The sequence below is a fragment of the Aquila chrysaetos genome, chromosome 2 (assembly GCF_900496995.4).
Source record: "Aquila chrysaetos chrysaetos chromosome 2, bAquChr1.4, whole genome shotgun sequence".
In the NCBI taxonomy this organism is placed as follows: Eukaryota; Metazoa; Chordata; class Aves; order Accipitriformes; family Accipitridae; genus Aquila; species Aquila chrysaetos.
The window spans coordinates 49,985,120-50,102,176 of record NC_044005.1 but is presented as its reverse complement, the minus strand read 5'-3'; the positions used below and the strand labels follow the sequence as shown (position 1 = coordinate 50,102,176).

The window sequence follows — 117,057 nt, the reverse complement described above, 5'->3', positions numbered from 1 at the left end:
CACCGCTTTGGAGGAGAGCCACGGCACTGGCTGAAGGGAGAGGTGTTTAATCTAACCGGGCTCACAAACAAGGGCTTCCCCAGAGAGGTCTCCAGTAAAACACAGAAAGAGCAGAGCTAAGCCTCCTCGCCTCGGGGAGGCCGGGAAGTGGAAACGGGGGGACTTGTCCCCCTCGGTCCGCAGGCGGTACGTGCCCGGCGCCGGTGCTGCGGGCGAGCCCTTTGTACGAGAACCCGCCGCTCCCAGCGCGGCGGGCGGGACGGGGACGAGCGGAGCGCAGGGGGTGCCGACCCGCCGCTGACCGCGGCGCGACCCCGCCGGTCCGCCGTGGGCGGGAGGCGCCGCGGCCGCGCCCGGAGCCTCGGCGGGAGCCCGCGCACCGGCGCGGGGGGGCGGGCCCACCGCCTTCCCCTCCCTCGGCGGGCCGGCTCCTCCGTGCTGCCCGCAGCGGGGAGCGGCGGAGCCGAGCCGTCCCCCCCCCTCCTCGCCGCGGCTCAATCCCTTCCCGCCCGCCCCCCCCCCGCCCCCCGGCCTCCTCGACGGGACGCCCCGCGCGGGTGGGCCTACGACCGCCGCCGCCGGGGCATCGCCGCTTTAAGCGGAGGGCCACGCCGGGGGACGGGGCGGGCCGGGCGCGCCCCCCCGGCTCCCCCACGTGGTGCGGGTGCCCGTGCCTCCCGGCCGCCGGCGGAGCGGGGCGCACACAGCGCGGGGCTGCCGCCGGGGCTCGCCTGCTTCCCGCCGCCGCCGCTCCCCGGGCGGCTGGTCCGGTCCGGCCCGCGGCCATGCGCCAGCGCCGCGCCGAGCGGCCGAGCGGCGGGGCTGCACCGCCGCCGCGTCCCGCGGCCGCGGCGTGAAGCGGCGGGAGGATGAAGCGGGCGAGGCGGGCCGCGCCGGGCCCCCTGCCCGTGCTGGGGCTGCTGGGGCTGCTGCTGCTGGGCGCCCTGCCGGGTCTCTGGACGGTGCTGCTGCTGCGGCGGGAGGCGGCGGCGCAGCCGGAGCCCGAGCCGGAGCCGGAGCCGGAGCCCGAGCCCGAGCCGCGCCCGCCCGCGGGGCCTCCGCCGGGGCGGTGGGGCTGGGAGCGCGCCCCGGCGGCGCGGGGCGAGCCCGGCGGCGGCGGGCAGAAAACTTTCCGGGCGCTGCTGGCGGTGCCGGCGGCGGCGGGCGGCCGGGAGGAGCGGGGCGGCGAAGGGCGGGCGGCGGCGGCGGGCGGCGGCTGGCCGGTGGAGCGGGGCATCTTCTGGAGCCGTGAGCTGGAGGAGCGGGTGCCGCCGGGCTTCGCGGCCGAGGAGGCGGCGGCCTGGCTGTCGGCCGCCCGCGGCGCCCGCGTGGCCTCGCTGGAGCGGGGCGGCTGCGGGCGCAGCTCCAACCGGCTGGCGCGGCTGTCGGACGGGAGCCGCGCCTGCGTCCGCTATGGCATCAACCCGGAGCAGATCCAGGGCGAGGCGCTCTCCTACCACCTGGCCGGCGTGCTGGGCATGCAGGAGCGGCTGCCGCCCATGGCCCTGGCCCTGGTGGAGGCCCGCGGGCGGCAGTGGGAGCCGGTGCGGGAGGAGCTGCGCGGCTCGCACTGGGCCGAGGGCGCCGTGGTCAGCCTGACCCGCTGGGTGGACAACCTCACCGCCGTGGTGGCCCCCGCGCCCTGGGGCGCCGAGGCGGGCGGCGGGCGGCGGCTGCAGCCGCTGTCGGCGGGGGGGCTGGGCGGGCTGCCGCCGTCGCAGCTGGTGGAGCTGGTGCAGTGGAGCGACCTGATCCTCTTCGACTACCTGACGGCCAACTTCGACCGCCTGGTCAGCAACCTCTTCAGCCTGCAGTGGGACCCGCGGGTGATGCGCCGCGCCACCAGCAACCTGCTGCGCGGCCCCGACGGCGGGCTCGTCTTCATGGACAACGAGGCGGGGCTGGTGCACGGCTACCGCCTCCTCGCCATGTGGGACCCCTACAACGAGCCGCTGCTCCGCTCCGTCTGCGTCTTCCGCGAGGGCACGGCGCGCCGCGTCGCCGAGCTGCACCGCCGCCGCAGCGCCGCCGCCGAGCTCCGCCGCCGCTACCGGGCGCGGGAGCCGCTCTGGGCCCGCCTCGGCTTCCTCTCGGAGCGGCAGGCCGAGCTGCTGCAGGCCCGCGTCGACTTCGTGCACCGCCACATCGCCCACTGCCGCGCCCAGGCCGCCCTGCTCTGAGCGGCCGCCGCCGCGGCAGGGACCCGGCTGACACACACCCCCCCCCCCCCCCGCTGCCCGCCCCGGCGGGGCTCCGTGCCCCGCGGCCGCCGCCGGGGGGGGGGGGGGGGGGGGGCGCCGCTGCTCGGCCGCGGGGGCTACCGGCCTGCCGGGGCCGTCTGTCGAGAGCGGCGGTTAAGCCGCCTTCGGGATCTCTGAAGATGCGGAGCGCGGCCGGGGTGGTGACGGGCCCGGCCCGGCCCGGCCCGGCCCGGGGCTCCGCTCCCGAAGCCGGGCAAAAAGATGGGAGGATTCCGCGTCCCGAGCGCGCCCCGTCGCCCCGCTCGGTGCGGTCGCCCTCGGCGGGGAGCCCGCCGTCTTTGTGCGGGCTGGGGCTGGCTGCCCGCTCCTCCCGACGGAGGGAGGCAGGCGGAGACGTTTTTCTACATTCTCTTCCCTCCGCGGCAGCGTCTTTTAAGTACGAATGTTGGCATTCGTAGGCCGAGAACTGATTGCACAATAGGGGAGCCCCCAAGGAGCAGAACTGCCCTATTTATGAAGCTTGTTTCTTACCGGTTGGTTTTCTTTAACGAGAGTGAACCTTTCCGCTGATGATTGTGAAATCTTGTCGATGAGAAGTGTATAGGAAGCCCATATTCCGTTAGCTCTTAGTCTTTGTTGTGGATGCATCTGTTTTGATTCTTAAGCGTTTGTGTGTAATCATCACCGCCACCACCCCCCTTTCGTCTGACCGGCGAAGTAACTGACTAATGGGTGACACAAGAGGATCTCCCAGGTTTTAAAAACATTGCTGTGCGCTAAGACTTTGACGCAATAGTTAAAGTGGAGGAAAAACTGTTTCATGCACTTTACTTTGACTTTTTAATTTTTTATAAAAGAAGACCTTTTTATTTTACAAAGTCAGCCTTTTATGTACATTATATATGTTCATAAGCTTTTCTGTAACATACTAAAGAAACTGATATTTCAGTAAAGCGTGTTAATGTTTTGCCGCCTTTGTCCTGAATGTTTGGCTGAGCTTTGACAGGGAAGCGTGCACCTCCTCCGTCTTCCCTGATGGGCAGTGGAGCCCACCTCTTTCCAGCTTCTCACTCCACCCAACTGAACGAACTTGTGCTCGTTCCCTCCGAGACACTGCGGGGTAGAGTTAAGCTTTCAAACGCTCCCCTTCTCTCTCTCCTTCCTAGCCGTTGTGTCACCGAAAGGGCAAAAGCTCTTCGAGTGGTGGAAATAATGTGACTATTGCATACTTTAGCTGAATAGACTTTTGTCTGGTTTTTAAAGCCTGAAATGAACTGCCTTGACTAGCACCGAGGTAACCGAAGCACTTAGTTTCAGCAAACCAATATAGATCGTGTGGGCTTAGCTGCCATCAGCCTGTTCGGGTGCTGGGTACCAACCTCTTAATACAGGTCACGTCAAGTGTTCCTGTACCAGGGACATCTCCGGAGGTGGCGGGTGCTTTCAGTGGGCATTTACACTGGTTCCCAGTCCTCTCTTCCTATTTTGGGTATCTTTGCAATGGGGGTTGAGGCAGGATTGGGGAACGGGAACGCTTTGCAGTCTTGCTAAAACAGTTGGTGGGGTTTTTTCCTACAAAAGTTTTGTTCTAGGTAAGGCAAAGCAGTAGCAGTGGGTGTACAAAAGATCTGCATCTCTTGTTTGCTTTTTTACATGTGCCAGTATTCATAGAAGAGATCATTGTATGGCTCAAAATACAGCCAGAGTAAGGACAAAGGACAAACTAATCCTCTTTAAACCCCAAATGTGGGTATATATCCCGCTGTAATCAAACAGCAGCATAATCTCTTCTACATCTGGAGAGGCACCTCTCTTGATGAAGGCAGCAGCGTGCTCAGCGGCTGCTGCGCAAGTAGGTGCTGTCTTCAGTATGTCGAGTGCTAACCTTCCCCTGAACTCAGAAAGAGCTGTGCATTCGTACCTGCAGAAGGTCTTTAGTCCTCATTTATTTAGATTAAACTTCCCATAAAGACAATTTTCTTTGGCCATTACAGTGTGTTCTTTTTTTTTTTTTTTTTTTTTTTTTAATAGGACAAGACAACAGTTTTACAAACAACTTAAAGTTAGCGGTCGATTAGTTAGCTGTATTAGATATTGCAGCTGTGTGTGTGAGTATTTATTTTAGAACGTACCGGCAGCCTCCAAGACTAGCTTTCATTCAACTGCTTAACTGACAAGGCTCTCTATTGAACTTGTATTTATAGTTCACTGCATTTATCGCTCCAAACAATGCACAGAATCCCATGTGACCTTCCTTTGCCATTTACATGATAATACACAATTTAACTGTGTAATTCTTAGTTCTTCTTTAGCGTTGCTTTGTAACTCAAATGCAGCAGCTCTGTCGCATTCACCTAATGAAAATACATTTAAATAATTAACTGCTGGCATAAATTTTAAACCACTGTGCAGAGCAAACTGCTGTGCCACAAACATCTAAGGTTTCATTTCTGTTTAAGTACTTCTCTAACTATGGCACAACTGTGGTTTTGACGGCTAATGGGAAATAAATCTCCTTTGCAACGTCTTTAGAGCCAGAGCCTAGATAATTACACCTTTCGAGAAGAAACACGGTTTTCTACTCGGTGACTGGTAACTACCTCAAGTCATATATAGGTTACATGTTCAAAAATGGCGTAGTTGTAGGCTGGTGTGAAACTAGAGACGCTGTGCTAGAGAAGCTGTGCCCTACTGGGAAATGTGTTTGTTCAAAGAGGACAGAGAAAACTAGCTTGGATGGATGATGATAACTTCACTTTGTTGCTGCATTTTATTTTTCTGGTGTGGATCATCTGCTGCTGTCCCAGAGGAAGCTTTGAGTTACCGTCACATTAAGGAAAACTTACTTTCTTCCATGTGATTTCTTTAAGGCAGACAGTGCTTTGTAAATCAGTGGCCTGGTACGCTTTTTGCATGCCGTTTTAGCTGTACATGCAGATGTTTTACTACCTTCCTACAGAAACCAAGGGGTGAAACCCTGTAAAACTTTTTGTAATATAATTTCAATGGCACTTGTCTAACTCCGCTTTCTTCCAGTGGAGTTTCCTTTGAGTTACAGTAATCGGACGGGCAAGGAAGACCATTGCTTATTTGAGAACAAGAAGGCTTTAGGACCTGGAAGCTGTGAGTGGAAGGTTGTTCTCATAGCAGGATCATCCGGTTCTGGCCGTGCGTTGCTGGCAGCTCAGCAGCACTTTACCTGAGGCTCAAGGAATCGGCTGCGCCAACTTGTACCGGAATGGGGCTGTAGGGCGTCAGGCCTCACGCAGCAGAACGCTGAAGGATGCACTTAACTTCCCACCGCTTTTCACAGGCTTTCGGTGAAGTGTGTGCTTACAGGTTGGCCGCACTGGTGCCTCAGTTAGATGTGGCTTGTTGCACAGGACTGAGAAGAGTCTTGAAAAGGTTGGGTGGGCTTGGCAGCGTGCCGTCTGTCCCAGATGCAAGACGGGAGGTCTCGTTTTCCGCTCTGCGGAGACTCGTGCTTAACTGATAACACTAGCTTCAGAAAAAAACAGGAAAAAAAATATCTAGAGGATGTTGTAATTTGAATGCACTTCGTTCAGTCCCATATTTCTGTATGTTTCCCTGATTAAATTCAGAATGCCTCCCCCAGATTTTTTTCTTTCACTGGAATCTACGGGGGCGTGTGGGGTAGGGGGTTGTTGCTACGCCTAGCTTGAGTTCACGGTCACTGGCCTGTTACCTCCAAACCCTACTAGTGTGAAGGGGGGACGGAGTTAGTTTCTGAGAACTGCCTGAGGGGTATCAAAATTGTGCGTGCGGTGCCCCCTGCACCCCCAGGGAGCACTGGGCAGCAGAGCCTGGCTGAATTCAGTGGGGTCCCCCTTCGTGAAAAAAGCAACACTGGCATTTGCAGCACAAATCTCCTTTCCTTTTGTTTGCTTGCATCTGAAGTAATTTCCAATCTGGATTTATTTTCCTTGTGGGTTTCCCTTTGAGAATTCCCCTCACTGCTTGGGACGCTCTTCCCAGGCACAGAGTCCCCTCGCCTCGCACACAAAAGCGGCTGCCCTGGGGATGGAGCCGAGTTGTCCGCTTTGCTGCCCGACTGAGGCCATGTCAGCCCATTCAAAGATTCGGGAAATAACTCGAGGCCAGTGGAAGACAGTGAAAATATTGTTAGTTACACTTTGACTTACTGGGCGTACAGCACGCTCTTAACATCGCCGGCATAGTTTTTGTGGTTTGCCTTCCCTTTGAAGTTCGGTGCATTTTTTAAAATGGTAATAATACTTTGAATTTTCTCACTGACATTACTAGGTGGTCCAGGACTAGCTTGGATGTGAGATTGTATTAAGACTTAATCCCATTTTGCATGTTATTCCTACTTTGCAACCACAGCATAAAATTTAATCGCTCCTTCAGAGCTGCACTCCCCGGGTTGAACGTGGCAAAGCTCCCAGGAGAACAGGCTGGGCTGCGCAGTAAGCAGCGCCTGCCAGGCACCTGCATGGCTCCTGCGACTCTCAATGACCTAGAAAACCTTTTACTTTGCCATCCTGGGTGCTAACGTAGCTCTCCCCACTGAAGTAACGTGCACTCCTCTGAGCAGAAGTTACTTCCCAACACGGTGACTCGCACCCGGAGAGAATATTTTGCTGTGCATAAACTGGTGTTTTAATGAACGCTATCAGTCCCACCTTCAGGGACTCTTTAATCTAACTCAGTGTCCTTTGCGTATGGGGCAGGAGCAAGGTTTTATACCTGTAATGTCTTAACCCCCTCTGGTGCTCTCGCTTTCCGTCGCCCGCTCCGGGCGGAGGCGCGGGATGAGTTTACAGGGCAGAAGTGCGCGCACCGGCCCGCGTGCGTTGGGACCGCTGCTGCGTGCGGGTGCGAAAGGAGCCGTGCAGACAAAGGAAGGAGAGTAATCCCGTCTGAAAGCAAGCCAGCGCCGCGCTCGAGGAAGAAGCTCAGGCTGGATTATTGGAGGATGAACGGCAGTAATAGGACAACAAAGAAGGTCTGGCGCCGCAGTCGGACCGGCTGTTTTTGAGTGATCCTGCTATTCAGTCACTCCTCGTGGGTTTTGGGCGGCGGGGGGGGTGTTGTGCACGTGGCACTCGGACCATTTCTGCGAGGAAACAAACCCAAGGGAAGACTGACTGCAAAATGCAGCCATCGCTGACGCAGGGAAAATTGAGCAGACCTCCTGAAGACCCAGACCCCCTCCAGTTCCTCTCCCAGGGAGGGAAAGGCAGATAGGGGGATTTCAGGTGGGATGTAAGCAGAATGCAAGCTGGGGAAGAGTACGTTGCAGCGTATTGCAATACCATTAATACAGGGCAGATTTAAATTGTGCTGTTACATGTACTGCCAGGATATCATCATGCTTGTCTACCCTCTGTCATGTGGGCTTTTTCAAGTGTCACACAGTGTCAAGCCAGTCCTCGGTGTCAAGCCAGCAGAAGGTGTTTTCGAAGAAGTAGTCAGAGGCATGAAAGTTCCAAAAAAGAAACAGATTTTGAGACACTGGAAATTGGGCAAATTCCACACCAGCTATGTCCGCAGCAATGGGACACATTCAATGAATTTGCCTGTGCCACCTTGTGAGGTGTAGAAAGACACAGGAACGGAGAGGAAAGCACTCCAGAAAAGGACAGAGAAACAGTTGAATCCTTGCAGATGCTGGGGATGGCAAGTGGCAAATACCCTTTGGGGAAATCGCACGGGTGCAGAGGCAGCGTGTCCCTCACAGCCCCTTTCTCTACCTTCTGTGACAGGTTTCCTGCAACCACCTCTGAAATAGGTCTTTTCTAGGCAGCCTGTGTCACAGAACAAGGAGAAGTGTGTGTAGCAGGAGACCTCCAGCACTCGGGTACAGGGGACCTGCCCTTCCCCCACGTAGACCGCTGACAATTTGTGATCTGGAAAGCAGAAGCTCATTTTCAAAACCTGTCATTAAGTGTTTCTGTCATCTGATGGATTTCAGCCTGCGTAACATTATGTATATTCAATAATTTTTACTGCCCTCAATATTTAAGTCAACCCATTCAATATTATTTACCAAAACTCATGAAATGTTGAGAATGTTTTTACTCTCCCCATTCAGAGTTGTGAGCAGTTCATTAAGAAGCTCCCTTTCGGTGCCATAAAATCCCTGTATATAATTTAATACCCAAGTATCTAACAGCAGAGGGTTTCCCAAACTACTTGCACTAGGGGATACTGCCAGCCTCGAGGCACCCTCAGAGCTCACACCTGCAGCTGTGCCGTAGTGAGGGTTCACAGGGCTTCGGGCTCTCTGTGGTTTTGGGTGAGGAGCAAGGCTGCGAGGGTCCCCTCGCTGCTGCCACTCGCTGCTCCTCGTGTTCCCCAAAAGGACGTGCAGGAGTTAAAATTACCGTTGGTCTGTATGGACTGAGTTGAAGTTGATTTTCCTCTTTTAGCTGAACGGTAGCTGAAGGGTTTTGTTCCTCAAGGTATCATCTCAGGGAAAGCAAAAGGCAGCCGTTAAAGTGTCTGTGTCCGTGTCCCGTTCCCCCCAACTACCCCTCCCTTAAACTCCCTCTTCTGCCAAAAGCGTTCTTCCCTCATGGCTGAGATCTTAAAAAATGCCTTGCAGTGAGGACAGACAGGCATTTACCTCAAGTGATACTAACACACTAATGCGAGCTGGTAATGAGGTAAGGACCGAACGCGTTTTATATCAGTATCTCCAACCCCAGCACAAAAGCAGAGGGATGTATTTCTGTGTGTCCTATGTTTCAGTCAGAGTCGTCATAATTTTTTAATGCACCTGTCTTGCCAGTTTCCTTTTTGTGTCTTCCTCTGGGGGAAAGAGTGTTAATAAACTATGGTTTAAAGCTGCCATTGTGATTTATCTTTTTTTATCCATACATGATTCCTTGTAGGAGTCTGCTTGCAGAATTTACTTAACTAATTGCAGTTAGTCGATTTGCTTTAGTTTAGCTGCGTCACCTTCGTCATCCCCAAAGTTTTCGATGCCCTTTAGTACGTTCAAGCTAAGGAAGAGTAATCGCTTCCTTTGTTTTATTAAAACCATATGGGATTTGCTCATCTGACAAAGAGTTATTTTTTTATTTTTTAACAGTGCAGTGCAAAATCAGGTGGCATACATTATGGATGAACATGGATGCAAGGATCTGGAGGATATTAATGGTATTATTTCCTTTCACACCAGCTGCCCAGCAAGGCAACTGCTCAGTGGAGATATCCCAGGTTTGATAGCTGCCAGAGATCAAAACTAGGCCCACTGTTTGCAATTTGTTAAATGCAAGTAACAGGCTAAATTCTTTTCTGATTTACAGCCCTGCAGGGGTAAGAGCATGAATTTGCCTGCAATCTGGATGCAAAAGCTGGTGGTGAGTATATCCATGATGAGTATTATTTAAGATATGCTTCGTCCCGCTTTTAGAAATGATGAGGGGGAGTGACAGTGGTGCTTCTTGCTCCTTTCTTTGCCGAGCGAGCCAGCAGACTGCCGGGAGCCCAGCTAACCAGAGCCTGCTGTGAGAGTCAGGATGACAGAAGGTTTTATGAGCTCCTCTATCAAGGAATATTTCAGGTTGTGCCAAAAATGAGACAGTCATCTTCTGACTCATAAAAACAATCACCTGTGTAGAAATTTATCAAAGGTAGCAGCAAAGAAGAAAAAAACCCCAAACGTTCCGACTGGGAATGTCACACTGAGTCCAGCTATATTACTTTCAAGGCTCATTAAAGTGGTTAGTAGATATCATTGAGTCATTCCCTTCCCAACAAGGTGGCACAGTGCAGAGCGGAGTGGAGACAGCCTGGGGACCAGCACAATGTGTTACTTGGGATGCTGTCCAGTGACAGAGACTGAGGCTCCCGAAATTGCAAATGACAGAGCCCAGGGCAGTCATTTATCCCTCCATTCAAGCCAGCGCAGAGGAGCTGCTAACCAGGCCCTTCAGGTGCTTGTCAGCTGTAGAGCAACAAAGGACCACACCGATGACTGACAGGTTTTTTACCAGTTTGTCATTTATTATGGAGCTGATGAAATGTCTAACTTTCTGAAGATGAGTGGTTGGAGCTGATACAGATCGGTTAAATGGATGCTCCTGGATTAAGTCTCCTGTTTTTCTTTAAGAAGAAAAGCGAACCATTTCCCTTCCTTATGTTTCTATCAGTGCTTCAGATGATTAAAAGTAAATTAGAAATGTAATTTACTTGTCAGTGAATAGTCTAGATAGCTATTTTACTTGTATTTTGTTCCTCCTAGTCAAGGCACATAAATGAGGCACTTTTTGTCAGTAATGAATCTCCAGGCAGTTTAATTTTCTAGACCTCTCCTACACAATCAGGACACGGCAGTAACTGTACTGTAGACTCCACAATTGGTATTCCTTGAAATTAAGCTATTCCCATAAAAGTCACTCCAATTATTTCTTTATGTTTTTGTGTAAAAGAGAATATTTAGGATTTTTTTCCTTGTGAATCTTAACAAACCAGGCTACAATTTTTTCCTCTTTCAAACTGTCAGGTTTAGCTCCTTTATGTCAAAGGGAGAGCAGACAGCTGCTTCATGTGGCAGTATCTATTTCCTATAAAACAGCATGGCAAGCCCACCTGTCTTAACAGTGCTTTTGGTGACATCAGAAAAGCTGTCTCTGATCAAAGAGGCATAGGACAGGTAGGTTACATACCGAAGTATGGATCTCAGGCTTGGTTGCTTCATGGGTGATGTATCCCTGCTTTGTGAAGGTATGGGCAGTTGGGCTTAGTACGTAGATCACGGACGCGTACGCAGTGTCAGCAATTGATATGAATCGGGACGCTGGCGAGTGCGAGTGTTAGAAAGACTTTGTTTGGCCCTGGGAGAAGAAAACCCTCAGGACCAGCCCCAGCGCAACCATCTCCTTTCCTCCTCCTTCACCCCCCACCCCCTTTGGTTGAAAATAGACGTTTAAGCCGCAGAGCAACCCAAAGCATGTTCAGACAGGATCGAAACAGGTGGCCCGGGAAGCTGCGGGATCTGTGCTGACCCCGCTGACGTGAGCGTAATCCAGCGTCAGCAGGGTGGCAGCTGGCACGGGGGATGGAGCCCGTCTCCTCCAGGAGCAGTCACCCCGTCTGCCACGAGCACTGTGCCACGGCTCCGCGGTCCAGCCGGCCCCACGTCCCCAGCTGTGCCGGGGGGGCCAGGAGCCGGGACAGGCACCGCTCTCATCCAGCACAAGTGGGAAACCCGACACAGGATTTCTAGCAGGTACCGAGTGGCAAAAAAATGGACGTTTCTGGATATTTGCCAACAAAAGGTATTGCCTCGCTCCAGACTTGGTCCTCCTCCCTGCCAGGACCACCCTCAGCAGTTCGGCAGCTAAGGCCGCTCTTGAGACGCGGGGTTCAGCCTTGGAGCTGGGGACCAAAAGCAGGAGGATCTCCGTCAGGAAGCAGGGAGAGGCGTCCCGCAAGCCAAGGCTGCGGCTGCGTGCTGCTCAGCCGAGGTCCGCGGTCCCTGCTGGTGGGAAGGCTGGGACGGGGGCACCGGTGAAACGTGGGGTGGGACGGCTGCTCCCGCAAGAGACTCGGCAGGCTCCGGCCAGCGGGAAGGAACATGCTCCAGCGAACTTGTCTGTTCTGATGGCCCTTAAAATGTTTAAATCCTTATTTATGACACCCTGGCGCATTTGAGTACCTTGCCATGGGCTACAGGGCAACGAGCAAACCGTTTTTATGTGCCGCATCCGGGAAGGGAACTTGAGCGTATTGACCCCTCGCCCTGTTCAAACCACTCAGCTCCTTTTCTTTACCATCTAGATCATTTTTGCTCCTGTCCACGCTTTGCTCCAAGTTCTCAGGCACCACCGATATTTGCACATGCTGGTACACGTTATACCATACACAGACAAGTCTGCCTGCCCTGTGGGGCCAGCTACCCCCTCTTTGCTACTCTGGGCTAGGAGGACCTACCCGTACTTACACATAGTACCCCAGAAACACCAGGTAGGGTGGTAAGGAACACATGACATGCTATTTTATGAGGAAATGCAAATAAGTGTTTTCTTCCTTGTAATTTTTCAATCTGCGGTCAATTGAATGATAACCAGCCATTTCTTTCAATTCCAGCAACTATCGGTATGTTCGCAGTCATCAAGAGAATTTCTTCTGAGAAAGAAAAGTGTATTCACTGAACAACTTTAAAAATTATCCTGCCTGATACGAATTACTCACAAAGCTCGTTAACATTTCAGTTCTCAGTTGGCATAATAGCTGAAAAATATAGGTGTGCCAGATGGAGCCTTTTGTGCATTAGAAATGACAGAATTTTTACTTCTAACGTTTCAGATGCGCGTACATCTTCCTGAAATTGTTGGGAAAGGGCAAATATCAGAAAAGCATTTACAGCACCTGCGTACGACTGCCGAGGAGCTGAGATACGGCACGGGTGGATAATAAATAATAATATTCATGCTTAATGATAACGACATGGACCACTCAGAGAGAGCAGTACAATAAATACTGTGGTAATATTGATGATGTTACATTAGCGCTTTGGACTTTTGCAGAGCATTTCCTGACGGACCCAAAGCACTTTACAAAGATGAGTTAGGCATCACAGCGCTCTCGCAGCGAGCCTCTTCTTGCCCTCGTGTTACAGAGAGGCAAACAGGAACGGAGAAGCCAAGGGCACGTTGCGTGGCGCTGGCAGAGCCGGAGCGCCTACCTTCGCGGGAAAGCAAGGCCAGTGATGGGCGAGCCCCAGCGAACGTTGCGTTGAAGGTGGAGGTGAGCCAGGGCGAACCTCCCGCCGAGGCCGCCGAGGCCGGGGCACGGGTTTTCTCCCGCCGGCCGTGCTGGGCAGGCAGCGGCGCGCTCTCGCTCCGGAGGAGCTCCTGACGCCGCGGGCTGGCGGAGGCCTTCGCCATCTGCCGCGGGCAGGAGGGGCCCATGTCCGCGGCCCCTCAGGGGACCCCCTTCCCCCCGGCTGGCGGCGCGGGCCGCCCGCGCTGCTGCCGGGAGCCGGCAGAGAGCTCGCTCCCGCTCCTTGGCTTCCCCCGCGCCTCTGCCCGGTGCCGCCTCGCTGCCCTCGCAGGAGCCGCACGGCCGCGTTGCAGAGCTCGCCTCGCTTCCCAGCAACGCCGGGCAGGCTTCGGAGTAAAGAAAGGGTAACGCAGTCCTGGGATTATCGTTGCAAGCCTCGGGGTCATAACTGGAAGTAAAAGAAAGCTGTGATGTGGTTATAGCCTGCATTTAATGCGACATCTTTGTCGGTCTCGTATTTCTCCCAGAGTCCTTGTGTGACACGTGCCTTGAAGGGCAGCAGTGTGGATTTAATGGAATAACCTGACCGCAGGCACTCCTCCGTACCCAGATGAATCCTTTCTCTTTTTCCCATATTTACACTAGATCTTTCTGTTCTTAATGAGCACAAATGTGGCATCAATAGCTCACATGCCTACATCTGTTGTCTTCTGGGATCCCCACCCTGGGGAGATGGCTTAATACACAACCTTAAAGTATGCTGAAAATCTATAAGGTTTTACCCAGCAGCACTGTGTTAACCATACAATTTTTCTGTTGAGACTATGGTCCTTGTGCCTTCCTGCCTTTGCTAGCAATCAGCTAGAGCATCTTCGGATGCGTTATTAACAAGAGACCGGGAAGAAGCTCTGTGCTGGTGAAGCCTCTCGGTCCAAGCTCCTGCTCCTTAGGTACCGTTGACTCAGGATGGTCAGGCTTGCAGCGTGCAAGCTGGCACAGCTGTTATTCTGGTGGGATGCACCGACCCCTCTGGGGTTGTCTCCGGACTTGCTTGTAGCAAGCGGTGCCTGCTACCGCCCGCCGGCTGGCTGGACCCCCGTCTTGGGGTCCCCTTGCCTTAGCAGGAGCTCATGCAGCCTCACGGCACGCCCGGTTCAAAGCCGTTCCTGGGAGAGCAGAGCTTTAAAATTGAAATTTGAAACTGCTTGATCGGAGGAGTCAGTGCGGCACCGTGTATTAGCATAGGTATGTGCACTTACTGTGGGCACAGTAATGACTTCTTAGAAAGGATTTGGGATTTCAGTGCTGGTTATTCACATGGATAGACACGCAGCTAGGAAGTGATTTTTCCATTGCCTTGCTGTTGGTGTAGGAATTTTCACTTTTAAAAGTGTGGATCATAATGATTGTGAAATTAAACCATACAAGAAACGTATAGTTTTATGCATTTTGCTCACTCTGTGATTGTGTAAATAAAACCTTGGGGACAGAGCAGAAGAAAATCAGGCCATTTTATGCTGTTGACTACCTAATACAATTACTGTTCAACCCAACTTCAGAATAACTGGGTCTGAACAAAAGAAAATAAATATACCTTTATTAAGACAGAAAAGTAATGAACTTAAATCAGTAGATGTAGGTGAGGCTTCTGTAAATCATCAGATATCAAACCCAATGCAATCACAAATGCCACCTACTATTAGCAACACTTCCAGGGTTCAGGAAAACAGGAAGGACTTTCTTTTGATTTAAACCACTGCAGCTTGAAAACTGATTTTCTAGCTTTCTGCCAGTAGAAGTCAGATCAGAATCAGGTTTAGAATGCGATTAGTCCAAAATGTAAATGTTTGATCTTCCTTGGTGGGATTCTTTTTTTTTTGGGGGGGGGGGGGGGGAGCGCATCTTTTTCCTATTATTACTTTTTGAGAATGACTTGCTTGCATGTTTGTCTGTTGAGGGTTGGTGATGGCTCTGTTAGTTTGCATTAGACTGTGAGTAGTGTCAGCTGAAATAAGTCTGGCATTCATATGCTCCTCACAGAGCCTGAAGTTTTGCTCTATCAACACTTTTCTTAAGTGCATTGCATTAAGGATTCTGTATGACAGGTTTGCACCTGGAGGCAAAGCCTGTTCCCTTCCCCCCTCCTCCTTCCCTGAAACCCCAAGTCTTTTCACATCAAGTATTTAATTTTCCTTTGTTCAGGATAAAATGATATGTAAAGTATGTGTTGCCATGGATGCAAAACTGAGAGCCTATTGATCCTCCCCTTATCCAGGTAGATTTCAAGCAGGATATTTAACATCAGAGGGCACTACGGCAGGGATGGCAAGGCAGAGACAGATTGGGGCAGGGAGAAACAACTCTAAAAGTGAAGTTCCCATAGCTCGGAAGTGTCTTGTTGAAATAAAGCAAATCTTGTGCCCCCTGGGGTGTTGCTGGGCTCATGCTCCCTGTGCTCGGCAGCATTCCTCCGCCAGCACTCGGTTTTCTCCCTCCCCTACTCCATGTGCCTTCCGCCATGCAAATGGCAGGGATCATTCCCATTTCCCAGCCAAACCCACTCAGATTTGAGCTGTGGCCCGGACAAGTCATTTTTTGCCTATGCCACAGATTAAGGAGCAATGGGATTGTAAATACCGCGGGAGAGTGGTGTGAAGGGGAACATCTGAGAGCGTTGCAGGAGGATCCCTGACTGCGGAATGACCCAGCTGGGTCAAGCTGCTCATCCATCGAGGGCAAGTGGGTAGGGAGAAGGGAACACAGAGCCGCTCACGGCTCAGGGACTTCTGGAGAGGACACCTCTGCCTCTTGCAGCAGATGAGGCCGGGCACCTGGTTTTCATGACCAGCACGTGGGGTAGTGTCGAGCCGCGGGCAAGAGGCAATCATCTCACAAGAGTGCTATAGCAGCAGAGAGGGCCACAGAGGGGGTGTGGTATAAATAAATACATTTCAAAAGTGGTTTACAATGCTCCCCTAACTTAATTTCAACCTTATTTTTTATACCTATTGTATTTGCCATGGCTTCATATCCTTTCCTTTCAGCAGCATACTTATATCAGAACATCAATTGGCCATTGTAATTACATTGGACTGTGGCCTCCACAGACCTCCACTCAAATTGTTTCATTTAATTTTGTCTAAAGAGTGTAGCGTTGCCTCTGCGGACTTGCGCCAAAATTGGCTTATTTTGCTTCAGACTATCTTTTCCCCACAGGACTGCACTATTACGGCCTGCACTTGCTCCTTGCTGCCGAAAGCACACACTTTAATCCACCTCGGGTCACGAGTTAAATGCCGCCTTAGGGTTTTTTGTAATTTCTTGTGGGGTGAGCTCTGCGTGCTTGTGGGCAGGGTACCACGAGACACCTGTTTGGCGGTGCCTGCTGCATAGCAGAGAGGGCCAGAGGAGCCTGCAACCGGCTCCTCTGAAGCTGAAATTAGCTTCTCATTCAGGCAGCTGGATGTCTCTGTTACTGGGGCAGGGGAAAGGTGAGGGCATCTGCAGAAGCAGCGGGGACCGTCGCTTCCCTTGTTTCCAACAATCACCCTGTTGTAGGGCCCTTGCTCCTCTGTCATTCAGACGAGCTACCACAGCAGAAAGGCGCTTTCTTTTTTCTAACTGAAATGGGCTTTAATAAAGCTATTGTATTTGATCACTGGCTAAGGAAACAATAATTTAGCATAATAGGAAAAGATCATTAATGTTCAATGAACCTAACACTCTGCTCCAGTTTTCGCTGCCCTAGAGAGATGGAGTAAACTCTTTTTCCTTAATTGAAGACTAAATAGAGTACATTTCATTTTTCATTTCCAGCACTTTTTCCAATAGGCTTGTGATGTTCACTAATGCGTGCTGAAAGGGGTGGACTGCCTGGCAGCAGGGGAAAAATTGGGTGGGAGGGTTTAGAGCACATAAAAACTTGCTTGCACTTCATCAGATGGCTCTCTAGGGCCTTCGAGTTCTTTCTTGACAAGCCTCCTTCCAAAAGCCCCCAAGGACCGTGCCGAGGAGATGCAGTGGTCTGTTATATTACAAAATAGAGAAGGGCAGAGGACAACGCTTACGTCCCCTCTCCCCCAGCCGTCCCTCCACGGGGCACCTATGGCAGGGAGCTGTACTCCTAATTTCTCTACCAAGGGATTCCCTGGGGCATAGAGGGGTTTTCTGAGCTGCCAGGTGAGTGGCTTTCCTCCTGCCACGGTCAGATGGAGCAGTAAGGGCTAAAATTGGTGTCCGGATGGCATTTTGACTGCCAACTGCAATTTTGTATGAAAGCGAGCTGACAAATGCTCCCAGGCGTAAGGTTTGCACCACTGCAGCTCAGGATTCCAACGCCACGGCCTGCTCCCGTGAACGTGCAGCCGGTCTACTTTGTACCAGAGGAAGCTCGGGGCCGCATCCATCTCCACCGATCGCTTCAAACGCTTTGGTGCCGACGTTCGCAGTCACCTGCGCTCACCTCCCCGAGCAGAACCACAGCACTGTTCCCGTCCGGAGCGCTCCCCTCGCGCGGGTGGGAGGGTGCTTCTGCGTCCTCGTCAGTATTTTTGGGTGCGAGGTTGGCTCCGGCTGCCACGGCTGGTGCGGGGGTGAGCTCTGGCTGCATTCACCTGTGCAAGACAAGGAGGTGAAACACATGGCAGCCCCCGGGGCATTGATGTTTCGGCTCTGCCCAAGGAGCCACTGGCTTGCTGGCTGCCTGCGGGCCAAAGGTTGGCGGCTGCAAGCCTAAGCTCTGGGCTGGCTGGATCGGATCGAATGAGATGGCTGTGCGCAGCTGTAATGAAACATCCCGTCTCCACAGAAAAGCTGGGACGTAGCTAATAGCGTCGCGTTAGCCTCCGTTCGGTGCGATGAAAAAGGGCACCGCTAACGACCGTTTTTCCCCAAGAGTTTTCCTTGATGGCTTTTGCCGTTGGAGAATGGCACCGTCCTCATCCCTGGCTGTGCCGGAGCAAGACTAGAGGACACGACGACCAGGGATTAGCAGCGGTTGGAAGCAACTGGGGAGCTTAGCCCGAGTAAATACTAAAAGGTTTACAGCGCATACGGCTACACCGCCTAATGTTCGGGTCAGGTGTCACCGTGGGAATTAACGACAAGATTAAGGACGATGCGTGGTGGAGTCCCTGGTGCTGCAGAGTGGGTTGCCGGTCACTGAGGAAGCCCGGGGGGGGGTCGGGGTGTGCCTGTGGGCACTGCACACCACCGGGCGCCGAGGCCGCCAGAGGGCACGGGTGGGGTTTTTTTTTGGGGGGGGGGGGGGGGGGGGGGGGGACGCCGGGCTCTGGCGGCGGTGCGGCGGCATCGCCGCTTTAAGGCTGCGGGGGGGTCCCGGCCGGGCCCGGGCTGCAGGGCCGCGCCGGGCGCGGGGGGCGGCCGCCGCCTGAGCCGCGCTCCTGGGGGGGGGGGGAACCGCGGCGGCCGCGCCGAGCCGCCTGCCGGGACGGGGCGGGCCCGAGCCGCCGTCGGGGGGGGGCTTCTCCCGTCTGCGGCGGGGGGGGGGGGGGGGGCGAGGGCGGCCGGAGGCAGAGCGGCGGCGGGAGACGGCGGGGAAGGTGCCGCCGGGCCGGGGCGGCGGGGGGGTCTCCCGTGAGGGAACCGCCGGGCCCCTCGGCCGGCGCCGCCCGCGGAGCTGCTGCGCGGCCGGCGTCCGCAGAGGTCGATAAAAGCGCTGCTCTGCGGCAGTGGGAGGCTTTTAAGTGGTAGCGTTCATTTTGTAACTACTAAACCGGGGGGGGGGGGGGTGTGTGCGGCGCGTTCAGGCGAGGCTGGAGGGGTTGGGAGTTGGTTACTCGCCGGGCGGTACAGTTGTTCACTAACAGACAAAAAACAATCGGGGAGAACTGGGAGAAGCCAGCGCTCCGTGTGTTCCCCCACGTTGCTTCACTGCCGGGGGGTTTGGGAAGAACTCCTGCGCTAGTGAGGGAGGGGAACGGACTGGTTCGGGGGGGTTGTTAGCAAAATATCAGTCCTTTCGCCTCCAAGCTGCTTCCAACCTTGATGGTAGGCTGCTGCCACGGGATGGCCGGGGGAGCTGTTGGTACTGCCTGTACCGTGAGTGTTGTCTCAGCCAGCAGCGTTAGCAAAAAGGCTACCAGCGAGGGTTTTTGGGTTTTTTTCCCAACTGCTAGGTTAAAGCATGGTGAGAAAAACTTACATACAGTTATGACAGCATATTTTGTACATAAAGTTGGGATTTCAGTCTCTAGGGTTTATAAAAACAGTTCCTGTTTTGTGCCCGGGGTCTGCTGTGACTTCAGCGGAAATTAGGTATATTAAAGTTTCTGAGAAATGAGGGCTATTATCTAGGGGAATGGAAGAAATGTAACCTGAAGTCTTCTTCTAGGGAGTAGCCTGCGGTCCTTATTTAATGCTTCAGGTTTCTCCTGAAGATCATGGCTTTCCTTTTTTCTAAAGGAAGTGTCATAGCACAAACCCACTCACGCAAATAAGGTTGCTGGATAGCTGTGGGTGTTCTTGTTCGCGTCTGCCTTTAGACATTAAGCAAACCAAGAAATCCAGAAAATCGGGAAGAAATGTGGCTAGCTGAGTTTAGTTTGGTCTCGAGCATCCCTGCTTTTGGAGGAGGCAACAATCCCTTCTTACATTTTGTGCTTTGGTTCAAGCTGCTACTAAAAGAAAGCGCAGGTGCTTGAGACAATCTCACCTTCTTAAGGCCTTCCCTGGAGTCTGGTTTGGAGCAAAGTGGTCTCTGGCTGGCTTGGTGTTGCAGTGAGATTACTGACAGTCCTTTCTGTCACTGCGTGACCCCCCTGCTCCCCTCAAGTTGTGCAGAATCTGCCCTTGGACCATGCCAACTCTTACTTATATCATAATGTACACAGGTTCAATTACTTGAATGTTACTGATTTATATTTACCCAAATCTAATCGCGATGCTCCCATCTCTATTACTGACAAGATAAATGCTTGTGAGCTAAAGCTTTAGTTTCCTCAGAGTACTATTTTTCTTGGGATGAGCTAGCAGGTTTGTGTTCCTCGTGTGTGCTGCTGACGCTCTCCCAGGCGCTTGGTACCTGGCTGCACCATCTGTGTGAGGTGGGCCTTGGCTGAGGGCACTCGCACAGGTAAAATTGTTACGAGTTACAAGTGCTCTGCAGGAGAGTGTCCACATCTATGCCTTGGTAGGCTTCCTGCTGCGTGGAGGGAGCTTGGGTCAGGTGGAGGCCAAATAAGATGGATTACTATTTGTGCGTACTTCAAATTGTTGGCTTTGTTCCAGACCGGGAAGGCTTTAACAGCTAACATTTTTTAGCACTGGGATAGATCACATTGCCTGTAATGCGTGTGTATAAGCCTAAAGGACTTGCCTTCCGCCCCTGCAAAGAAGCCCCCCTGCGTGTTGCCATCGTGCCCACTTATTAGTTTATTAATGCTTCCTGAAGAGATGCAAACCAGTTGGGACACTACTGTCATCCTGCAGAAGAGACATACAGCAAGAGAAACCAAAAGTGCAGTGACTGCCCCACGCTGCTCAGTGGTCAGAGCCGCAGAGCTGCCGAAGTGGAGCCAGGCCATGGCCGAAGCTGGAGTCAGGTGGAACTTGTACATAAATCTCTCTGATTTTGTGTTTCATGTCTGCAGTGACTCTTGAGAGAGGAAAAAAATGTTCTTTGCTGCCTCTATCAGTCACTTCAGGGGGATGTTAATGGACTATTGGGATGCTTCTTGGCTCGTTTAAGTCATTCTGCCTTCTGTCTTGAGTATTACTAGTCCCTCGGGACACTTGACACTGATGCTGCTTGGAAAAAAAGTATCTCTTTGGAAGCAATCCTGCCACCATACCATATGTTAAGAGTTTACGGTTTCCTTGTTTGGCGACTTGGGGCACCTGTGTGAAAACATTGATGCTTTTGATTTTTATCTCTTGCTGCTGTTTATGCTTGTTGTGTCACAAGCTGATTGCTCAAGAGATAATTGTGCTGTCCAAAGTGGAGAATGCAGTACCTAGGAAGACTAGTGATTGGCACTCCATAAGCATCACGAGACTTAGAGCGAGAAAGGAGAGTGAGGAGCAGGGGAAATTCATTCATTTCCATGCACTGGAAACCATATACATGTGAAATAGGATTTGGTTTTGTTTTGTGACAGTCTGGCAAATGGAGTTTAGAGGGGCTCTTCAGCAGTAGGATGAGTACCGTGAAGTGAAAAAGTCTTGAGGTACTGAGTGGTAGTTGGCAGTATGGCAAGGCAGCATTCAACTGCATCAGAAGGGATGCTGTTAGGGTCAATCAAGGTGCATCCAGAAAAACCCACATTGTTGGTACTGTTGTTGGAAGCCGGGAGGTGATCTCCTTTCCCACCTCCCCTTGTCTCTAGTGGTACAGTTATTTTAGCCTGGTCTTTGCCCCACGCTTGCTTTGGAAGGCTTCTGTACTAGCATTGACCACCCTTGTCAGTGCCGTGACACATCCCTGGGCTGGAAAGTTGGGACCATGGCTAGGTAGGATATCTACTCCACATCTTTGTTTCCAGTTGGGAGTGGAGGTCAGAGCTGAAGCACCCGATAGCAGATGGTGCCAGTTTGGTGTAACTGTCCTTCATCCCTGGTGGGCCATGGTGGAGAGTGGTATCAGGATAAAGCAAAAATAGCAGCAACTTGATGTCAAAATCCAGTAGTCTCGCTAGTATGTGGGGTGGATGGCTGGGCAGAAGCACAAAGAGGACCTCCTGCATTCTTCCAGCTCTTCAGTATGTGAACAAGAGGGAGTTTGTCAAGAAGGGGCTAGATTTGGGAAAGAGCCTTAGTCTAAGCATCACACCTCCCAGCTTTGGAGCCATCAGGCAACTACTGTAATGCCAAATACTCTTCTGATTTAGGGCCTAGGCTTCCTCTGTTATGTGTGAGAACAGTTGCCACCTGAAAAAAAGTGATTTAGGAAAGCCAGAATGTGGATCCATGAGGTCAACAGACAGAAATGCTGAGGAGAAATATATAGCTTAAGCTTTATGCTTTGTCTTCCATGCCAAGGAGAACACCTGTTTCAGCTTGAGATATAAAGCAATGAATCTTCTCCTTTTTCTGTATTCTGAGTGATACCTCATTATTTATGTAGGGAGGAGGAGATACTGAGATAGTGAGTCCTGCCCCAGAAGGGCCAGCAGACCAAGAGTTGGAGCACTTGCCCTGAGAGGACCTGGCTTCGGGTCTGTCAGGCAGACAGCATCACTGAGCCTGATCTTTGTTAGAATGGTGCTGGCTATGCAAGACAAGGGGATCGTGAGAGCATTGCTTCATTTTGTTTTACATGTGGCCTGCCTGTGGCAAAGGCAGAAGAATGGTTCAGTGGATGAATTAGATGGGAAACAACATGCAAGACTGCTGCCAGGCTGTTTGGTCTTTGAGACTTAGGTGGTCTCCACGCTAGAGGCGTGGGAGAAGGATATCTAAAGTATTTTGTTGGCAGACACTCAAGTGTCTGTAGGATTAGGTGGGAGGTTGAGGATTGACATTTTGGATGTTGGCATTTGAATCCGGGGTTAGTTATCTAAGCCTCCCTCTAGCAAGGTGTCAGCACATTTTTCGGATTCTCTTCTGTTAAATGCCGTAGATAAAATCAGAAAATGCTTCTGGAAAAAGCCTCCATTAGACTCTGCCTCATCTCTTGCATTTGTCAACAAGCTGCTGCCTCTTAAATAAGAGCAACAATTTTTTGCAGGGAGTAGTTGAAGCAAAGGAAACAAAATTTCAGGTATTCCCTAAGTGCCTCACACTTTACTTTTTCTCTCCTGAAGTATGCATCCGTGATTGCTTCCTTAATTAGTGCTTTTAAAATCTCTCTCTATTCCCATTTATAAATAAATCAAAATAGAAATTCAGAGTATTTATCAGTCACTCTAGAGAGCAAATTTAACACCTCTACATGCAAGGACTGAGCCACTGACTTTGGTGGTGATTGTGGAGCATCCAGGAACATCTCTCATAGCCCGACTTCATTAACAAGGATGCAAAAAAGCCATGAGAAAAATGAATTGCCTGTGCAATTGCGTTTAATTTTCATGCTAGCAGGTTTCCCAGTTCACTTGGCAGCTATTCTTTCTTCCTTTTTTTTTTCTTTTCCCAATTCATGCTTTCTTTCATTTTTTTCATTCTTTCATGGTCCTTTTGACTGAACAAAAGCAGTCCCACAAGGGCACGCTAATGTATTCATAGTTTTGCTGCAACTTGGCTGATAGAATAAGCAGAAAAAATTGCTGCCTCCCATTGTTTACTGAGAATCTTTGTTGTGCTTTGTAGAGTTGAAATAAGTGCTGTCTAGTGCCCTCTGCTCCCCATCCTTATAGAACAGAGCCTGTTGAGCTGAACCTGCTCAGGCTGACGATGGTGGAAAGGCTAAAGTTCAAGTTCACAGACCCAAAAGTAAGTTACAGAAGTGGTTGCTTGTTTGAGCGTTCGCTTGCTTGCTCTTGCCTTTCATTCTCCTTGATCTAAGCACAGTGTATTGTTAATGCCTATCTGAACATTGCATTAAGCTCTAATTAAGCCTGCCAATCAAAAAAACCCAGAAAGTAGGCTTCTAATGTGCCTGGTAGTAAGTCATGTTTTCCCCCTCAATTTTCTGACTACAAACGTGTAACTGGTAAGTGTGGGGTTTTTGGTTTTTGTTTTGTTTTTTTTTTCACTGAACTGCAGACTGCTTAATGAACTTGTACCATGGCGTTTACCTTAAGGGCAAGCTTTCATTATAAAATGACTTTGGACAAGCATCACATGAAAGGTCCAGACTTTGCCAGGCTGTAGCTGAGGTCGTACTGGAGCATCATAGAGAAGTCAAAGTTGTTCTTCTCAGGTTTTCATGCAATGTCAGAAAATATGCTAGAAGTAACGTGATCAGGAGGAATGAATATGACAAAGCTGCCTGGAAGGTCTTTCTGGAAATAGGAGAGAAGGTGCAACATCTCGGGTACTGGATCCTCTATCTGGCATTGGAGCAAGAGCCACCAATGCTTACAGCTAGTGTAAATCCTGATTTGCTAATGAAATTCCAAAAATTGAAGTATCAAATGATGTGGCTTTGGAGCTTCCACTGAGGCACTGGGAGCAAGGAAGCTAGAGGGCAAAGCCACCGTCTAATATTACCATTTTATAAACAACTGTAAAAGAAGAGAGGTGGCTTCTAATCCACAGCGTATTTGTAAAATAAAGCATATTGGTAGGACTGAGATTACAGTGTTTTGTACAAGAAGCTTTTCATGACTGTAAGGAAAAACAAATTGGCATCACACATTACAAAAAAGTCCCAAACCTCAAAGTCGGTAATAATCTTCCTTTCAGGAAGACACCAGACGTTTAGCTGCTTTATTTTGATATAAATTGAACAGGATAAAATAATAGCATAAATCAGAGACTAGAATGACTAGCCAAGATACCCCAATAGGTCTTTCCCACGTCTAACCCTCAGCATCTATTTTCCTGCAGAGCGCGATGATGGTTTCTGCCCTTCTGAGCTGCTGAGTCACATACTTTAGCACTTGTGAAGTTTGCGTCAAGTGTGGAGGTTGTATAGCAGTGGCAAGTCAATGCTAGACATCTGAAAGGCCGTGGAGGAAAGTTGTGACTGAAGACATGCAGCCCCTAGATAGGCTATCCTGGCTCGTGGACCTTAATAAGAGATCTCAGACTAATTAAGCTTTAATACTGTGGGTAGCAAAGGCTGACAGCTCTGCTCTAGCCTGACCTGTTTCTCAATGTGCTTTTGTGCCTGCCTGATTTTTTTTCCCTTCCTTCCCCAGCTGTAATCCTTATGGAACATCTGCCCCAGCCAGGAACAAATGGCAGCTTGTTCTCTGGATGCCACGTCCTTGTCGGTACACTCAGGTCCTGAAATCCTTCCGCCCTTTGTTCCTCTGCTGCTTTTTTTCCCCCCTCTAACACTGCAAGACTTAATTAATCCAAATGCTGAAATCCCGCAGGTGCTGTAGTTATTTTTAGCATTAACGTTAGAGCTCTGCAAAGGGTGGATGAAGATTTATGATTTTGTCTGCTATAAATCTCGCAGCCTTTCCTTTCTCTGCTACAACTTGGATGGATTCCACACACACCCCTGCCCCCCCAATGCCCCAAACTGCCTTTTATTTCTTTAATTAAAGAGCTGCGAGGGCCAACAGTCTTGCCTGATGACCGTGGGGCAGAGTGGGTCCTGCGTCCCTTCTGGAGTTCAGCACATCTAGAATTTCTGCTTTTGTTTGCGGTCATTAAAACTCTTCGTCATCGAAAGAGCCTTTTTAGTGCTTTCTGTTGTGAGCTGGGAGAAGAAAGGTTGCTTAAGCATGTGAGCACCTGCAATTGCTCACCAACCACTGACCGATGCCCAAGCAGTGATTCCCCCCTCCCAGCCAACTCCCCCCAGTTTAGATACTGAGCGTGACATCCTATGGTCTGGAATATCCCTTTGGCTGGTTCAGGTCAGCTGTCCTGGCTGTGGCCCCTCCCAACTTCTTGTGCGCCTGCTTGCTGGCAGAGCATGGGAAACTGAAAAATCCTTAATTTAGGATAAGCTCTACTTAGCAACAACTAAAACATCAGTGTGTTATCAAGGTTATTCTCACACTAAATCCAAAACACACTGTACCAGCTACTAGGAAGAAAATTAACTCTAGCCCAGCTGAAACCAGGACAGCACCCAAAGAGAACTTTCATGGTGGAAACTTGCTTTATTTTCTACTTTAATGTTTTCATCCACTCTTCCATTTCCTCCCACAGCTCACATATCCTTGCTTGACTTCAGTGGGCACCAAGTTTGCCTCTGTGAGGGCATGAGGAAAGATTTTTTTTCAGTAAGAAGTGTCAAAAATTAATCTGGGTTCCTCTCTGCTTGTGTCTCGTGCGTTACTCTCCTTCCTGGGCTCTGCATGTCCAAGCACGACTGTGGTGTTACAGTCTGACCGGGATACAGTTGTTCCCATGGATTTTTTTTTTCCCCAAGTCACGCGTGCCATCCACCGTAGCTGTTTCCTGGCACACCTAAGTCTAGCTTCAAGTTTACACCCCAAAACCCCACTTAAAATTAATTTAATGCATCAGGGAGGCAGCTGTAATTACCATCTAGTTTCCAGGATGTGCTTAGGCATGCGGGTGTGCCCGCTTGTGCCAGTTGGGAGCTGCTGTTTTCTCCCTGTGCCCACCTCCTGCTTGCAGTGTAGCTCCCCATACGCTGGGAGGACCGCGCTCCGGATCTGTGGGGGCACAGAATGCTCCCTGGCGACAGAATCAGGTGCTTAGGAAAAGTTATGACTATCATCTAAATTATTCTGCTTCTCTGAAAGCAAAATTCCTGTCTTTGGTGGGAACATTTTCTAAAATCTGGATGATTATCAGCAATTCCTAGTAATGTGCCTTTGCAGCAATGCTGTAGACTTTGGGAAGTTTTTTGGGTTTTGTGGCTCCGGACACAGCAGCAGTTGCCGTGTTGGAGGATCCCACCTTTTCTTCCACCAAGCAGGGTTTCCAGCACGGCAGTGAGCAGCGTGGCTGTGCCGCAGCGCCAGCCGTCGGAGGGCTAACCAGCTAGGGGTGTCTTCAGCTATACATTTCCCCATACAAACATGAAATCAATACGCTGAAGCAATTAACTAGACTTTATAAACTTCAGCTGGCAAGGTTTCTGGAGTCTATTCAAAAAGGCAGCAACAGTTCCTGGGTTGCCTGAGAGGAAAATAAGCTCAGGGCATTTCTTTTGTTTAATGGGTGAGGAGGACACAGCCAAGCTGAAAGGGGAGAAGATTTAATTACAGCCTCAACTTAGAAAAGAAAAAATAAAAAATTGAGACATCTCTCTATCTTCTTCTGTTCCACTGTTACAAGTGGAGAAATCAATCTTTTCAACATCTGAATAGGATTAAAAAATTGCCCTTACTCACTACCATCACCAGCACCTCTTTTTGGTAGGCATTAGTGAGTAGAATCTGGTAACTTTGTTTGGCAAATGGTGGTTCATTTGTCTGTAGAGCTGAATGAGGAAACTGCTGTTTTGACAAGCAGAGCAAAGTTGTCAGGCTCCTTTTCCCTGTAGGCTACTATACTTCATGTTCCTGGTGCCAGATAATATTTGACATTTAATTTAAGACCCTCAGTGCCTGCATATAAAGCTTTACTATGATAATAGTGATAAAGTGGCCAAGTGTTGTATTTGACAGTCTTGTCTTCCTCTCTCCTGGTTCATCCCCATACTCAGTTTGGGCTGAAGGATCTGACTTGAATTCAGGAGAGGAGGAGACCTAACCCTGAATTTTTATGAATTGAGGAGACCTGACTTGCAGATAAAGATCTAACCATGAGTCTTATTCTGACTGTGAGATTTTTCATCGGCTCACTCCTAAGATGCCAGGCATAATTTATGCAGAGGAGAAGGAATGGGTGAGGGATAGTGTCAGCAGAAGAGAAGGACCTTCTGTTTGTAATTCATCCAATTACTCATCTTCTCACAAAGTAGCACATACTGTATTGATCAGTAATGCGTTTCCCACAGATAAAACCAGCACTAATAGTATCGACAAGGCTGTGTTTGTGCTGAGGAGGAGATGGCTGGATTTTTCTGAAATCACGTTGAGCTGCATCAGCGCTGTTGGTGTTCTAGTCTATCCTGCAGGTGAAAGTAGGTCAGGCTGGTGGCTCCCAGGAGGAGAAGCCAGTGATGCCGCGGCGGCTGGAGCACGGGCTGCACTCTGCTGCGGGGTGCAGCGGAGGAGCAAATGACAGGGACAGTACGTCTGTCTTTCGTAAGCAGTCAAGCTTGGGAAGAGCTGAGGCGATAACGCTGGGGCTCTGGCTGTATCGTGCCGGAGGTGCTTTGTCCGCGCGGTTCTCCTCCCCTGCGCGCTTCCACGGGCTGCTGTATCCCACTGTGCCTCTCCGCGGCAGCAGGAGTTGGACCTCGTGGTGTCAGTGCCTCCGGATCTTCAATGCATGTGTTATTTTTTGTGCCTAACAGACACGTGGTAGTTCTCCTGCCCTCTGACTGCACCCCGAGTCCTTGAGAAGGCAGGCTGATTCACCCAGCAGTCTTTTGATCCTAGACAAGATGGCACAGAGACAGTCCCTGTCTCAGCGGGTATAGGGACACAGTTGAAACTGAGCTCATTTTTTTTTCTCCTTTTGCCTTCCCCCATTAAAAAAATACCCTGTTACTGGGATCAACACCAATGCTTTGTCCGTTATGTCAGCTGGGTGGGGAGAAAACGCCATGGTGAGTCATGCTTTTAATGTGGAGATTAAAATATTACTTGTGTGTGTTGGAGACAGTACTTGTGCTACTGCTGGTAGAAAGCAACTGGGAGGGAAATTCTTACGCAAAGAAAAAAATGTTTTACAGAGTCTCTGGGATCTAATGTGCTTCCCATGAAGAAGTTACATACCCAGTCTGACAGCAGAGACTAGAAAGAGTAGATGGATGGTGTTTGAAGTCTTTCAATTTAAAGTGAGTGGGCATGGCACAGTATGGGGGAATGGATTTTCTCTGAGCAGAACAAACATTCAACATCAGGGTTTAAAAATAGTGCCTGCCTGCACGAAGGCCCCCAGCTCCTTGTGTCACTTCCAGCCACCCACTTCCTCCATAATTGTCTGGAGTGCACTTGTTTCTCTCCAGCTTTTAGCAGTTGATAAGATAGCTGTGTAAAAAAAACGCAAACAAACACCCAAAACAAAACAAAAAACCAAATAAACCTCAAATTGCCCTGTTATTCTTGGAGAGTCCTGGGGCTCCTTTAGGATATATGTGATAGAGAGGGTGTGTAGTGGTTTATGGCGTGACTAAAGCATGGTGAAAAGACAGCTCACACAGAGGAGATAGAAGTCCACTGACGAAACGTAGCTCCAGCATGTACCCCTCTATCCTTGCAACTGAGAAGAGCCAGTGGACACTTGCTGCGATCCCCACCGCCAGTCCACATGGTAAACAGTCTGGAGTTGGTTTTGACCCATCACCACCTTTTTGCTGAAGGTATCACATGGCATACTTTGCAGTGCTATGCAGGAGTAGCTCTTCACTGTGGCTTAGGCTTTTACACATGAGAAATTTGCTTTGGTGGTAACAGGAGCTGGGGCGGTGGGGCTCAGAGGGGGCTGTCCACAGCAGGTTGCAGCCACTGCCACAGCCATCACGTTGGTGCTGCCAGAGCAGAACACAGAAACCCACAAAAAAATGCAGATGGAAAGATGCTCCAGGGAGCATCAAAGTCTGCCCTTCCCTCAGGGCAGGATCATTTGTACCTGCTGTTTCCAACAGATGTTTGTCTAACCTCGTAATGCAAACCTCCAGCAGTGGTATTCCACAGCTTCTTCAGGAGCGCAAGTCTGTTACTAACCTGAGCATTACAAAGCTTTTCCTAACGTCTGTTTTAAATATTCTTTGCTGTAATTTAAACCCACAATTATTAGCTCTTGAGTACTCCTACCACTACCTTCCATTTTTCATTAAGAATAACTATTGCAAGTACTTATTCCTTATTAATAAGTGGCTTGTTCAGTGTTCCCACTTACAAAAGTGCTTCATACCAGACGTTCTGACATGAATTTCAGATTAATTCATTAAGTAAAGTGGGGAAAGGGTTGGTGGGATCTGGCTGAAGCGATCTAGAATAATCAACTGTGTTATTAGTTAGAAAATATGACAGGCCGTATAAGCACTGGGTGAGAGCACCATTTATGGAATGGCAAAGCAGAAAGAAGACATTTGCCAGTTTTTGGTGTAATTGCACAGTCTGCTGTAAGATATTTTCATTGCCTGAGCGGGACAGCAAAAAGGAGGTGAAGGGGCTGATGAGTTGCAGGGAGAGGCCGTTTTGGGAGGGTTACCTTACCTCAGGTGCCTGCTGGCCAGTCTGAGTTCCGCTGCTATAGGAGTCCTCCAGCACCACTCGCGAGCTGCAGGACTGCTAAGATGATGCTCTGCTGGAAGGCAGGGACTGCCAAGAGCAGATGATTCACATGCATCTTGCTGATTTCTGGCTCTGCAGCTGGGATAGTGTGCTAAAAATGAGTGAAACGAAAGATCAAGTGAAGAGGTCTAGAAGGGTTTTTTACCACTTGATACAGCCATTGGGAGCTATGACTCATGCAGTTGGAGATGATGCTTTAACATTCGCTTTAGATTGATATAATTCTGTTGGTGTGACTGAATTACTAACAGCAGCATTTGCAGAGAGATGCATTCAGCTGTCTTAACTTGCACCCCCACTCCCTTTTTCTTGAGTGATATTTGGAATGATGATGATAAAATACATAGTTCTTAAATTTTATTTATTTATATTACTCCTTTTGAAATTATCTTGAACCCCCATTTAGCGGGGAGAGTAAACAAGGAGGGCACAAATGAAGGGGATGCGTGGTATAGTTTATGTCCTCGCTTGGAGCTAGACCTGGTAAGCAGGATGTGATGTACTCTGTGGCAATCACTGAATGTATTATAATATACAAATTCTCTCTTTGCTACTGCTTCTGCTGCACTAATAGGCAAGATGGTGGAGGACCCACCATTTTGGGCCAATTCCCAGGCAGGATGGTTAAAGTGACACCCAAAACGCTCACTAGCCTATTCACCTGCACTGCTGGATGCTGAGTTTACAGCTTTGTGAACTATGACTCTGTCTTGTTGCGCTGTAATCTTTCTGCTGCCATCTCTGGACTTTTCACCTTGTTCTCTAATCTGAAACAGCCAGTGTCTGCGTTCAGGATCTGCTTATTCTGAAAATAAATCTCCTCATGGCCATAAAAGGACCTTATCTCAACGATCAAAGGGAAGGGAAGTCACCAGAGTGCTGGCTTTTTGAAAAGCTTGTAGTGGGGGTAGATTGTCTTGTTTTTCTAACTGATCTTTTCTATGTCAACGCAGAAAGTAAGTAGGAATCCATATGGGGTTGCAGGTCTTAAAGAGCAGGCTGGGGGGAAAGCAGCTTGCTTTATAGCAGAGCTAAGGATAAACGGTACAGGAAAATAAATTGGAATCTGAGGAACAAAAGTTAAGTGTTACGGAAGGATAAATACACTGAAAGCAGGTCCAAGGAAGCAGGAGATAAGAAAGTAGTTGTGGGGAGGTGCCAAGAGCACAGAAGTACAGGGACTGGGGGAAAGATGCAGAGAGATTCTCGCTGCCAGCCAGGAGCCCATGCTTTTGCTGCAGCTGCTGTACAGCAGAGCAGGAAGGATTAGGTACAGCTAATCCCACACCGAACTCCAGACTGTTAAACTGCATGGGTTTGACATGTGCATTTCAGTGTTTCGAGTGTTAATTATAAGAAGGCTGGGCAACATCCCACTGCAAGCCTGCTGGGCAGAGTTGCTCTTAGACCATGTGTTTCTTTATCACTTCCTTATAGGGTTTTATTATTTCACAGCAGAGAAGCTAGCACCTGCTCTGGGATTTTAAATAAATAGATATGCTCTATCAAGACACAAAGTGTTAGCTGAATACGTATAGAAAATTAAGTATTCTTCAGCTGTGTTGAAAAAGGACTGTTGTTCATTAACCTTCGTTTATACTGTCCAATCTACCTGGCACTCCGAGCAAGTGGCCACCAAAAGGTAAAGTGCACATTGTGCTAATGAGATGCTAAGGTGTTGTTAGAGACATTGTTTCTGAGGGAAATAAACTGCGTGTTAAACAGATGAACTTGGATATTTGTGAAGGACTGTTCCTGCAAGTGCGGAGAGGGGGAAAAGTGGTTTTAATTGCCTGCTCTTTACGCTCATGAGTGTCTGGATGAGGAATGGAGAAGTGTGTTTGTCCTATCCCGTCAGCCGCCCAAAGGAGCAGACAGGCTCGCTCTGCCTTCTGTCAAGGACTGCACGAGGTGCAACGCAACAGAACAAAGTACGAGAGTCAGGAGATGTGAACTCAGCGTCGTGTCAGCCGTAGACTTGCTCTGACCCTGGGCAAGTCACTCATGCTGGGTGCCTGCAGCCCCCTTGGCCGCTCAGCGCTGGTCATTTCACAGCACCGCTGCTGGAGGGAAGGCCTGTGGATGAGTCCTCTCTAGTCCTGCAGTTGCTCCGGCTGCTGCTCTATGCATCGCTCCCTGTATTACGTGATCTGTTGTTCTCAAGTGAAAGCCTTCCTTTTTGTAAAGTACAGTGGTTGAAATCTTACAGAGCTGCATCTTACAGAGCTGCATGAAATTGAGTATAACCTTCCCTTTGCACAGCCAGAACTTTTTTCAGAACCCAAAAGAACTCTTAAAGCTATATTTAAAAAAAACCAAAACAAAGCACCAAAACAAGCTAAGTCAATTATCAATCTGCGCTTTTCCTCTTTGAGCACCCAACAAGTATACTGAAAAAGGCAGGGACAGTTTGAGAGCAAAGTAGAATTTGATGTCCTGATCGCTTGCTGGTGCCGGTATGTTTTCAGTAAGGCTTTACTGTATTTGCAGGAGCTTTTGGGCAAAGGCTGAGATCTTTCTCCCCTCATTAGTTTCCTGATCCACTGAGGGACTAAGACCTTTTTGAGAATTTTACCCGGTGCGTGGAGACTGTAGATGAAAGTGGCTGTGGCATGTGGATTAACGTATCTCCTGCCACCAGCAAGTGTGGTTGTTACCCAGAGGGCAGGAAGGTGACCCTTGGCTCCAAGGGGAGCCCTCTCTTCTCATCCTTCGCGGCGGACTGCCTTCCCCAGCTGGGGATCCCCAGCGTGGGCGGTGAGCGGGGCCAGGTATGGGTCTGGTGGAGAGGGGACATCTCCCCACCCGCTGCTGGCGTGGGCCTACCTTCCCACTGGTGGAGCACAGAACTGCTTTGGCGGGACAGACCCAGCTCTTTCCACATTTTTTTGAGATTTATTTTATTTTGACATTCAGTTGTTACCTGACAGGCTGCCGTTGTTTTCTGAGGAACACAAACAAGGGAAAGGAAGTTGCATTTTTTTTCTGCTGTTTATAAAGCAATAAAACTTGGATGGAACTTCAAGGAGTAGGGAAAAGGCACCTTGCTAGCTTGAGGCTTTTCTCCATGACATTAGAAAGATGGAACCTTTCCAGGAAGGCATCGGTGCCAGACTTTTCCTAACAAAGATTGGGTTAATCTCTCATTCTGGAAAGTCTCATTTAGCCAGCATAAGGGGGAAGACTGCCTGCCTTCTTTCTGTGAATTTTGTTGTAGGTGTGAGTACTCTCTAATTTCCCAAGGCAGTGCTGAATTTAACCAAGAAACAGCTGGTGAGTGTTTTGGGTTTGTGTGGCGGGGTTTTGGTAGCGGGGCAGGGTGCGCAGGGCCGGCTCCTGCTGGAAGCTGCTGGAAGCTCCCCCGGCCCCGAGCCGGACCCGCCGCTGGCCCAGGCCGAGCCCCTCAGCGACGGCGGCAGCGCCTCCGGGAGAGCGGAGTGAAGGGGGGAAACCTGCGGTGAGTGGGGATTGGGACGGGAGAGGAACCCCTCTGCGGGTACCGAGGTCGGGGAAGGAGGGGAGGAGGTGTGCCGGAGGAGGGGATGCCCCCTGTGCCGCGGTGAGGCAGCAGGCTGTCCCCCCCAGCCCACGGAGGGGAGCGGGGGAGCGGATGCCCACCTGCAGCCCGGGGAGAGAGGAGCCCACGCCGGAGCAGGGGGATGGATGGACCCCAAGATGGCCGCCGCTCCCTGGGGAAGCCTGCGCTGGAGCAGGCTGGCATTGAAGGACTGCAGCCCGTGGGAAGGCCCTATGCTGGAGCAGTTCATGAAGATCTGCAGCCTGTGGGAAGGACCCATGTTGGAGAAGTTCATGAAGGACTTCAGGGAGGGACCCCGCGGTGGAGCAGGGGAAGAGTGAGGAGTCCTCCTCCCCCTGAGGAGGAAGGAGCGGCAGGGACAAGGTGTGAGGAACCGACCCCAACCCCCATTCCCCGTCCCCCTGCGCCGCTGGCGGGGAGGAGGGAGAGAAAATTGGGAGTAAAGTTAAGCCCAGGAAGAAGGGAGGGGTAGGGGGAAGGTGTTCTAAGGTTTGGTTTTACTTCCCATTATCCCTGTTTTGATTTGATTTGTAGTAAATTAAATTGATTTTGTTTCTTCCCCAAGTGGAGCCTGTCTTTTGCCTGTGACCATAAGTGGTGAGTGATCCCTCCCTGCCCTTGTCTCGACCAACGAGAGTTTCCTTGTATTTTCTCCTCCCCACCCCATCAGGGAGGGAGGAGTGAGCAAGTAGCCCCATGGTCCTTTGTTGCTGGCTGGGCTTAAACCATGACAGTGAGTAATGTGGCAGTCAAAAGTTGTGGAAAGTTGCAGTAGTTTGGCTGTAGTGTTGAAGTAGGTAGCTCTAAAGTGTAAGACGTGGTGCTGTCATATTGCTGCCATTTCCCTGACTTCTCAGGAAGCTGCTTTACAGCAGTCTGACTGCATACAGTGCCTCCTGTAAGAAAGACATTAAATTTAAATTCAGATTGCAAATGCGTAGTTATTCCGCTATCCCCCCCTGTGCAAAGAAAATTCCCAGATATGTGCTATATGAGCATCTGAAGCTTCAAAAACAATTAGCTGATGAGCAGATACCCAGTAAGTGCCACTGAGAAATACCATCTGACTGGTCTCTGCTTTTTTTTTCATCCTTCCAAATGAATGAAGAGAAAAGCTGGACTGAAAATAGTGTGAGGATTGCAAATTCTCTCAAGGCATGGCCCTTACTTACAGTAATCAGGTTTTATTTTGGGAAGAACTCTATGCAGAGGGTATTTTTGACACTCGGTTCCAGCTGCCTAATTAAACTTCTCGAAACAACAACAACAAAATGCATCACCCCTGGAGCAGACCAGAGCTTTGGAAAACAGCCAGGTAAATCTACTAAGAACAAATAGAAAATTTCCCATTCCAGGCTTATAAGCTTCAAAATCCAGATGGGGTAGCTCTCCAGCGACTGTTGCTGCTGTGCAGACAGGACAGGGCAGACCCTGGCAGGAAGAGGATGTCCCCTTGCTCTTTTCTTTTGCTTACCTCTCTCTTCCTTCTTTTCAAACCAGCGGCCGCGCAGATAAGCGCCTGAGATGATGCTCCTGCCTTGATTTTTATTATTAGATCTCCACTTCCAATTCCACTGTCATTTCAATGCTTGTCTCACAAGGTGAGGCGCAGAGTCTTTGTACCCGGCAGGATGGCTGGTTAATAGGATTAGTGCATCTGCAGTGAGCATGCTGGTTTGGCTGCCTGCCTGTGCTGCTTGCTGCCCTTGACCCTTGCAGGTTTTTGCTGGCGGATGCCCTGTGAGCAGTTTTGAAGAGAACTTTCTGCACAGTCTTCCACCAATATCTAACCATGTTAATTAAAAGGAAACCTATAGCGCAGAAAGCTACCTGCTGGTACCAGCCTTGCCTGTCAATTGGGGTTAACGTGTGCCAGTTCAAAGATGCTGCCTCTGGATGGTATCTAGCATGAGCTGTAAAGGATATATTTTTTTTTTCTGTCTGTGTTCTAATTGCAGTAAGAAGTTTTGGTAGTACACCTAATAAGATCACTTCAGCTCTATGTCCTAAGCAGTTCTCAACTGATTATAGTGTTACCCAATCATAAGCATTTTGGCTGAAATTTTCTGTCTGGGCTCTCTCACCATGTTATTATTTTTAGGTTTTCATCCAAAAAAATGTCCAGCCTTTTCCAGGAACAAGACTGGGAGGCGAGCATTGCTTTACATTAAAACAAACGAGCAAACACATCCTGGCAGCTGCCTTCTCTGTGAGCTGGAGTGCCCCAAATGCTTGGAAGCCAGTTTTGGGATTTGGCAGAGGTGTGGCCCTTGGGCTCATGAGTATTTCCCCTTCTGTGAGAAGTTGCCCAGTTTTAAGCCATATCACGTGTATGCAGCAGTGACTTCAAAGTTTCCTTGCTGAACATTAAGGTTTTCTGTGCACTGAAGGGCTCAACCTGTCCCATCGCTCACTGCTGACCACCCTGCTGGTGAGCAGAGCAAGTGAAGATGGATGTGCCGTGCACTAGTTAGAGACAGGAGAAGAAACAGGTCAGGAGGAGTCAAGCAAGTAGGAGGAAAGGCAGGACGGTCTGTGCCCAAGAAAGCGTGCCGTATCCTACACCCTCTGGAGAGGAGTCCCTGGTTGCTATCAATCAGCCAGGATCTTGGTGTACTCTGCTGCCAGAGGTGGCAGCCTGACTCTCCCTCACTCATTTGGCATGTTCCTACCAGGCAATCCAGAAAAAAAACCCCAAGTTTTGCCCTGGATCAGCTGCCTGACCCGGCTCCCCATGAGGTGATGAGTGTTCGTGGCATTTCGAAGGAAGCAGGAGTACGGGATGAGGAGGGCCGTGCTCCCCTGCAGGTAGATGTCCTGCAGAACTTGCTGGCAGCCAGCGCACCTAAACCCTGCCAGCAGTTTATTTGTTCTTTCTCCAGCTGATCAATGCAAAGGCCAACGACTGTTACTCCTGTAAGTTGCTGTGTTTGCCCAAGTAAAGGAGGTCTGCAAAGCAGGTTGGTAGGCTAAGCATTGCCATTGATCCTCGAGGGTGACAATGTGAGATCACTCTATAGTACTTCTGTTCTGTTGGATTTTTCTAGAATTTCTTCTTCCAGTTAATTTTGATTTTGACTGATGTGTGAAATGTATGTAGAAAAGATCATTATTGAGACTGCATGTAGTTTTGACCATAGTGGACTGCTCTGAGAACGAAAGGGGTTACAGGGGGATGAAAGTTGCTGCATCCCTTCTTGTTTGTTGCAGAGGCTGTACTGGATGGAGTGCACCGGGGGAAAGAATCTAATGATATGGTTAAAGCAATTACATTGGTTGCTATAGTGATTTTTTTTCTTTTCTCCCCCTCCCAGAAAAATCCCCTATTGGATGCTTGAAGAATATCTCCTTCTTCTGATTAATCTTAATTGAAGCAATTCTATTATTTAAACATCATAGTCCTCTTTTTTACCTTTCCAAACTGCTCAGCCTTCTCAGTAGCTTCTTAGAAGCTCACACAAAGATATTCCTTTCATTTGTGCCTCAGTTCTTAAAGTGAGAAGGGGTCCCTGTTGGGAGGTGACGTCCTTTTGTCCAGAACACCGAGTCCTAATATTATTACTCCTTTGTCCTTCTAAGTAGACCCTGAACAGATGGGATTTTACCTCATGTATTCTGCTCAGCTCAAGTGCATGTAGGTAAAGGAGGAAATTAGATCAAAGCTTCTATTTTGCTAAATCTATGTTCTTTGTATGTACAAGACATAAATAAAGACAGTGTCTGCCCTGAGGAGCACTGAAAACCCTCTGAAGCAAGGTCACATTCCTCTTGTCTGTGAATTTTTCCCTGAGTTCAAGTATCTTTGCAGAACACACAAAACTCTATCAGATTGCTGCAGTGTGCTCTTTGTGGGGTGACCCATGAAGGTAACTCAAACTTCGTTGAGGGACAATGGTGCTACTTGCTTCCTTAGTGGTTTTTCACATGGAATATATTGTACCAGGGCCTGGTAGCAACAGTTAGCTGAGTGGGTTTTGGATAAGAGGATGATGTTGGCTTGACAGAGGAAGCTTTCTGGGACTGGATTCCTGGGTTCTGAGATGACTTTTCTTCTGATGATGAAGAAAAATTAGATGTCCATTTTGGTACTGTTGCACTGGAATTGCTGTAGTCATGCTACTTTTCCCTGAAAGTTGCCCAGTTTTGACCAGTGAAATAGAGTAGATACTGGCAAACCTGGTCCCACCACTTATCTGTGGATAACAGCCTGTCCGAGTTTCAGCTCATTGTCAGGGACATCTGATGTGAGAATCTTTTGACAGAGAAGTCTGAGTTCACAGGGCCGTAAAGAAGTGCTGTTGCCTCTTCAAGCAAAAATATTTGCTTTGGCTGTTGTATGGCACTTGTCACTTGTGAACTGTTGGCATTTAATTAATGGTGTTAATTGTTAATGGAATCTAGTCCCATTAAGTCACAACAAAATTAGTAACAGTGAGGTTAGATGTGAGGGGAAAAATAATCTGTTGCAAATGAAACTTTCCTTGAAGGTCAAAATTGGCCAGCTCCACAGAGATCACCCTGCTTTGCAGGACAAGTAGGTCTCTCAGGAAAGGTCGCCTTTTTGTGTATTGTGGCAGAGTCCCATAGATTGTCTGTAGCAATTACTATTCTGTAACTCTTCCTGGTGTTCCTATTTTCAGTTCCCAACTTCAGTGATTGTTATTTGGTAATTTTCTTCCTCTGGCAGATTCTCCTTTCCACAGAAAGAAGAATGTTTTGTAATTTAGCCCCAGGATCTTCTGGATCATGAGGATGTCTGTCTCTTCAGGCTTCCATGGTAACAGTGAAGACCCACAGAATTTTTGCTTTATTTTGGGGGGCTACGTCAGGGTGTGGGGCCTGCTTTGCCCCTAAACTTTAGGGGCTGGCACTGGCTACCCATTAAAAATTGTTAATTATTTGCTTGTATTTCCCCTAGAATGTTTGTTTTGCCATCAAATGCAATTAATTATAATATCTCAGGGAAGTGTTTTATTGCATGAACAATGTGTGTTAAGGGGAGAAAAATACTTTTTGTTAATGTGCCAGTGGTATGTGTATGGCCTGAGTATTCAGGCCTGAACTTTGAGAACACAGTGGTTTCCTTTGCTATGTACATATAGTCATATGCAGGTAATATTTAATTAATTGAAGTACAAAGGACAAGCCAAAGTGGAAAAATGGGTGTAGAATGTTGTATTTTGATGGCTTCCAAAAGATGTTGTATTTGAGAGGTGTGAATTTATGCACTGCATTTAAGGCTCCTGCTCAGAGGAGAGTGAATATTCATCGGGATTAGCAGCATCTTCTGCGTGAGAGGTGTCAAAACAGGCTGTCAGCGTAATGAACGTGTTCCTGTTGTTCTCTGGTTTGAGACTCATTCTGTCAACTCAATGCACCTCTTAAAAACTTCTTATTTATTTATGTGATGCCAATTATCTGCTGAGGTCTGTAGACACAGGCTAGATCCAAAAAAATGGACAGTCATTTCACTGTATTCAGGGGTGGTTCGATACTATAAGCGGCATTACTCCTAATTTGCCTCTGGCAGGGCAAATTCCCCTCTGTCAGTCTAGGGCAAAAGAGGTTTAGTTTGGCATTGCCCCTGTGGTTTCATTTCCACAAATGTCAGCACCCAGACCTATGTCTCAAAGACCTTTGTTTAGAGATAAAGGCAATAAATTAAAAATATGTATACTAGTCTTGCATACTCTGTCTTTCATGGGAAGGGGGGTGATAATTAGTTGATGAGAAAACACGTTGTCTATTCGTGTCAGTCACTGTGGTGAAACCAGAAAATCAGTCATGAAACTAAACTTCATGTCCCTGGGACTTTGTGACCCGGTATATAATATAATCTGTCAAGGAAGAAAATCAGTTTAATAGGCTTTAAATTTAGGAGCATGCTGAACCTGTAACCACTGCCCAGTTTTTGAACATGGTTTGTTTTGTTCATTGATTATTTTTGTTTGGTGTGTTGTCAAAGTTGTGACAATCTAAGGACATAGTTAATCCAAGGTTTGTAGAGATAATGTATTGTATTAAACCAGCAAATATAGCTGGAAAAGTCAAAGGTGCTTTCAAACACACAGGCAGCACCTAATTATGATTTGTGTGCCCAAAAGCCTCTCTGCTTCTCCCAGCCCTACTGTTTGGTCTAATCTGAGACAGTCTGTCTGACCACAAACCCTGTCCTACCCGGTCCTTCGCTGGTACCTACAAGCCGCAGGAACGTTGCCATGTTCTGCTGGTTAAGGTACACAGCCTGCCTCTGCTCACTCACATATTTTTTCCAGGAACAAATGACCAAAATGGATTTTTCACCAAACAATTTTTTTGTGGGCAAGGTAGGAAGCCTTGAAGCAATGAAGGAATAATACGGTTTTGTTGGGAAAATAGTCCTCCACCCTGCTGCTGTAGCTGTTTATAATTACTTTTTACTATGAGTCCATTTTTTAATATTAGTTTTTGAAACCTTCCTGGTTAAAATCAAATTACTCTAAGGAAGTTTCTTGTTGCTGCTTGTAGTCTAATTGTTGGTAATTGAGTTAAGACATTTGGAAGTGGCCATTATCTGGTAACTGACTGTGTCAGTTTTGTTAAGCCTCCACAGCTTTAGCTTATCCCACCTCTATATCCACCAGTCTCAAGTCATACATTAATTCTTAGAGGGGATTCTGTTTTCCAGAATCTCTTCACCAGTACGGTGCTCAGAGGACTCTACATGTGGTGATGTTCTTCTCAGTAGGAACAGAGACTCAGAATTACCCTGGAGCACAGGAATATTATGGGTTCTATACAGATAACAGGGGTTTGCTGCCTTCTGGGTCTGGTAGCAGATCTGTGCTGTATCCCAGGAGCTGTAAGTGCGTGCTGTATTTCTGGAGGATGATTCAGGATTCACTCAAGGAAGGGGAGAATGAATTTCAGGGTGAAACTCACCCCTTCGAGACATGGTCTGGTATGGACTCTGTTCTGAGGCCATGTCCAGGAGTATACCCAAAGTTCAGTTATCTGTTTCAGTTACACTTTATCTGCATCCAGGCAGTCCTTTGTGGATCAACAGCATAGAATTTATAAAAAGGGATTTTTCTCTCCTAAGATCTGCAGGTAACCTGGAGAGGCAAAAATGTATATTCAGCAGGAGTTTGATAAAGCATGGCAGCCGGTCTGGAAGGAGGAGCAGAGTGTGCTCCTCCTCGAGGACCTGCGGGAAGCAGTGGCTGCTGCTTGTCTGACTGCGGTGCTGGCTGAAATCCGTGTCCGTGGGGCAAATGTGATCAGCAGAAACCTAAAGGCAACTGAACACCTGCCTTCAGTGAGCTGACCTTGCTCAAACCCGAAGTAAAACCTAGGAAAAGGTAAAGTGAATTACTCTTGGCTTAATCTTCTGTTGCTTATATCAGCATTAAATACGTTCGTAGATGCTGAGTATCCAGGGTGATAAGCCATGATGTGAGTAATAATGCAGGACAAGCTGTGCGATTACATTTAGATGCCCACATATTTTCAGTGGTTATGAGGGGCAAAAAGCCAAATGTCTTCAGCCACTTAATACTGGATTTCTGGTGTATTGTACATAAAATTCTTGAGAGATGCTCTTGCTTCATAAAAAGTGAAAGAGCGCTTTATCATTTTTATAACTTAGCTGACAAATAGGGACACCCAGCTATTCAAAGCGCCCTTATAGTCCAATCACTTCTCTGCAATAATGCTTCCTGAAAGTAAGAACTGTTGTAGATGCAATATTGCACGTGTGTCTCTAGAAAAAGAAACTGTTGTTAATATTACAGACACTGTTCTTAATTCACCCAGATCCCCAAGAGCCTGTGCATCCCTAAGCTTTCTCCTCGTTGCCTGGGTCCTGGATGGCTGTGCATGGAGGGTAGATCAGTGAAAGATTTCCCTTCTTGCCTGATAGAAGCCAGATTTTGGATACTCATTTGCTCAATTATAGTTTGAAGTCTTCATATTCAAAATTCTGCTTAGGCATGTAAAAATGAGAGCGCAATGAAGGTTTGAGCAGTCCACGCTCTTACCTGGACAAAGCAACCACAATGTTGAAGTCCCCTAACTTTGTAGCTCTTCGGCGTGGAGGCTGTAAGTCATTTTGAGTAATTGCATGTCTAGAAACTCAGTTTCTGGCACAGATGCACATATGGAGAAATTCCAGCAAACCCAAGGAAGACAAAAATGAAATTGGTCCCTTAGAAAACAGAGCTAAACAGATGAGAGGACGTAGTAAGACTGATAATTCTGATTGCGTGGATGTATGAGCTGCTCTTGATTTTGGGGAGCTCTGAGTCTGTATTTTAAAGACATACTTTCCTGGATTTGCTGCACTGAATGATACTGGGATGTCCTAGCGAGAGGTGGGTGAAGAACAGTTGAATTTTCTCTTCAACTCTGTACCATGTAGGAGGGCTGGCAGAGATGTATTGAATTTTCACTCAAAAAAAAAGACTTTTGTAGGCAGCAGCAACACTAACAGCTGAACCAACTGGGCTTGCAGATAGGCATATCTGCTAATCAGCTTCCATTAGTAAACTTGTCCTTAGCGCTACAATCTATGCAAACAAAACCCTCACATGTCTCAATGTTATCCTTAGTTATGTTAAGGTTTCGGCATGTGTCCTAGAATGTATGTGTTTTTCTTTAGGTTTCCTGAAGGGGAAATGTTACGCTTTCATTCTTTTTCAGTGTCTGCCCATTTCAGTGCTAAGTATCGGGTAGCTACTTAGCAGTAAGTAGGATAAACTGGTTGGATAAAGTTGGATAAAGTTGGGTTGGATAAACTGCCATCCAAAATTCACTTACAGCCAAATTTCATAGTTCATGCACCTGAAATAAGTCTCATATGACACCTCTGGTTCTATAGTCCTGGTCTGAATCCAAAGCACAAAGATGTTTAGGAGAAACTGTGGTTGTGGGAAGAAGAGAAGCCTATCCAAACATTTGGAAAATGTACAGTTTGTATTTTTCTTGTAAACTTTAAAAACCTGTGGTGTGGTTTCTGTTTTTTCCCAGACAGCTTTGACTTTTCCACATTAATCATTTTACTCATCAATTTGTTTTCCTTTGTCCTTCACTCAGCAAAAGCTTCATAAAATCCCTGCTGTTTATGGTTTCGATATTTGTTGCAAGGTGAGGCAAATTGCTCTTCTTAGATCATAAAACAACACAAGTGCTGGATACACATGTATTAGTCAGGGCTTCAGGCTTCCAAGCCACATCTATGGAGCCTGTTCTTCACATGGGGCTCCTAAACAAATGTTTAAATTAGTGCTAAACCCATAAAATGTCCTTTCACATGCTTGAATATCTATGGTCTCAGTATGGAATTTAAAATAATTTTCAAGCAGTCAGAGCTCCATAGGCAAGGTGAGTACCTCGTGTGCTTAGCACTGCATAGGTGCTTGGTAAGAGATCAAGAGAATTTGCAGTTCAATATCAGTATTTCCTGAAGGCTTATACATTTCAACTGGAAGCTTATAATCTCAATATATACACTTTTAATTCACATAATTCTTTTAACTCAGTCCTGCAAAACTCAGCTCTGCTGAAATTCAGTTCATTGGACATTCAGTTCATTGGTGTTACAGCAGGGAGGAATTTTTAAGAAACTCAGATTTGAAAGAGCCCAGCAAGTCTGCACTGAAACTTTAACTTTTTTTAATGCTCTAGGGAGAGATTAATTCGGCTCAATCACTTCTGATTCACCTGCAGCATAAAGGGAACTGCAGACACTTTAATAGCTGAATTGAAAGGTTTTTGAGTCACCATTATATCTCTGTAGGCTTTGTTCACTTGCTATTTTGCAGCTGCTTTTACTGTTATTCACTGAGTTGCCACAGAAATCTCTGATAGTGGTACTATGAGATTTTTATTTCCCTGGCAGTGGGAGAATCTCAGTGCTAATCCAAATCATTACTGCTAGCACCAGGGGGCTTTGCATTTAAAGTGCAGGTCGTACAGCAGAATTTGTAGCAGCAAGTGATGGTGTCCAAGTGCTAGGGAAGGGTATCCTGGGTTTTGTGTATGAAGGTCCCTACACTTCTGAATCGGGCTTTAGAGGACTTACGTGAAATGTGCCTTGTCTGGGACTTGGGACCTCGGGTACTACCATATTCTAAGTTATTAATAACTCAGTAAGTACATTGTTGTATCTCTGCATTTCAGATATATGAACCAAACTGGATTCTCTCTTATGTGCAGGCTGTAATTCGTGAGTAGCACCGGATTAAGTTACACCATCCTGCTCGTTTCTCAGAGGTTACTGTGGAAGATGACTTTATGATTCCTGAAGTACCTTCTACACTTTGGAATGGTACACAGCCTGGAGTGCGGAAGAAAAACAGGACTGATGGTTGCTACCTTTACCTTACTACACCTGGGTAGAAACTGTAGGGGCATAGGTTTGGGGTCATGAATGGCTTTACCATGTGGGCCACAAGGTTTCCAGTACAGACGCATGGGCTGAGCTGTTCCAATATAATCAGGTACAGAGCACCAGGGCTCTTATAACTTGCCACGCCATAAAGAAATGACTAAAATAAAATATTGTGAAGGGATTTTCCTGGTCTGACCGAAACAATGAGAAGTTGATCCTTAATTCTGCTCTTCTTCCCAGTACGTATGAAGAGGGGAGCAAATCAGAGCAGCTGTGTGCTACACAAGGTCTCCCAATTACCCATGTGGCTGCAGGGGACATAGCAGCAGTGTTACACAGTAAGTTCAAAAGACACTTTAAGCAATTTTTTACTGTTCAGATGAGAAAAATTGGATAAAAAAGCCACCATTCTGATCTAGGAGTTTGATAATTAGTGTATTCCATCATCACATTTCATTTCATAATCAGTTTGTGCAACTGTGAGAGCTTAAAGCATGTTGCATCAAGTCAGGCAGACCTAGTGCAGCTGTCTGCCAAAGGTAAGCTTATACAGGAGCTGGCCTGATCCTTCCAAAACCAAAGCAGCAAATCAGTACATGCTTTAAACCTAGACACTTCAGAGTAGTTATACCAGTGTCCCACTAACTGGCCCCAGATGTGTTAGAAGTTTGGATTCCCTTATGCTACACATAGCCTTTGATCAGGTATTAAACAAATTTGTACCTGGTGCCTCCTTTCTTGGGTGTGCAATTGATGAGGCACAGCATTACTCTTTCTATGGCTCGAGGGGAAAGGAAAATGATTTTTAGAATGGTGTGTGTGTTTGGAGGGGAGGTGGAAGAAGCAAATACTCCGTATTTTTTCCTCTTCATTCAAGTAAGTCTATCGATGTAATGCTTGCAATGATGCTTGCGGCCCAGGCTTCAGTATCTCTCTGTTAGCACAGGCAAAAGAATGAAATGGATTGCCAGCCTGGATCTCACTTGTGCTCTCCTCTGAGTTCAGAATTAAGATGAACTGTAAACAAAAGTAACAGTGTTTCCCTTACCCATTTCTCCTGGGAGAAAGGGAAATAAGAAAGAGACGGCATAATAATGAAAAGAAAACCATGTTTTTAGAATTCTGTCTCTCATAGCCAGCAGTCTGGTGAATAGTCTCGGGGAAGGGATTTGCTTTCTAAGCGCCTAACTGGTTCTTTGCTTAACTGCAGGCTTTGTGTTTTACTCTGTATCTCAGGTGTTTTGCAAGCCTATCTCTTGTTGACCACAAGGGTGAAAAATAGTACGGTGTGTGAATATATGTCCAGCCAGATTTCTGTCCTTGCCCTGATGGACAGTGAGGAATTAGCAGCAAGAGGAGAAAGCAGTCTACATTGTCATAGTTCATGTAAATGCCTAAATAACAATACGAAAATTATCTGTAAGCAAAGGTGTCTTAATGTAATGTCTTTCAAACTGCAGTCCACAAGGCTTCAGTTGACTTACAAGGCAAATGCTTGAAGTGGTCTGAGGTGTGCTGAGGTATGCTGTAGATGTTTAGTTGCTTAGTTATGTTAAATTGCATGACCGCTTTGGTTTATGCAACATAATTCCCTTCCAGATTGTCCAAGCAGTTAGAAATCAAGGCTTGCTTAGTACAATTCTGCCCCTCTGCTTTTCTCTGGGAAAGTAGTGGGGAGCAGGGGAAAAGGCGTTTTTTGCGTGTGCCCATTGCAAAAACTCCAGTCTGCACAGATCTTTTGTGATTGATGCAGTTACGATCACCTGATATAAGTAATCTTGATGCCTTCTGTAACATGTATGGCTTTGAAGAACATTGATTCTCTTCTGAAAGTTGTTTTACACCTCTATTTTTGTTGACTTGACTGGAGTTTGTTCTTATTGCAACCGTTTGTAAGAAGCAAGAATCTGTCCCTATGTGTTTTGCAGCATTTGCAGTTTAATTTAAACTCTGCTATGAAAAAGAAATGGGATCTCTGAAATGCTAGGTATCATTAGGCTCCTGGTATTTACACACCATCTGCTCCACTACACGGTGGATAGCTGATCAGCTCCTTTCTGTAACAGGAGACACCATGGTATTACTGTGAGTGGATGATGTCGGTCCCAGTTCTCTACTAGTATAAAAGGAAAGAAAACAGGGCTTAAAGAGGGTGTACTTGTATTTTAATCCTTCATTAACTGCTATGATCATATATTGTTGTGCTATCTAAATGCAGGAATAAATGCATTTGGACCATTAGCTCCTTCTTGACCCAGTCATATGTGAGGATGATGCCATCAGCCAGGGACAGGTCTTGTCTCCCCTAATGACAGGTGATAGACTCTCCCATCGCTAGGTGTTTGGTTCAGAAAGGATGGCTTTCTAAAGTGCTGAACCTAATATCCTCGTCTTTCTCTTTTTTTTTTCTTTTCCTTTTTTTTTTTTCTGCAGAGCCAAGATGAGAAATGCAGGCAAGAACACTTTTTTTCCCTTGCTTTTCTAATCCTGCCTTCTTTGATATCTGAAATTCAGTTTTGAGAGCAGATGCTTTTAGAAATTTGTATGGGCCAGTAGGGACTGGTCACAGCTTTAATGTTGAAAAACCTCCTTCTAATCCAATTCGTGCCAAAAGGTGCTTGTTATTAAAGTGCTCGAACACATGTATCTAAAAGCATGCTGAAATGGTTTGTTCTTAGCATGTGTTATGCATCCAAAGCTCCCATTAGCTTTGACTGGACCTGTGCATAAACTTTTGTTTATTTAGAAACCTGTTTTAACACTGCATGCTTTTATGCCTCTCAAGCACATTTAGACTGGAGAAGAAAGCTTGTAACCATCAGATGAGGTAAGTTCTTGACAAAAAGAAGAGAGAGGACAAGATACCGAAGTGTTCTAGCATTGCTGTGTTTATTAAAGGAATTACGTGCTTGAATCAAGAAGAAGCTTGGGCTGCTGGCAGAGGGACATATGAACTGATGGACACCTAGTGTTTTAAATAGTGATGGTACGAAGGCAAAATTTAGCAAATAAGGTTATTGAAGTCTTAGGTGTTTGTGGGTATGGGTTCTTCAACTTACAGTATTAGTTTCAATTTTATAGCTATAAGCCAGAAGCTGGGGAAACCGTGGATGCTGACCCATTGGTTACTAGTATTATGTATAACCTGTATTCAGTCTGAAATCTTTTCCCTTAAAAATTAGGAAATTAATGAGCACAGCAATGTGAGAAACAAGCATTGAATATGATGCTTTGTACTACTTTCTATTTTTTATCTTATTTTTTTTAGCATCTCCAGCCTTTTAATTCTGCTTACAGAATTACTTGTGCACAACTCCATCTGCTAGGTTGCATCTGGGAAAAAATGGGGATTCATCTGGAGAACATCTGATGCCACACTTAGGAAGCATTTTTTTTCTTGACTAATGTCAGCTAGTCAGCAATATTTAAGCTGTAAGCTCGTAAGCTGACACACTGAATGGCTCTTTCTAGTTCTTCTTTTCCCAGATTCCTGCTGGACTTTTAGAACCCCTTGCTGTTCCGCACTGAAGCTGTCTACTCTAATTCTGCACTGACACCCAATGTTCTTAGATTCCCAGAGGAAACTGGTAGCATTTATAGCCTGTCAGTCCAGCTGAGACTCAGTAGGGATGCGTACCTTTCTGAGGACCCATCCTCTCCTGCCTGGATGAAATCTTGAAGATCTTTGACTTTGTGGCTAGACTGAGTTGAATGTTGTGGTGAGAATGAGTTGATGAAGGTAACTGGGTGATGGAGAAAAAGCAGATCTTCCCATTATGTGGTTGTTGGACTCTTGATCTGGTGGCATATGTTTTAATGTCATTTTGAGATTAAAGCCAGGAAATAGGAAAGAGTGCTAACTCGTACAAGCCGGTGATGGAGTGCTGCCTCTGCAGAGCTGCCCTGCTACACTTGTTGGTGCTAATTAGTTTGTGTCTGTTGAGCTTCCTTGTGACTCAGTCTGTTCTAATTAACACTTCCCTGTAGATTGCTGCTGAACTCCAGAAATCTCATTCATTTGTGACACACATTTCACCATCCCAGGGAGGCAAATATATTTTGTTGACAAAGGTGCTGATAACACTACCGGACTGCGGTTTAATGTGTGTGTCTCTCAGAGATGGAGAGAGGTGACAAGACAGCCTGAGTGGGAGAACGGAGTTAAAAATAACATGAAGATTCGCAGCTGCAGTTTGTCTACCAGTTTGAATTTTTTGAGCCCCAGACTCTGGGATACTCTATCTGCTACAGACAATTATAGGCAGTGTTTATTCCTTCTATCTCTGCCTCTTTATCCTATGTAGTAACATGAAAAGATACAATTGTTAGAATGAGAAGCTTAGGAATTATATATATACTGTGTATATGTTTATATATAAACACTATATACAGATATAAAATAAAAAATCAGGAGCTACTCTATTAGTTAAATAGAAGTCTTGCAAATAGAATATACCTGAAATTACTGCAAAATTTGCATCAGAGGCTGCAGCACCCAGGGACCTTGCAACAGGTTTTAGGAATAATTGCAACTGACTACATAAGACCTTTTTTACTTGGGCTGTGGCAGCTGTCAGTGAGGCTGCCTGCTGCAGCAGAGAAAGGAGTAATTGCAAAAGGCAGTCTGACTCCGTAGGTACCAATGAAACAGCATTGGGTGGGGAGACCTGTGCTATTTCCATCCCAGCAAAGAACTCTGGAAATTTTGGAAAGTCTTCCTCTCCCACCATAACTCCTTCTGCACCCTCTCCATAGGCATTGCCTATGGAGACTGAAACCTGTCTGAAAGTGGGAAGTGCTGGCCGAAGAGCTAGGGCATTTGGTTCCTTCTAGTAGGCGGTGGCACCAACTAGAAGGCACCAAACTTCTAGTTTACATGATCTGCTCTAGGTAAAAGTCCATATCTTATACTTAAAACCTTTGAAGTCAGAAGTTTGTACGGATGTTTACGTGTGCCCTTCGTGAGATGGCATTTCCTTGATGTTCTTGGTCTTTCCCCCTTCTCTGCGTCTTATATTGTTGCCTTCTGCATCGGCTTTGTGTTTTACTGCTGTTCTGTAGCATAATGAAAGCTCCTCTGGAAATGCAAAAGGCAATTTTTCTGCCTTAATGGCTAACTCAGAATGACTTTGCTTTTGCCATTTATCTTCAATCCTCTCTGCAACATAACAAATGGCTCATCTCATAGTGTTGTTTCCTTTAGCCATTTCTGTGTTGGCAATGCTAATATACTGCAGTATGCCAGAAACTATACTTTCTTTCCACATTGTTCATTTTTCTGGGTCTAGTTAGTAGTTATTCTAAGCATCACTGACATCCCCAAGAAAGCTGAAGAGACCGGCCTAAAATTGACAAGGACAAAATGAGCCTTGAACACTCTGGTAGAGCAAGTGGTCTATGCAGCCTGCATGGAGTTCTCTGGGTTTTGGTGATATTGGACTCTAATTCTGGTTTTTATGGCCATGGGTTGCTTTTGCAGCCTCACTTACAAAGAGCCTTCAATTTTATGTATCAAGGATGATCTCTGTTGTTAGAATAACTTCCAAAAGTGACTTTGGGCACCCATTCAACCCTGGACTGCCTTTGGGGAATCTAAGCTGAGCTAAAGCTGTCTCCGTCACAGTAAAGAGATGTTAACAGGATCCCAGAAGAAGAATAAATTACGAACCAGAGCAATCTGCTCACCTTACACAGACCAATACTGAGCTAATAGCTTAGCTTTGCCACCGGGGAGTAGTTGTCCATTGTCTTTCCATCTGCCCTTCTTCTGTCTCAGCTTGATTAGAAATGGCTTGAGTGGGGGCATATTGATGTGGCTGGAAATGGAGATTTAACTAATGCTTAGTCATTTTTAAAGGGTTTTTGCAAAGAATACGTTTGAAGAATGGATGTTTAAACAGCAAGCTTCCTGTTTTGAAAAAATGTTTTTCTATTCTCTTTCTGCTTTTCCTGAGTTTGCTTTCTGTTCAGCTTGGCTTTACCCTTTCCCTGCTTAATCTAAAGGGAAAATGTTAAACTATGGCAAAGGTCATGGAAAAGCCTGCCAGCCCAAGTACAAAATCTTCCTGGGATGATGAAAATGCAAGTGGTTTGCTTGATTTGACAGGCAAGGATTTACCTTATCTTTTATATATCAAAAAGCAATATTATGGCTTACAGGCTCCATATAATGCTCATGTCACTTTTCCTGTCCCCAGTATAAGCCATACGTTGCTTTAGTAGTAAGTTGTATACAAAAAATGGAACAAAATAATTGGAAACTTGAGCAATAACATCTTTGCAGTAACATCTCTGCAGTTTGCAGTTGCTCGAATACAGTCCTTCAGTGTTTCCTATGCCAGGACTCCTCATGGAGGGATAGCCTAGCTTTAGAAATACCGCTCTGCTCTTGTAGAGCTGATCAGCTGTCCCATAGTGGGAACAGGGGCCTGGTTCCTCTCATGCTGAGGTGAGAACAGTGTAATTAAAAAATTAATCAAAATAGTTCCTGATTTCCCTAGGTATACATAACAGGGGGTTCTGGCTTCTGTTTTCACTTTAACATTAGCATTTTTATTAGAGATAGTTGGCACTGAATAAAGCCTCCATACTGGTCACCTGCGCAACATCTTCTGCTTTGAAGTATCTGTTTCATTAATCCTTTGCCCACTGCTGCGCGCTGGACACACAAAGCGCCTCTCCAGTCACTTTGTGGTACAAAGAGCAAGAGCATTACTTTAGCCACTTCTTTCCTTTTTTCAGTTATGTGTCCATGTGTCTGTTGTTGCATTAATTTCAGTGCACTTGTGAAGAAACACAGGCATGTGGCATGAGGCTAGGGAAGCATGGGATGTGGGAGCATACAGCCATTCATCGTTCAAAGAGATGTTGAGGCATTCATGTAGGACTGGCGCATGAAGTCTTCTCACAGTGCAGATAAGCTTGAGTCCTTTTACTTCTCTCCTCTCATGCAAGATGAAAGCGTTTTGTATGCATTTAGGTAGTTTTTCTTTTGGTTTAATTTCTAATAAAACAAAGTAATAATTCATTTTCAGAATAAACAGCTCAGTAATCACAGCTCTCACTCCGTAAGCTTCAGCACGCTTCCGACAGACTCTCCTCCAAAACAGAACATGTGAAGTGGTCTGTTAATTTCTTATTGTATTGATTTAATGAGGCCATCTTAATTTATGATAGTTTGGATTTAACAGCAATCTTCTCCATAAATCCTCATGCTTTCATTTTCTACTAACATCTTCCCAGCATCTTCAGTGGAATTCCTACATGCCACGTACATTTTAAGCATACCTTTCGCACATTAATTAAAAAAGGGGAAAGAAGATCAGCATTCAGACCAGGCAGTAATAAAAACCCAAGTAATACCCAGTACTTTGCTCTATGTTGCACATACGACTGAAGGCACTTCCCAGAAGACAAATCCCATCCATCTGACTTACAGACAAATGGAGACTAGGAAGTTTTGCTAAATTTCTAGAGATAGCAGTGGCAGAAGCCAAAGTAAGATTTGAATGTTTCTTGGCCAATTTCTCAGGCCAATAGTGCTTTTCTTACTCCTGTATGTTCTCGGTTACGTTGTTCAGTACTGTCTTTGAGAAGAGACTTTGCAGAAGCCACAGCTGGTCAGTTGTCCTTCTCCAAAGTGAAGGACCCTACTCTGATTGTGGTGGTGGTCTTGTAGTGAGGAGGTGAGAGGGTTGTTCATAACAGCAGGCAGCCAGGTAGTGCATTACACCGGTTTTTGGGGAACAGCAGAGCACAGAGGGAATGCAGCTGCGTCAAAGAGTTTCAGTAAAAGCCTCAGTGCAAGTCCCCCTGGCACATGTGGTCTATCTTCCTTTTTGATGTTAATTGTTTATCAAAAGCAGCTCAGGTGTTGGGAAACCAATAACTTCTTCTAGTCTGTTCTGTTACAGAGCTTTTGGTAGCTGTCATCGGGCCATGCCTACATCATCTAGACTTTGAAGGAACTTCTTCAATGTCTTGAGAGCACCTTAGTTACTATGCCACGGGCAAACCTCAGGAGTGCTCAGTCCATCCCTATGTAGTACCCTCTGGCGTGGTCTGGATGACCCCACTCCAAGAACACGCATGGTATGCAGATGTGCTCCACACGTTGCTGGTGCAAGTGCACCAGGCCTCCTGTGCCTGCCAACAGAAACATAGGATATCTCGAGTTGGAAGGGACCCATGAGGATCATTGAGTCCAACTCCCTGCTTGCCTCAAGCCATGGCACGTTTGAGGTAGTGTGATATAATATAATCTATGCGCTAGGCTTCCCCATATTGATATTTCAGCCACCGTCCTCTGTATCAGAGAGGCTTTAGCCACCTGGCTGTTTGATTATGGTTCATGTTTCTCATTCGTGGATAACCTGTGCAATGGTGTCAATGGTCTAGTCCCATAGTGCCCTGAGGATGGAAAACAGGTCTGTAGCTAAAACCAGAGTGGAGCCTTGTGCTGTCCCTATTCTGATTTTCACCAAGGTCTCTTTGGTATTGCCAACCAAATACTGACTGTTTTGCCCAGAGCCCTGACCAGCCTGATGCTGGGTTCCCACGCAGCCCTGAATGGCAAGTAACAGCCTTGTGAACATGTTCAAAACACTGCTGAGAAGAGGGTGGGTTGTCCCAGAGTGGCACATACCCCAGAAATGGACACAACGCCTTGCTTACAGGCATACGTCGAAGGGACAGGGTGGAGGTATCCTTCTTAAGGAAGGCTGAGCACCGTGGAGAGCCAAAAGCCATTGGGAGAGGGGTGCCACTGCTTGAGGGATTTCCATGCAGTGCTAGGTGCTCTGATCAATCTTACCAGCGGCAACATTGCCTCCTTGAGTGTCACCTTTCAGACTAAGCCAGGCTGAGCAACAAGACAAACTCCTTTCCCTCCAGTCCCTCCATATTAGTCTGATGAGGCAAGTGCTTTTAGCAGCAGTGACAATGGCCTTTTCTTTGCCCACAGTCTATGCAAGCTGGAATAGACAAAATGTATTTTTTTCCAGGCAGCCGTAGCAGTAGTTCTGTGATCTTTGTAGAAGCAGCACACGAGACTTCGGGGTATATCTCAGCCCTTAGTCAGAGAGCAGTGAGGTGATGGAGGGGGCCTGCAAGACGTGGAAATCGGTATGTTCTGGTCCTAAAGTCTTTGGAAAGATCCAGCTGTGCTCCACAGCCGTGTTCAGCTGGCCCAAGCCTATATAGGAAGCTGCTGGTTTCTCTGCCCCATGCGAGCTCCTAGAGATAGGTGCTCACAGCCTTTGGGAGAGGAGGAGAGAGCTGGCGTAGGGGTTCGGCTCCTGGGCTTGTTGCCTCCTGCCCGTGGAAAGCACCGGTCAGGCAGCGAGCCTTACTCAAGGCTGTGGGGCGCGTCGCTGGGACGTGACAGAACAGGTAAGTGTGGGGTCGGGCGGTTATTTGGAGGCCTCGGCTGTGCTGCAAAGGTTTGGGTGTATTTTTTGGTGGGGTTTTGCAGTGCCTAGGCACTGCTCTGGGCGGTCTGGAAGACCCCGCTGTGTGGAAGCTCTGGAGTGGCTGCCGGAGCCGTCCTCCCCCGTAGGGGTTTTCCAGCGCTCGCTGGGGATGTGGCTGCGGAGTCATCAGTAGTGGCTGGAGGGAGAGGAGGTGGGGCCCGGGGAGAAAAATTTCACGGTAAACATCTGTCTCTGGGTATGTGCAGTGATTTCTCCAGGGGCTTGACTTACGGCAGAAAGCATCTGATAATTATTTATGAAATCTGGGAATTACTTATTAGTAAGAATGGCTCAGTGCCCTGTAGGGTACTCCCTCTGGAGTCACTGAACTCAGTACCAACATCAACTACCCTACCATCCATTTCAGAGCTGCTGGTAGCACCTTTTGGTACTGTTGGCATTAAGGTGTGTTGTTTCACCATAGGTAAGCAGCAGGAATCGGTGTGCTACTTACTTTCTCAGCCTGATTTAAAGGTCGGGTTTTACTGAGGAGTTATAATGTGGTGCTCCTTTCTCACCTAACAGACAGCTGACTGAAGAGCTTTCCTCTGACCTAGCTTTCTCTTTGATATATTTTCATTTTAATAGTTGAGTAGAGTTTTAGCAATAAATGATGAGGCATTTCATCCAAAAATAGTCAATACATCAGCTGGGAACTGAAAGCCCACAAGTTCATGCAGATAAAATGAAAGTCTTTGGAGAGGGTCATGTTTTTATTGTTAATTTTATTTTTGCCAGAGATGTGATTGACTCTTCAAATGCCCAGGCAATTTTTTCATGACCACATCATTTTCAGTTTTCGAATGTTTGTCGACCCACTTTGCACATAATTAACGAAGAGTGTTGTACAAAGGCTTTTTCAGTGGGTGACCTGTAAGTATGGATGGGTCAGAAATCTGTAATGAGGGTCTGACCCATTTTATTTATTGGCCAGTGGACTCTTTTGATTTGTGTGGGTTTGGTTGTGAGGCTGTTCCTGTTAACAGGGCACCGTTGAAGCTGGGCAGGCTGCGGGAGATCTCAGCTTTAGAAAAGCCCAAGAAAATAAATAAAAGAGAAGGGGAAAATGTTTTCCTTTAGTGCCCAATATTCAAGCATCAAACATTCAAGCAGTTTTCATCTTTCTCTGCTCCTGCTGGTATCATACGGTTCATAATAAAATTTCATATTCATTTTATGATCCAGCCCAGCTGGTGGACTTTGTGCTGAGCAAAAAAATGAAAGATCAGATAAAATCACTTAAGTTTATCTGGGAACATACATTGTGGCATCTTTGTCAAAGTCCTGTCATTTTGTGTTGCAGGAGGTGCAGGCCTAAGCGAGGTCTTAAATGCATTCATTTTTCCTCACTAATTTAAAGTAATCTGATTATTCTGAAACACCGAGTTTTCCCATGTGATATAATATGGTAATTAAAAGCAAAAAAACCCCAAATCCACAGATTTATCTCTAAGTAAGCAGTTAATGAGTCAGATGCACAGAAAAAAAGGCACATTCAAAATACGTTTATGCAGCCATGGTGAATGCCCCCCTGCCCTGTGCCAGGAAGTCTCCCTGAATTTGGGGAATTTGAGTCCCCAAACAAAGGGACTGTACTCAGGGGTGCAAAGAGCTGAAGGGCTCTTGGAGGAAGTCTGTTGTTTCTCCTATCTAATCCGAATGCTGCTGCTGGGAAGAAAAAAAAAAAAAAAAAAATAGTGGCCCGCATCCAGCTTTGCTCCTGTTTTCAAACCCTGCTCCAGACCGTGTTTGGCTGAACTGGGGTCTCTGGCCATGTCAGAATTACTTCTGCAGTATCTTTTTTTTTTTTTAAATTGATTCAGCTATTTAAAAAATAAATAGTATTTGCATGACAAAGTAGCAGTTAATGTTGCTGACCCTTTTTCTGAGAGCTGGGTGCTCTTTTCTCTGCTACTGAGTCTCTCTGGGCTTGGGAACATATCTTTTAAAATCCCAGCCATGACTCGTGCAGCACCCCTCGGAGCACATACGCAGCTCATCGGGATGACAGTCTTGAAGATGCTGCTGACAGCTAGACGTCAAATAAGAGAAGGAAGGAAGGTTGCCCTCTCCCAAAGCTGCAGGGACTGTGAGCCGAGTGCGTGTAGCATCAGGGAAGGGGGTGGCATAGGTAACGACCGAAAGCTCTCCCGGTCCCTTGGCCCTAACCTGCCTCGCTCCCGCGGCCGCGAGCAGCCGCCTGCTGCCACACTCACTCAGCAAATGGAGGATTTGTTCCCGTCTTCCTAGCTGAGCTTCTGTTTTCAGCTACCTCCCAGAGGCTCAGCAGTCGGGGACAAAGGAAAGGTCATTTGTTACCCTGTTGGTGCAGAGTTTTCTTCTCCTCTTCCCTCCCCAGGGGTTGTGTTTCACATGTAGCATAATAAAATGGGGTATTGTGGGAGAAGTTAATGGGCGGGTCAGGCCCTCTCAGCAAGAAGGCTTTTTTGATTAAATGCTGCTGCTGAGAAACCTCTCGACTCTCACCCAGGTGTACCCTTGCTAGCAACTCAGTCAGCACCCGGGAAAAGGGACTACAGAACGACAGAGGTGGGAGAAAACAGGCTTGGTGGTGTGTCCTTTGAGAGGGGTTTGTGTGTCTTCTGTCTTTGCAAATTCTGTACTAGAAATGGTTGAAGTAGAGAAATTTAGCATCCTGCAATTGATGTGGTGTTATGTATCTTATTGAAGTAGCTTATTTGCATATAAGATGCATAAGGATCTTGTGTGGTAACAAGGCAGAGACATCGGGAAGGCTGCCTGCTGCTTGGCTGTAAGCACTAGCCATCAGGTCAGTCTGTCTGTCTGTCGCGAGGGTCTCACATAGCGCTCACAATGTGGCCAAGGTTTTGCTGCTTTTCCTTCTTCGGTTGTTGCTCTTCTTACATGGCAAACTCGCTTGAAGTTGGCAAAGACCACGTGGCACAGATGAAGAGGATGCCTGGGTACATCCTCCTCTGTGTGGCTGCTTTAAAGTCACGCAGGAACCCCAGAGGTCTAATTGCAGGGCGAGGAGTGATTCCACCCGTGTGTGTGCTGCGGCCGTGCGGCACAGGTACTCGGTGGCACTTCTGGGTTTTTACGGAGAATTTTCACAGGGTACGCTTTAATGAAGAACAACTCTGCTTTTGGCAGAACAGAACCTCAACAATTAGTGAAGTGGACTGGAAACCTCTTAGCTGGCTTGTTTGTCCCCATTCAGAATAAAGCTGTTCCTTGCTGTGTAATTTCTCTTTCTTTTCTTTTCTTTTTATTTTTTTTCCTTGTTCCTTTTCAAGTATCTTGGTGGTTAGGGGTCCCTTTATTCCTTTCCTCTTGGGCAGCTGTTTCAGGGCCCCTACTCCACAGACTTCCCTGCAGGCAAGCTTTTTGTTGTGGGTAGGTTTTCTGTTCATTAACATTTTGCAACTGTTTCCTGTTTTCACCCTCAGTGAAGAGTGGTTAAAAAGGCATAATTCAGTTTCTTATTTCTTTCCTTCAAATACCTTCTTTCTCAGATTTTTTTTTTTTCCCCTAGTTATCTTACTTTTTCTGCTCCCACCTTTGCTTGTCCGTTAGCAAATAAGTGCTCGTTAGAAATATGTTCTTTCTTGTCTACTGTTTTCCAGGCTTATTGGGGTGGGAGCTGCTCGCTGTAAGGGACTTGGTGTGTACATGGTGTCAGAACTATTTCTGCAATTACCCAGTCTGTGTGTCAGCTGGAGCTGACTAACTCTTCTCCTGAACTAGAAGTGATGCTCTGTCAGTTATCCTTAAAGAAACCTGGGGTGGGGGGAAAGGAGAACCCCTCCGCGGTTTGGCAGCGATAAACAGTGATAACCACCTGTTTTTCCTGCACAGAGCACCTGACAAATGATTACTGACCCAAAGCTGTTAATGTTTTACTAAGGCCCAAACTCCGACTTGTGTGTTTGCATAAAATCTCGTGAACCCCATTTTCTGATAGAGGCTGTGGAAGCCAATATTTTATTGTTTTAAAATGTTTTCGTTCTCAGACAAAACGTTATGCTTTTATTGCAGACGAAAGTACAGAGAAGTTATGGCCTTATTTTTCACAAACAAGGCATCAGGTTTAGCTTCCTCGTTCACGCTTACCCATGTTTAGTTTCTGAAAGAGATCTTCAGCTCCCTTTTGTTACCAGATGGAAAGGTAGGAGCCCACCACCGTTGAAATGTATTTATTTATTTAAGACAAACTGGAAATGCCTCAAATTTAAGAAGGGAGCTGAATGCCCTTACTGAGTGTAAGCAAGTCGTTGGCAGGGCTGCAGGTGCCCGGTCACCCCACTGTCACTGGGGCACGAATCCTCTCGCCACGGTAGGTCTTGCCCCCCCCGTGACACCTCGCCTCCCACCTCTGCCCGGCAGCACCCCCTTCGCCTTCCCTGCTCCGCTGCCGCGAGGGGATATTAAACACTTTAGGAAGCAGCTTCTCTTGGTCACGTCTCTGTCTTTGTGTCTGATCTAAAAGATAACAGTGTGTAACTCCCTCCTTGTTGTTGCTGTGGTCCTCGGCTTGGGGCTGAGCAGAAGGACGTGGGTGTCACCTCCCAGCTTGCCCTCTCCCCTTCGCGGCACCGGTTTCTCCTCAGCCAGCCTTCTCAAGAGGCAGCTGGGCTTGACCCTGTCTCCCCTACGAGGCTTGACGGCTCTCGGGGTCAGTGGTTTGGCTTCACGGGACGAGCTCTGCTGCACGCCGCCGTGGTGCCCCAAGGGCTGTGGCTGAGATGGTCTGGGCAGGAGAGGTTGCAGGAGATGTGTTACAGGTTAGAGGAGATGCGGCAGATTGATGTGCCCTAACGAAGCGCCCTAATGAAGTGACCTACTTCTGACCAACCTGCCGGGATGTCTGCAGCTCCCACTGTCAAGACAACAGACTCCAGCCAGTCAAAGCCTCCCAGAGCTGCTGTTGGTTTTACTTAACAAGATGAACTGCCTGGGTTTCTTTCCCCCTCCTCCTCCTGGAGTTTTACTGCCTGACAAGAAGCTGCTGGAATCTGGAGAAAAGCAATTAATGATGGAGTTGGGGTTTTTGACTGACATAGTAATTACGCTGGAAAATGTAATTTTCCCTGCATATTAGAGATGGGATTATTTCAAGGAGATCTCATTAATGTGCTGTTCACCAACAGAGAGCCCAGTAACCTCTTTCTTAATAAGATTAGTGTGGGGGTCATAATGCAGAAGGCTGCTAGGGTGATATATTCAAGTTTTTGTTCTAAAGAAATAAATTATCTTCTGCTGTGTGATAAGGGCATACAGGAGTAGATTTCAGTTAAAAAGATGGAGACCTGACATTTACTCATTTCCTGATAGCTAGCGGATAACCTGTGCCCATCATCCTTTGTCCAGCTGCTGTACATCAGCAGCAAAACCCCAGGATTCAGAAGGGAGCCTGGAGCAGTGTTCAGAGCAGCTGAGGACGGGCAGGCAGGTAGCTCCCCTGGCATCCCTCCTTAGATCAGTAACTTACCTCCCTCTACTGTCTGCTTCTCTTTGTCTGTCTATAACATGTGGCTAATAATTGTCCAGAGGTCATCTAAGATGAATGGCTGTTTGTGCAGTGCTCCAGCTCCTTTGGAGCAAGGTCTGCACCCCTCATTGGGGAGCACAGGTGCTGCCGTCATGTATGACCTGTTGTGCTCTGAGGGCGAAGGAAATGGCAATATAGAGGAATGGAAAGCGGTGCTGTTGGTTTGGTTGTAGTTTGATCAACGCATGAAAATTTGGGCCTTTCTGGGACACCATGTAGGCAATGCAGATGCTTTTTCTGGTTGTGCAAGGCTTCCTCCACTCCCTGCTGATGCCTGTGGGGTGTTTTTGGGTAAGCCAGAGAGTGACAATGCTAAAAACATTTCCAAGCAGCTTTCCCTTTCCTGACTCCGCTGACATCTGTCTACCATCTGTTTTGATTTTGCCTCTGCTGTGCTACTTGTAAACATCCTCTTGAAACGTCCGGGGCACGGAAAGCTTGGGAGTTCCCCCCTTCCAGCACAGGGTGTGAGGGGCCGTCTCCTGCTGCTGCATAAAATGTGAGAGATGCTGACCAGTGCCGAAGAGGAAAACCATCTGGTATTTATTATTGGCACTGCTGGTCTGCGGAGGCATCTGAGTTACGGGTCAGGAATCCCTGTCATTGAGCTAAATGTGCAAACAACAACAGAGTCCAGTCCTGTCGTGTCCTGTGCTAACCTGTCCATAGCAAGCTCTACCACTGTCTAGAAATATTTTTAAAGTTAAAACCCCAAGTCAACTCGACCCCCAAAAGGGAGATGTGCCAGATGGTAGAGTCTTGATTGTCACTATTGATTTTTACCTGAAAGGCACTGATTTATTGTAATGGAGTGCAGTGGTGTAAAACCCCTTGATAGTTTACCAAGGGGATTCAGAACCTGTCTTGCATACAAGCTGTGTGTTTAACTGCGTTAGCATTAAAATAAATAAATAAAGCATTGCTTATCCTCTTGGTTTTGTGATATCTCATTTACCTTTCAGACAATATGCAGAAATAGGAGTGGGGAAATGCTACTTCAAATTTATGTATGTTGAAAGTTTTTCTCAGCACAGTGGTAATGAGCCACCGTTAGGAAGTATATTTTGATGCAATTTGGTTATGAGCTGGATAGTGCCAAGTTGTAACGTTATGTTTATTATTCTTATGCATCCATAGGTAGAAGTGGTGCAATAAATTGCAGTCGTGATGCTTTCACTTGTGCTGCATATGCTAGTAATGTACTGAGGTATTTGTGCAAGATATTGTGTGTTAAATGTTACTAATTTATGGTTTGAGCCAGGGGAAGGGTGGCATGCCTGAGAACATCGCTTTGGTGGCCTTCATGAAAACTTAGAGCACAAGATTGTCCCTATGGCCAAGAAATGCTTTTTGAAGGGTATCTTACGTAACTTAAATAGCTTACAGTCTGAACAGATAAGCACGTTAATGACAGGGCAAAAGAGCTCTGAGGTGAGCGGAGGAGGGCTTGCAGTCATCCTGTTAGTGCCACAGTTAGATTTCTTAGGCAAGGGAGAGTAATAGTTTCTCTTTTTCCCCAAAATACCTTTCTTAAAGACCACAATGAGTTATCAGTTCAGAGTGAAGCAGTTATGTAGCTGAAAAACATCAATTTTTTTTAGTTTTTTAATATACTGCTGTGTCTCAGTTGAGTTGCAAATAAAATTTTCATACTTCTGGAAAGAGAAATCATGGAAAAAGCTCTTTTGGCCTCACAATATTTGATTACTTTCTTTTAGCCAGTTGCAGGAGTACTGGAATCCCAGTTATGCTGCTGTATCTGCTCATCCTCTCTTTGTTAAAACAGCACTAAATATCGAAGATCGGCGATCAGGTGAGTGTGGAAGGAATTGATAGCCAGTATAGCCAGTATAGCTTCTCACCATTCCAAAACCTCAATTCCAGATTTCAGAGCTTCTCAGTTTCTTCCCCCAATGTATTGCTGTTATGTCTGATTTTAAAAAAGTCTCTCTTGCCAAGAAGTAATGCAATTGCATTTTCAGTATAGATAAACCAGGTCAGAATCTGTGTCAGCAGAGATAGCACTCCACTTTAGTAAGTAAACAAAAACATTGAACAAGTTTTTTCAGTCTGAAAGCTGTAAACATTGTTTCATTGTCTGCTCGAAGACTGGAGTGTTATTTATGGCTTAACCTATGATTTCAATGCTAAGGCCAATTAACTCTACTGCTGTTTGTTAGGCAATGCTTCCTTAGAGTAAAGCGAGTGTAAAAGCTCCACGGGATTGCAGCTGTAAGAAGTCAGTAAGGGGAATGGCGTGATTTCAGTGAGTTACCACACATCAAGGTTAGAAGGGACTATCAGGTCATCCCTCCCAGCATCCCCAGAAGTCAAGGTTGGGAATTTCATCTGGTGCTGCTGCACTGGACCCCTAACAGCCAAAGCATATCTACCCAGCAAGATCTCTCTGTGTGGGGCACGAGGGTTTGAGATACCTGTTCAAATTCATTCCAGGCTAGTCGAGACCAGAAGCTGTTGCAGGAGGGTGGCTGGCTGTTAATACAGGATGGGCGGTGGTGAACTGTCTCCTAAGACAAGTGATGTACCAAACTGCCTGCCTGCCTCAGGGTCCTCTGTGTGTTAAACTGGCAGTCACACCGCCCAGCTCCGCTTTGGGTTTAACCCCTTCTCTGGCTTTCACGGTATCACTTTTTTTGCCTGTCAAGCTCTTTGGAGACATTACTTTTATCTGTGTCTCATGTATTGTTGGATGCTCTCTTACTGGTGTTCTACTGCCTGCTTGTACACAATACAGCAGAGGGAAGGCAATTACAGGAAAGATGCATGCTTAGCGTTTAGATTTTTTTTTTTCCACTGGTTTGTTTTACTGTCACAGTGAGATAGATATGGGGGAAATGTGCAAAATGTATACTCAGCCACTGTTGTAGTTGGGTTGTAATAAGACTGTAGAAGATTCTTGTATTTGGAAGACAGAACTTTTCAGCTGATTGTAATTTGAGATCCAGCTTGAGTATGAAGCTGGTGAGGGGCCTGGAGCACAGGTCCTATGAGAAGCGGCTGAGGGAGCTGGGGATGTTTAGTCTGGAGAAGAGGAGGCTGAGGGGAGACCTTATCGCTCTCCACAACTACCTGAAAGGAGGGTGTACTGAGGTGGGTGCTGGTCTCTTCTCCCAAGTAACAAGTGACAGGATGAGAGGAAATGGCCTCAAGTTGCGGCAGGGGAGGTTTAGATAGGAAAAATTTCTTTACCGAAAGGGTTGTCAGACATTGGAACAGGCTGCCCAGGGAAGTGGTGGAGTCACCATCCCTGGAGGTATTTAAAAAGTGCGTAGACAAAGCACTTCAGGACATGGTTTAGTGGGCATGGTTGATGGCTGGAATCAATGATCTTAAAGGTCTTTTCCAACCTAAATGATTCTATGATTCTATGTGGCAGGATTTCCAAACTGACATTTTTCTTTTTAAAAGTTTCCAGTAACTTTTTTAGCTGTTTGACTCCGCAATAACTGCAGTTTCAGTGTGATACACTACCCTTGGTGCCTGCCTGTGGTGAAGTCTGGCATTGTGCATTTTTTTGTTGCAATTAGGAAAGAGCCTCTCTTGCCTGCACTTCATTTGCCTCGGTAATGGAGCCGGCCTCTGAAAGAAAACTGTGTCCTGCAAATACAGTCTCTCCCCAAAGAAGAAGAATTTTAAGATTCTCTCTCTGCATCAAAAAGCCAGGCACAGACAACAGGAGAAATAAGTCTCGGTGTGGAAGCCCCACAGTTTGGGCTTAGCTGGGCATTTGGGTGGTTTCTCGGAGAGGTCGCTGTCAGCCTCCACCTAGGTGGAGCAGAAAGCCCAGCTCAGGTTCTTCCCACTCACTAGGGTGTTCAGAAATGGAGCGGGGCAGCTTCATGGCTGGATTCGAAAACATGGTGTGAGAACTGTGTGACACGTTATTTTTCTCCTATACTGGGTTTGGAAGCCAGCAAAAAATCACAAAGCAAGATACCCTTATTCTGATGAACTCACTGTAGCAGTAATTTTTTATATTATTGAGCAATAGCAGCCGTTCCACAGCTTGCAAGTGAATTTCTTGGTTGCTTTCTGGTTCCCTTTTCAGAAACACACCACAGTGTGTTTGGGCCTGGTACACAGCTTAGGCGTAGTGTGATTTTTTTTTACAAAACCATTGATGTTGAAGCAAAGTGAAAGCACAAAAGCAAAGCTGCTGAATGAAAGTCTCTTGTGTATTAGCACCCCGTAACAAATATGAGGGGGAAACGTTTTCAAGTCACTTTACTGAGTTCTTGTGAAATTGGTTGTAGATGGAATCACATTTTAAAAGCACATAGGAACAACTTCTTCCAAGTCACCTATTTCCAAAAGCAGCTTAAAATATAAAGACCACTAACTTCCATAAAAGTTTAATGAGACGTACACATAGAAATTGTTTTTGTGTATGAGACCGCAAACCTATTTGTTCCTAGCATCTGAGCTTTTAATTTTTTAAATAAAATTGCCAAGGTCATAAATACTTCTGCTGTCAAAGCATTCTCGGCAACGTCATCTTAAGACAGCACCAGCAAATGGTTCTTGCCTTTTCAAGGACAAAAAAGTAGAGTTTCTAGCTCTTTTTCTGTTTATAGGACAAGCTTAAAATGTAACTCCATCACCCTGCTGTGACCTGTCTGTGTTAAAAAGGAGTTTTTCATCACAGGAAGGAGGTAAGGGACAACATGAGAGGAGTAGGAAAAAGAGCTGTTTTATTGTGGATCGTGGGTATCTCACAAACCCGAGGAGGCTCACAGGAGAGCTGACTTCATGTCCTCTGTGGGGAGGGCCACAGGCTTCCAATTTCCATAACGTGCTGAAGGCACTGAGCCAAAATCAACACCGGTGGTACAGAGCAAGGCAACCACCCGGTTGTCAGCAGCGCTGCATGCATTTATTTCAGCAATTCCAGGTGCTCTGCTTCCTGCTGGGTATTTTTTCCCCTGAGTTGTTGTGATGAATAGCTAGTTACCTGAGATGCTTTTAATCTTTGATCATAGGGATGAGGACAAAGGGAATTACCAAATGCCGGCACAACTTCTGCTGGTGGTGTAATTTGGTTACAGCTGTTGCTGAAAGCTTTGCCCCCAAGTACTTGTCCCCATTTCCTTTCCGTGCTTGTGGGCTGTCGTCCCCTGCACTGCCCGCGGCGTGAGCACCAGCCCGTTGGCACAGACGTAAAGGCAATGCAGGTACGGGGCCGTTCCTCCCAGGCTTTCTCTTGTTGTTTCTTGGTGGAAAGCCTAAAAAGGTGAGCCTGTGTCTGGGTTATCCGAGTGCCCACGAGAGCCACGCACTCCTCCTGCACCTGAAGAGGAGAAAAAGAGGAGACTGAGAGATGCAGAAATTGTTAATCTTCCCTGCCTTTTGTTCGGAAAGCAATTGTGTGTGGCTGAAATGGGGTGGTGCAAGTGCTGTGTGCTCCATGCCTTGCTGGTGTACCTTTCCTGGAGAGATACCTGTTAAGGCAGGCTTTCAATAACTGAGTTTAGGGGTTTCAGGGTGTGAAGCTGAGACTGCCCCAGATAGGGCATTTGCAGGGAAGGTTTTGGATATCTGTCCCAGGGAATGTTTCTGGCCTTACTAGTCCGTACCTGCACGCTCGTACACTGCCCTCGCATTTTTTTGTGCTTAGGTGAGCTTGATAGTAACCAGTGCTTTGCCTTCGGTGAGATGACTTTGCTCTTTGCTGGCTGATTTGATGTAACAGTGGAAATGAAACTTGTGTGCCTTAGACATCTTCCAGATCTAATCCTGACTGTAGATGAACAAATTAAGAAAAGAGATTTGGGTTCAGTTACAGGCGCTTGTTCCAATCCTTAACCTTTCTGAGACTGTAAAATTTTCCAGGGGAATGGTCGAAAGCCTCTCTTTTCAGATGTCTGAAAATCAGATCAGATAAGGCGGTAGCAAGTATCCTATAGGGAACATTTCTGCACTGGAAAGTGGTCTAGATGGCTCAGATTCAGAGGTGGAAAAAGCTCCATTACAGTACAGAGCAAGAATAATTCTGCAGCTGAGGTGCTAAAACCCACATGCACTTGTACTTCTCTTTTGAGCCTTTGAAGCAGCAGCTTGCCAGTGCCTGCGTTCCTCTTAAATTTATGTGGTGCACCCATTTCCTTATTATCACTTTTGTGGACAAGGGATCCAGCAACACATTACTTCTTAAATGTCCTGCCATTATGAATGCATTTGCTGTTCATTGTAATAGCGCCAATCACGACGAATTCATTTAGCATTCATGTAGATGTCATGAGCACTTTGGATTATTTTTTTTCTAATTTAAATCAGTAAATGGACACTTAAAAGCATTATCCGTATGCCTGTTGCTCTGCCAAGGGAGCAAGGGAAAAACGTGCCTGTAGATTAACGCTTGCATAATCCGCCATGTAGTGGGGAATCTTCCTCCTGGCTAGACATTAGCATCCAGCCCTTCTGGATTTCTTGACTGTTCCTTGTGACAGCATGGACCTTAATCGATATGTTGCATACACAACGGGCACATCTGTTCATGCCGTAGGAGTTCCACTGTCATTTAGCAGCTGGCTCAATTTAATGGACTGTTTACTGTATCAGTTACCTGCTTTGAGGTTTTTTTTGAGCTGGGGAAGGGAAGGAGCTCTCTCTATTTATCAGAGGAGCCATCCCCTTTCTTTTTTTTGCAGAGTGCTTTGGGTGCTTCCCCTCACATAAGTGCACATGAGCTGCAAAATGTTGGCGCTGCCGTGATAAGCCTGCTGTCAGTGGATAAACGCTGTAGTTCAGTGATGCAGAATCTGCTCAGTGAACCGGGAGAGAGAAATAATTTGGTGGCAGATGTTTGGAGTTCAAACAGCACTGAACTTCCAAGCACTGATGTGAATTGTAGAGTGTGTGGGGAGGGTACAGAAGGCGAGAAGCAGAGGGCTTGCACAGACCCAAGTGCAGAGTGAAGAGTGCTGAAGGGAGGCACTTAAATGCCTCTGCAGCTCTCCTACATGACCCAAGCTCTACTGGGCCTGCTGCACTGCCAAACAAAACCATGCAAGTTTTTATATACCATGCAGCCGCATTGTTTCTTGATGCTTTCCAAGTCTCTTGAAGACCTGAGTGGTCTCGGTGTCTCTGGAAACCCACCAGAGCTATTCTGTGTGTCACCGAGCCTGTAAGGTGCTCGAGTTTCCTAACGCTCTTGTGAGTCAGCTGAGAGAACAGTGGCACTGAGGACCTGCATGGTCAGCTGGGGGTCATCGATGAGGTAAGCCGCAGGAAGGACTGGAATGTGGAAGCCCCAATTCCCAGATTTCTTAGCCCTTTTCGGTCTCCTGTTCTTTCCCCAGGTCTCGGTGGGGAAGTCTGAAGGCAGGAGTCCTTGGTGCCATTTTACCATATCAGATCTAGCTGGCCCCAGAATATCTGTGACTTCACATCATGACTGTATGGTTCAGGTGAGTGTCCTGAGCACTGAGTCACCAAATAGAGCATTCAGGTCTCAAACTGGTGGGCTTTTTTTTCAGAGGTTGGAAGAGGGAAAGGCTGAAATGCTGGAAAACCAAAGAACAGGAGACCTGGTTTGAACCAGAGCAGCAAAATTAGGGAATGCTGAGTTGAGACCCAAAGGCTTTTTTGATAATACAGTCACGATCTCATCATGAATAAAGCAATGTGTTTCACTTGACCACTCCATCTAATAAGGACTCACCTCCACTGAATTCTGTCATTTTCAAAGTAATGAAATCTCTGCATCACCTTGAAAGAGATAATTTGACCCCTGTGTTTATATGCATGTACATGACAGCAATTTCTAGGGGGCACCCAATAGGTCCATTGCTGCTTACATTTTTGATGCAGGAGAAGGGCTTCTCCTCAGGTTTATTGGTTCAGACAGCTAGCTGGGAATCACAGTTTTGAAACTATTTGACTATTCTGCCCCTGCCATGTTCGACGCTCTTTTTCCACACCAAGAAGGCTGTCATGTGGTTTAGGCATAATCACTTCAGATGCTAAACGGCAAAGAAGAATCCTTAATGCGAAAGAGGAATGTGCAGATGGGGCGTGAAAGCAAAATAGCTGTTGTGCCTCCGATATAGAGTTTTAGTTGATTTTGAAATAGTTTTGAAATATTCCCTTATGGATAAGGTCTTAGAGGTACAACTACCCTTTATTGCTTTTTTTAGGTGGAAATTTATAATGGTTAATATCTGCTGCTTCCTGTCTATGCTGGAATGGGGGGGGGGGGGGGGGGGGCAATAAACTGCCCAGCTGCCATGGCCACTTGTTTCTGTAGTCTTAACATATTAAGCCAAATAGATTCCTCGTGCAAAGACTTCCATGCACCTTATTTTCTAGCTGAATCTGAAAGTTGTGATTTTGGGGCACTTTTCTCTTTGGTTTACTAGAAGTGAAGGGAACAGATTTAGCCTGGTCCTCTTGGCATGACCCCCCACATCTTCCCCCTTCTAACAGTGTTGTGTAAAGTGGCACAGATGTGGAGCTTGATCATGCAAGCTGCTGTAGCTTTCAGTCCTGGCTCATTTTTGAACCATTCCTGAAAAACACCAAATATTTCCAGCACCGAAGGTCTAGCGTCCTTTCTATCTCATGTTTCAGTAATTACTTCAGATGAAGTTCAGGTAAATTACACCTTCAGATGGAGATTGTATAAACCTTGGTGATATTTTTTCATGAATGGGTTTTTTTGGAAGTGTCCAAGAATCAACTCCAAATTAAATTTAGGAGCAGAGGCAGGCAGTGCAAACATATGTGAAGTTAGAATGAGAAGCAGTTTGTTGTGAAAGGGTGCTTTTGAATATTCCACCTTCCAGGCAGTGGTGTAGCAGCGGTGGCACACTGAACCTCGGGAGATTACTGTGCGTAAAAAGTGTGACTGTGGTGCTCTTTGCTGATGATTTACTTGTGGTGCAGAACTCCTTTTGCCTACAGTGCTACTCTGCAAGGAAAAAAAAAGGAGTACAATACACAGGGCAATGTTTACGCCATTATCTCTTAATTTAAGTTGTTCTTTGGTGTCAGCATTTACAGACATGGCATCCAAGTGCCACTCGGAAATGCTCCTGGAGATTACAGATGGGAAATGACATCCTCTTCTAAGACAAGGCCAATGCTACATGGATGAAGGACAATTTCTTCAGTGCAGTGACAGCGGCGTAAGCATTGGTGCTGCTTCTGCCAGGAACCACGTGTCATGGTGGACTGTAGTATGTTGTTTGTCTAGTCGTAATCAGAAGTGGATTGTACAGGGAATGAAAAACAAGAACTGAAATCTTACGTTGGATCGTAGTCCTGCTCTAGTCACTTTGCACGTTTTTTGTTTTAATTCCTGCTCTGGCTGTGTTCAGATGAGCCAAACTAGAGTAAGGAAACTGCCTGCCAGAGGCCTGGGGACTTGACACTTCACCGCTGGAGGTGGGCACAGTTTGACTGACAGTCCCATGAGAGGAGTGGGGTACGGGAACCCTGAGCTGGCCAGTCTACCTTGAAGATGAGAAACAAACGATGAAGATGGGACTACCCTGAAATAGCCTACATAGTTTCAAGGGAGGTGTTTTTTCTAAACAATTTCTAAATGATTCTCCCTTTTTAAGAAATGTATATTTTGCAGAAATGTGTAGTCCTCACTCTGCATGCAATAAATGTAAATCACCCTCTACAGTGACATGATGCACTTTTGTATAGGAGAGAATCTTTTCCATTTCAAAGCTGCATTTACCCCTTGCTTTATTTGGTATAAAACCTTCACATTAGCTCATTAAGGATGTTCTCCAGCTTGACCGTGTGTGAGTTAGGCAGGCAAGGGCGCATGCCACTGTAAAGAACGCTGTTATGCTCCGGCTTCTTGGGAGCGGCGGCTCCCGCTCCAGTACTCTCTGCCTGGAGCAGGCCTGGAGAAACCTTTTTGCTTCAGAGGAAGGTCAGCACCCTGCTTTGTCTCCGTGCCAGGACTGGGCCGAGCGGTTAGGGCATGTTATCAAAGAAGGGGTTTTATGTGCTATGTGGGAACAGAGAAAGGTTTTAAGGCATTTGGATGCTCAGTTCCCATTAGAAATAGAGGGGAGTGGGCATCTGTATTGCCCAGGCAGCTTCCAAAACATCAGGTCTTAGTGGTAGTGTTAATTCTAATTCATCAGTATTAATTATAGATGTGCTTCCAGAAGTGAGCCAGAGGTCTAAGAGAATAGTCACTGTCTGAAAGACCTTGGTTAGCCATGTTTTACAAGAGTCCACTTGACCGCAGTGGGAATTTTGGTTTGCTTTGTTTGGGTTTTTGAGAAAATGTTAGGATTTGGCCAGTATAACAGTAGGCTCTTGCCAGAGTTTTGCTGTCAGTGGCTTTTTCCAGCTATATTGGAGTGCATATGTCTTCTGAGCAACATAGCTGGTTCATGCAAGCAGTCGTGCTAACCAGCTGCCTCCCGGAGCACTCAGGGGCAGGACTCTGGTGGACACACGGGCAGCAGGATCAGGCCTGGGCTAACTTGCTGCATCTCAGCTTTGTGCCTGCAAACATGTCGGTACTTCATGTTGAATTTGCCATTTGTAGTTGTAGTAGACCATTCTTTTTGGCTGATCTGCAGGCATGCACTACCTGTTCTGTCCTAGCTGTTGTCGCATATAACTGCAGCTCAGTTTTGATCAATAATTTTTAAAAATGAAGATGTAAATAGTTGGCTATTTTAGTCAGATACCTTTTTCCATTCTGGCATCTAATGGCTCTGGGGGAGGTAGTTTTGTTATCTGGTCTAGAAATGGAATTTTTTTGCAGCGCTACTTTTTTATTTGTGGTCCCAGATGGAAAGCACTCAAGTCCTGAAATCCCTCCAGATGTCTCTGTGGCACATTTTCCCTACTCTTCTGAGGGTGTACAAAAGAGGGAACTCTATATCCTGCATTTAGATAGAAATGCTACCCACTTCCCTCATTTCTTAAATACATTTCTTGGATACTTAATAGTGGAAAAAAGTACCGTTCAATTTTTCTGCCCCACTTACTACATGATGTGAGTTGTCAGAAGAGACATTTGCTGTTGCAAAACAATCATCTCCACCGAAGTCACTGCTCCAGAGGAGCCTGAAGAAGAGCAGGCTGAGAGCCTGGGGCACCACTGGGTGCGAAACAGTTTAACTCTGACTTTGGAGCTGTTGCCCATTAGAAGTGATGGAGGGCTGCCAGAGCTCAGGTTTGCATGGGAGCAGCCGGTAGACGGAGGCCGTAGGGTTTGGCCCAAGCTCCCTGGGTAAATGGAGGCTTTGCCGCTCCAGTGCAACGTGGCATCAGAAGCCCTCTGAGGACAGGGGATTCGCTTTGACATAAATACCTCTTTACCCATTTTGCCCAGCGTATCTGGAAGGGAAATTGCTAATAAGTCATGGTAATGGGTGTGAGTTCCCACACATTTAAGCAGAGCTAATGAGCAAGCAATAACTGTAACCTTCTGTCTTCTGTTTTTCCCATCTCTTCCAATGAGTATTTAGTAGCAAAAAGTGTTCCTGGACCTTGTAATTTTTTGTTATTGTCGTTCATTATGTGGGATCCCTGGGAAGCATTCCTGTCTTTAATGTGAGCCAACCTACTACTTAGTAGATAATCACGGAGCTCACCCTTGGCCAATGAGAGAAAGTCGAAGAGTTAATTATGGAGACAATTAACAGTTCAGCTTCTAAGACTGAAACAATATCAGAATGTGATATTATACTTAATGAGGAGAGAAGCAACATGAATGGATTTTGTTCTCAGAGTTTTGCCTGTTCTTCTCAATCTTTGGGGCAATTAAGTTGGAAAGTCTTACTCAGGATAGATGTTTAAACTATGGTGAGCTTGATCATTGGAGAATCTCAGCCTTAACATTTCTCTTATCCCAGGGGGTCATTCCCACTTTTGACATTAAAAAGTTCTAAAAAGCAGAAACAGAATTTTTAGGCCCCAGGTCTAAATTAATGGGGTAGCTTAAATAACCACAAAAGTTGAAAACTAAGAGGGAAATATCACATGGCTCCCTAGAGAGAAAGTAAGAACTGTCAAAAACCATCTTGAGCTAGACTCAAAGCAAAGTGAAGTAAAGCAAATAAATAGAAAAAAGATCTTGCAAGCAAATAATTACACAGCGAGGAAATGGTGAAGGGATGGGGGGAGATGCACTTTGCAATAAGGACAGGTTACAATTAAATGTGACATAGGTGAAGCTCCAAAACTAGGAAACTGCTTTGCCTTTCTGTTCAGGAAAGATGATTCTGTTGGACCTGATCAAGCCAATACTTTCCCACCCTTTTTCAGTACCTGGGGTGAACAAAGGGAAGGTGACTAGTAGCCCTGAGGTATGAAGAAGAAGCAACTACCACATTCAAGGTGGATGCAAAACTTTGAGAGTTTAGTGGACGTGCCTGAGGGGTTGGTTGTATCTTTCCCAGAATTCTGCTACAATTTGTACATGAAGTCCTAGTGTGGAAATAAGGAAATTTAAAAAAAAATTTTTTAAATAAATCTGTGAAGTCTGAGTTTACACCGTTTCACTAAAGAACAGGAAATCTCATGGACAGGCAGACATGCTAATCTAACCTCAGTACATACGCAGGACTATAGACCAATTTGGGAAGCAGAGAAACAGCAAGAATAAATGCAAAGTAGAAAAAAGTGCAACACGGGATTATCAGAGATTTTGCCAAATTTATGTGATACCTTTAAGTAATGAAATGACTGATCTCCTTGGCAAAGAAATGCAAGAAACAGAAATTATTTGATGCCATGATTCACAGGGAGTTAGATAAACTGGAGAAGACAGGGATTAGGAAGAAGTACAAGCACTTGGGTAACAGGGAGATGGCAGGAAGTGATACTGTAAAGGGAAGAAAGGTTGGAGGGAGGTTACTGAGACTTTATCAAGGGGCAGTCTTGGGACCAATCTTGCTTAATATCTTTATTAGTGACTTTGGCTCAGAAAGCGGAGAGAGTTAATGAAATATAGCTTTCTGTTGCTGACACAAAGTTGTGAGACACATCAATAAAAGGAAGATCAAGATATGGTGCAAGAAGAATTGGATGACCTTGAAGATTAAGCAGTAGCAATGTTATAAAGTGGAATGGTACCAAGTACAAGGTTATTCACCTAAGGATTAAACATAATCCACTTTGCTGTGAACTGGGCTCATAACTCAGAGAGGAGTGAGGCAGAGAAAGATGCTAGTGGCTTGGTCCAGATAAGACTTGCTGCATTTCCTTTGTCTACAAATTTTATTGCAGAAAAGAATTGGGCTAATCTTATGCAATATGGTTTTTGAAAACCTGTGCTGTGTTTTGCAGCATGAGATGCCAACGTGATGCAGCTGGGGAAAAGGCAAATGCAATCCTATCTGTAGAGTTGATAGAGAAGGGCATTAAAGTTGTGTATTTGGAATCAAGAGTGCAGTTCTGGTCACTCATGTTCAAGAAGGATGAACTTACTTAGAAAAATGTTCAGTGATGGTTTGCTTTAATGAAAAGGTAACACAGAGGCAGAAGATGATTTGTGTTGCATAGTAAAATGATGGCAAAGAGGCAATATGACTGCAGTCTGTAAAACCAACAGGGGTTTGCCCTGTGTGTCGGAAGGAATAATTTAAGCTAACAGTCAATCTTGGCACAAGAACAGCAGGGCATAGACTGGTGATGAATACATTTAGGCTAGAAATTAGAAGAAAATTTTTAACTGTAGGAAAAGTGAGGCTCTGAAGCAGACTTCCACTTACAAGATTTGGAACAGTACAGTTTTGTTCCTGTCAAAAAACAGAGGCAAAAATATGACTAGTTTGAGATGGAGCCTAGTCTGGACAAGATATATTTACCTGTGGTAGAAGGAAAGAGGGCTTGGGCGGTTCAGGGGGAGTCTTTGCATCCTGGGTTCTGTATTTTATCCCAGGATGAGTGAAGAGTGAATGAAGTTTCCCTGTGTCCCTGGAGATCTCAGTTTTACCTATATAAAGTAGAAATCACTCCACATTTGTGCTAAAGGGTGTGATTTGACCGTACTTGGTGCTGCACTTTGAGAGCTTGAGAGGAGGGGACGCCATTTGGCTGGGGAGATGTTTGGTGAAGCAGGTGAGAGGAGTGTGCCAGCAGGTGGGAGTCTACCTGGCAGCAATTAAATGACAGGATTTCCAGCAATCTTTTTAATCACAGCATCCTTTGAGACCTCATGGAAGCATATGAACACATGATAAATCAGAATTCGGTTGTCTCTAGAGAAATGGACCTGTGATGAGCCAGTGCATCACAGTGCATGATATGTTTCTGGAGAGGGATGCCTAGGTGTGCTAGAGGAGTTCACCTCACCATCTTAATTATGTGGGGTTTTTTTATCCTCCTTGTCCCTCTTTCTGTAGTTTCCTGTCTGCCTAGTTTTCTGATCACATCATGAAATTTCACAGCTCCCCATTTGTTAATGGGTATAATTGCTATAATACAATTTACAGGTGTTCAGTTTTATAAAAGGAGACACCTGAGCATGAGCCAAGGGCAACCTAAGTACTTTTCTGATCTGAGGAAGTCAGGTGATTGTTCCTGGGAAGAAGACCAAATATTTCTTGTTTAGCAAACAATTTATTTCCCAGGCAGAGCACTTTTTAAAAAAAATTCCCCATTTATTCATGAACAATTTTGAGATAAAAATTAACAACCTCTAGAAATAATGATCACAAGTCATGGTTCTGTTGCTGGTTTTGAGCAAAACCTTGCTTTAGTATGTCTTTGTCTACCACAAAATGATTTCTAACCCACTGCAGGCACAGCATCTTCTCATACACTGTCACTTCCACCATTCTGAGGAATCAAGTAGGCTGACATTTGATTCAGAAGCACAGTTTGGTCATGTTTATATGCTGGAAATCTAGCGGGGTCATGAATATTACAGAAACAACAGTATCAAGCAGTCAGTTGGTTGAGTGCCTGCATCTTTCTCTTAAACTGTAGAAATGGACAAAGACACCATCTTTGTGTAATAATTCATTTTTCTGCCAGCCCTGGCGCCCCTGATCAGAGGCATCATTCCAAGATGCCAAGTGCAACGTTTGGAACAGCACATTCTTGTTCTTGCGAAAAATCAAGCTTGAATGGCACAGAATAGGGCCATCTTTCACGAAGCAATGAAATGACTGCTTGTTAGCTGCTTCTCACAGGTCACTTGTGTCAGGCAGCGAGAATGGATTTGAACTAGCTTGACACGGCCAGGGCGGTGAAACGCTGCACGGTGCGAGGCGGGACACGTCACGGGGGGAACGTGTGGGGCGGTGGTGCCGCCGGGGGCCTTGTGGGCATCCAGGACCTTCACCACCCTGCACGTCTGCTTGCTTCTCCTTCATGTGCCTCTAGTGCAAATGGTTGTGACCATTCCAGTCTCTCCTCTTTACTTTTGGATTTTTATGTGCATCCGTGTGTCCTGGTTTCAGCTGGGATAGAGTTAATTGTCTTCCTAGTAGCTGGTACAGTGCTATGTTTTGGGTTCAATATGAGAAGAATGTTGATAACACACTGATGTTTTCAGTTGTTGCTAAGACGTGTTTAGACTAAGTCCAGGATTTTTCAGCTTCTGATGCCCAGCCAGCGAGAAGGCTGGAGGGGCACAAGAAGTTGGGAGGGGGCACAGCCAGGGCACCTGACCCAAACTGGCCAAAGGGGTATTCCATACCATGTGATGTCATGCCCAGTATATAAACTGGGGGGATCGCTGCTCGGGAACTAACTGGGCATCAGTCGGCAAGTGGTGAGCAATTGCATTGTGCATCACTTGTTTTGTATATTCCAATTCTTTTATTATTGTTGTTGTTGTTATTCTTTTCTTCCTTTCTGTCCTGTTAAACTGTCTTTATCTCAACCCACGAGTTTTACTTTATTTTTCCAATTCTCTCCCCCATCCCACTGCGGGGGGAGGGAGGAGTGAGCGAGCAGCTGCGTGGTGCTTAGTTGCTGGTTGGGGTTAAACCACGACACTGTGATACAGACTAAAGACTTTGATGCTTGTGCTGGAAGTTGGCTTGGTTTAAAGGAAGCCACTCTTACAAGAGCATTCTGCTGTTGTGAGTAGTGCAAAAGATGTTTCACATAGTTAAATGCAGCAGCTCTTCTTGTCCTACTGCAGCTCCAATGCAAATGGCTAAAAATGCTCCTGCACAGGTTGCACAGCAGAGAATGATGGCTTTTACTGGCTCTGAAATCATGTTTCTTGTGAGATGCTGTGACAATATGGAAAGAACACAGGTAGTATAGATATGTTATTTTGTATGGTTTGCGTTACAGTGCATGTAGCGGTTCACAGAGCACAAATCGGAGAGAGGCAAGAGGTCTGAGTTTTTAATGGTATTTAGTATAAGTACTTTGAAAAAGATGGTAGTCAATCTTCATACAAAGTGGTCTAGTACCCATATTGTCTGCAAAGTTTTACCTGGAATATCTATTTAACTTGCAGAAACAATTAAAAAAAAGAAAAAAGATTCCGTATTAAAAACAGAAATGTGGGCTTTTAATTACTTTTGGCCCCTCTGGTCCCCTTGGACAATGAACACCAGCAGCGCAAGTCCAGGGAGTCTGTTCCAGCATACTTTCACATTCCCCTGTAATATGTCTTCCCAAAACTTCTCACAGCTCCTTAGCAAGCCCACCTGAGGCTTCTTTCTGTGTGCAGGGCAGTTAACGTCACGTCCCTACTGTCAGTATTTGGACACTTCATCAGGTAATGATGCTCTGTAGTGCTGTTAAGAAGTGAAGATTCCCAGTCGTGTGATGTCCCGAGGTTTTTCATAAGCCGGGTCCTGTGTTCCCTGGGGAAATGAATCACTTCCTCCTGATTTCTCCTGGTCCAGCCTCAGTTTAGGGCTTTGTAATGCTTAGGAGACAGCGTCTTCTTCATATTATTAAATATTATTAAGGATGCATGCTGTCGATGCCTTCCCCGTTGAAGTTGGAACTGGTTTCCGTAACGTAGGTCACGGTGCAAGGAGAGTGGGGAGTTGTGCTGGCCACCTCGCGTGCTGAGGTGGGGTCCAGTTCTCTCCGTGTCCCTGCCAACAGCGCTCAGGCAATGATGCGTCCGTGGCCTTTTGCTGCGGACCAGGGTCTGCGTTCTTAGGTCCCGGCTTCTGAGAATTGCTCGTCATGGCATTGGATGATCCGGCAGTGATAGAAGTGTACTGAAACTGTGGAGGTTAGAGCTGACTTAACGGGTCAATAAAAACAAACATCCAGCTTGCTGCTTTCTGGCTGTGTATTAATCAAACTATAGAGCAGAGCTTTCCCACCGAGCCCCGTTTTGGAAGATGTAGATTCAGTACGCTGGCTTCTACATTTTTACATTAAAAGCAGCAAAATAGGATACAAATTGCTTCCTGCGGATGCCTGTGGGTTTTTTTCCTGTAAGTAGATTGAATACAATTTCTTTGTAGCATTTTTGTCCTTTTTCTGAGCAAAATTATTTTGTCTCTCATTTAGTCTGTTGCCATGTGCCTCCTATTTCGGCTGCTTGCTGTGATGAAGCACCGCTTGGGTATGTTCTCAATGCTGACTCCACCAGGAGGAGACTGGAAATCTCATTAAAGAATTGCAAAGACTTCATGAGGTTGAAATGTCTCTTGTAAATCCATTAGTGTCCATATATAATTTACTCTTCATGTTTCTCTTTTGAAGCTGTCCAATATCTTTGACTGTATCCTCCTTTCTTTAAAAACTTAAATGTGACCCTATATAGCTACTGATTCTTAGAACAGTGAAACTGTTTTCTCTTTCATGAATTTACAAAATGTTTTTAATTATAAATCAAATGATGACTAATTTCTTTTCCTTGGCAATCCAAGAGAAGAATCAGTCAATTGACCTCATGTGCCTGGTGAAGCAGCATCCAAAGGAGAAGCAGTATCCTCAGTTTAGACGGCACCGCTGAGCGTACTTGCTGCTTGCACATCTGCCAAACCACCAGCCCTTTGGTCAAGGGCCTAATTGAATTTCAGACGGCATGGTGTCACAAAGGTATTGCTCTCTATACTTTGCTTTTCTACCTAAAACTTCCCTCAAAGGAAATGTTTTATGTGGTAGCAGCAGTGACAGTTTTGGTAGAGAACAGCTGCTGCTCTTGAATGGTGTATGGCCAACCTGTCAAACTGAGGTCTTAACAACTCTGGCTTCCTCTTTTGTCCTTCACCGGGCAGCTCCTCCTCCTCAGCAGCACACGAAAGAAAGAACAAACCCACAAACTCAGCCACAAGTAAGCCATCAGTCTAACGCAGACAGTGCAAGGTGTTAACCAGACCCTAAAGAAATGGGGCTTTATAGATCTTTGTAAACCTTAGGACAAGGAACAACAGGTTGGTTGCATAAAATGATCTCAACTTAAAATGAGAGGTGAGGGTTCCCTCTGAGAGAGAGAGCCTGTTAGCTGTGACTTCTTCTTGTGATTCGTACGAAAGGAGTCTGTGGCATCCTTCTGGTTACCAGTGAGGTACAAATCTAGATAATAAGAAGCAAGCAGTTCTAGCAGACACAGCATGAGGCACAGGGTAGATGCTCTGCGTCACAGGAAAAATTCCTCCTGGCAATGTCAGAGTTGTATTATTGGGGGAGTGCAAGCTGAGGTTGCCAAATCTGTGAAATGAATAATTTGGGGACCTTGCCCTCTTTCCTCCCCTCCTTTCTTATTGTCCAATCCTAATTCATGTCACGGTATCTGCATGCACATCATAGTCTCATCCCAAGAACTTGCTGTCCAGCTGTGGAGAGCCTCTAACATCGTCTTTGTGAGGAGATGGTAGGATTGTGTGTGTGTGCTCAAAAGAGCTGCCACATGCCATGTTTGTGCTGCAGCAGCTTATAACGAGGTAGACCTTAGTCATCCATCTGTCTTTCATAGAGGAACTTGCATATCTATTCTCCTCTTTTCCAAAAGAAACCGCAGGCAATTAAAATCATCCCGAGGTCTCCCTGGCTTCCTGCTTCTAATCTACATTCTCAAGAATGAATCAAAACCGTGAGAGGAAATTGTGTTTGGCCCTATACTTTTTAGAGGCCTGGGGCGGAAGAGCAGGGAAGAAAAGAAATGAGATATATTTATAAACCAAAAACTCAGAGTACGTTCATCTGACAATTCAAGATCTTACTTGAGCAGACACACTGATGTAAAGAATAGGTATGTGTGCATCGTGTCCCTTATTCTGCTTTCCTTAATAAGAGGCTACAATGCTGTAGCTGCTATTTCAAGTGACTTTAGTGTGTTTTTTCCTATTTAATCTTATTCTTTTGCTGAAGTGTTTGGTATGCAGTTGGTTTTGTGTTGAGGCACATATTTTTGTAGCTCCTTTCTGGATTAAAAGAAGGAAAATGCAATGAAATAAGTTGTTGATTTAGGCTAATGCAGGTGGGTTTGGTAGGCACACACCACCTCTGCTGTTGTCGCTGGGCAGGCTTGTACCTCTGAAGGCAAGTGAATGTTAAGAAAACCTGGCGTAGGACTGTCCACCACTTGAGATTGTCCCTCTAAATGAAAAGAAGCTCTGGAAGTCAGCTTGCCTGTGATCATTTGCACTGCTGAACAGCCAACAACAACAGAAAAAGCAAAGGAGTGATGTTCAGTGACTGGACTTTGGACTTGGAGTCCCCTCTCCGGACCCAAGGTAACAACTGCAGTCTGTTTTAGCTGCGGAGGCTGAAATGCTGCTGCATTAGCCCTCCTCCTGCCAGGGCTTCATGCTAAAACAACTGCTGAATGGGGCATATTTCTAGTCCACAGCTCTCTGTTTCAACACAGCTAGAAAGGAAACTGCAGAAGCCAAAAATAAGCTGCAGCAGCCGAGGAGCACATATATGTCCCTCGCAGCCATCCCAGCTCCGCCGGCAGCAAAGCCTCGGAGACCGTGAGACCGACAGCCGAAATTAGAAACCACTTTAGCCAAAAGGCAGCTCTGCCTTTGGCCACAAATCCTGTGAAATAGAAATGTCCCTTTTGTTTATTGCCCTTTCAGGCTTCTTCTGTGGGCTGTTTGGTAGGAGTCAGGTCTCTGAGTGACCGACTGTTGTGTACAGTGCTTTAGTACGGCAGAGCCATGATCTCCGTAAGGGCCCTTCAGCACAACTGTTGAACCAGGTGTCCTATTCAAAAATACTTGCAGCAAGCTCTTGGGTGAAAAACAATAGCATTTCTGTACTTTTATGTAAAGTTTCCAGGGAGCATGCTGATGTGAGTATTATACATGTTTGCATAAAGGTGTGTGAGTGATGCATGAAACCAAGATTGCATTTCATCTACCAAGTGAGAAGAAGCTTAGCTATTTGCGGGTTTGGGGGGTTTTTGTCCTGATACTGATTGGACACTAAAGTAAGAAGGAATACAGAAGAAATTCAGCTGGCTTCCTTCGTAAATCATGCCTGATGTTGTGATCAGGCAAGGTGACAGAATCTGAATTTCTCCAAGCAGGTGTGAAAGCTCTGGCAAATGAGGAGGCAGATAATAGTAACAATTCTGGGAGCAGAAGAGATTGATTTTATTATTGGCTTGTCCTTGAAGATACCTCTCCCAGTGACAGCGTGATGAGTGTCACATGTGTTATCATTCCAGCCACTTTCCCACTTGTGTGCAAGGTGTAGGATGCTTTGAGTGCCCCTTGAAGTGTGAACGCACCGCTTGAACTGCTCCTTGCCTGCTTTCAGACATCCGTGTTCTTGCTGCCTCCAACAGGATCACACTGAAAATGTCCCAGATTATATAGTAGAAACAGGGAACTAGTGAACCTCAGACTTCTCTCGTTCCTACAGGGCCATCAGTGCTGCTTGGTTTCTCTGCAAGATAAAGAATATATTTTCTTCTTTGAATATTTCACCTCTTTTTGCTGTTTTTTTGGTCTGTAGTCATCCTGTGCCAAACATCATGGTGTTCAAGCCAAAGCTTGGGAAGTTACATGTGTTCAGCAGTGCTATGTAAGTGTAAAGCCGAACCAGCACATGGGGCAGATTTCTGTTAACCCTAATGTCTCCAGTCAAAGGTTTTTATCTGAAAGGGTGAGAGGGAGACCAGAGGTGATCTTTTCTTGGACTGCCAGATGGAAAGCCAAAGTTTGTACTGTTGCAAGAAATTGCTCAAGCTTCTTCCTTGCCGCTATGCACACATCCATCTGAGAAAGGGCAGCGTGTCTGACAGTAGTGAAAAGATTAGTCCTGGAGGAGATTTAGCACAAAGCAGTTGGGTAGATTTATTAGGCATAGTCTGCAGTGTGAAACCGTCATATGAGCTTCGGAAGTGCGTGGCTGGCGTGGGAGACTTTGGTACTGCGTCCGTTACTTCTGCTTCGGGGTTGCCCATCAATTAAGACTGCAGACAAGCCGAGTGAAATAAGGCTTGCCGCTAAACAAATGGGGGCAATTTCCACCCCAGCTGCCTTGGAGGTGATGGCCCCTGACATACTCTTCCCAGACTCAAGCTCGTAAGACAAAGGCTTCATTCACAAATGACCAAGCTGGCCTCCTTTCTCCCCGGCTACCTTCCCCCCATCAGCACTGCCTTATTCCCTTCTCCCTCTCCCCCCTGTCCCCGGCTGCCGGGGAAGCTCCCGGCAGCTCCGTCGCCGCACCCCCTGCCCTCACCCCCTTGTACAATGCATAAAACGTGGGTTGTGTGTTTTCCTGCTCCTCGCCCCCCCCTTGCCTCTCAGATGATGGATGGGCTGCAAAACAGACACTGTGGAAGATAAATATGCGGGGGAAATTTCAGCATGTGCCGCAAAGTGGAGATGACTTGCTGAGATTCCCTGGCAGAGCAGCGAGCCGCTCCGCTGCCGCTCACCGCAACGGCTGGGGACGGACCTCGAGCGTTCCCTCGTGACTGCCCGCGACCTCCCTTTAGACTCATGTGCGGTCTTGGCACTCGTTATTGCTGCAGTCACGCCTGCAGTAATTGTATGTGCGAAGCACCTGAGTGCCCTGTTCGCAGCACTGCCGCCAACATTAAAAGATATGGCTGACGATAAAAATCTCCATGCTAAAGGAGTGGGAAAGGCAACTGAAACAGTAGCGTTGTTATAAAACAGAGGATCCCACATATATCCAGATGGTAATTAAAATGCAGGAGGTTTCTGGAAGCAGCTCTGTTTTCTAAACATGAATTTGCTTTGTGTTGAATGTACTTTCTACAGCAGTAGCGACTATAACTGGTGAATGGAAAAGCAATTAGCACCCTTTCTGTGCACATGTTTAATAGATATGCAATGGTATTGAATACAATAGGCAGGTTTTTTGCAGCAGAAGCATGCTGCACAGAGATACTGGGCTGAATGTACATACATATATGCATGCAATCAATATTTTCTGTGTGCCGTATGACTGTCCCTTACCCAGAACGTATAGCCCCACATGTTCACCCACAGCGGACTAAGACATCGCTTGGGTCTTGAGCTTTTCCAGGCTCTGTGGCTTACTGAGGAGGGGTGAACTGCTCACCAGGACGGCAGAGCCTGAGCTGTGCCGTTGACATGGTTTGTGGCCTCAGGAGGCCGGTTGATCTCCTGCCACTTCGGTCCCTTTTGCCGCAAAGTGGAAATGAGGGTGCTTGCCTTGTCTGTAGTGCTGTGGTGGAAATTTTCTGACGTGCTCGCAAATCTGCTGAAAGGCCCAGCAAAACTGCAAAGGCAGAGCTGTCAGGCTTCCATGCCCAGTGTCCCCGTGTCCCCAGACATCCTGGGGACCGAGCGGACAGGACAGGTTGTGGAAACTTGGAGGGCAGGATAGCTGGATGCCTCAGTATCTCACCTCATGTTGTTTGTAGAGCTCTGAACAGGCTTTCTCGGCAAGACCAGTGTGCTAAGAGAAACTGGTTTGAAGGGTTTCATCATCACACAGGGACCTAGCTTGTTTTACCCATAGCTTGCATGATTGGAAGGGACTAAAAGATGGACAACATAAGGTCTGTTTTGCAGAACTTGTGATTTTTACCATCAAAGTCCCTTGTGGATTATTAAGCGCGTAGCCGTCGTACCAGTGCTCTGGGTGACCTTCATTGGCTCTCAGTAGCTGCCCCAGGAGAGACCAAGGACTGAAAGGTGCTGGACACCCGAGCCAGCTCTCACCGACAGGACTTTTTGCCGGGTGGGAGATGGTGCCTGTTTTGAGGCTTAATGGGTCATCAGCCTCCAGGGCTGCGTCAGCAGCATGTTTCAATGACTCTGAAGTGAGGCATGAGCAAATGAATTTGTCATTACAAATCAGAAATCGATTTCAAGGGTATAAATTGCAACTAGACTTGTAGCGTGAAAGGTATGGGCCAGCCCTCTCCGGTTATTAAGTGGGACTCTGTCCTTACCGGCACCCTTCTTGCTTCTGTTAGTTTCCATTTTCTTTCCCCTGCATGCCTTAATTAGGCATGTAGATGCATGTAGATTTGCATGTGTGTTTGCAGCCAAAGAGAAGCCAGGCTGGTACATGGGTTCATGCAGGCTGCTGAAGCCAGGACGCACACTCTGGGAGGTTTCTATTGATGCACAAAGTGTCTGCAGGTGCCTACTTTTCTCCTTTTTTTAACTGCTGAATTTTTCCTAGCAGTAGTTAGTGCAGTATTCTTTATTATCAGCCCATCACCCACTTGTGTTGCTAGTCCTGCTAGTTTATGAAAACAGATTTCTCTGTCTAATCTCCTCCTTACTGTGAAGGTCCAGTTGTTCTTTATTTCAGTGTACAATGTGTTACTGACTACAGCGATTTGGTAGTTCCTGTTCAATGCCCCAGTCTTAACCATGTTTTCAAAAAGAGGGAGAGAAAGAGGAAACCAAACTCTTATTTCACCTGTCTCTTGGAGAAATCATTGGGCAGTTGAGGCTATGTCTTTGAAAGCAAAGGGGCTGCTCAGCTCTCAAACATTAGCTCAGCATGGCTGAGCCAGGGCATAGGGAGATGTGCGAACACATTAATCATCGTGGGGCAGCTGCCAGCTCCCTGAATTTAATTGGGGCCTTCTAATATTTACGCTGTTTGGAGGGTTTTTTGGTACTGCTGATAAAGGATTTCATTCCTCTCTCATGAGGCCGTGCAGAGACAGCAGAGGTGTGAGCTTAATTCAAGGTTGCTGAATGACTTGCAGCTACTGGGGGAAATTATGTTACTCAGCATTGTTTTCCTTCTGAAACTGCTGCCTTAGCAGCATCTCCAGGAGTTTTGCATATTTGTCTCTTTAAATTTCCTGTTCCTCAGACCACTCTATCTTCACAGTTTCTAGTCATTGCATTTTTATTAAAGATCTCCATGGAAGTAAACAGTCTCGGAGGGCGCATCCTTCCAATATCCCCGTCTTCAGAGGAGGAAGCGGGAGTGGAAGTGTTTCTTAATAAGGGGAGGCGGGGGAGATTGGAAAGTAAGCTATTGCCAGTGTAATGTGTTGAAAAATCATTCGTCTGAACTCAGATTACGTCTCAAATGATAGACTTGAAAAGATTATTATGCCTAAAAGAGCTCCTTTCACTCACCATGATGTGTCCGTCTAGGGACATGCTTCGGTGCTCACTTGCAAACAAGCCACACACAGAACTGCAAATTTTCACGCCCCAATTTGCCTCTTTTACCCCTTCCCAGCTGTCGCTCACTGCCTTCTTCCCAGCAGGAAAAAGCAGGGATGTTTGTAGGAGGAGAAAGAGCAAAACAGGCTCATTCCCCAGTACTTGCAAGGTGACAGTGTCCTACTTAAGCTCTGCCTTCCCATGGGGTGGCGGGTGAGATGGATTTTCCAGAGGGAGCTTTCTTCCAGCTTCACCCAGCTGCATCACTGCAAATACAATGAAAGAAATTTTCTGGAAACTGCCTTCTCCTTTTGCATCTAAAGTGTTGCAAACTCTATTACCAAGCACAGGCAAGACAGTGGAGCAGAATCTGGGTGTTTATGCCAAGATATCTGCTTTGATTTACGTGGCATTGATCATCTCTTTATAACAGAGTTAATGTGAGGGTAATCTACCCCCCTCAACACGGCTTGGTGCTGCATTGCTTTTGCATCCGTTACTTTATCAGTTCCATGTGCAGCCCTTTGTCTACACTGAATATTCTTTGTAGGTCAGCTGCCATGCAGGGAGCCTACATGTGTGCAGTGCTTAGTTGGTCTCTCAGCTCTTTCCCATTCTCTGCTTTGTTTTGCTTACAGAGTTCATCCTTTCCCTCCTGTTTCTCCTTCCCAGGAGAAAGGCAAGACGATGATGATGATGCATCCTCTGCTAATGGACCCTGCTGAGACAGTGATTTTGGCTGCAAGGGAGACTTTACAGGTACCTTGCACTTCACTTACCAACCTTCCTCAGTGAGAAAAGGAAAGGAAGGATCACACACTTCCAGTGATTTGACCTTTTTCCTAGGACCTTTGCTGAAGCTCTTCATGCCCTGGCAATATCTGTAAATCAGCCTGGGCTTGGTTTTTACCCTGTGACCCCGCAGCATCTCCCACAATGCATAAGGCAGCGTGATAGGTCTATGTTGAATTCTCAGAGTTTCAGAGCAAAGAAAATAAACGTGAAGGTGCTTAGCTGGGGGTTTTGTGAGGTGTTAGATTAGCTGGGTTTCCAAACCCTCCTGAGCTGGAAGGGGCATAATTCCTCCTAAAAATCTCATCCTTACCTAATACATGCTAGTTAGCAAACAATACTACACTTGATATGACTTCATATGATGAATGAGCAGGGGCTTATTGTTAGAGTCTAGGGATAATCTCCTCACCGTGCTTAAGCACCTTACTCCCTCTTACTTTCTGCGCTACTCTTCTTGCCATAATAATGCTAATAAATTTTTTAAAATGATAATAAAGTTGACTCATATCCTGGGAAAAGTGCAGCTCAGACCTAGTTGATTAGTCAAATATTTTTAAATCTGTTTGGATTTACAGTAGTAAAAGGAAAGGCAGACAATAAGATCTCACTTTTGGTTTAATACCAGTGGAGGCTGTGGATGCAGTTCAAACTCTGCAAGGCTTCTGGTGGGAATGTTTCACAAAAGACACTTTGTCTCCTTTGGAACAAATGCCACCGCATAGTGGAATTTATTTCTTAATTATTTTTCCAGGGCCCCTCTGTTTCCAGCATGCTCACAAACACTTCACATAGAGATTTGCTTCTTTGGAATGGCATGAGGGAGGACCAGCAGTGGGGATTTGCTTTCTATGCATGGCATGGTTTGCCTCGTCTGCATGAGCTCTTTCTTGTTCCTAGGATACACTTGCTTGACTTAATTTATGGGCTTGCTTTATTATTTTTTCCCTTTGGCTGAGATCTGTTTTGACTTTCCCACTAAGCTCCTTTCTGAGCAGGGGCAAAACCAATAACACTGAATTTATTTAAGTGGAATTAAAGGGCAGTCCTTGTGCTGAGGCTGGGGCTGAGCTGCTAAAGCATGCTCAGCCTCCTGAGGTGCCAAAGAACCTCATGTTTCATTCAAAAGCCAACTGTGCTGAATAGCAGAGAGCCACTTCTAAGGACTGCAGTGGGGCTCTAACACCAGCAGCACAGGAAGAAAGATGGGGCTTTAGGAGGCAATAGGATATAAATTAAAAAGAGAAAAGAGTTGACCAACCACATTACATTAAGGGCCCAGCTAGTTTTGTTGCCCCAGAAGCAAGGTCTGGAAGATGATGCAGTCCCTCCGCTCCTATGGTGCAATAGTGACTATTAAAAATGGGTGGGATAGTTAATGCATATATAAACATTACGAGCCTTTTTCATTAATAAAAATGAAAATCACCTTCTTCAGTAGCATTATGAATTGCAAAAAGGGATCTTTCTGTATTGAACCATCAACTGATGGTCCTTGAAAATTCAGCCCTTTGTGTCTTCGCAGATATTTTTCTTGTTCATATGCTTGCTGTGTTTTGATTTTCCTTGTCCCCTTTTAAAATGAGAAGGAAACTGAAGCTTTCATCAGAACTATATAGAAATGCAGAGACTGGACAAGAGAGCACAGTATAAAAACGTGTGGCTTTCGTGAGCATACTGAGGGTACCAGGCATGTAAGAGGCACATCTAGCCCAGCAAAAGAAGGTGTTTTTAATAGCACTCAGAGCAGCTCTGGTAGCTGGTTCCGCAGTGTGACCCTGAAGCTAACTCTCACGCAGCAGATTGAAAGCAATTAGCTGGAGGACAGTCTTTTGGTGTAGTGCCCATCGTAGTGGTGGGTGGAGAGAACTCTCCATGTATGTGGGACAAGATCTATTTCTTTTGTCCTTTTTTTTTCTCCTAGAAGAGAAGAGCCAGAGGTAGAGTTCAAGAATTTACCTTTTTTCCCTCTTAACTGGTAGGCTAGAATAACTCTGAGAAACACTTTGAGAAAACGTGATTACGTCTGTTTATCAAAATTCAGTCTCTGCCTGATGCTAAATAAACAAGGCAACAGGTAAGGTGAGTTAATGAATCTTCCAGCCCTACCCTTGAAGGGCACAGATGTTGGCTATGTGCAGCTGGGCTTGTGTTTGTCTCTTCTTATTAAAAAGGTTAGAAGGGGAATGAGAGGTATAATGTAACACATTATTTGTCTTGTAAGGAAAAAATCCAGCATGGTTTCTAGAGTCTTCCCTGCATTTTCTACTTTAACTCTATTTGCTGAAGTCATTGTTGGTCCCAGGATTTTTACAAGTAGTGAAATTGAAAGCACACAAATAAGAAAGAAACTAGACAGAAAAAGAATGACTCTTGTTGTACTAGGTGGAGGTGAATTTAAAAAGATGATGGCTGGATACATTGCTGCTCCCTGAGGAAGAAAGCCCATTACTGCATTTGACTTTAGGATACTGAGGATGTAGTGCTGGGCATTTTACTGTCTCCTCACATGTGCTCCAACTTGAATGCTGGGGATAATTATTCTTGATCATCAGCTGACAGGAATTACAATGGAGAACCTAAAGCCAGCTTTCCTCCAAGACAGTGCCCATACCATAAACCTATGAGGTGTCACAGCTGGCATACAGGAGTGTCTGCACAAGGCAGAGGAGTGACTTTGACGCAGGCAGCCGGCCTGGGTAGCAGAAATGAAAATGTAGCATGAGAGGCGTCAGCATGGGCTAACAACCAAGGTAAGGACGTCGGTTTCCACGCACCGGTGTTTCGCTGGACCCTTCATCAGTGTGTGTTGTCTTTTTTTAAGTGTCTCTTCTGGTTAGAGAAAAGCTAACAGAGCTGGCAGCCCCATGGCACAGCCAATCCTTTCCTTTCCTAAGGAGACCTTTCCAGTTGCTCTGAGCAGCTGGCAGGTCAGTGGGGTGCTCAGAAATGGGTTGGGCCACACAGGTGACCCTCTTTTGTCCTTCCCGAGTTAGCTATCAGTCCTGTGTACTGGTGCAGAGGAGTTTGTATGGTGGGCCTCCACCACCTAGACCCCTGACAGACCTTGAGGGTGGGATTTTCATGACGAAGCATCGGGTCTTTGGATCGGAAAAGGTAATGGCAATCAGAGGACTGCAGTAGTTCATTGTTAGGAGCCACCGGCCAGATGAGACTTACTTTAGGTGGGGGTTGTTGTTTGGGCATCTTTTGTGGGTTTGATTAGAAGCAATCTTGATTTCTTCATTTAGGAATTTTAGCTGGGGAGCCCTTGTTATCCTTTTAGTCCACAAACTTACCTTTTCTTACAAAAGATTTCTTTTCCCTTCACAGAAAAAATTTCTACTCAGTGTCCTTCTGGTAATGAACACTGGGAAAGTGTCTCGAGCAACACACACCTGCGGCAGGAGAAGTAGCTGATGTTTCCTCCTGTTACTTCACTTTGACATGTCTTTGGTTCACCTAGATAATGTGATTTTTTTTCCACATACTTCTCCTTCAAGAATTCACTGCTTGTCACACCTAATGATTTATTCACTCGTCAACCTTTTTTTAGGTTCACAAATATCCTGCAAAGATAAGGCACTGGCCTTTGAAAATATGGTGCCAGTAATTAAAATGAAGAATGCGTTACAGTATAAAGTAGAAATATGAGTCTAAAAGCCACACTGGTATTTTTAGTGATGGGAGTAATTGAGGATTTCAGTTTAATAATTCAGTGCAGCTAAGATTAATAAATGATATGAGGTAGACATGGTCTTTCAAGAAGAAGGATTTCAGGGGTACAGTTAACAATTTAATTTAGTATATCCTTAAGGATGCTGCTGGAATTGCTGTATAATAACTCAGCAGAGTCCTACAGTTTCCGAGCCTGTTTTGTAAAAGGAGGAATATGCATCCTGAGTGAGGATTACACAAAGTGAAGGGGACCCATCTGAGAAGAAGCCAAAAAGCCTGGAAATCCCAGCCCTGGCGCTCGTTCCTGCCATAGTCTACAGCGAGTCCCTTCCCATCGCTATCGGTTTCTGCACAGGCGGCAGCGGAGGGGAGGCAGAGCAGGCTGCGGGGAGGACCAGAGTCCTGCCCGACCATGAGCTCCCACATTGAAGAGCCTGTTTATGGCACAGGGTGGGCTGGAAGGAAATCCTCTCCTTGTTTCTCAAGGCTGAGTGGGTACAGAGAGTAGGGGGAGGACATCATCCGTGTATGGGTGAAATATGTCAGGCCAGGGAGCAGTCCCACCTACGGTCTCCCACGGAGCTCTCCCCAGGTGCCAAGCTCTGGGTAGGTGCAGTGGTCACGGTCGCTTTTATCTATCATCTTCCTTGCTCCATCTCCCAAAAGCCTCAGGAGGTTTCAGGCCAGCTTCCCCCCTTATGGAACAGGTTTTAGGGCATCAGATCAGCTTCAAAATTAAAGGGCTGCATGTGTCATTAGAGTCCAGTCCTGCAAATCTTACTTGCAAACACTGTAAACGGGCAGCTTCCTACCTGTAGTCCCGTGGGGCTCATGACCTTGCTGTCTTTGCAAGTGCTGTGCCAGAGAGCATTTTCAGGTTGAACCCATTAGTTCTCATCATGTCCTGCTCGCACGGGAACTCTCCCGGTGTGGAAGCTGTGAGCTTCATCTGTTTACGTTCCTTGGCTCAGTAAAATCATTTGAAAGGATTAGGTCTGTGTAGCCAGCAGAGCCACTTGTCAGAGCAGTTTGCTGGGTGTCCCTTTAAGCATCATGGATATGTTTGATGAGAATTTTTCTCTTTATTATGAAAACACTACACCTGCTAAATGATTGTGCTCCCCATTTAAGGTGTGAGGCCAGGCAGCGCTGAGCTGTGGCTAGGAGGCAGGTTTATAATCTTGCGTTCAGCTACAGAATAGCTCTGCTTTGGTGTTGTCCTCTAAAAATGGGCAAGATGTTGCTACCCTGCAAGGATGTGCTCATTCAGCGTTACAAAGCAAACTCGAAATCCAAAGCGGTCGCTAAGGGACAAGGACTTGGGAAATTTCCATCAACTGTTTTTTTTTTTCATGGCTTCTAGGAACGTGATAAGTCATGCTGCCAGATGTAAGGCCTGTGGCATTCCCTTAGTGTCCTTCTGTACAGAGGTTTGTCCCTGTCCATATGAAACTGGGCTGTGGTCTCTGGCTCCCCTTGGCTGTTTAGGTGCCCGTACAGTCTGAGCTGCATCCCTCTTCATGGCCAAAATGTGTCAGTGAGTGTCTTCAGGCACAAACCTGAGGGTTCTTGTGTTTCTGTCCTCTGGGCTCAATTTTTTGCTACTTCTAACTAGAATAGTCCCAAAAGAGCTGTGTGTGGTGTGCAGCAGCAGAACCGAGCGTGCCCCGAGCTGGCTGCAGGTGGGGAGTCCGCTCACAGCTGGGCGCGGGCTGGTCCTGAGGCACCCTCTGCTTCCATGTTCGTGTCTCCCCAAAACAGCTGCCTTCCCTGGTTGCAAGGAGGCTGTCATCCTGCCTGAAGAGACTCTGAAGGTAATAACCACGCCACGATCAGAAGCTGGCCCTGGACCGGCCATTTTACTCCCCTGCCGAAAGGTAAAAACATCTGTCAGCTACATTCGGTTCGGATCCTGATTCAGCAAGACGCCTTAAGCATGTGAACAGTCCTCTGGGCTTCTTCCTGCTCTAGTGCTGGTGTCGACAGGGTTAAACTCAGCTGCTTTATCCTGTTACATTCAGACACTGGAAAAACCTCATTTCCTGACTATATGTTAGGTGGGAGAGTTACACTGCAGACGTATATTACAGCTGGAATGCATGTGTTGTGTGAAATGTACTGCCCTGACTCTGCAGTGTTGATTATACATGTGGAAATTATTCAAGGTTTCTCCCATTTGCTTTTCATTGTATACCTTGCGTATACCCCTAACTTTCTGTTGACAGCGATGGATGAGAAGAGCCAAGCTCTCTGGCCACACTTTGAAGTCATGGAGTGATCCTACACGAGTGGTCAATTAGTTTGTGCATAATGCACAGCTTAACAACTTTCTATACTTCTGTTTCTCATTTTGGTTTCTAGGATAACCTGAAATTATATGGGAAGGTTGAGGGGAGACAGTTATAGCTACTCAGATAGTAAGATCAATGAAACCAGTGATGGGCAGGAGAGAGGAAAACTGGGTCCTGAATCTTTTAGGGAGAATCTTCCCCTCTCTCCTTGCAGTGCCAGATTCAGTCACAGGCTGTTTGGTTGGTTTTTAATCATCTGCCTGGCTGTGATTTTTTTTTTTTTTTTTCTCATTAGCTTTACCTTTATGGTATCATGACAAATTTCAACGAAAATAATGTTTTCAATCCAGGATCAAATACCTCAGCTTCCTCTAAATCAAAATTTGCCTAGCACTAAAGACTACAGTCTAGAAACTCTCTGTAAAAATCAGTAATCAGTAAAGAGGCACCACAGTATTCTTAGGGGGAGTTTCTGATCTTTTTTACAGTTTAATACTGTCTAGGACACCTGATAAACTGGAAGCAGCAAGTACATTAAATACAGCACAATGGCTTATACAGAACAGGCGAGGGTTTCTGGTTTACTCATTTTATCAGTTTAAATCCCATGGTATTTTCCCCTTATTGCTACAGCAGGTACCCTTAGGCTACACAGTGCCATCTTAACCCTTAAGCATGAAAATCACACTGTTTCCATTTTATTCCTAGACTGTGCTGCCTAGGTGCTGGTGCATTATTCAGATTTGGACAGATATGGACTGAACTATGTTTTGATTTGACCTGGCCTGCATTGCACTGCTTGCCGAAATACTGAATAAGCCTTCATCAAGGAGGCAGGTAACAGCCTCAAGTGGCCCGCTCTCCTGTTCTCAGGATCAACGACCAGCTTTTATCGTTAAGGTTATTGCTGTTATCGTAGGAGCATAGAAACCTGCTCATTAACCCCAACTCTGGTGTGCTGGAGCTGTGCAAGCATGGGACAGAGCTGACGGCTGCCCCTGGGAGCCCTCAGCCTGAGCTTAGTGCGCTGGTGCTCTCTCGGCAGAGCAGCCGCCCAACTCCTCTCCAGACTTCTCTGCTGCTGCGTTAGGCCCACAGTATAGACAATAGCTGAGAGGAGAGTCTGAAAGAAAAACGGTGATGCCACTATTTAAATGAAACTATCTATACCCTCTGAGTCATGCTTGGCAATAGTGGTCTTGGCCACTGTTTGTGTGCAGTACTTCTGGCCCACAGATGATACCATGCAACTTCGTTTAGGCGTAGAGATCTTAACCATCCTGTTATACCATTGCAGTCTTCCATGTAGGTGCATGTATTTTTGTCTCTTTGCCAAAAAGAGCATTTCTCCTAAATATTGCTACTAAAAAGACCACCTTAAACTTGCAAATATGCATGGAACAGAAACACCACAGTGGAGATTTTCACCACCTCCATGCAGGTATTACGAGCCTCTCTGCTCATTTAGCTTCTGAGACTGTTGATTTGAACTCCAATTAATTTCTGCAAAGACCACAAATCAAGTCCTGTCATAACTAGAGAGCATGGTGCGATATCATTATTGCTTACCTCTGAATGAACCTGAAAAGCAAGGTGATCAATCCAGACATAATTGCCAGTGTCACCCGTTAATTGTTCCTGAGTGACCGAGGGCCTCTTCCACTGGCAGCCTGTCAGTCTCAGAAACAGCAATGCAATGTGGCAGCCCTTGGGTGGGATGAAAACACCCTTTCGAGCAAATGTCAATTATTAGCAATAGGCTGTTCTTTCGGTGTTTTGGTGCACACCTCTAATTTCACCATGACCAGATGGAGATGCCCTGTGCAGTCTGTACCTCCCTGGGTATGGCCAGGATCAACCAGTCTTGGCTAAATCCTGCTTCAGCCATATGCTTAAGCAGGTACTTGGAGTAAAGCATGAGCTTAAGTCCCACTGAACTCAAAATTAGTCAGACACTTGAGGGCTTTATTTAAAAATTCCCTCAATAAACCCCATCCTTGCTCGGTTCTTAGTCACACAAGTTCAATGGGAAAGCAGTCACATCGAAGCAGCATCTGGGCTGCTAGAAAATTAACACATGAAGAACACAATATATGTAGAAAGTTTTAAAATATTTTTGCCACCTTTTAGAATGAGGGCTGGCCTTAGTAACCATGAAGTTAACTCCAGCTAATTCCAGCACTGATCTCTGTGAACCCCCGTGTCTCCATCTGTACAATGGAACGAAGAGCATAAGGGGCTTTTTAGGAAAGTGGTTTCACAGTAACCCCTGTTACTCTCTGTAAGCTTTTGGGTTGATTTCGCATTTATCCTTTTTCCATCCTTCCAACGGTTGAACACAAATCATTCATGCCCAAGGCTTACAGAACAAAGGTCACTTTTTCATAACATGACTGTTAAAACCCCTCAGATTATGTCATGTGGCTTCAGTTTAAATGTAGTTCCCAGCTAATTAGTCTGGTAAAGTATCTATATTTGCAAACAAAGAATAACTATAATATTATCCCAGTGGAGATCAGCAAAGGAATTTGGGGAATGCAAATGTTGATAATTGTAGTTCCTGCGCCATAGTTAGCCAGAGCAGACAGACGGCTGCCCTTAAGCAGACCTCTCTTGGTGCCAAGAGTATTCCACATGGGACAAAAGGCAGTAGGGCCGACTGCAGGATGAGAGGCCAGATTCTGATGTCCCACCTCATTTTATTTGGTCCTTTCTCAGTTAAAGTTATCATGGGGCATTTCCCAAAGAAAGACCAGGAAGATTCCCAGGAATCTTAAGTAGATGGAGACCAGGGTATTTAATTTCTTTTCTGAGAAGGGGCTGTAATTCTTCTTTCCTTTTTCCTTTGTTTCTTTTTTTTTAACCTGTGCCCGAGTTGCTAACTAATATCAGTACGGTAATTCTGCCTGACTGTAAAGGTATTCCTGTGTGTGCATTTAGGTGCTTTTGGTATCTTGAAGAACTGTGTGTTTGTAACACTTGCCATTCCTCTGGCTTGGAAAGTAAAGATAACCTTGTTTCTCTTCTTTCAAAACAAACACCACTACCACCACCACCTCAACCCTGATGATAGCTACTGTTTTGGCTTTGTTTGCATTGAGCTTTTATTCCATAACATAGATTTTACAAAGCATAGGATGATCTGCATGTCCCAGATGAGGAACGGTACTGTGCCACTTAGATTGTGTTTTCAGAAGGTTGTAAAGGGCCCATCAGACTGAACTATGAGCAACATCAGCATTATTTTTAGTGGACTTACAGACTCTTGAGGGTAAACCAAGCTTTTTCATAGAAATGACTTCAAAAACCTGTGAACCCTGGGGCTTTTTTGTGTGTGTGTTTTCTGGCTCTGCATTGAGAACCTGCGCGCTGCTGGTGGCTTCAGGCTGGTCATCCAGAGGTGCCAGCTTTCAGCTTGCTTTGCTCTCCGAACTCACCGGGCACTTTCTCTGACACTAGCGCAAGGTCAAAGACTCATCTGTAGAGGGAGGCAATGAATGAAGCACGCCAGCAGACAGTCTTAGTGACAGAGGTAGAAACAGGGAGAAATATGGCTTGAATAGACCCAGTAACAAGCTTTCGATGTGGCTTAAATGCTGCTGTCCCCATCACAGTCAGTCTCACTTGGCTTTTGCTCTTGCAGTCTGAGCATAAACATGGGCCTCTGCAAGAGGGTCGTCTCAACCTGATGCTCCTTAATCACCTATTTTATTGGAACGCAACAAAAAAGAGCACGTCGCAGATCGCCTTTGTATCATCTTGCCTCCAGCAGAGGAAGAGGGGATCTTTTTCGCGCCCCAGTGCCGCCGGAGCAACCCCACTGGTGTTGATAGCATGCGAGGAGTCTGCCGCCAGCTCCATGCCCTTGGGTGAAGCTCTGGATCCTGAACTTGCAGCGCTGCAGCACTGACTCCAGCCTGCACGTGTGCTCCCAGGCGCTCGTCTGCCTCCCCTCCTCGCCAGGCTTTGGGTATAACCTCAATAGGAACTGACACTCTCCCGATGGCCACATCAAATCTCTTTAAGGCACTGGAAGCTGAAAGCCGGCTGAGAGGGCTCCCCTGGCTGACAGGCTTCACCCCCTTCTTTCACTAAGCCTTAAATAATGAAATCTTCCGGCAAAACAAAGCGGTTTAAGGATGTACAGCATTCCTCATTTCCCCTTTCCTTAGAAGGCATTTCGTCAGGCAACTTTCTGGGGAAGTTGATTTAATTATACAAATGTAAAGTGCTACTTATCATTCGATGCCCTTTATACATAAAGTTGGACTCCAACCAGGGAAATAACTGGAGCGGACGTGTGCACGTGTAGTATCCCAGTATAGTCTGTGTGCGCTGCAATATGGTGGTGCTTCATACACCAGTTCCTGTAGAGTGAGCTGGCCGAAGACTGGTACAGGCTGGTAACTGGTACAGGTAAAGGCTACTGTTTCTCCTTCCTCTGCGTGGTTGCGATTTCTGGTGACTTTCCGTGCATTTGCAGTGAACATGAAGATAGTTGGGTTTCTAAGGCTGTGAAATACTTTGCACTGAGAGTTGTGAACATGGGCTGATGAAGAAACGTAGTGCTGTGAAAAGATGCCAAAAGTGACCAAGACAACTCTTTACCCAAAAGCAGTGGCACGGCTAAGCCCTGTTTGTACCCTGGCGTGCCACAGGGGGAGAGCAGATGGGAGATGAGGTTCAGGCACTGGCTCAGCAGACACCTTCCCACAGGTCCCAGCCTGCCACGGAGAGCGGTGTGGGGACATCACAGGCTTCCCAGGGACTCATCTTCCCCTGATGCCAACCCCTGCTATATAGCAGGAGGCAGGGATGGTTTTGCTGCCCAGCTCATCAAAGCCCAACAACTTCTGTCCTGAGTAGATCAACGGGGCAGCATCCTGCCGGCAGGACCCGCAGCTCCGGCTGCTTTGAAGGAAGATGCAGCTCCCTCAAGAGGACATTATTCCTGCCTCCGGCTCGCGGTCGGCTTGAAGCCCTGAAGCCTGGAAGCTGATGAAGCTTGTAATTTCATCTCAGCTGGCAGAGCTGCAGATACCGTTCTGCATCACCTTGATGCCGGATCTTTGTTTAAAGCTTGCCTGCATGTTTTACCTCCCTAATAGCTGATGGCTGTCACAGGTCACAGAAATCGTCTGCTAGAGCAATACTCAACCTGTGTCCCTAGTGCCTGCAGCACGTCTTGTGCAGCCTGGCAGCAGCTCCCCTCACATCTGCCGTTTGCGAGGCAGGCAGAGAGCTGATCACAGGAGGCTGCGGGGGAGAACAACGCCAGGCAGAGGAGTCACGCTTGCCTCCGCTTCTGTTACAGCCAAGAAGGAAGAGAAACATGCTCCTTCCCCTCAGGCAGCCGGAGAAAAAAGAAACCACAGAGGACCACAAACCCATCACAGGACAACATCTGCGAAAGCTGCGCGCTGCCTGTAGCGGGCCAGGACACAAGCACGTGAAGATAACCCTGTGTGGCAACTTTGCATCAGTTGTTCTGTGGTTTGCTTTCACATGAGAGGAATTAAATGGAAGCTGACACAAGATCAGAGCCAACAGAATTATGTTTTCAAAGGCAAAAAAACCCCCACAGAACATCTCACAGTCATGTCCCTTCTTACACAGCTCCCACCCCACATACTGCTCTCCCTCCATCAGGCAAGCAGGAGTGCCGGAAAGCAAACTTTAGGCACCTGAGGCAGCTAGTTCCATTAAGCAAAGCTTTCTTAAAGAGGGAGTGAGAGCCCAGCTGGGGAAAGCTTTTCTTAGGCTATGATTTTTCAGGTCCTTTATTTCTCTTTAAAGTCTTACTACAAAAAAAAAAAAATAATAATCCAGAGTTTTTATTTCTCTTTAAGAGCCTTCTCAGTTTAAAATAAGCCTTCAGCCTGATCCTGGCAAGAAGTAGGCCATACCAGTAGCTGATGAAGAAAACCAGAGGAACATGCTTTCCCAGCCTATACTCATTACAGGTATGTGATTGTTTCTCTTGCAGAGATCTGTAAACCAAGCCCTGGGCAGGGTTTTCTGAGGGCTGGTGGATTATGTATTTCTACAGCTTGCAAAACTGACAAAGATAAAAGTGGGGATTATCCATTGCTCTGAAGGATAAATACAGAAGTAGTACAAACAACTACACCTTCTCAGAAGAAATGTTCGCTTTCTGTAGCCTTAACTGCCCATTGGGGAAAGAAGTAAAAAGTAATAGAGAAAGCTGACCACTTCTCTCCTAGCAGCCATATTTCCATAGGCCAACAGTAAGAAAACTTGTATAAAACACCTGCCTTCAATAGCTGGGTCACAAGTACCTTAATTCATCCTCCAGGCTTGTGCTCTTCTGCCTGAACTTGTAGCCAAGGGAAGGGGATGCACCTCTTCACCTGTCCTTTCGGTGCCCAGTCACCTAATGCATAAGCACTTCTGTGCTACAGGTGTTTATTTTTTAATACAACACTCCCTTGCATCTGTAGCATTGTGCCTGTGCTAGAGCAGCTTCTCATCGCAGCTAAACGAGCTCTGCTCTCAAATTCTTTATTAAATGTAACTTTACCTGCTGTTGGAGGGGTTAAATTGTAATATGGTTTAGTGACTGTACAATGAGTCTGGAGAGAAGAGGCAGAGCCTGACTGGGTTCCTGCTTTTGCTTGGTATCTGCTTTCCAGGGCACATTTGAACTGCACCCAAAGGATGCCAGGCACCTCTGGAAGCTCTCCAAAGGCAGGCGGCAGCCTGTGTCACAACTGTAATTCATCAAAAGCCAGGGTGCACAGCATGCGTGCTTCCTCGGTGAATAAATCCACAACGTTTCAGCTTTTCCCAAGACTAAACAAAAGTTTAATAATTGCTTCTGCAAAGATAAGAAAGAGCAGGGCCTGAGAGGGGAGCGGGTTAAAGCAATATTAAATAGCAGATCCTACTCTTGGAAAGTTGAAATGAGGTTTGGACCCACAACAAAAAAGACGTGGTGTCTGAAGGAAAACCTTTGGTCTTTAACACCAGTGCTCAGTGGCTGCCATGCTCCCGGGTTACCTTACACAGGCTTTTACATCTCAGCTGGGAGGCTTTATAAGCAGGTAGTTGTTTGCAGATGGATGTACCCAAGCCAGTAAAGTCCTGATCTGCCACGAGCCGAGCTCTGGTGTGAGCCCTGCGGTGCACGGGTAGGTCTGCAGGACCTGCAGTGCAAATGTACACGGCAGAGCTGCCTCCAAAAGAGAGGAGCATGTGCGGGTGGTGCCACTTCTCTTTTCTGTCTAATGCTTCTGTTAGAGTCCCTTTCCTGGGGCAGGACTGAATTGAGATGAGCTTCCTTCATCATTTCAGAGAGCCTGACCTGTAAGACGAATGCTGCAAGCAGCAAACTGTGGGGCATTTCGGTGCAGCTGCTGAAGCTTTGTGCTCCGCTTTGTGCTCTCTGTTTTGGGTCAGGCTGTGCATCTCTGGAGGTACAAAGATGTTACGTTCAGAGCTACTACCCTTAGTCTTTTTGTGGTTGTAGTCCAAAATGTGGTTTGGGGCTTGGTTTTGATTCTTTGTTTGCTTTCTCCCTGTGAAGCTGTCTACCGATGAGTAGTTATCTCCAATGGACCCACAGAAAAAGAGACCCCGGTTTCAGGGAGGCAGCCTGGGTGGATGGGGCAATATGTTTTGGCTCCAGGACAGGAATTCGGGGTCTTTGTAGCTGGTTGAGTGCCTAAACCAGGCTAAAGCACCTGCTGAAGCCGGGGGGGAGGACAGGGTTGGGATCCTGCCTGGGATCATGAGCATGCCCAGCTCCTACTGTTTCCCAGAGTTGCCAAGTATTTAATCCTCTGTGGGCTGAGACTTGAAAAGATTGTGTGACCTCCTCTGAATGGGTAATGCTCCTGACGGGGTACAGCAGAAACAAAATCAAGTTCAAAGAAACACAGGAATGTGCCTTGCTGGACTTGGGATTAGACTGCATGGATTTATAAGGACGTATCCCACCCTGCTATTTGATCATTACCGCATTGCAATGAGTGGGGAAAAGCACCCAGCTGTGGTCACCTCTTCCTTCTGCAGCACTGGTGGGCTCCCAGCAGCCTGTCAGAGGGCTCTACAGACCACAGCAAAAGAGATCTCAGCCTTTTCAGCCTGGACCCAGCAGGGTTTAAATGCAAATATTGCTGCTTTAAAACTTTAAATTCCCTTATACTTTTGGAAAGTCCAAATTTGAATGTTGTTCTTCAAGCCCCTGATGGTGCTCCAGTGGTCTGAGTGAGCTTAAACAACAACAAAAAAAATCGGGTTTAAAAGAGCAGTGGTACTGAGCAGACCTTGTACGCAGTGGGTGGCTTCGTCTTTTCTGTACAGCCACATGTTAGAACTGCAGGCAAAAATACTTATCTCTGTACAGTACATGAAAAGGCCGTGAGGAGTCACGGCTTCTCCTTGCTGCTTCTCTATTCAGCAGCTCTAAAGAGGGTAAACTCCCTCCATGCGCAGATGCCCCAGCTCAGGCCATGGAGAGAGAATCTCCCCTCAGAATATTATCTCCCTGCTGCAAAATTGCATTGTTAACTAATACCAGCTGACATCTTTCCATAGGGAAGTAAATAAATAAAGGCCTTTTTTTCCTCCCCGACTTGTTGCAGAAAAACCACCCACGATGTGTTTGAGGGGGAAAAAAAGAAACAAGCTCCCTGATGTGCAAATGCAAAGAAATTGAAAATGATGAATTCCTCCCTGTTGAGGTATATTGCAAACAAGGGCTTTGTCTTCCAGCATTAGAAAAGGCAGTGTCTTTCTTTCGAGCAGGTCCGGCTCCTCGTGGCAGAGGGGTTACAGCAAGGAACAAGGGGGTGAAAGCAAAGCAGCCTGACCGTGGGGGACCCCCCAGCCCGTCCCCCCCTGCCGTGGAGGGAGAGCCAGGGGATGCTGCTGTGTTTCAGGCAGGACTGGGGGGCTGCCAGAGCCACCCACTTGCACGCCCAAGGAGTCCCACTGCCAGGAGGGCAAGGGCAAACACCCGGGGCCACCCCAGCTCTGTCTGCCACGCACAGTCTTGCCCTGGCGTTACTGTGAATTTTTAGTCTGAATCAGCTCCAAAGCCCTGTTTAATATTAGCAGCCGGGTCCTGCGGGGCACCACTGTGTGTGGCCCTGGAGAGATGTGCCAGCAGATGGTTCCCGTCCCCAAGAGCCGTGCAGCAAAGAGGCAAAACATCCCAAAGAAAACAAAAAAATCCTCTGTATTTCTAAGTGGGGAAACTGAGGCGTGAAGCAGCAGCCACTGCAAAAATGTCAGAAATAAATCTTCTGCCTCAACTGCCGAGGAGACGGGGAGCGCAGCCACGTGTGGGGACAGGCTGTGGGGAAGCAGCAGCACCATCGCCCTGTGCCTGGGTCTTGCTGGAGTCAGTTTGGGTACGCAGCAGCTGGGAAGCGTTTGGGTTTAGTCCTCGTGCCTCAGGCCTGGATTTGGCCCCGGCGGTTTCCCCGAGTCCACCGCGACCTCTTTGCTGGTGATTGTGGAGAGGCTGAGTCCCCGCCGTGTGCAGGGAGGTGGCGAGGAAGCCGAGACCTGGTGCTTGAGCTTTGAGAGCCCACACCACGTGTGAACCACAGAGGACGTTCTCCCCCACGTTGCTCGCTGGCATCTCCTCCGTCAGTCTTGCTGGCAAGACGCTGAGGAAAGGGCAAGGCGGAAAGTGTAGCTGAGCGCTTACCCTGTCCAACAAAAACCCAAATAAAGCTTTGGACCCCTCCAGGGCTGAAGAAACAACTGATGTGTGAGGTGTACTAATGCATCCTGATGGATCTTTAGTGGGAGGCAGGAAAAGTAGTGAGGCCCTTCCTGGCAAAGAGAGCTGGCTGCCTGCTCCGCCGAAAGCAGGGAGGTGAAGTGACGGATGCTGCTGTTCCTGCTGAGGGAGGTACAGCCTTGCAGGAGTGCTAAAAGCACTGGGAGAGCAAGGAGGTGGAACCGGCAGGGTCGCGCGAGGGTAGCCGCACCGACACTCAGAGGCTGCTGCTCTGATAGATACCAGCTCCCTCCGGTACGGTGGGACTCCTTTCATTTCGAAAGTTGCAGTCATTACTCGCCAAACCTGAGGGCATCTCATCTCCGATACCGGTTTCCTGCCCTGGCCGCTGATCCAGGCCGTAATCACTTTGTTTTTTCCCAGGGCCAGGCAAGAGGTAGACTGGAAATGAGTCAAGAGCCCGGGTCAAATGAGGAAGAAGTATGATCCCCCAAGGCAAAACATTTCTCAGTTAATGAAGTGTGAACCCAAATGGCAGGGAGGGGATGAGGACCAGCAAGCCACCGACCAGTGTTCATTAAACTTCCGAGTGCTCTGAAATATAACGAGGGCCACAGCCATCCTGGCTGGGAGCCACGGTGCAGGGCAAAGGGGCCAGCCTGGTGCAGTGAGATAATTGGAAGCATCAGGGTCATGTGTCTGCCCGTTTCTTGTGTTCCCGTGCTCCTGTTAATTTCTGTCCCACTTTAAGAAGAGGTGAGGCAGCAGAAAAGGCGGCACAGATGCTTTTTCCTGGTGAGAATTGCAGCGCCGCTCTAGTTTGTCATAGGTAGTGTCACGGGGCCGGGGGGACGACATCCCAAAGCCATAAATCCTGCTGGCGGGCGGCTGAGCGCGTGGGGAAGAGGGGAGCTGGCTGGCAGCTCCTGCCCGGGGTCTGTCAGGTCCAGGGTGCCTTTTGCAGCTGCTCTGGCAGGGGTCTGAGCCACATTTATCACATGCCAGGGCCCAAAAGAAAAATCTGCCACTCGTATTATGGTCAGGAGTAGCCTGTTGATCAGCACTGCACTCTGTAAATATTGTGTCCCCTCTCCTGATAGGGAGACCAGCGGCAACCAGTCTCTTAGTCTTTTTGGAGATAGAGTAAATCATGAGATTAATTTCCTTTCTTTTTTTTTTTTAAATACCTTTGTCAGCAGTAAAGTATATTAAATACACTGTAAGAAAAAGCCCTCGTGCTACCCAAGAAAATATATTCATTTAGGGAACCGCTTCATGCCAGCAGGTTTTCAGCATCTGTGTTTGCCACTGGCTGGTTCTTCGTAGGCATAGAGACAGGTCACAGCCACTGGCAAATCACTTGAGCTCCACAGAAAAGCTTTTTTCATAAATAACCAGGAATTTCAGAAAATTGAAGTCAGTGGGAACTTACCATCCTCCCTGAAATGTGGTGGATGCTAGGTGTCAAGCCAGGGGCATTGCTGGAGCAGCAGCAGGGACTCAGAGCACCCCGTACAACCTGGGACTCCCCGCTCCAACCTCGTGTCCAGGCCAGGGCACCCGGGGGGCCAACCTGAAAACTTGCAGACTCCCGCAGCGTAAAAACACATCCTGGGGTTTGCCTGGCCTGCGTTAGTGTAAGCCCTCCTCCACCACCACCACCGCAGTTCCAGAGGGTCTGTGGAGCAGGGTGCACTTGGCACCTTTGGAAGCTCAACCCTGCCGAGCTCTGACCCCTAAAAATCAAAGCTCCTCAAACTGGTAACGAGCTTTGGCATTGCGGTGGCTATACTCAAAGTTGGAGCAGAGCGATGTCCCAGGTGGGGTTTCACCCGCGCAGCCGGGGGAGCGTTTGCAGAAGGCGATGAAGAAGCCCGAGGAGGGGAGTCAGAGCACTGTTTGCTCAGGCTGTGTTTTAGAACATGACTCGGCCCCCAGAGAGCGGGGCACCAACGCCGAACAGTCGCTTTTTGCTGTGTCCTGCGAAAGAGGCAGCGAGTCTTTCTGAATCTCCAGGGTGGACTTGGGTGACGATTTTGTTCTTGCCACAAGCGTCACCTTGTGTTAGACCCTCACCTGCCTTTGCACTTCCCCACCAACGTATTTAAGCCACTGAGATACCGGCCCGCTCCCACCCCCTGCCTAGCCTTTGTAGGGCTCCAGTGGCTTTCCCAGCGTTTCTGGGGGAGTGGGGTTCGGTGCGTCCTGGGGTAACACCGCCTGCGGACTTCTGCTGCCGCCGGGGTGGGAGAGCCATGCTGCTGCTCACAGCTTAAGGAGATGACGTGGTTCTGCAAGACCAGGATGAGCAACGGGGAGTTACGAGGATACTGAGGAGCTACCGAGGCGGATTTACAGCAAAACCCACGTCCCTGTGGGGTGGGAGCGAAGCAGGGGTGAAAGGAGGGTCCTGCCAAGCTAAACCCTGCCTCCTGCAGGCAGAAGGGCTACACGGTACAACCTCTCGTAACAGCTTACAAGAGGGCAGGAGAAGTCCCTGGCAACCCTAAAGGACACAGAGAAAACTCTTCCCATGCCCCTCTGTCCTGGATCTTGTGGGAATATCGGCAGAGAGAGAAATAATACATCAGGCAACTGACAGCTCCCACAAAAAAGGCAATAAATAAATTTCCAAGTAAAAAGTATATTTCCATGGCTTCTTCCCCATCTGCAAAGCAGACAAGACAAATATGGCCTAGTTTTCACAGGTGCTGGGCACCCATGAATCCCACTAGCTTTAGCAGGTGCTGCAGATGCTCCATTCCTCTGGAAAATGGAAACCAGGTCGTAAATATCTCTCTCTCCACCTGTGTCATCTTCAAACTTTTTAATTAAAACTCTGCCTTCTACTGTTTCTGGAGTCTGGAAATTAATTGTCATTAATACAGTTTAAGGCTCTCTTGCTCAGATCCTTTTGTCCTTCAGGTGCATCGTGTGATCAGAAATCTGGAGCAGACTGTATCCCTGCTGCCTTAAGGGAAAAAAAATAATCCATTTTTGGAATTCACTCGCAAGAGTTGTGAGCCTCGTTAAGCTCCGCGCTGCTGCAGCTCCTCTATGGTGGCTAGTGGTATTTCTGGCAAGATGGCTATGTGATTATTGTATTAGATCCACGCCACTACTGCTGCCAAAGCACAGCCCTGTCAATAAATAAGAAGAGGGCAAGTGAAATGAGATCAGATTTCAGTTTGTGAACCTGGATGGATATTTTCCCAACATTTTATATCCATATTCATCTCTTTCTTTTTCCTCTTGTTCTTTCTGTATACACATGTATGTAATCGACAGCTCTTTCTGCATTGCTTGGCTCCTTCATCTTTTCCCTTGCCTGTCAACACCTCCCAGACAGAGGACTCTCCGCTGGCTTCTTTCTCTCCACTGCTAAGTAACCACGAGTAACCATGGCCATGGCTCGCGCTCTGCCCAGTGCACTGTTCCCTGAGCCGCGTGTGGTCTCTTTGGTATGTAGCCCTTATAGTCCCCTGCGTTTGCTCAAAAGCAGCAGGTGAGCACAGAGCACAACAGCACACACTGGGCTGCTCTGGCTGCATCTCAGTTTCTTGCCTGTTTGTCGGTGTGTCATGGGAGGATTTCTTATTTGCATGTTCTCTACTTCCAGGCATGCTATGTGTGCACAGACACACACATTCAAATGAAAGACAGTCGTGTTTAATGCATTTTTCTGCATCTTCATCTGAAATCCAGCAAAAAAAAAAAATCTCTCAAGAGTAAATGCTCCCTTGGTGTATATTGCAGCTTGTCCAGACAGAGCTTTTCTTCACCAGCTTTTCCCTGTCACTTTGCACTGCCATCTTATATCACTTCTGTGCTGCTCTGTGCCCTTGCAAAAGGGCACCGCATTAGGGATGGAGCTACTGTTATTCATTAACATCTAATCTTTTTTGACATTGGTAACATCTGCAGTATGGCAGGGAAAAATACACAAGACTTCAGTATGAGAAGGAAAAAGATAATTTCCCCATAGCCTTTCTGGTCTGCTTCAGTGCCTGGGAAACAGAAAAGAGCCGGCAAGGCTTCTTCTTCCGAGTCAAGGTCTGAACCACACAAATGCTGGATGGCCCAGATTCACAGGGGATGCCTCAGCATTTTCACCACCTTCCAGGATCAAGTCCACGTCACACTAAACCACATGGACTCATGTGTCGCAGTCCGATATGCACAATCACACGCTTCTTTCAGTCCCTCTGTCAAATGCAGCCCTGCCCGTGCTCACGTGGAGATGATCGCTCCGTCGACCGTCTCTGTCCATCAGACACGGGCTCTCATGGGTAGCAAGGGCAAAAGTGGAACTGCAGCTACATAGCTCTCAGTTTCTGTCTGACCTTGAGGCTGATGAAGAAAAATGCCTAGCTTTGAGCAATAGCTTGAGGTGTCATCTATTCATGTAAATTTTCTAAAAGGCCGGCAGGAAAACAAGCACCTTACCCCACCGTTTGTAGCTAACGGCACATAATCCCTGAGAGAGAATACTGTCACTTTTGAAAGCTACATGTTAGTAAGTTTACACGGGAAGTGTATGAAGGAGGATTATAAAATATGCTTATCTGTAGCTGCAGGAAACTGGCCTTGGTGGTCCATCAAGTCCCTTCTTTATACTCCTAGTAATCTTCAAGATACTTACCTTGTAGCCACTAAATGTCCCAGCAGCTTGTGAAAGATAGAGAAACAGACCATTATGATTGTCTGTGCCTGTACCCAGTGAGTGGGTGGCTCTTCTTGTGACTCAGCAGTAAGACTCCGGGCTGTGTTTTCCTTTTAGGCTTTACTGCAAATTAACCACATACACAGAAATCATTAAAAATACCTCTAAAGCAGACTACATTTTTTTTCTTTTTCTTTATAACTAAAATGACTGAAAATGAGCAAAATGCAGTCCTTGAGTTAGGGATACAACTCAAACCGAATCAGCCAAGTCATGAATTGGCAGCAGTACGAAGTGAAGTCAACAGCTGATCAAATCACCAAACACATACAAGATTTGAGTAATGAAGCCACACAACATATGGCAAATTTTATGAAACAATGAGCATTGCTCCTCCTTACTCCACTGTTTTGGGTTTGTGTGGCGGGGTTTTGGTAGCGCGGCAGGGTGCGCAGGGCCGGCTCCTGCTGGAAGCTGCTGGAAGCTCCCCCGGCCCCGAGCCGGACCCGCCGCTGGCCCCGGCCGAGCCCCTCAGCGACGGTGGCAGCGCCTCTGGGAGAGCGGAGTGAAGGGGGGAAACCTGCGGTGAGTGGGAATTGGGACGGGAGAGGAACCCCTCTGCGGGTACCGAGGTCGGGGAAGGAGGGGAGGAGGTGTGCCGGAGGAGGGGATGCCCCCTGTGCCGCGGTGAGGCGGCAGGCTGTCCCCCCCAGCCCACGGAGGGCAGCGGGGGAGCAGATGCCCACCTGCAGCCCGGGGAGAGAGGAGCCCACGCCGGAGCAGGGGGATGGATGGACCCCAAGATGGCCGCCGCTCCCTGGGGAAGCCCGCGCTGGAGCAGGCTGGCACTGAAGGACTGCAGCCTGCGGAAGGGACCCGCGCTGGAGCAGTTGGTGAGGAACTGCAGCCCGCGGGAAGGACCCGCGCTGGAGCAGTTGGTGGAGGGCTGCCTCCCGCGGGAGACACCCCACGGCGGAGCAGGGGCCAAGCGCGGAGTCCTCCTCCCCCCGAGGAGGAAGGAGCGGCAGAGACAAGGGGTGAGGAACCGACCCCAGCCCCCATTCCCCGTCCCCCTGCGCCGCCGGGGGGAAGAGGGAGAGAAATCAGGAGTGGAGTTTAGCCGGGAAGGATGGAGGGGCGGGGGGAAGGTGTTATGAGATTTGGTTTTACTTCTCAGTATCCTTGTTTTGATTTGATTTGTAGTAAATTAAATTGATTTGGTTTCTTCCCCAAGCTGAGCCTGTCTTTTGCCCGTGACCCTAAGTGGGGAGTGATCCCTCCCTGCCCTTGTCTCCACCCATGAGCTTTTCTTTATATTTTCTCCTCCCCATCCCGCCAGGGCCGGGGGAAAGGAGTGAGCAAGCGGCTGCATGGTGCTTTGTTACCAGCTGGCCTTAAACCACGACAGCCATTTGCACTTGTCACTTGCCCACACATACTTTCTTTCTCTTTGCCTTCCCTAAAATCTTTGCCTTTTTTCCTAGGAAGTAACTGGAGAAGCAAAGCTAACTTTGTTTATTCTGATCCAGTAAACATCAGACGTTGATGGCCGATCTGTCTGGTGTGAAATCAGCTGAGGAAATACTAAGAGCTTGCAAAATGAGAATTGTTGGAGTTTATTCTTGTTATTATATACAACATGATAGCTTTATTAGATAAGCCCATTTCACAAGACGGGGGGTCAGAGTTGTTTAGGCAAGCAGGAGACAAGAAATCAAGGGAAACTCTGTCTCCTTTTCTTGAGAGCTTAGAGAAGGTCCTGACCACAACCAGCTGTTGCAACTTTTGCCTTGGCCTAGCTGCAGTGCCTGAGCTGCTCTGATGCAGCTGGGGCTACGTGGGCTGTTTTGGGTGGTGAAGGAGAAGCAGCACCAGTCAGGCTGAAACCCAAAAAAAAAGTGTGGAAAAGGGGGCTGAAGCCCTGAAAACCTCATTGCCATACATGCTGCAGTTTACTTGAGGTGTTCGGTGTGGGGATATAACAGCATCTCATAGTTATTAAGCTAAAGAAAGTAGGTGTGTGTCTAGAGGTAGAGAAGAGCTGGATATATACAGCATTTAGGCAATGTCCTTAGTCAATCTCAAATTCTTATTGGCCAAAACAGCAGCTTGCTATCATAGTATCGACTTTTTCCACTGAAAATTATGTTAGGTGTCTATGCATAATGTTTCTTCTCTCATTCAGATGATCAGAACTGCTCTTGTGTGTGTGTGTGTGAGAGAGAGAGAGGGAGAACTCAAGGATTTAAGATTCGTGGGGAAATTCAGAAACATAGCATTTTAGATATCCACCATTGTACTACCTGTGTAGTTTGCAGGCTCTTGCTGTCACAATGAAGAACAGCCTTGCAAAGGGCCCTCAGCTGTCCTAGTGCCACAGAGGTTCCTTACGCCTTCCAATTTGCATGTCCTAATTGCTCAACGTGACATATTTATGACTAGTTTCAGTCTTGCATGGTCAACCTGCCTTAACAGACTGTGCAGTGCAAAGCAGGAGAGAAAACTTCATGAAGGCACGTCGGATGGCACAGGATATTCCTCCAGGCTTGTTCTGGGGTGAGGGAGAGACGTTAGGTGCAATTTTGCATCCTCTGCAGATAGGCTAACAACGCACCTGCCAGTATTGCTTGCTGGAGAGCTGGGCACTTTTCCATAAAGGCTAGTTATTATTTAAAAATAATAAATAATACTATCAGAGGCTGCTATTATTTATAGTAGGAGAAGATTGCCCAGATACTGTGACTTTGTTGGCTTCAAGTGCCTCACTCAGCAACAGGATAAAGGAATGGAAGTCAGATGAGACAACAGCTCTTGGGAGCTTCATGGGAAAGCAGCATTGCTGCGTTGAACCGGAGCAGGACTGGCATCAGTGAAAGCTCTTGCTGTTAGCTCACGGCTCCGGTGGCAGCACGCAGTGAGCTCACAGGTCTGGATTGCTTACGGTGACCATATGTCAATGCAGAAAGCATTTCAATGCTGTGCTTGCTGTTAATTACCTTCAGTGATGCAAAGAAGCCAGCGACAAAGTGGCAGCAGAGTCTTCAGCCTGCAGGGACAGCAGCAGGCCCCAGGGCAGTTGGCCACCTACTTTGAGGCTGCTCGCTCCCAGGCTCCTAATGCCTAAGGTGACCCTGGCAGGTCTCTCCACTGTCCAAGGAGTTCAAGATAACTGCAGTTTGCTTCCTAGTTGTGTGAATGGGAATTTTCCTTTCCAGAAAACCTGGTTTTCTGTTGTCTGATTCAAAGGAGGTTTGATTCCTTTCCAACAGGTACAAGATTCCTCAATAGGCATGTTGGCACTTATTGGGCATACTGGGGAGGTGGAGCTTCAGGACAGAAAGGGAAGCATCTTCCCAAGAAAGTCTGCAGCAGTAGTATGATGGAGAAAATTTTGGTCCAGAAGCAAAAATTAAGAACGCCCCTAGTGGAAATGTGTCCTGGGAACTTTAATGATCAGTGGTGGTCCTCTGTTTTACACCTCACTTGGGACACAGCTGCTTTCATGGCAGATAGTCACCCTAAAATTACGGTAAAGCAGGAGAAAGGCATTGCTTCCTCAATGAGCAGTTTTGGCAAGGGAGGGTCTGGAGACAACTCCAGGAAGGGGAGGAGGAAAGGGAAAAGGAGGAGGTAGTCTGTATCTGTGTGTATGTGCATACACATTCTTCAGGCCCTGAGGCTAGGCTGCATTTTGGCTCCTTAATATTCAGTCCATTCAGATCGATTCTGGGACAGCTTCTCAGAATCACTCTTATTTGCAAGTGCATGCTGACCTTATTCCCCTTTGTATTGCTGCCGTCTGAATGAAAACATCAGTGGAGAAAGCAAAGCAGCGCAGCGGGCTGGAAAGTAAATTGCGTACACTGCGCGTGTTCCCATCCTGAGCTCCCGGGCCGTTCTGTTTTGGCTGCGCTCTCTGGCCGGCAGGTTGTGGGACACTTCCATGTTGAGCCGCGTCCTGCCGCCTCCCACCAGCCCGTTCCCCAAGAAGCTGGCGACAAGGAAAGCTCCTGGTGTCAGCACATCCCCAACGGCTGTGTTTCCTCTGCGAGTGGGAAAACGGCGAGATCCCTTGCCAGGCACTTCCCAACGGCCATGGCCCCAGCGAACTCATTCGTGACCAAGTGACCTTGACGAGGCGAGATTGGAAGCCTCTCAGCCCACGTGTCGCCAGTGAGCGAGTGTGTGTGGGGGTGGGGGTGTGTAAATCCTCAGGAGCTGGAGCAGGGGAGAAGGCGGATGCGCCAGGGAAAGGCAGGAAGGATTTAGTGTGCAAGCATGGAGCTTCTCGAGTCTGGCATGAATGGGGTGGCTTTTGTGGAGAGAACCTTACCTCTGCCTCCCAGCTGCCACTTCTTGGCAATACTGGTTTTGGTAACACGATGCAGGACACGGCTGGCCAAGCGTACATCCAATCCTGCGCTGCTTTGCAGGGATCCTGAACACTTTGCCAGGTGCTGCTGTGTGTCCCCCTCATGCCCCGTGGTGCTGCCGAGTGCTGCCCTGGCTGCCAGCACTCCCCTGGCGCTCTCCAAAGTTCAAGTTCTGGGCAGTGAAAGAGTGGGTTGATCCATCATTTATTTCCAGTGTTTGTCATCCCTGAGTCACTGTGCTGTGAAAACATGAAAAAGGCAGGTCCCCGCTGACCACAGGGCAGCAAGCTCAAGGGTCAAAGGCATAGCAACGAAACTAAATAAAACAAACCAAAAAAAGGTAATACTGCACTGGAGGCAATGCAACAAGACATTTTCAGGAAACTGCTGTTTTGAAGGAGTTTGAGAACACACTGGAGACTTCATCTCTTAGGTCACTGTGTCAAGGAAAACTGAAAACTAGTAGTGATCCAAAGTCATTCCTACTGGACAACAGCTCGTTATAGATAGTAAATTGGTTATAACCCCAATTCCCATCGTTTGTGTCCCCCTTGCCACCAATTGTGCCCAGGTTGAGGACAGTGACTTTCTGGCACAGTGGGTGAGTGCTGCCATCTCCCTGACCGTGGCTGCTCAGGGGCACGGCTGAGGCTTTCCATGGGTGAACAGTCGCTTTTGGGGGCCCCGTGTCCCTATGCTCAGTGGCTTTAAATAGAGTTCTGGGTATTTGGCACCTCTCACAATTAACACCTGAAGGTGATTTAAACAAAGACCGTGCTGAAATCTGCAGGGTTCATATGGTGCAGCTCACAACTCCACGTGGCCGCTGAGGCTTGCAGAAGGCAGAGACACCGTAGCGCAAGCTAGCAAACCAGCACGGCGTGCCATCTGGCCCCATCTTTCCCATCTTTGGGCTGGATTCTTTTCTCCAGTAACATGGTAGCAGTTTCCTTTTCCTTACAGGAGTCCCTCAGTGCTTCCATTTGTCTCACTAAAATCACAGTCTGGCTCTAGGTTTTCACTCTGTTTTGACACCTTTGCTTCCAAATAGGAGGACCATAAATTTCTCCTCACTGTTTTTGCAGAGGGCACATAACTAGAGCACCATAGCCTCTGGAGGTAATCCTGTTAGAAAGAAGAGTGAGGTGATGGTGTGTTAGAAAAGATCTGCAGGGAAGCCTTTGCCACTATCACCATTTGAAAGATGATTAGCTGTTAGATGAATCTCCCATAAAATACCACTTAGGTCACAGTGGGTTGGTCAAAGGTGGTCGTAAAGATTTGCAAAATATCCCTTCAGATTTACAGGCTGACCAGTCAAGAATATGAGGTAGAAAGTAGTGGGAGTGGAGATTTTAAAAGTTGTACTAGCCCAGAAAGCGCAGCCACATCAGTGTGCCCACCCAGTATTTGCTGAGGACACACTATGCAACAAGGGATCCGCATGTCCCCATCTGCTCCTGCCCTCAGTGACTGCTTGCCCAGTGCGTGCTGCATCCTTGGGGTAGGGGCAGCGGTGCTGGGAGAAGCTTGCTGGAGACAAGGAACATCTCCAGCCAAGGGAACTTCAAAAATGAAGTTAAAGATTTGGTTTAGATGCATCTTGCATCCCTGCCCAATTGCCAACCCCTGCTCAACTGCCTGAAGTAATGCCGTTTTCCTCTGTGTCTTTTTCCACCCGAAAAAAGAGGCTTTGCTAGTCGGGAGCAAATGTGTGAATGTGATTTGGGTAATTAGTGAGGCTGAGGGGTCATGCTTAGATTGGAGAGGGAATAAGAAGGTAACAGAGGGGAAGAAACAATCTTTGGGCACTGCTTCTTGTAATCGGGCATCGGGGCGAATGCAGTATCTTTCTCTACCCTCATATGATCATTACATTTACATTTCTTGCCTGAAGATACAACCGGTTTCCGGACACATTTATAAGCTGACGACACCTGCTTCTTTGAGGTGGGTACAGGGCATGTCTTCTGCTGTCAGAAGGCAGCCAGCTTTTTCTGGCAGCATGTACGCTGCATGCCGGGCAGGAGCTTAGCCTGGCTTGGCCGTCTGCAGGGGCAGGTACTGAGGGAACGATCGGTGAGGAAGGTCCTCAGCCCGATGGGCAGGTGGCTGGCACCAGGAGGGTAACCCTCCCATCTTCCTGGGGGTTATTTCCAACGTGTGTTGAAGGCAGTGTTAAAGGCACAATTGCATTACTGAGTACAACATGCACTCAACTCCATCTAACTGGGGGGGAAACCCACTGTGGTGGCTTCCCTGCACAGGTACTGCTGTTGTTCCCGCAGTGGGGGAAGAAAACAGCTGGAGTGGCCACCTGCCTGGGGTTTATTTGAGCAAAATCACCTTTCCGACTCAGCCTCGGGCTCCCTGTGTGACCCTGGCAGCTCGCTTGGCCCCTGAGTTCTGCTTAGGTATCAAAGGATAAGTCACTGATGTGATGTGAGCTGAGAAGCGCTGCCAACAGAGGAGCTCTTGTGAGGCCAAGTAATCTCCTCACCAAGACAAGGGCTTTTCTTTCTGTTCTATAGAAAATCAGCTAGAAAATACCTTGGAAGAAAATTCTGTTTCCATGAAATGTGTGGGACAAACTTTTGACGTTTTGGAGCCTGCTAGGATCTGCTCGGGCTCCAGGTTCTTGCACTAGTGACAAGTGTAAGGTGGCTAAGGAAAAAGCAGAGCGTCTCATCTGTGTTGGCCTCTGCTTTTCGCCCCGCTGCATAGGTGTCCTGTGCTTGGGCTGCAAAGGAAAATAAATGTTTTGTTTTCTTCTTGCTTTAATTGTGCTTTCCGAGTGTTTGTGTATAGCCGAAGGGCAACATGCAACCTGCTTGTACAAACTTTAAGTAGGCTCATTTGCTCTCACTGTTTAAGCAAAAGACCCAACCAGTGTCAAACGTGGGCATCTGTTGCTCAGAGGAAATAGTGGTGTCAACCTGTCATACTTCACTCCTGCTCCTGCATCCTGTGTAGCGAAGCGGCAACCCACGCACAGCTGGAATTCCTGCCAACAGAAGAGCAACGGTGGGTAGGTGAAATCCTCGCAGCGCCTCATTTGGGTCTTTGAAATTGAACTCTTGCAGGGCTCCAGTGTTGCATGACCTTTTGCTAGGCTGCCAGACAGAGGTGAATTTTTCCTTTGTATGAAAACAAAAAAATCATCTGACTTCAAAGGATTCATTGTCAAAATGCTTTCCATCTGTGCGGTATTCTGTTTGTTATTTGCTTTTGTCTTATGTTCCTGAGGGATTAATTAAGACGTGTATCCTTCCTGGGCTCGCTCTTTACTGTAGAGAGACTGAAAACGCAGATTTGTTTTTATCTATGACAACATAGTCATATGTCCTGAATCGCCGCTGGCAGAACTGGAAGGAGCTTATGAGAGCAGCCAATATATCTCCCTCCTGATGCAAAGTTCCTCCTTGAAGGGCAGTGCTTGTGTTTTAATCAATATGATATATAGGAGCTTCAATTACTTCCCTTGCTACTGCCCATTTCTCTGTTATTCACAAATCCTAGCGTTATCTGGAAACCCGGAAGATTTTGACTGTGTATATAGTTTTGGCAGTCCAAGGAGGTCTAGTTCTAGTTGCAATTAATGCGTATTAAAACATGTACATACCGATTTGTTCCACAGTTTGCTTTTAGACTCTGGACAGGCTGGGCTGCTCTGCCACAGCATGGCCGCTGCTGAATGAAGGATCATATCCTTTGAGTTTTATCTAAAACAGTGAAGTTCAACATTTCCTGATTCCACAGAAGCCACTATATTATCTTGCAGCTTATGGAGATGCTGGGCGAGCATCTAAATATCCCTGCCTCAAGGCCCTGGTTAGTGCAAGGCCTTGCGCAATGTGTTGTATTCACATAGAGCCTCTCTCTTTAAAGAAACAAAAGTAAGAACAAAAACAGAAGTAAGGGCGGGGGGGGAAGGAAGAAATCGAAAGTTTCCAGAAATGCTTGTAGGTCGGAAAGAGGTAGAGGTGGGTGAACTTATAGGCCTGGTCCAGAAGACTGGAAAATTCAGTGGGCTTTGGCTCAAGCGCTGCACGTAGGGCAAGCTGTATGGCCTCTGCTCAGTGAGGAGAACAAGGCTTTTGTTTCCAGCCTAATCGGGCTGCCATCATTTGCAACACAAGTACTGATCTTGTGACAGCAAACCCAAACTGCGAGGACCCTCCAGGTGATGCCACATACAAGACCACAGAAGAGGCCAGAGCCATTCCCACTGCCAGCCGGCTCCAAGTCTGGAGATCTTCCAGTTGGGTGCCATGGGTGGCAGGTTGTTACACTCCTGCTTGCCAATGGCCTCTTCCTTGCTGGGCAAAGAGAGATTTCTTATTTCAAGAGAAGGGGCTGTATCAGGACTATGGGTACTGGGTATGTTTCTTAAAAAAGAGTAGAGGTGGGCTGTCATCAAAGAGAGCTCAGTCCATACTGAAATCTTAAGAAGATCCAGCAGAAAGACAATGTCAGTGTAAGGATTTCTGCAGCTCCGTATCCAGCTATAAAGACCATCGGCCCTACTTTCTGGCTCAATGAGCAACATGGAAGATAAGGGCGTTATATCTCCATTGAAAAGATTAATGTCAAGCGTGAGGATTAGTTCTCTGCAGCGCAAGAGATTAAGTTTGGATTTTGCAAGCTTTCCCATTATCAGCTTTCTCCCTAGACAATCCCCACAAGCCTGTACCACCCTCCCTGGCCAACACTGAACCTCAGTGAGTGTCTCTCATTCAGCTGTATTTCCTTTTGCTCTGACTCCACGTTAAAACAACCATTGCACTGAGACTGTGCTTTACTGTGCAGATTTACTGGGCCTCTCCCACACACCTCCAGGGACAAAACCTATCTTCTGTATTAGAAAGGGAAAAGAAAAAAGTTTTCTCCTGCCAGTCAGAGGACTGTGGCCACAAGTCCTACCCCTGATCCAGCTGTGCCAGCCAGAGGTGGTACCTCCTCCTCCAGCTATAGCCACCACCGTCCATCGGGTCTCCTGGAAAACTGGTTCATGTGAGCACTCCCAGTCCTGCTCCGGGCAAAACCGACCAGAATAACTCACAGCCTCTACTTACGTTATTTAAACTAAGCCAGGTCGTTTTGCCTGAAGTGGATGAAGGGGTGCTCCGACTGGGAAGTCAGGGGAGAAATCAATTTGTCATCCTCTCTGAACCCGCTGAAGGAAAGGCTTCTTCTGTATTCAGGCATCTGCGCTGCCAAGAGCCAGGAGCAAGACCCAGGTGTGTGCCAGATGGAGGGCTGAGGCGACGTGACAGCCAAGGATGTGCTGACAGCCTCGAAATGCAAAGTGCCTATGGCCTGACTTCACCCAGGAGTGTACGCTCCAGCAGCTGCGGCTGTTTCCAATAAGCCTGAGTTCAGGAGGTTCTGATTCTTCTGCTCTTAGGATAATTTCCGTCTTTCTTGCCTCACCGGTTTAATGGCCCCCACCTTGGGCAAGGCTGAGAGCAAACCTGCCACTCGCTGGCCAGGGTGCAAAGCCCGCGCTGCTGGTTTCTCCGAGCATTTTGGCATCACGCTTGGCTTGGCTCTGTCCTTTGTTCTGGGTCTGCGTTCCACCAGCCAAGCAAAGTGCGTAGAGGAGTACTTCTTATTTGTGTTAAATGCTTTAATTTCATGAGGCAGAGACCCTGAACTGGAGGAGCTCTACCTGCTGGCAAAGCTGTACTTGAATGAAAATCAGGGGTTTCTTCGGGAATCTCAGAGTTGCTTTAATTGTTTGCCTAGGAAGGCTTCATATCATAATAGGATCAAATACGCTTTACAGACGGTACAACTGAGTCACAGAAGAGAAACAGATGTCTAACTTTACACAGGAACACATGCCAAGCCAGAGAACATGAAACGCAGTGTAGGAAAGGTCAGGCTCCCAAAATAATAAAACAATTTAATTATCTGATACCTTTTTATTAATTATATCTTTCTGTGCAAACTTGGGACCATTTTTACTCTCCTTTAAATTAACATTTTGGCAAAAGGGAGGAACTTCACGATGTAAGGTGGGTGGCCAGCTCTAATTCTTGCGCCTCTCTGTTTCATCCCTGTAAGAAACAGCAAGGGAGGAGCACAACGGCTGCCAGGAGGCAGGTGGTGAGAGGGGCATTGCCACCCCACGCCGCGTCCCTCTGGCCGCACTCGCCCCACTGTCTTCAGCAAAGTCCCGACGCTCCTCGCAGGCTTCCCCCCTAACCACTGAAGGGAGGGTGAGGAGGAGAGTTTGCGTCTTTCTTTATCACGCAGGTTTTAAAACACTGAGGGTTTTTTAATCTTTGTTTTTCTTACATTGCTATTTCCCATGGCAACTCTACATCAAGTCCCAGCAGTTAGGCTAATGCCAGGCAGCTGGGGACATTAGCACGTGCTGACCTGTGTCTCTTCTGAAATGACATCACTCTCTTGGCGTACTTAGTCTGTAGGACCCCACAGACTTGTAACCTGACCTGGAGCCGCACTGAGACCGTACAGTTTATGCTCTGTCCCCACTGAGATGGTGATGAAGCAATGAAATCTGAGAGCTGTGAAAAATGCATTTCAAGTTGAATAATCAAGAAAGTGTCGAAGGAAAGGTCCTGGTTTATTATGACCTATAAAATACTAGGAAAAGGCCCCATTCATTTTCCCCAGTTTTATTTTTAATAGATTACTTAATGGGTTGCTGCTGAGGTAAATATATGTCTGTATAAAGAGAGTTTAAAAATGATTGTGCCCATACTAAAGGCCCCTCACAACATTAAAAAACAGAGTATGTGAAAATGCAAATACCTCTATATCTTTCTTGTCAGTTTTTATTTTGCACCATGCAGGAACACGTTTTAATCTCCAGCAATAACTACTTTCCCCTGGGTTCTTAGCCTTGTCCTTCCTGCCTGTGATACCAGATTGGCAACCCAGTCACAAATAGTTAAAAGCAATATCGTAGGGTGAATAATAATCATGGCCAGTAACTGGGCAACTGCCTGCTTAATCTGATTATCGGCCTGTGACGCACTGTAGCCCGTTAACCTTGTTTTGACCAGCTTCCTGACACTTGTGGCACAAATGAAGTGTGACATGATTAAATGAGACTGATCAGTTTTGCTCACCAGGACAATACCCGGCAGCTGCTGTGCTCGGGATTTACAATGCAGTGAAAGCTTTGAAGTCCTGTAATTTAGCTGTTGTGATTGCTTTCCTCTGGCTAGAGGGATGACTGTCCTCTCCAAACAAGTGTGGTTGAGTGTGGACGCAGTGACTTTTCTGTGGTGGTTCCTTGTAGCTGTCTGCAGGGCCCCAGCTCGTCCCCTGGAGGTACGGCCGCAGAGCAGAGGTGCCTTTGATACACACCTGATGCCACCGGCAGATGATAAACTTACCACGTGAGAGAAAGGCAGGACAGTGCAATGAGAGAGAGAAAAAGCAAACACAGCTCTATAAATGTATTTGGTATTCTAACTATATTTTAATGTGATTTTTGGGGTAGCTTTTGGCCAGATTTTTTAAAAGTGGAAGCATTAGTCATGTAATGATCCAAGTATTCTGTGTTAAGTTTCTTTCTAATGGCGTGAGCTGGCTTATGTGATGATAGCTTTTTGGAGTGTTTCTCCTGCGTGCTGGAGGGCAGTGCCTTTGCCAGGGAGCATGCTGGGCTGCCTGCTGTTGGGGCGGCGTTCTAGGCAGCTACAGATACGTACATATCTGGTAAGTTAATGTGCTGATGTGCCCCTCATCATAAAGTTAAAAAAAACAACTCTGCTAACCTTGCGAGCACTCTGTTGTTTACTGGAAAAGGCTAATAGGAAAAAAGGAAGGAGATGATACAAAGAAACAAGAGCATTACGATGAAAAGAAAATAATTACCTTGCGTGGGATATGAAATCAAGGACAATATTTTTCCTCCCTGCTATGGGCATTTATTTTTACTAGTAGAGTACTGGCATAAGGAGACATTGTTCTCCTAATGTAGTCAAAACAAATGTAAAATCCTCAGTCTGACATTGAAAATGACTGATGCTTGTGCAGGAGGCTGGGCCTGGGCAATCCAGATCACCCTCACCCTGTCTTCTCATGTATAACTTCGCACGTTTCAGTCCACATAAATGAATCCTAAATTCCCGCTCAAGGATGAGGCCTGTCAAATAAATACGCATCTGTGAGTCAAAGCAAAATGCATGCGGAATAAAAATGTCTTAAATTAGCAGGACAATGTAAGTTCTTCCCATTGACTGGATTGATTAGTAGAGCTTTAGGAGCTACACAAAAGGCTGCGTGTGCGTGCAGGCACAGGATAGCACGGGAGAGGACGGAGACACCGAGCTCAGCGGTGGCAGGCCAG

At 47.0% G+C, this 117,057-nt stretch overlaps 1 protein-coding gene and 2 long non-coding RNA genes across 3 annotated transcripts; all 3 read left to right on the top strand.

Moving 5' to 3' along the window:
• Positions 1-745: 745 nt before the first annotated feature.
• FJX1 (four-jointed box kinase 1) lies at positions 746-2,266 on the top strand. Its single transcript, XM_030034996.1, has 2 exons — positions 746-2,197; positions 2,239-2,266. The coding sequence occupies exon 1, from the start codon at positions 870-872 to the stop codon at positions 2,178-2,180; it is 1,311 nt and encodes a 436-aa protein (XP_029890856.1). The 5' UTR covers positions 746-869; the 3' UTR covers positions 2,181-2,197; positions 2,239-2,266.
• Positions 2,267-18,508: 16,242 nt separating this feature from the next.
• On the top strand, positions 18,509-67,920 carry LOC115352693. Its single transcript, XR_003927236.1, has 3 exons — positions 18,509-18,625; positions 66,054-66,161; positions 67,747-67,920. It is a non-coding gene; the product is annotated as an uncharacterized LOC115352693 (long non-coding RNA).
• Positions 67,921-74,670: 6,750 nt separating this feature from the next.
• LOC115352687 lies at positions 74,671-103,266 on the top strand. Its single transcript, XR_003927235.1, has 8 exons — positions 74,671-74,774; positions 76,183-76,237; positions 76,545-76,716; positions 77,630-77,869; positions 86,611-86,758; positions 87,339-88,178; positions 95,824-95,937; positions 102,978-103,266. It is a non-coding gene; the product is annotated as an uncharacterized LOC115352687 (long non-coding RNA).
• The last annotated feature ends 13,791 nt before the right edge of the window (positions 103,267-117,057 follow it).

Coding starts and splice junctions, on each gene's coding strand:
- FJX1 (XM_030034996.1), top strand. CDS start 870: ATGAAGCGGGCGAGGCGGGCCGCGCCGGGCCCCCTGCCCGTGCTGGGG.